The following is a 126,548-nucleotide window of genomic DNA, read 5'->3' on the forward strand; positions in this document are numbered from 1 at the left end:
TTTAAATGTTTCATATGGATGAAAAAGAACATATTAATCACCATGCACATCCATGGCTACAGAGTGGGGCTTAACACCTTTCTCTTTGTGCTGCCTGGCCTGATACTTCCTGGACCCACCCCCTGTTCAAAGCTAAATGACATTTAAGAAAAAGTCTATAAAAGGGGGGAAAGAGCTCACATTGAGATGCATTTATGTAATTTATTCAACTCTTGAGTGCCTTTTTTCTAAATTGATTTGACCATTGAGGCTCATTATCTCATAATGATTGCTGGATGTTGGAGAGCTAGACCTTTCAAGCCTATGCAGAAGGAGGAGTACATCTTTTCAGCTGAAGGAAAATGCAGAGAGAACGGCAGCGAGGCTGAAGTGGAAATAAATGCCATTCCAAGATGACGTTTGGCTTTTTCCCCCACTCCGTAAAAGCATTCATTTTACAGCTGTACTTCTGCTCAACACCACTAACATCACTATAATTGCAAGGGGCATTTTGCTTTGTGTCATGACACAGAAGGGGTGGGTGGATCTTGATGCAGAAGGGGTCAGCGGTGACTCACGTCACTAAGAAGGTGCCAGTTCGGTTAGGCAACAGATGTACTTGGATATGGTTAGGAAAAGATTGTGGTTGAAGTTAGTGTGAGTCTCACGTGACTAGCCGCTGACTAAAAAGTTATATAACAAAATAACTCAATGTTGACTTTTTAGTTTCACATTGGACACAAACACTGATCCCCTGTGCTTGTGGGACCCATCCGCCTCCCCTTCCATCACCCGAAAGTGGACTTTCACTATTTGTACCCATTTATCTGTTGCTCTGAACGTCTAATAATAATACAAATGGGTTTACATACATCTTCTACAGATGCTAAAGGGTGTCAAGTGGTGTATTTTGGCAACCTGGGAGTGAGACCAAGTTGTTCTGCCGCCCCATTAGCTGTTGCCACAGTGACCACTTTTCTCGTCATAGTCCTCGAAATGAAAAAGTAATGGAACAGCACTATTCCATTATGTCTGACAAATTATATCTGCATGTTTATTTGTGTTTAGAGCTCTGTTTCTCTGCTGTGTTGTCCAAATGTGTTCACTGGTGTGTGAGCCGGTGAAAATAAGAACAAGCAGTCTGCAAGTTGAATGTTGTTGGAAATAGGCTGTGATTTTCATTACCTGGTAGAGTAATCAATTGTTCACTGAGCCGGACTGGCTCGAGTCTCGTCATGGGGTTAAAAGTTTGGAGCTAGTGGGGAATATAGGTTCAGGAGGAACATTTAAAGAAAGGTCTGTAATTGATGCAAAAACATTGTTTGACGCTGGGGCAACTGAATGAGTGATACCTACCCTTAATCTAAGTCTCACTTTTTTGGATAGCATTCTCAACATTTTCCATTAGAAGATTACAGAGTATCGTTTACATCCCATGCCACTGACATTTTACTGTCTCGCAGTCACAGATGCTTTTGGTGCTGTTTCATTTCATATCATATCTCTTTAATTCATGGGTCTGATGCTTTTGCTTGTAATTAACACCCCACCTCTTTCACATGAACGCGCTTGTAGCTGGATAGGAAAACCCAGAGTTGACTGAACTGGTTGATAACCAGCTGTGTAGTACAAGTTAATGTGACAGGTTAGTCAAGCCGGATAAAAGATATCTTGGGTAAGTTAAACTGGCTTCGTAGCACAGTCTTCCGGTCTATGAGTATAATAGAAAGTACACAAAAGACAGATATCAAAAGAATTTCAATAACCTTGGTCATCCAGACAAGATGGAAAGACATGATAGAAAAAAACACAAAAACAGTTTAAGCATCACTCCTTGTCTACTTCCCAAAGACAGAACACAATCAGACATATTTATATCCATATATGCGTTTTCAATTTACTTTCTGTGTTTGTTCCTCTCATTTCTTGCAAATAGCCCAGCAGTTCTCCTGGAAGAACTGAAGTTCCTGTGTTAGACATCTTGTCGTGGCTCTTCAGTTCTCCATCAGAGTTCAAATTAAGTTGTTAAGGTAGTATCGGCACAGTCACTACCTGGAGCTTGCATAAACGGAGCCTGGGTTTGTTGAAGGTGGCAGTGCTGTTTGGGCAGAGAAAGCCATGCGTAAGTAAGGTAAAGGAGGTTATTGGGTTGGTGCGGGGAGCAGTGAGACCTGGCATTAGGGGAGTGTCTCTGGGACGCCAGAGATCACTGTCTAGCCTCCTGGAGGTGTCGTGGGACCAACTAGACGAAACACTGGTGAAAGGAGGTTCCCACCTGATGACCCCAAAGACACGTTAGTTATCACTGCTCACTGGTCTGTATAGTTAAGCCTTGCCATAATAGCTTATTATAGGGCTTAGGAGGTTATTCACTGAGTGCTGATCCTTTCTCTAGAGCACAAACTTCTTGTGTTTATTTGAAATGAACTAATTCAACACAAGCACTCCAAATTAAAGGACTGAATTAGCTCAGCTTGAGTAAACCAAACCTGCTTGCTGGGCACCTTAAAACCAGATCTCCTTTGTCTATAAACTTGGGTTTCAGCTTTATTGACAACATACAAGGACATGACTTACGTCAGACTTTGAGCTCATTCTTTTTCCTGCACCAGAAGGTCTGTATGCTGTCTGATATCAACAAGCTGTGAGCTGAGCCCCAGCGGACTGACAGGTAGCTCATCAACAGCTTGTGTCATTAATATTGAAGCCCTCTCTGCTGGCCTCGGATCACGACGAGATCTTCCACAAGGTGAGCATCTCATTACGACAGCGGGTCATAACCATGGTTTTAGCTGATTCATAATTTACATTGGGCAAGGAGGCTGCACGTGTTCACTCAGGTTGAGCTGCAGTGCCCTTGAAAAAACATCCTACGGTGTAGAGGGAATGGATCAATATTCCCAGCAGAGCCAAATGAAAACCACAAAGAAATACATTTAATCCTGAGAGGGAAGCATCAATATTTTAAAAACAATAACCTACAGAGATGCAAAGTCCCTCCACTTCTGGTGTCCCCTGAGGGGCCTTATTTCAGAAAATATATGTATGGTTGTCATCGTGAGAGACAAATAATGTTTCTGATCCAGTTTGATTGCATCCTTATTTCTAGAAACAATTAATTGGTATTTAGATCAAGAAACATCCTCAGAAACAACCACGAGCTCTGAAATCTGCTGTTTGCTTAGATTTGTTTCATTGGGTCAAGAATCTCGTTAAACTGTATTTTCAGATTTGTCATGTGTTTGGGAGCCATGCAGTTTCTCTTCAGCACTGTCATTCGTATTTTGCTGTATGTGTGTGTGTGTGCGTGTGTGTGTGTGTAGACCAGTCTGCAGCTTTTCTTAAAAGTAATAATGCGAAATGTGAAGCAGCAGCTGCTGTCGACAATGAATAAAAAATAGATGAACAAACTTTAATCAGCATCATTTCATAAGATTCTTAAGAAGTTGTGCAGATGGTTTTACTCTTAAAATAAGAAAAAAAAAAATCATTCCCCTGCTGGGATGCCATGCAAACCACATTTTTTAACTTGCTACTGATTAAATCTAGCTCAATACTATCTTGGATTTCTTATTAAGACAAAGTTAGATATATTTTAAAACTAAAATCAGGTTTATTTTCTAATGCAAAACATGCCTGACAAAATTATTTTTCTTTTTATACAAAAAAGAAGACCCATGTCTCAGAGACAAGGCTTTTTTATATATATATTTGTCACACACACACAAAAAAAAATGACACCGAGAGCATCAGAATATGATGAGTAGGGATAAGATCACATTGACAGTCTTGTGGTGGCAACATCAAAGGCTGGTGATTGCATTTACGCTTCAAAAATCATAAAAGTGTAGATCATTTGGGAAGATTATCTTGCTGAACAAAACATGTAAGTGTCATAAACTTGTCAAAGAGCTTACTTCCTGCGATAATCTGAAGTCTAATAGAAAAATCAAATAGGTTTTTTGGTGAGGGAGCCGGCACAATGTTTACTTCCAGGTTTGCCTGCAAAAAACCAACCAACCAACCAAACAAACAAACAAAAAACAAATGTCTACACCACCACTCTATGGGGAAATGGTTAAAATAGACAGCTAACAGTCCGGAACAATGGATTACAGTTAGCTCTCAATGGGAAAATGGTTAAAATAGATAGCTAACAACAGCTGATATGTTTTGCTAATTCATTAATAGGTGACTGGTTAAATTTGATGACAAAAGAAACAATACAATATTTGGAATATAACAGCTGACATCGCTAAAAAATGATAATTAAATGGTTAAAATAGATAGTTGAAATTGGATAAATAGTGTTAATATATGACTTTAAAGTTGGTCAAATGAAATGCTTCAATACGTAGTTGAAATTGTTTGCAAAAAGTTATGGACAAATGGATGAAATGTCCAGCTGCTGTCCAAACCACATGTTACATGAAAACACACATAATTCATCCAAATTCAAATGAACACATTTGGAACATGACAGATGGCACCTACCTGGCAATTTATGGCCCGGAATTAAAAACATGCCTAATGATCCTAATGCCCAGGTCAGACCAAAGATTCAAGAGACAAAACCAATTTGGGCGGCAGCATCTCACTATCACTGTCCTCATTCATATTTTAAGAACATACAAATTACATTCAGCCACAAATTAAACCTAAAAAGTTCAAATCAGAACGGAAGTACAGAGAGTTGTTGACTAGAGATGATACACCATCTCATCTAGTTGCATTGGTGTGAATCGGCAGGTTTTAAAGGGAAATTTCGGTTTATTTCAACCTGTTTCCTATTGTCCTAAATTTGTTTCAAGTGACTAGTGACATAAAAATAATAGTTAGCATGTTAGCTGTTAGCCTAGATACAGCCGGGGCGCATAGTAGCGTCAGACCTGTTAAACGTAAGTGAACGGGCAACCTTCAAGTGCAAAGTTAGTCCACTAAACAAGCTTTTTTTCCACAAAGACCGCCTCATATTGTTAGGATAAATGTCAGAGAACATATAGAAAACGACATGTAAACGTGTTGTCTTACCTTACCGGTGTGCTGCCATGTTTGTTTACCATTTAGCTCTGCTTTCCAAAGCGCGGCCGAAATATATCTCGCGAGCTCTAGATAAAGCCCAGCTGGATACTACTCCAGGTGGAGGTGTCTCGTCCTCGGTCACATCCAGACCTTGAAAATAAGGCTGCAACCGGTCCCATTCCTTGCAACAGAGGCATTCCTCTTCTGTGGGCACTGGGGCACAGCATTCACAGGTACACCACCAATCTCCAGAGCTACGCAGCCTTGCAGCAGCCATTCCTCCTCTCTCGTCCTCTACCTGTTGCGCCTCTCTCTCTCTCTCCTCCTCCATTCTTCAATTTCACAAAGCTCTTCATCAGTGTATTCTGGCTCAAATAAATCCTCCTCCACAAAGTCGAAGTCTGGCAAAAAGTCAGCCATTATTCTATAAATCTTTCATAAAATAAATGAATGAACTTTTCAGGCTACTGTCCGGTTCTGCCTTCCAGCTGTTGCTGCTTGTTCTCGCGAGATTTCGTGCTTTGGAAAGCAGAACTAGATGGTAACATGTCGTTTTCTATATGTTCTCTGACATTTATCCTAACAATATGAGGCGGTCTTTGTGGAAAAAAAGCTTGTTTAGTGGACTAACTTTGCACTTGAAGGTTGCCCGTTCACTTACGTTTTAACAGGTCTGACGCTACTATGCGCCCCGGCTGTATCTAGGCTAACGGCTAACATGCTAACTATTATTTTTATGTCACTAGTCACTTGAAACAAATTTAGGACGATAGGAGACAGGTTGAAATAAACCGAAATTTCCCTTTAATAACCTTGCAGAACGACACATTGCAAAAAGTCGCCTGTTTCAACTCATCTTGTGGCGAATCTTTGATCTGAACTGGACATTAAAGACCAAGGAAAGTCTGTTTTTGTGCCATTAGTGGGAACAAGCATCATTAAATGACAAACAATTCTTAGTCCTGCTCTGTGTGGAGAAAACAAGGCCTTATATTGTTCGGTTCCAGTCCAGTACAGCTTCAGGCTTGAGAGCACGTGAGGTTGGAAACATGTCGTGGCCATAATTGCAGGTTTAGCAGCTTGTTACTTGCGCCCCACTCACTTCATCCCCCCTATAGAGGGAGGAAGGAGCCGAGATGATGAAGTCAAAGTTTATTATGTACCCACGTGGCTGATGCAGCATATTCGAAGCATGGTAATTCATCAATGTCAGACGCTTGTGGAGAGCGGCTAATAGCTGTATCAGTGTAACTCTTATCTTTCAGACTGTAAACTCATTGTGCTGATGTTTTTGTTTTTCTTTCTGCCGTGAGTATGTACGCTTGTCATGTAATGGATGAAAACCTAAAATAGCTGCCTGACTCAGAATGGTTGAATTAAATATGACTTTACACAACAACAAACTTCCATTTTCATTTCATCAAGTGGCGTGAACTGAAAACACCTTGGAGAACACACAGTGGGACAGAGAAAGTCTAGAGTCTGGCCTGTGTGAGAGAGATGAATACAAGGGAATGGATGGCAGATTAATAATGTCTGTCTGCAGACAAAAGGGGCCCGGGAGGATCTCTTACCTTGATGTGAGCTTGAATTAACTGTAGAAACACACCAACTGAAGTCGGAGACCCAAACAAAGAGAGGAATGGATTTGCAGAGTTCAAAACTCCTCGAGGGGACATCTGAAGGGTTCCTTTTTTGGCTGACTGTGTGAGTTTCCCTGCTCCATTAAAAAGTCCAATTAACTATCCCCAAATTTAAAGGATCTCTCGCTATCAAATCTTTATGGTCTTTTCTCCTTAGAGTCATCTCATTGGGTTATTTTTGATTCGAATCAGGACATTTTCCACTCAGGATTATTTTGCAGGATTCCATCTTCCTTCCTGGATGCCTTCAAGGTCCAGACTCCACACTTTGTACGGCTCCTCTCCAAAGCCCGGACAGGAGTGACATGGCAAAGTAAAGTAAATAATAAAGTAAAGCAAGACTTTGTCACTTTTGAATTAAGATATAACACGTTCTCCTTCTGACAAATGTAGAGTTATATTCACAGCTACTGATCGACAGCCCTGTTTTCATCAGTGCACTCAGGGGTTTTGCTGCTACAGTCCAACTTGGATGGGTATGATGGTGGCCAGTGTTTGCAAACTGCAGATAGATATTGCTGAATATCACACATTACTATGACTCTTCTCCACTTGTACTACACTATTACTCTTACCTGTAATTGCCACAGCAAATGTTACATAAGCTCCCTTTAAAGTCAGTGCTTCTCATAGATGATGATTGTAAATGAATTGGTTGCTGCAGGTGCTTCACTTGACCTTTTTAATGACCCATACATGATTGTGTCCAGTCATGCTGTCTATAGGCTCTAAAGTGATGACACGACTGAAGCATATGTGCACAGATGGAGGGCAGTCTGGGAGTTTTGTTAATTTAAAGGGACAGTTCACCTCCAAATCAAAAATACATATTTTTTCTCTTCCCTGTGGTCCTATTTATCAGCCTTGATTGTTTTCGATGCGACTTGCCAAGTGTTGGAGATATTGGCCGTAGAGACGTCCGCCTTTGCTCCAATATAATGGAAGTAGATGGCACTCAGCTTGGGGAGCTGATAATGTCAAAATAAAATGATTTAAAAAGAATTTGCCATAAATCATAACCCAGATAATCCATCAGTATGATCTCACCCCAGCTTGTCAAACATCACCGTTTCGTCAGTAGACTTGCAGTTCAATCAGGAAAGACAGAAGAGTGAAGTTAAGATAATATTTAATACAGAATATGAGTGTACAGATTAACAGATGATTTGTGCTAATTAAAATCTAACAGAAGTCTTTGGCGATTTGACACCAGAGGGAGATATTTTGAGCAGCAGCAGGAAAAATCCCCCCATGGAGTCCAGACACTGGTGGTGGTGGTGGTGGCTGCTGACTACTGGGATGTATGAGGCTGATGAATCCGTAAAGACTACACGGTGATGGGGAGGTGGAGGGTGCGCATGACGGCAGCAAGAAAGAACCATATCTAAAATGAGGAGCAGTAAGATGATAGGCTGACAGAGAAGGTGTGTCGCTGTGCTGTTGGTTGATTGTGAATCAGCTGATGACTCAGTTAACTTACCCAGACAATGTGAGTGAGCATGCGTGCAAGGAGTGAACAGCAGGGTGAGAAAGAAACTTACAGAGTATAGATAACCCCCTCTGTCCTGCTGTTGACATTCCAGGACATCATGTCAGTTTACGCTTGTTACATGAAGCAACAGTTTCTGCTCAGTAGATGCAGACAGTCTCTTTCAAAATAACCTACAATGTCTGTAAAACACCACGTTAGTATTTTTATCTCCTCATGAAACAAAAGCACGTGGTTAACTTTAGAAAAAAAACCTAAGTTTTGCTTATAAAAGTGAAGCGAGCAGTGGGCTCTTGGGTGAAAGTCCAGGTCTGGTGGACCTATCCACCACCCCTCCTGCCTGCCCTATGGGGACTTGTCAGCTCTTTGCATTACATTTCTGCTGGCGATGTTTCAAACTGACCCCACCTGGCAGTGTATTAAATCGCGGTGAAAGGTGCATTTGTGTGTCGATATAAACCTGCCAACTGGATCACTGCGCAGAAGGAAGCGTGCATCTACTCATGGACGAGGGGCTTGTCCTTGTGACAACATGAATGGCGTCCTCCTCGGCTGAGCTGTAACATTAGCTAGCTCAGCAGTGCTAGGTGAGATAGCAGCGGATGGACACTTCCCTCTGTGTGATGATCCAGTTGGCGTGCGTAGTTTGGTGGAAAGAAAATAGTTCCCACTTGAAACTGCTCACAACAAGGTCTGTGGATTATCTTGAGTAACTGGGTCATGATTTTTGGACAGACACATTGCTGTTGAGTTTTTTAAAATTTATTTGTTTGGCACACCACAAGCTGAGTGCCATCTAGTCCCATTATATTTGAGAGAAAGCAGACATCTCTACAATCGATATCTCCAACACTCAGTCACACCAAAACAATCAGGACTGATACATAGAACTACTACTACTGTTTTTGTTTCATTTTGGGGTGAACTACCCCTTTAAAGGGTGACCCCACCAAATTAAAACATAAATGTCAGTTCACTAGTCATGAGAGAACTACTCAGCCTCCTTTATTGTGGATTTTAAAGGATGTACTATTTTTTTGTCTAAAAGAAGTCCAGTCAGTAAAGGTTAGATTTATTTCCTCCGTGTGGATCTGTTTTTTCAAATCTTCTTACAGAGAGGTCAGAGGTCAAACTCAAAGTAGCACCTCTGAAACTGGCGGGTGTTCACCTTGTCATTTGGCTGACAGGTTGTTTCTACAAGCAACATGCAGCCCCTAAAAACACCCACCTGTCCTCCATTTCTATTTTTAGTCAGTGAAAACTGTTCCTGTTTAAAATCTGGCCTGAGTCATTTTTTATGTCACCACATTTACAGCTTTCACCCTGAGCTGTTAGCAGGCATTTAGCAAACCAGATACCCTGCAAATGGATGCTTCTACTGCCATCACCACTGTTTACTTTGGCATCAATCAGACTCCTGCAATTATTGTCTCTCTGCTGTCTCTCATTTTGAATACACTCAGCTGAGCTGACGTGGTGTTGACAGACCGGAGTGGAATGAAAGAGAAGCTCCTGCTGGTCTGCATAGCCACACCTACTGTACTGTATCAGCTGGGTGTGTCTGCCTCTGACTTTGTGTCCAGTGTGGTTTGTGCCTCGGCCACAATATTAACACTGACATACTGTGCATGTCTCAGCTCTGTCAGACAGTTCTGTCAGTTGTCTTTTTCAGTTTGGGAGTACATGTTAAAGAGCAAATGTGATGAGCAAAGTGTGCCAGAAATAAATGTCTGGTCCCTAGTAAATAAAATTAACAATGAAACATAATATAAGGTGAGATAAAATGATGAGTTAAATGACCTACATAAGCTTCTGTCACTGACAAACTTTACAAAGCAGAAATCTTTTTATAAATAAGATTAGAGCAGGTTTTGTTCCAGGATATAATGAGGATAATGCAGTCCAAATTATTCACAAGACAAGAGAAAAAAAATTAGAATCCATGCTAATCTCATAACAGTAGAAGAAAAGCATAACAAACACTCCCCCTGACGCTGTGGAATTGTACTGAAGCAGTCGTGGTTTCCCAGAGACGCAGTTTGGCAGAGCGCAGCGCAGCGCACCGCGGAGCGCGCAGCTCCGGACACACCTGAACAGTCAGAGCGGTGTGACCATCAGTGAGCTGGAGACAGTCCTTCACCTGCTCCGAGCCAAACACACACACATACACACACTGCTCTGCAACATCTGCCACGTCGCCTGTGATGGAGAGAGGAAGAGTGTGACGGAGTCTTTGCTGATGTGGAGTAACATGTCTACCTCTTTGGCGTCTCCGATGGATCAAATCAGTCTTCTGGGGCTCGGCGGACTCCGCGCTCATATTTTGAACGTGTAAACAGCGACTTTAAGAAGCCATAAAAACTCCGTGCGGCGCGTGAGCGCTGCAAATTGAGCGCAGCGTTAATTGTACTACGATGTCCCAGAGCATCTGCGTGGAAAACTTAAAGGCATGCTGCATATTGAGGGCTGCGAACGTGCGAGGAGGCTGAAACAGATGGACACGAACCCAACAACACACTGGGTGAGTCTAATAATTAGGATGGTTTTTATCACATTAATGGCTGGGTTTGTTTTAATAAAAACACAAAGAGGTCTAAATTGTCAAATGCGTTTGGAGCCGTGACGAGAAAACACTGGAACAGTCAAATAATGAAGACACAAGTGTTTTATAATGATCACAGTCTATTTTCATACATGTGACAAACTTCTTCCATGTCTGTGACATCCCGCACTGGTCTCCCTGTAGGGGGAGGTACTGGGACTAATGGTGCCCACTTAATGCTTTTATTATGTCCTCACTGTGATTTTTATTCATTAAAATGATCCTATAATGTTCCTGAAGGGGCTGAGTGATTCCAGAAGTGTCCTTGTGATACTTAATGTAGCCCCTTGTGTTTTGTTATTGTTTTATGGACAGAGGAAATTAGATTTTAAAGATGGGGACACAAACCCTCAAAAGGGCTTCAGTTTTTTAGAACAAAATATAACCATGTTTGGGGGTTTTTCTCATAAATTTGATTTGTCCTCTTCATGAAATAGATGGTCATAACAAACATATTTTACAAGAGGAAAAAGTGATGAAATTGATCAATATATTGACTCATCTCATAGGTGAAAAGGTGCAGATTAAACCACTATAGAGATGGTGGGGGTATCTATTTAATCTTGTGTCATTTTTCACCTATTGCTTCCATTAAGTTCAAATTTGCACTAACAGTACCCTGATATCTGCCCTACACCTCAGAGCAATAACATCTGTTATGAAGCCTAGAAGTCTTTATAAATACAAAATGTATACAGAACAAAGAGAAGAAAGTAACTTTGACTTTAACTGATGGGTATGTTGGCTCTGCTCAGGCCATCACATTGATTTAAAAACTTTGCACAAGAACAATAAAGGTCTTGCAATAAAGAAAAATATGTTCCAAGTGACGAGAGACTTTTTATACCTTTGGAGATAAATGAAAAATAACATTTTAACCCCATTTAACTACATGGAGCTCAAGATTTCAGAATGCATCTTCTCTTACAGCATTTAAAGTAGACATACCAAGCTCTGCTATAATAGATACTGTTACCACTTTTAAAGATTTTAAACAATTAAATTAAACAAAATTCATTTTAGTTCCCTCCATTCAGTCTCTATATGATTCCTTAAATCTTCTCAGGCTGCTCTCAGCCCTAGAGTGGTCTCCTCTGGTCTGAATCAGGGACTCATGTTGTTCCAAAGTTGTGTAATTGCGTAGAGTTGGTTCATGTTCTCACAGCAGCATTTACAAGAGGACCAGATCAAATGCCTTGTGTGAGAAAGCAGCTCTTGATTGGTCAGAATTTCCATGTGGGAAAAATCCAGGAAGTAAAGCAAACGTTGAAGAAGAGTACACTTGCAAGATAAATGTGACACTTTCTAATGTCACAATGGAGGGACAACTACGCAGGTTGATTTTAGCGCTGCTCATCGTGGACTATATTGCTGTCATTGTTCATTTTAGTCAAAGCATACAGTTTGAAAACGAGGCAAACGCGGCTCCAACTAGAAAACAATGTTTTGATGCATTGGATGTGCTGAATGTGCATATTAAGGCAGTACAGGAGGAGGTGCACATTAATAATCCTCCAGGACTGTAACATGCTCATGTTTAACCCAAACAATGTGTCATGTGACTGCAGTTGCTTCACATCCAGGTCGGAACACCTTCTCACCACAAACCAACCGCAGACTGAGACCACCTCTTCATGAAGGTCACGGTCCAGTTGTTTTGGTGCACACCTGAGTGTGATTGCTGTGTTCACACCTGCCCAAACAAACCGCACTGAGGGGGCAAACCAGCTTGAGTTTGATTGAACGGATACTGTTACCACTTTTAAAGATTTTATACAGAATTACTTTTGACATTATTCTCATTTCCATTCTCTCCGTTCAGTCTGTATGTGATGTCCTACAGCTTATATAAACACCAGTCCAACTTCCATACCTTTTTGTTAACGTAAAAATATAACATTAGTGTTCGGCAGGGGCGTAAATATAGACAGTGCAAGCAGTACAGTTGCACTGGGGCCCATGGGGTGAGGGGGCCCATAGAGAGAGTAGTTGGAGGGGCTGCTCTTTCTCGAGCAGAGAACGGGCCCTTGCGAGCGATTCAACTTGCCACCTGAGCAATATGCCTGTGTTTAAAGAGGAACACACAATAAAATATTAGCTCTCGAGAAGGCAAACCCATCTCTGTCAGTTTTTTCTCTTTTGTTAAATATAACAAAATGATGTTTATTTACATAAACTATAAATTAAATATTTAAAAATCCATTTAATGAATATTTTCTTATTCTATTTGGCATTTTTGTCATATATAAATTTGTAGTGATGGCTGGTAATATGTGTGTTGACGTCCAGTGTTCAAGTCTGTATTTGATCCTGTGACGATACTTAAATACTTAAAATATACGGTAGATGTTTCGGCACAAAATCTGGCACTAGGGCCTGTCATGATAGTGTGCACTGGGGCCCATCCTTACTACCGTACGCCACTGGTTTTCAGTCTGTATAAAGTGGAGAGGTATCGACAAAACTGCTTTCTGAAAATGTGCAGGGGACATGTCCCCCTGTGTCCCCCCTGTAAATTAAGCCCCTGCCTATCGGGGTGTTACAGGAGTTAGTCAGGCTGTTAGCTTTAATTTCAGGCTGTCTCCTTCCAGCTCCTGTCATCACACATAGGCCTCTGACTCCGAACTCTGCTTGACTTTAAATGTGATCAAATTTGTAGGAGAGCAGTCCTGCAGCTCCCCCTATTTAGACAAAACAAACCTTTCTGTAGTGTTGTCCGTGGATAATTGGATTGACCTGTCAGTATGTGAGTAAAGCAGTTACACCATAAGTAGATGAGAGGCCTTTTTAAAAAGCTGCCATGCCTCTCAGAGACATCCCCCTCTTCCTTTCTTGTATGGATTGTCCATATATAATGTCACAGCCTCTCGTCTGCTGGGATCATTAACCTGTTGATGTGTGGAGACGGATGGCTGTGTGTCTTCCGCGCAGTAAATCCTCCTATTAAAGCACACACCGGTGGGCTCTTGAAACCGGAGAGAACAAACTAATGAGAACAGATTGCGTAGAATATGGCAATCTGTTCTGAAACATGGTGGTTTTTAACATGTCATGCATCAGGTTTGCCTTGTGACCAAACGCTACAGCTACTCATTTCACTCATTAGTCGTCCCACTCTGTGGCTGAAGGTGGGCTAATGGGAGCCTGCAGACGCTCAGGCAGCAGTGACACCAGATAGAAAACCACTGCTGCACTTGTTGTTTTTTGCTAAGAAACATAATGAGAGTGTAAAAGAGAGAAAGGAGGAGAGAGAAGGGAGATGTGCCACATTCTTCATGCGTTTGTAGGCGGCTGTTGTTCTTTTTTGTATTCTGCTGTGATCTCTAAACTCACTGTCCTAATAACTGCGCTTCCACACAAACAGCACACTCTCCGCTTTCAGGCTCGCCATCAAATAGATCCTTTCCCTTCCAGCAATTTATTCAGCCCATTATCTCCTCCTCCCTGTCTCACACTTTGTTAAATCCAGCCCTTTCAATCAACTGATTGACGCTGACTGTCAGGCTCCCAGCGCAGGTTTAATTTTCACTTAGAGATTGTCACAGTATTTCTGGAACTTTTGAGAAGTAGCACCGATGTAAAGCGTGAGAGACTGGGTATTAAGTTCTGACGTCTTCAGCAGTGGCGCGGGCAGATATTGTATTTTGGGTGAGCTCATGGAAAATGACTGGGATGGCTTTTTCCAGAATAACTGGGAGAGGCTGTGGTTCCTCCAAACATCAGGGACTAATTGTATTCCAGGAACTTCCCACAACTTGTTTCAGTGTTTCACATCAGTCAGTGCTCCCGTGATCTTGATCGTTCCGTTTACGGTGTCATAAAACTCAGCCTGAGCTGTCGTAAGTCAGTCTGTTTCTCATCTTGACGTTCTGACAAAATCAAACATGTTTAATATTATTTTAAGCGTTTAGTCTTGGCTTATGCAAATACTGAAGTTTAATGAAGTTAACATTGTCAACAACCAATAGCTGTATTCTCTCCAGCATTAAACAGGAAGCAGCAAACCGGGTAGACATTAAACATGGAGGGGATGTGAGCAAGTTTCGGTTCTCTTATAGTGTGGAAAATGAGGAGGAACTGGTTGAGTTGTGGAGTGAACAAGGGTCGGTGTTTAATTCGGTGTGTATCTGATCCACCAACCAGCACTAACTTCAGTGAGAAATCTTTTGAAACAGTTCACCTCTCATTACCACGGTGTCCTCGCTAAGAAGTAGCGATTTGAGGCGACAAAATCCAAAATGTAAAATCTTTTATTTTAGTTATGTGCTTATGCTGCTACGTAAGGAATTGTTGATATGTCAGATTTCTTAAAGGTCCAGCGTGTAAGATGTAGTGACATCTAGCGGTGAGGATTGCAGATTGCAACCAGCTGAAACTTCTTACGCTTAGAATTCTTCAGTGTTCATTGTTCGGGAGGTTTTTACTGGGAGCCGAATTATCCGCAGAGGTCTCGTCCTCTCCAAAACAAACAGACTAGAAAATTAAAACCAATAAAAGCAGGTTCACATTACAAATCAGTGTCTCTCCACCCTGAGCCTCACATTGCAGATGCCTCACTTGCCCAGCACCTGCAAACGTGTGCTCTTCCTCTCTAAAACAAACAGACCTGATGTTTCAAACAGGTGAAATCACTGAATAAAGCAATGGCACATTACTTTCTCCAATACTGTTTGGCATATCGCACATGACCGCTAGCCTAGCACCTGCTAATATTCCTCTTAAAAACTAATGGACTACGTGATTTAAACAGGTAAAAACACAGATTAAATCAGTTTCATATTTTTAAAAAAATTGCGTTTTTCCAATGATCTTGTCGCAGAGAGGCTTCTAAGGGCCCGTCCCAATACCCACCCTTAGCCCTACCTCTTGGCCTTACCCCTACATTTGTGCGTTCCCGCGAGGGGTAGTGATGTCCCAATTCCTTTTTGCGTGTAGGGGTAGGGGGCATAATGAGGGGTAGTGGGTATGAAACTAGCCCTTCTGAGTGAGGGATTTCAGATGCTGACTTGCCAGAGAGGGGTAGACATCGCCATGGCTACCACTGAGCAAATGACGGGCAAAAAAGCTCATACATAGCTAACGTTACTGTCGTCAGGTTGCTTGTTAGCTAGCTAGCTAGCTCGCACTATCTGGCATCTGTCATCTGTCCTGCTATGCAAAATTGTCAGATTTTTTAAATTACTATAACACGCCAGCTAGTATAACTATGCTGCCTTGTAATGTTAGCTGGTTAGCTATCTAGCTAGCAGAAGTCCGTCTGTCATTCATCAAATGAAGCATGATGAATACAGCAAACAAGATAGGTAGGATGAACTCAACCAGAGACTCCATTGTAGATGCCGGTTGGAAATGTAGATGGCTCGCAGCTTCCTGTTTAAAATGCTTACGTATGCGTCAACGTAACTGACGTGGTGACGTAGTGAGTGGTGTCCCAATTCCTAGGGAAAGATTTCAACCCCCTACCCCTTGTTGCTTCATTTCGAGGGCCAAGGGGTAGTGGGTAATGGCTAGGGGTAGGGCCAAGGGCTAAGGGGTAGTGGCAGGGGGGATTGGGATTGGGTCTAAGTACAGTTGCCGACATGAAAATGCGAATGTCCTTATTTAGAGCCAGTGTTTGTTTTGTCTGTTCAGATCTACTGTAGAAATATGGTGGTGCAACATGGTGATCTCTATAGATGAGGATACGCTCCCTAAATTAAAACTAAACTATACTATATATGTAATACGTCTCCCTTAATCCCACACACTGGACCTTTAAAGGGAGTTTGCTGTAAGATTTTCCACCAGGAGCAGGATGAGAGATAACATCTCAAGGGATCTAGTTGTAGTCTTGGAAATAGTGACCCTGTAAGATCTCCAGTCTTTGCACACTCACATGGCCTTGACTGTGAGAGGGTGTCAGACTTTAGTCTTTTAAAAGCAATATCAAAGTCTGTCAGTGTATCGTCAGTGTAAATCAGAGGATAAATTCAACAGAAACAAGTCAACAACAAATCAAGTTTATATTTCTTTCTTTCCTTATGTATATTTTTTAAATTTATCATTGCAGAATCTGTTATGATAAAACTTGGCTGGGTGATCCAGTGTGCAGTGTGGGTGGGTCAGTGTCACTCAGGCCCCTTATTGGCTTTGCATCTGGTCACCAGTCTGTTCTGCAAAATCGAATCTCCCACTTACTGAGAATCATACAGCTCCACACTCAACAAGTTAAGAGTACAAGTCGTTTTGCTTTTTTTCCAGTAAGTAAATGAATGAGCTCTGGGGGTAAAGAAAGGCTTGTCTGCTTGGATCAACCCATTTAGCCCATTTATAATTCATACTGTGGAAACCAGGCCACATTGTTGCATCATTTTCAATTATGGACATTATGAAGTGAATCAATAAAAAGCATCTCTTAAGTGAGACGAGCTGGTCAACAAAATCATCACTGCTTGTGACTCAGACTCTAAAAGGTGCTCTCCATCTCTGCCCCTCAGACTCTTACGCATGTGATTATGTTGTGAGAAGTACTCTGTCCGTGATTATTGCAGTTCAAGAGAGACATTTTGCGTCATTCTAGATTGTGAAATCGTTTTCTCCCCGCTGATTGCTGTGCTTCTTCTGCAGGCCAGAAATGTAATTGTCCTCATATTTTTGAGCACAGACTGTCAGTGACATAATCTCGCTGCAAGGAGGACCAATCAGTCTGATTTAGGAGCAGGTCAGGTGATAGTTCAGTGTCATTCAAGAGCTCTGTGTCCCAAAAATAGACTTCTGCTTCAGGCTTTTACAAAGATGAAGACTGAGTGGATGTGGGAAGGCAGGTGTCTCAGTGATGCGTGAGGTTGCCAATTTATGCAAAGAGGCATGTAAATTATATTTGCATTAGCAACTGGTGGTAAAAGAACAAAGCAGAGTTCAAAAGTACTCCACCTTTTTTCACGTACTATCTCTGAAGAAGGAAAGAGAAATCCACCTTGGAAGTATTTCTTAAAAGAAGCACTTTAACCTGCAGCTTTGTGGAAAGAAACAGAGATTGAGGAATGTTTTTCTTTCGTCACAGATCCAGATTGAGCGTCTGAAACACAAGTGCTCAGGGTCACAGGTCTGAAGCAAAGGCCTTCTGTGTTGAGGATGAAAGGAAAGAACATGACCTCACCCCGACTAATGAGGATGAGAAGGATGTAAAGTAGTCGAAATGAAAGCCATTTTTCACTCAAAATCACACAGTAAGAAAATTGTTGCATTAGCAGCCGGGTTTATTAGATTAGAAAAACTGTTTTGTGCCAAAGCCTTGTTTGTATTTGTTTGTCAGTGACATAATATTACGACTTACGGGGAAATTTAAGGGGTACAAATACATTGCTTTCTTCTTGGGAAATACTGGCCATTTCTACCTCTTGAACTCCTTCAAATGAAATCCTCTGAAAAGGAAACTGGCATCCAAACCAACACTTGTAGGAATAAGGGTTCAAAATAGGTTCTACAAAGGACCATTCGCTTCTGAAGACCCCTTTTTGGAAGGAAGGCTTTTTCGAGTTCTTTTGCTGTGTTCACATTGGGTCGTGTTCACCATGTTCATGAGAAGAGTCGAGCTTGACTAAGAGCCGATCTCAAGAGCCATGACTCACTAGGCAATATGTTTTTGGCCATTGTCTTTATAATGATGGGATTGTGGGTCGTTAAGCTCGGGATATTTATCAACCTTAACAACTAGTCCATAGCCATTGGTAGCTTTGTCACCTTCTACCTATGCCAATCCTCAATGCCTATGTGCAGTTTCACATAGATTGACCACGTCAGTGAGTAGAAAAACGTGGGACAGACAGAATGACTGACTGACAGAATGACACACTGACAGTTTCTGTGATTATGTACAGCATACCATACCATGACTTAGTCATACCAAAAATTAGAACAACAACACCAACATTGGTCCACAGGGGGAGCCACAGCGATCGGTCGCATTTTAGCCATGTTGAAGCATTTTTCTGTTGTTATAGCGCCACCCAGTTGCCAATTAGAGTTAAATGTCTCCAGTCACCTTGAGGCGTCCTGTTCTACATATCTACCAAGTTTAGTAAAAATCCATATGGCGGTTAGGCCTAGATAAGAAATGAGCTCTCTAGCGCCCCCATTTTGTTTGATGGGCTCAATAATGGAGGGGTCCCCTCAGATTATGTGTGGTCATATGCCTACAAAGTTGCGTGGTGATGGGTGAAACCCTTGAGATGTTATACACCTTTATGTGATGAGCCACGCCCTCCGCAATATTCATTGCCTTATAGAAGCTCAGTTTTAGTAGGTTTTCCAACTTTTGCCAAGAGGGAACTTTAGATATTGCTCCCTAGATTATGTTCACCCAGTTTCATGCAGATCGCTCAAACTTCCTAGGAAGAGATCCATTTGAAGTGTTTTTCAAAAAATTCAAAATGGCGGAAAATCTATATAAGCGGAAGTTATGGGTTCTTGAGGCAAATGTGTTCCTCATGAGGAGAGGCATCTCTGTGCAAAGTTTCATGTCTCTACCACATACGGGGCATGAGATATGCCCATTCAAAGTTTGACATTTCAGTGGGTTGCTATAGCGCCCCCCTTTGGCCAATTGATGTAATATTGCTTCATTGGCATCCTCCCATGACCCTATACCACTGTGCCAAATTTCACATGGATTGACCAAGTCAGTGAGGAGAAAAACGTGGAACACGCACACACACAGAGTTTTCGTCATTATGTAGTAAGATGAGTCTCTTCTCATCTGTTCTTTGTCACACACGAGACAGCTACAGCTACAGAGTTCTTTTTATATATCAGTGGTGAGGAGAGGAGTCAAGCTGCCATAGGAGTGGAGGAAAACAGCTGCTTTGGGAGCTGGTACATTCAAGCAGAGAGCAAGTGGGGGAAAATGCGTTTAATTCCAGAGCCAGCGAGGCTGGAAATGATGAAGTGGTTTAAAGTGCTTTGGGGCAGTGCGTCCGGGAGCACTGATGTGCGTCTTGCCACTGCGGGTGTGGGGTTGTACATTTGACACGTGTCCTTCACTGCAGCTGTGTTTTGGCCTTGATACTGTGTTCACACATGTGTTTGGGTTTAGGCAACAAAAGCACATGGATGGGTTTGGGGAAAAAGAACAGGCCTTTTGGGTGATGGTTGGTGGTTGTTGGACCCATCTACCACCCCTCCCACCCACCATACTCGAACTTCTGCCGCCTTAATTAACGTTGTTGTTCTGCCACATTTCCCCCTCAAGCCACTGCACACCGTTAAACAATAATGACGACCAGCCGTGTATCATGCCAACGTGAAAGGGCGGCATTTTTTGTTGATGTCTGACGCTGGAAGTCACTGACCAAGCACTGGTTTTGGACGACTTCGGAGTGAGACAGGGTTGTCAAGGATTCTCAACCTTAAATATTTAAATGTACCTGTGTTTCAAATGGCACTTTTTAAAATGTAGATGTATCTTTTATCCTCTTAATTTATTTTACTTGTGTTCTGCTATAGTTGATATTGTTAACACCATTTTTTGCCATACAATGCCACATGTTCTCCCTTTGTTTTTCGGGTACCCAGTACTTGGCATTTTGTATTTGGTTGCACTTATGACCATTTATGTTGAGATATGAAAGGTTTTACTAGGAAGTAAAAAAGGTTCTCTATTGAGACAAGCTGAACAACCTCCTGTGATGTGTGGTAGATACTGCCTTACAGCCAGAGAGATCGGAAACCACTCCATTAGATCATCAAAACATCCACTTCTTTTTCCAAAAAGTTCTTTTTAAACTTCTAGAACAAATGATAAAATTTCCAGCACACACAATACAAAAACTTTCTTCACCTAACAGCTTGTATTACTTTTACACTTTTGTCAGTGTGTGTTCCTTCAGAAACAGTCCAAGAATACACAACTGTGGGCATACAGGTATTTCAGAGCAGATAATTTTAGACAGGACATTCAGTGTGTTTTTTAGGAAACCCCCGAAGTACTGTACATTTACACAGTCCTCTGAATATATGCTGCTGGTGTCAGGGATGTGCACAGACATTTTGAGGGGGCACGGCTATTGTCAGATATGGTCATTTATTTCATTTATTTATTTCATCAAAAATCAATGAAATAAAAAAATCTGAATGTAGTGACAGTATCAGCAATTATGACAAAAAGTTATTTTTATAAAAGTTATATAGTTGTAGCTTTAATCTTGTATTCATAAATGCAAGATTTTCATAATAAGCAAGCCTAGTTTGCCATGTTGTGTCTCTGTGCAGCTCCTCCTATATAACTTGAATTCATTCTCTCTGTGCTCCTTGAAGCCACCCCTGGGTGCAGTGTCATGCTCAATAAACTGCTCCTGTCAGAAGCACTTTGCTGAGTCGCTGTCGAGGTGCAGCTCTCTGACCCCCTCCCTCAGAGAAAGCGGCCTGTTTCAAAATGATTGTCCTCACAATAGAGGAGTAAACTCTGAGGATTGCCAGAGGGCTCCCACTCTTAATTTGTTGTGATGATGTGCCCAGTCTCCCTACATCAACGCCACCGCCTCAGGTCCAGTGCAGTCATCCTTAGTGAGTAAAGGATCGCTGGCCTGTTGCTGCACTAACAGCGCGTGTTACCGGACTCTGTATCCAGATGCTTATGTTAAATAAAACAAGATGTGTCTCATCTTGTTAAGACAGCACAGCTTCAGAAATGTGTAATTAGATCTAAAAAGCTGCTGTTTTCAGAAGATGTGAACAAAGTAAATCCACACAGACTGACACTTTGTGCTGTTTGAGCAGGAAGTGATGACACTGGTCTGATTTAGCAAAAGCAGCCGGCAGTCAGACATTGCTGTCCTGTTGAAATCAAAACTTTTAAAAGTAGCTTTTTTTGCTTGATCATCAGCTTTTAAAATTCTATCCAACATTTTTTGTCACAGCACCCCGACCCCCTCATACAGTATGTATGTATGCAGGCTCTTTTCATGCACTCTGCCTTGCAATTTGCCTTGCTGCATACATGGGTTACGTATTCAGCAAGGCTGTGGTAACGTGACCAAAGTGCTGACAGGAGTAAAGAAGGATGTAATATAAAGAGTAAAACTCTGAACACAGAGGTAGGTTGGGGGGTGATGGGTCAAACAAAAACAGGACTTTCCCCCAGGAGACCGATGTTTGTTTCCTGTGTGAAACCAAGTGAACTTTGAATTATTTTAGGGTATGTCATCACCATGTTTCCTTTCCTAAATTTTAGCCTACGTAACTTTACGTTTAATACATAATACGTTAAGTACATAATGTGTTGACACCCAACTATGTTTCTTTTCCTAAAACTAATCTGTGTGACTTTACATTATGTCTGTGACTTTACATTTAATATGTAACTATACGTTACGTGATGATGCCCAACCATGCCTCTTTTCCTCAACCTAACCTACGCAACTTAATGCTAAGTATATAACGTGACAATGCCCAACCATGCTTCTTGTCCTAAACCTTACTTAAATAACTTTACGTTAAGTGTGTTACAGTATGTTAAATACGTGCGGCACGGTGGTGTGGTGGTTAGCACTCTCGCCTCACAGCAAGAGGGTTGCCGGTTCGATCCCGGGCGTGGGAGCCCTTCTGTGCGGAGTTTGCATGTTCTCCTCGTGTCAGCGAGGGTTCTCTCCGGGCACTCCAGCTTCCTCCCACAGTCCAAAGACATGCAGATTGGGGACTAGGTTAATTGGTGATTCTAAATTGTCCGTAGGTGTGAATGTGAGCGTGAATGGTTGTTTGTCTCTATGTGTCAGCCCTGCGATAGTCTGGTGACCTGTCCAGTGTACCCTGCCTCTCGCCCGATGTCAGCTGGGATAGGCTCCAGCCCCCCCGCGACCCTCAAGAGGATGAAGCTGTTAGAAGATGAATGAATGAATGAATGAATGAAATACGTAACTTTACATCAAGTATGTAACTTTACATTACATACGTAATGCGATGATGCCCAGACATGTTTCTTTTCCTAAACCTAGCTTATGTAATTTTATGAAAAGAATAGAATTTTACATTATGCAACTTTACATAAAGTACATAACGTGACGCCCAACCATGTTTCTTTTCCTCAACCTAACCTATGTAACGTCACGTAAAGTATGTAACTTTATGTTTAATTCGTAACTTTACGTTAAGTACATAATGCGATGACACCCAACCATGCTTCTTTTCTCAAACGTAGCCTAGGTTATTTTACGTTAAGTACATAATGTGACAATGCCCAACCATGCTTGTTTTCCTAAACCTAACCTACATAACTTTACATTAAGTGTGTAACTGTACATTAAGTATGTAACTTTACATTAAGTACATAACATGGTGGCCAACCATGTTTCTTTTCCTAAACCTAGCCCACGTGATTTTACATGAAGTATGTAACTTTACATATAATATGTAACTTTACGTACGTAATGTGATGATGCCCAGACATTAAGTATAGAATTTTACATTAAGTATGTAACTTTATGTTTAAAAGTAACTTTACGTTAAGTACATAACGTTACAACGCCCAACCATGCTTCTTGTCCTAAACGTAACCTACATAACTTTAAGTGTGTAACTGTATGTTAAGTACGTAACTTTACATTAAGTACGTAACATGGCGGCCAACCATGTTTCCTTTCCTAAACCTAGGCTATGTAATTTCATATTAAGTATGTAACTTTACATTAAATACGTGACTTTATGTTAAGTATGTAATGTGATGACGCGGAGACATGTTCCTTTTCCTAAATCTAGCCTATGTAACTTTACGTTAAGTACGTAACTTTATCTTTAGTGGGTAACATGAGGATGCCCACCCACATGGGGTGCTAATTCATGAGATATCGCACAAACCGTATCCGCATTTTCATAAGATATCAGACAAACTGTTGTATGAGCATACGTTAATACATTGGTTTTAATTATATTATATTATATTATATTATATTACATAATAAAGGGCGATTTATAATCACTCAGAATAAAAGCCAGCAGGTGCTCTGCAGATTTACAGATGAATCTTTAACGTAGATTATGATACACTAAATCTGAAACATGGATAAATACACTAATATTGATTTCCTTTGATTCCAAAATGAAAATGACGTTATATTTAAGGTTTACAAGAGCAGACAAAATAAACAAACCAAAATGTTCCAGGCATTTTAATTGTACATGTGAGCGTGCTGTTGATGTGGGGGAACATGACCTGCCCTGACTCCACTGACTCAGGGTTGAGAGAGCCAGAACACAAACATGATGTTGGGAATGTGAAACACCACAGTGAAATACCACAGGAAATGTGCTTCAGACAATGTTGTATATCTGAGCTGGAAAGCTTTTTTGTGTCACTATGACAACTGACAACCTTGAGTTGTGTCATGACATGAGTTGCAGCATAACTGCATATTAAACACTGCGATTTTGATGGTTATTTTTATACTCTGTTTGATGTGTGAGGTGGTAAATCTTGTGAGCCCATCTTAAAATCACTAAAACTGGACCCAACGTACTTTCAACACAGGAAGAGCAAGATGTCATCCATAAATAAAATAAATATATGTAGAGTTCAGATCAGTTGTTCTTTTATGTCCCGTTCTTTCTTTCCTATTTTATTTCACTCAGACATTATCTTTAAGTGTATCCATGGGGAAATTATGTTCAATTTTATGTGAAGTTTCTCTTTCTTTTCGTCCTATTAGTTCTTTCTTTCATGCATTTTCTTTAGTTGCTGTTGTAGTCAGTACTGCCCACAGTGTTCCTTTTGATCTTCAGAATACAGACTGTTTGTTTTTTTTTTTTTTTTTACAAGAAAGCCTGTTTTGAATAATACACTGTTACAGAAGCTGCATGTTCACATAAGATGAAAAATGAATAAACCATTACCACATAGATTCAGTAGTGAACATGTGTTACTGCACATGTATAGCAGCTCAGTTTATATCGGGCTCATTGTGCTGTGATCAGGCCTACATTGTGGTGTTGATTTTCCGCACTTTGTTATACAATGTTTGAAATTGTCTCGTTCCACAGCCTGGTGATACAGTAAATAGAAAAACAACATGATTAATTTCTCTGCACTGAGAACAGGCTGCAACTTGACACTGAGTTGCTTTTGTTTGGGCTTCCTGTGCAATTAGACTCCAGAGAAGTTGTATTTGATGTTCCTCTCTAAAAATACAGACTGTTTTGACATTAAAGTCATTATTTCTGTGCTCTGTTTTCAGTCCAATGAGAAAGTTAGTTAAAAAGTGATGCTAGGACTCTGTGAATCACTTTACAAATTAGATTTTCTTGTGCAAAGACTACATGTTCTTCTTACTGCGTTTGACTGGGTTTCAGCCACAGACTCCAAAAATAATGGACGTAGCTACCGTGAGGTAGATTTCTTTCAAAATGTCTCCAGTCAAACAATGCCTGAATTTGTCCTTATTGCACTGGAGGATCTGATTCTGGACCGTCCTGACCCCTTGCCAAATCAACAAACTTTCATTTGCTGCTGTCTCTGAAGCTGCTCTCTTCCTGGCGAGTTTGCTCAGTTAGCATGAGCTAACACAGCAGCAGTGCTAACACCCAACACTGAGCCATTAAGTGGTCCCTGCAAACTCACACCAATACCGAAACAACTTACTCTGTGATTAAACCCGTAAATAAACGTTAGCTGTGTGATGCTAACAGTTAGCCCTGTCACTGTGTGCGTTCACGGGATGATTTTGCGAGGGCACAGTTGCTGCTTCCTCGGCTGAGCGCCACCCACGACAATTGTGATTCATTTAGAGAAACAGTCCTACAGCAGAATGATAATGTGTACCTCCAGACCTATCTCAAGCGCAGTCACAGGGCTGTGGAGTTAAGTCTGGCTACGCAAGACTACTCAGTACAAGATGCTCTCATAATTCAGTCAACAGACATAGCTGTGGCTGGAGCAGCTATGTGGAATAATGCATGAAAGTCAATGCTGACCAGCATTGTGACCAGGCCTTAATAGAGGGAGGAGACACAGTAATCACGTCAGTGGGGATAATGGCACACACTTTTGGACAGTTCCAGTTCTGACGTTGGAAAAGAGTGAGGAGGGGAGGTGTCAGAATTACTTAATTTGAGGCATACTGACACCTTCAGATCTTTCATAGACTGACTTGAATATTACAGAGTAGAGGTAGAGAGATAGACAGAGGCTCAACGAAACTAAGTCCTGCAATCATAAAAAAGTGTCTAAAGACACACAAAAAATGAAATAGCTGACTCGTCTTTTTTGTCTTACAGAGACATGCTGTGTTGCTGAATGGGTGACAAGCTCCCAGTCACCTCACATACCCTGTGAAGCCCTCCTCCCATCGCATTGTGCAGGACAGGGTCCCCCAGCAACGTGGCAGTCATGTACCAGGAGGTGGCCTTTCTGGCTGGTAGCACTGAGCACCAGTTCACCACCTTCCACTTCAAACGTGTGCAGAACCTGCAGGAGGTCAAATCCAAGAAGGGTTTGTTCTACAAGCGAGCCCAGCTCCTGCTCCAGCCTCAGCCCTGCCAACAGGATGGAGATGAGATCGGCCTGGCTGATGGGGCGGCCATTATCAACGTGGGGGGGATCAAGTACCGCATCCCTTGGTCCACGCTGGACGAGTTCCCCCTGACGCGGTTGGGTAAGTTGCGCAGATGCAGCAGCGAGGCCGAGATCATGGACTTGTGCGACGACTACGATGGCACCAGCAATGAGTACTTCTTCGACCGAAGCCCGTCGGCTTTCCGCACAATCGTGTCTTTCTTGGCAGCAGGGAAGCTGCGGCTGCTGAGGGAGATGTGCGCCCTGTCCTTCCAGGAGGAGCTGCTGTACTGGGGAGTGGAGGAGAACAAACTGGACTGGTGCTGCCTCAGGAAGCTGCGGCTCAGGCAGGAGGAGTACAAGGAGCAGCAGAGGCTGGAGGATGAGGAGGCCGAGCTCACTTCTCCGCAGTCCTGCGAGGAGAGCCAGCAGCCTCCTGAAGCGGGGCCACAGGAAGAGACCTGTACGGGGGGCTGCATGCGAAGGCTGAGGGACATGGTGGAGAACCCTCACTCTGGCCTGCCGGGGAAGATCTTCGCTTTTCTGTCAGTGATATTTGTAGCCATCACTGCTGTGACGCTGTGTGTCAGCACCATGCCGGACCTCAGAGAAGAGGAGGAGAGGGTGAGTTCATTTTAATCAGTTTCAGTCATAACTTTGTCTATTTGCATAGATTCATTTTAAACTATCCAAGAAGTCCAAACTCATATCTGGTTCTCCATATTTAGTTTCTGGAATGAAGTCCTTACAATTATTGGACTGGAATGATTAAACTCGGAGACAGGAGTAGCACTGAAATAACTTAGATGCCATGGTCATTTACACAGAGATTGAAAAAGCAGGCATCTCCCAATTTTGAAGGTAAGACGGGATCAAATTAACAATCTGAAAAGGTAGAAAAACAGACAGTAATGAGATATCAAAACTTAGATTAAAGCAAAAGAAAGATTAAGACAGAATGCTCTCTGTGGCGTCTTACCGCAGTACAAATGCTAAAACCATCATATGCAGAACAGATTTACATGATGAAACCACAGTTATGATTATACAGCACACATAACTATAAACTTAAGGAACCCCGCTCTTAGGATTCCCTTTTATTCCCAACAGCCTGAGGCATGTCAGTGCTCTACAGCTGCTACAGTAGAATTCAGATTATGTTGATGCAGCAGCCCACATACAGAGTCTTGCTGGGCTTTATTGTAAATCATTGTGACAGAAACAGAGGCGAAGGCTCAGGGACACTGAGGCTTCCTCTCCATTCACTTGAATACCAGATTATGGTGCAGCCCCCCTCACTGTTTTCACAGCATAAATTTCTTCACAGCAACATGAGATTTATGCTCTTCCAAATGTATGCGATAATTGACAGTGTGTACACAACACAGAGATGGAGGAAAAACGCTATACATTCACACATCTCTGAAGGAAAGACTTTTCAGGTTTGGTTTTTGCAAAATCCCACAGATATTCATTCTAGCAATGATTTTACTTGACCTGCTTCCAAAAATGAATATGGAATAAGCTCATTATTGTTATATAACATGATGATTATGCAAATTGTGGCCATGAAGTCCTAATCCATAGAGTTAAAGGCTTGTTTACCCAAACCGTATGTGGACCAGCTGACCTGTAAACAAACTGGGAACGGTGAATGGAAAATAAATGGATTTTTATTGTGTGTCGTGTTCACTTTGATGCCTCATTTAAACAGATGGGTTTTAACTGCTCTGTCGATGGTACGTGGCATTTTACAGTAGAATGCATCTTTGATGTTACAGTCCAAACATTTCGTGCATGCAAACATTATGCTATGAAAAAGAAGACAAAATGGATTACTGCTGATGGGGAAATTTCTGATTCAACATTTTGGGAAATATGCATGTTTGCTTTTTATCTGAGGGTTGAAGAGAGGATCAATATCAGTCTCATGTTTATGTGATAACAGAGCTTAACTTGGAACCAGCTAGCCTGGCCCCAAAGCTCTAATTAACATATTGAATTTCTCTTTTATAATCCACACAGACTGGAAGTTAAATAAACCTGCAGTTTTGGAGGGAGTTTTCTGCTACTTCTTGGCAACAGCTGAATGCATTGACGTGCAAAGCCAGTCAACAGTTTTCAATGGAAAGTCACTATAGCATGATCAAAAAGTCACCAGAGAATTGTGCTAATTTGCTTATGAATTATTTTGCAGCCATTTTCATGTAAAAGATTTCTATTTTCAGGCTGTTCAAATGCAATGTTCATATGTATACCAAAGAAAAATAATGCACCAATATTCACATAGAACTCACATAATCATGAGCCAGTAAGTTCTATAGATGGGACATAATCATGAAGGCTTTGATCATGTGAACTATGTTGTGATGGGAGTAAAGAAGGAAGTAGTATAAAGACTGACAGTCCATGAAAAAGGCAGGTTGGGGTGGTGAATGGGTCAAACAACACAGGATTTTCCCCTGTGGTTGTGTCTCATGTGAAACCAAGTGAACTTTGAGTTGTTTTAAAGTAAGTCATCGTCATATCTCTTTTCCTAAACCTAGGTAACTTTACCTTCCTAAGCCTTCTTTCCTAAACCTAATCTCTGTAACTTTACATTAAGTTCAGAACTTTATGCTAAGTACGGCACTTTCTGTTACGTACATGACTTGTTGACGCTTAACCATCTTTCTTTTCCTAAACCTAATCTACATAACTTTAAGCCCAGTTCAGACCAGATTGGTGACAAGACGAAACCGTTTTAGAATGACGCAGAGAAAAGTCGCAGCGGTATGAACTGGCCAGCCTGAGCTTGACTCAAGCCAGCTGATGGTGTCACCTGCAACTCAGCTGGTCAAATCGGCAGCAGCTGGTTTTAAAGCACGTCGCCTGTTTCAACAGCCAATCAACTTGTAGTGAAGTCTGCTGGTCAAGTCAAAATGGCCACAGACGGTGTGTTCACCCGCTGCAGCAGGTGCTCCGTCCCCGCCGAGCCCTCTGTTTCCATCCTTACAATGTGCCGGTGTCGGATTGTGGGTCACCGCTGCTGCTCACTATATGCGTTCATGCCCCGCCCACACACACACATTCTCATTGACTGATTAATTGGTGCTGGTTATTTATATTATTGTGGTGAATACAGTCCATCTGATGTTGGTTTTGTTTCATCACTGTAGCCAGTATCTCACTATCACGACACTACAAATTATATTCAGCCACAAAATAAGTCTGAAAAGCTGCAAATCAGAATGGAAGTACAGAGAGTTGTTGACTACAGATGATACACGTGTCATTTCGTTGCATTGGTCTAACCCGGCAGGTTTTTAGAACATTGCAGAGCGGCGCATTGCAAGTAGCGGCCTGTTTCAACTCATCATAACATATCATCCACACTATTGTATGAGGATATGTTGATGACACAAGACCGGTATCAATCATTTCTTTTTACTCTTATAAAAAAAAAAGAAAGTGCGTTTCCCAAGATGTTGAGCTACTCCTTTAATTACAGTATAACCCAGAGAATTGGAATATAATTAGAGCGGGCACTGTATTGGCAATTTAAAGACAAGTATGGTTTGAAACCTGTGAGGTTGAAATATTTCAATAAAATGATGATACTCATAACTCACAGTCTCTGGTCTCTAATTAGGTCTGAAAGTGAGAGCCGACCACGTCCACTTGTTGCTGCATTTAGCTTTCATCTTGCAGGAAGAGAAATAGTGCTTCCTCAGGCCTTTGTTCCTACTTACTACACATGTTGTCACAGTCCGTGACAAGTGGAGCAAAAAAGCATATTAAAGCTGACAATGTCTTCCTCCTGAGCCTTTTCATGTCCGCCTTTGCCTCCGAGACTTCACAAAGCCTTGGAGATCTGTCTCCAGAGCATCTTTGTATCACGCTAATTCACCTCTTGAATGACATCAGCAGACCAGCGTATGATTAAAGAAGAGCCCCGCAGCTTCTCCTTCTGTCAAAGATATGTTTTAATCAGCAGGCTGGACGGGGGGTGTAAGCACCTAGTGCGTGAGCTTCAAAGGGACAATCAATCAGGAAAACAAAGAGGGCGAAAGCTGAACCAAGACCAGCTTAAACATAGTGTCCTTTTATCTCTAATTAAGTGTCATGTGTCATTACACGCCTGTATGAATCTGCAGCTTTAATTATTGGAATCAGAAAAGCAACAGGTGTGATTTCTATGGTTCAATCTGTGGACAGCTGAAAACAGTGTCACTGTGGCACCAATTAACCACCCAGAGATGCCGGGAAGTGAGCCTCGCTCCTCCTCCAAGAGAACATTAGAGAGTGGTGGTTCATTAGAAGTGAGAACCTAATCTGAACCAGCCATGGGAGGCAACCCCAAAACGCAATGGTTTATGGGTATAATGAGGTGGCTGTGTCATTCTTGGAAAACCTATCATAACACAGTGAAGGGAGGCAAACTGCAGCCTGCCACTTCTATTCTTAACCACCATGAACACCTGTGATGGTAAATTAAAATAAAGTGCCACAGTCCGTTAATATGACGAGACGTTACTAAACGTTGTCCTGAAAGTTTGACGGCATTTTTGTGTACAACTAACAGTGTTATATTTGGCGGCATGGCTCTGTTCTGGGGCCTCTGCCTTTCCTTGGACCTACGCAGAAAACCTCCTGAACAATAAACACTGAAGAAATCCTAATTGGGAGAAGTTTCAGCTGGTTGGAACCTACAATCCTCAGCGACACCACACTATCTCCCGAAATCTGACTCACTGTTCCTTTAAGAAAAACAGGTGTGTGATTGGACCCAATGATTCCCCTGTTAAGTTCCCAGCAGCCATGGTGTGTACTGAGGTGACAGAATTGGCTGTGGAACGTCTCCTCTCCTCATTACCATGTTAGGAGAAGAGTTCGGCCTCACTCTGAAAACTTATGTATGTGCTCTGTGAGTGGGCTTTACTTCCTGCATTGTCTTCATTCACACTAATGTCAAGCTGAGCATTCAGTGGCTCATCACTTTCTTGAATTCAGCTCAAATTGGTGAATTGCTTTTGCTAATTACCACATCTCTTTCAGTCGAGTCCGCCCACTCATCCTCCCCCATTGCAGGGCCTCCTAATATCCATTAGGTTTGATAGCCAGTCATTTACATCTCCACAGATCCTCCCTATAATAATGAAACTAATGAAATGATCATTTCCTCAGATACTCATATCTAGATTGTAATATTGTGTATTTGTTATGTAGCCTAATGCTTTTGAGGCTTCAGTTGTGGCTCCATGAAGGCTGTATGAAGGCAGCAGCTGTCTTATCCACTGCCTGAACCTACCTTGACTTTTTAACTTTTAAATGATACTGCTGTATTTGCCGTTCTAAAGCTTCTGATGTGGCTGATATTGTACTTAGGGTGCATTCACTCCAGCCTTGTGTTGTCTGGTTGAACCGAATCCTAGAGCATTTACCACTTGGTGCGTTTTGTTGGGTTGGTGTGAATGCCAGACGCAAACTCCGATGTGGACCAAACAACCGCTTTCTGGTGGTCTAATGCCTGGTTCACACTACACAACATTTCTGTCCATTCTGACAGTCACTATGTCGCATTGGGCGATTGTGGAGTCATAAAATTGTGCCATGACTTGGCCGACAGACGTGACAAACTACATGATGGTCCACACCATTATCCTTGGTTGTCTTTCGCAACGTGTGTGATGTCATCGGGTTATTCTTGTCCTATTTTTATTATTATTACTTTTATTATTTCAGTCTCTGTGTCTGTTCATGTCCCAGCCGAAATGTTACTGTAGTAAAAAGTGTCACCAGATGGCAGGAGCTGCATTTGAAGTACCATACGCAACTATGAAAGTCACTGAATCCCCCACAACAAGTTCCTACAAATGTTTCACAATAAAAGCCTTTTTAGAAAATGAAGGGATTCTCCCAACTGCAGTTATAAGGGGCTTTTAATTTGAAACAGATACAGGAAGTGTTGAGCAACAGGAGCGGATACAGCGGGAATAATAACTATTTTTTAATTTCCTTACTTTATGTCCGTCTCGATTAGGAAGAAATAACATTGTTTGCTAGCTTGATGCTATCGACAGTATTCACCAGGTTGATAAAGTGCCTCTTCTGTTTCACACCGGCATTTTTCCATTTTTACTCTGTGTGGTAACATTCCTAGAGGATATATCAAGGAGGCTGTTGTGTTGTTGACATACAGTTTCCATGGCAGCAGATTGCTATGTGTTCCTATTGGTCAAAGTGACGGCTGTGACGGGAGAAGTCGCGAAGGACAAAAAGAAAATCAAACATGCTAGACTTTCTGTTGGAACGTCGTGAGGCGTCCCAGACGTGGCGTCAGTTGTCGTCTGCTATGACATGACTTTACTATACACGAGATGAAACGATGGGTTGTCGTGTATGACACTCAATGTCGTTCATGACACCGTACATCGCTGCGTCGGGCTAGAATCGGGCTGATATCATGAAGTGTGAACCAGGCATCAGACCGCTGTCACACACCATTTGAACCAATCACAGGAAGTATACTATTGTATGTGTCATTTCATTGGTTAAAGACGTGGAGCTGAGGGGAAGAGCAAAGTCATGTGATAATTCTCTGTGGGTCTGTCAACATAAGTGACCCCGTTCCCATTGACATGGTCGTGTAAGATGCTCAAAGCATCTCAACATTTTTATCGGCCAGTAAATGAAGTCATGTTGTGAAGCTTTCAGACATGTGGATCTGGCTCAAATTAAATTGCACTGTGAGGCAAAAGGATAATGCAACCTGAACCCAGGAAGCGGCCATCTTTATGCACTCGGTCACTTGAGCCTTAGGAGAAACTTCATCAGAAACCAGAAGTTTTTAAGGATCCCCCTGCAATGGAAAGCACTTAGCCTGGCTTTCTAATCTAATGTGGCTCTTAGAGAAACATTCAGTGGCTAAGAGGTCTTTTTCTACCCCCATCTCCACCTCCCCTCTCCCTCACACACACAAGCAAAAAAAAAAGCTATATTGCATTTCACATTTCATGGTCGCTCATTGCTCTCTCTGGATGAATAGGGGATTAAACATCTCAAGTGTTTTGTCGATTTCTTCCCCCAGAACTGCTTACTCTGTTCACATAAGCATCTTTGAAACTGTGTTCTTGTCCCATTTATCTCCTGCAAGAGCCCCGGCTGTGGATCTAACCTCTCAGTGACTCTGCGTATGCCTCAGAGCCCTGTATGCTCCACTCTGATGTAAATCCCAACTACTTTAAGGTGCACCCTCACCACAGCCATATATCATCACAGGGGAATGGGGAGCCAGAGCTCAGAGGGTGAGGACGGGTGGAAGAGAAATGTGTGCCGGTGCTGTGAGAAAATAGAAAGAAGTTTGTCGTAGCCTACGCTGACAATAGGAGGAGAACATCCGTCATTCGTACTGACTGTGAGTTCCGTACCGCTGTTGGTGCTCGGAGAGGTGCGCGATCCATCACGGTGGTGATGATTTGTGTTTCTCATGCAGTGTGTTGGTGAATAATTTCTGTTGAGTCGAGAAGTGATTTCTTTTAAAGTATAAACTGTAAATCCCCGCAGAACCTCAGCCATCCCTCTCTGCTGTCAGTTTCAAAATGTGAAAGGTGATGTACAGGGATAGGTTGAGCACCAACATATTTGGATGGGAATTTCTCGTACACGAAGCAAATGATTTGGCAATGAAAATAAGCTCTGTCGCGGTCGATCACAGTACAGTACCATCAGTTTATCATATTTTCTAAAAATGTTTATATAATTTTGAATTCATAAGGTATCATTTGTTGTCTCACAAAAAAACTGAAATTCACCAAAAACTAGATTAGGGAACTGAGCTGAGGGAAATTAGCTATAGAAACCAAACGTGTTTTTTGCACTGGACTGTAAACATGTTTATTTCTGCTGTTAAGTCGGGCATTTTAACATGTGGGTCTATGGGGAATGACTTATTCTTGGGGCCAGCCTCAAGTGGACGTTCAAAGACCTGCCTTTTTTGGCACTAACATGAGGTTGCTGCTTAGTGACTACATTAGTTTGTGTCTGACTACAAGAGCAAGGAAAACTTGCAACAAAGACCAGGTTTAAGATTTTGAATGGGAAACCAAAAGTTTGAGGACTTAGTATGTATTGCAGCAGGTTCATTCAGGTTATTGCTTTAATGTAGATGCACTGTAAAAGTAAGACTGAAGGTTTGAAGACGAATGCCTGCCTTATACCAAGTTTTCAGTTTCCAGTGTCGGTGTAAAATCATGAAGGTTTCAGCTCATTTGGTCTGTACTCCAGTGATCTCGATTGTTTGGCGTAGTCATAAAACTCAGTGTGAGCTGTCTGAGGGCAGCCTTTTGTTGTCCTGACATTCCAACAAAATCAAACGTGTTAAAGTGCAATGACCAATAGCTGCGCTCTCTCCAGCACCAAACAGGAAATGGCAAACTGGGTGGACACTTGGGAGGCACAGGAACATGAATAAGTCTGGCTTCTCTTGTAATGTCAACCTGGTCTCAGTCCGATGTCGTCGAAATTCGGCGTGTAGTCAGTGACTTCCGGCGTCAGACACCACTGAGAAAAGTCATCATTTCACGTCAGGATGATACACAGCTGGTCGCTGTTATAGTGTTACAACGCCCAGCGGTGGCATAATGGGGAAATGAGGCCGGACAATAACGCAAGTTAAGCTGGTGAAGTGGTGGATGGGTCCAACAACCACTGACTTTCACCAAGTCTAAGTGAAGATTGTAAAGCCAAACCCTGTTTTTATGTCCTAAACTCAACCATGTGTGTTTGTTGTTGAAAGAAAAAAAAACAGTGTTGTACAAACGTAGTGCTTTTATTTTGAAAGAGACTGTATGCAAAGCGTCCCAGAACATCAAAAACCAACACACCCAGGTTTCTTTGCACGTCATATCTCGACATGGAAAGTCCACAGCGAAATGTCATGGCCAAGATCAGAGTGAGAATGTGTTGGCACTGTAAAAAGAAGGAGAGGAAACTGGTGGAGTTGTAGAGTGAACAAGAGTTTGTGTTTAATTTGGTGTGTGTCTGATCCACAAAGCAGCAGTTATTTTAATGAGAGATCTTAATTCTTGAAACAGTTCAACTCCCACAGTTTCCGACACATAAGGAAATGTTATTATGTGCTATTTCTAAAAGGACGTTTGAATGGGAAATATTCTCTAGTTGTACTCTTGCAAATAGTGACCCTGCAATGTCCCCAGTCTTTGCAAAATCTCCAAGTGTGTGACAGAAAACTCACACTGTCTTTAGATGAGAGGCTGTCAGACTTTAGTCTTTTAAACATCTTGTCAAAGTATTCTTGTGAATGGAGGGCATAAATACTGCTGCCTGTATATCTAAGTCTCATTCTGACATGGTTTTAGCAACTGCTGGGGCTAAATTCAAGCTTTTATTTCCACAGGCATCCAACACTCCTTCATGTGCTTTAGCAGGCTGGTGCAGTACCATTTGGCTTCAGGATTAATGAAGAACCTACAAGAACAGAGAGTAAAAGAGGTTAAATAATGTACTGTATTTTTCCAGCCCTGTGGTTTCTTACTGCTAACAGAAAAATGCTCCAGTTGTGCTTGCACTAATTGCTCCTCCCTGCGGAGCTGCCAGCACACCCAGTTGAGGGGCCTCTCGACACATGAAGAGGGAATGCCATTGACTTTAAGTATTAGATAACACTTCCCCTGTTACCACAGAAGTATTTCCATTAGTAAACATTTGCAGCTATTGTCTGTCTGCCATTAACTGGAACAATGTCCAGTTATACCCAATATTTAAAAGTAAATAAATAAATAAACTCAGTGTAATGACAAAGGAAGCACTTTGCTGTGTGAATGGATGAAGGATACTGGCCGATGATTCTCTCTGGGGACATGACGGTACAGTTGTGCCAAAATCTGATCAAAATATTGAGAGGATTTTGAATCCCAGGAGACTTAATGTTATGCTCAAGTAGAATATCACTCAATATACACAGTATATATTCTTAGAGGTCCAGTTTATAGGATTTAGAGGGAAATAATGGCAGAACTGGAATATAATAAACCAAAACCATATAAAACCAAACACTGGCTCTAGATGGGGCCACCATAGAGCTCCTACATGCTTGACACACAGGAGAAGTTTCAGCTGGTTGTGATCTGCAACCTCACCCCTAGATGCCACTAACTCCCACAAACTCGACCTTTCAGGCATCATTTGTAGCCCACCTGACTATTTGCCAAGTCCCGCCTCTCAAACGCAGACTGGCCAGTCATAGCGTAGCATCTGCCAGCTCTGACAAGGGTTCGACCACTGCACGGCCAAGACTCATAGCCTCGACGATTAGAGCTCCTTTATTTTCAGGCTGGTTTTGTGGATTTGGAGCTAAATGTTGTGCCTGGGGCACGTCGTGTATTAATGACACTCGTTACCTGGAGAGGTTGGAAAAACATATACGTTTCTTCCCTGTTCCAAAACCAGAATCAGTGTAGAGTTAGCTAGCTAGCTACTGAAGATATAGCCTACTGAATGCATACACATGCTGCTTTTGCTTTTTAATGATTATAACAGTGCTGTACAGGAACCAGTGAAGGGAAACAGGGAAACTTGTGCGCAGATTAACGTTGTTTGACTTCCCCTGGAGCTCTCCACCCTTTTGGCGATGGAGGTCTGGGCTTTGGCAGCACAGGGCGAAGCCAAACACTGTTCATTTGCACACACTGCGATGCCACACAGCTGGTTCAATATCAGCAGTTTCCCTTTATACTCATTGTCTTGTGTGGCGATCAGCAGTGATGTGGTGGTTCACTTTTACACTGTGATCTGTAGCCTATAGTTCGGCTTTAGCTTCTAACTATCTTTGTCTTTTTAACCTGTTGTTGCTGCTGAGTCAGTTTGACATTCTGGATATATCCTTCAAACACACACTGTAGACCCCTCTGTCTGCTCCTCTCTGGAATCACTCTTTCATTTTTCCAAAAATATGATAATATTTCTTCAGGAAGTGCAGTTAGTTACAGTTTGTGGGAGCATCACAAAGGGGCGGGGCTTTGCGAAGGGGTCAATTGAGTTGCATTAGCCTTGCTTATAAATGTTGTCTGTACAAGCTTCAGCTGTAAAAAACCAAAACTGGATACTAAAAATCACTTTTAGAGCTGCATGAAAAGCAAAAAAAATCATATTTGGATTATTATGACAAATACTGAAAATTCAATATGAGTTGCAACCTTAACAAGAATGGCAATTTTTGCATTTTACACAGAAAAAAATTATGACGTGATTTTTGCTGAGCATAGTTCTAGTTATATTTTAACACAGAGTGAGAGCATACACCTGTCAGGCAGCAGCCATCAGTACTGATGCTACTTTAGATTAGTTTAGATCACATGGAAGTCTAATGACCCCACTGGGCATTAGGTTGTCACAGCAGCAGAGAACAGGATATAAATAACAGTGCATGGACATACAACGTAAAGACACGGTGTTTTTATTGCTGCAGGCTGAAGTTAAACCATTATCAAGCGCACAGACAGAACAGTGCATTAAAACTAGGGATTGCAGCTTGAAAAGAATAAAATATTTTTGTCCAACAAAGTACAGAAAGCATCAGCCGTAAAGTTCCTCTGCCCTCAAATACCCGACTGCAATAAATACATATTGACAAGCAACAAAACTGCTCAGGCCGAGGCCGATGCCCCGTGTGTGTGAGTTATAGCAGTGTTTTCGGGCTATTGAAAAATAAATAAATTTCTTAAATGATTAAAAAATTGGATCAATCTCCAGGCTGGTGGTGGATTAGACCTCTGCCTCTTGCCAAAGATGATGTTTATTCAAATCTTTAAAAAGTTCCAGAGAAACTGATCGTGCTTATGTAATTATTGAATCTGGGTTTGAGCAGAGGACTCTGCCTGCTAATCACGAGTCTGCATGCTAATCACACACACTCAAACACACGCACTGAGGAAATTTACCAAACCACAGCAGAGGAATGACTGATAAGATGGTATTATTTGATAATTTTAAGAAATGATTAGACGCACAGCAGGTCACTGAGTTATTAACTTAGCAGGAACATCGGTCTTATTTGTTATAATTTGTGTAAAATTACTTGAGCAAACTTCCATTCGCTCAGATTTCTCCCTGCGGCAGGGTTCCCTCTGCTCTCCTGATCTGCTGTCTGCTTTTTCCCAGGCAGCTTGCAATAAGCTCACACTCAGCATTAAATGTCACAGATTTCAAACTGAATGAGAGTCATTTAAAGGTTGTGGGAGACGAATTAAGATGAGGGTAGAAAAATAAACTTGACTGACAGTGTTTAGACATGCAGCAGACAGGGATGAGGCGCAGCACTGATGGTGAAATGTGGCAGGATACATAAGTACTAATAGTTATTGAATACATTGTTAACTGTGGGGGGCATGAGTCTATCCCAGCATGCACTGGGTGAGTGGCAGGAGGTCATCAGCCTCTTACAGAGCTATAAATAGTCAGACAGATATATTTACTCTATGGGCAATGTAGAGTTTCCAAGTCCCTGAAACAGGAACCAGTCCAGTGTGGTCATTTAGTAAATGACAGGAAGTCTGCCTGTGGAAAAAAACATTATATTAACTTTACTGTTACTTTTTTTAACTGTGCAAAATGATTGCCTGACATACAGCACTGATGGTACATGAAAATAAAGAAAGTCACAACTACAGTTATCATCTGACAGCTGGTACTTTGCTACAGAGCCTCAACAAAGATTTGATGGATGGCCATGAAATTACGTACAGACCATAGATGTATAAAGAGACCTGGATACAGCATCAGTAGCTGGACCCTGTTCTTTCCTATAACCTCTTTTACACTGCCAAATTTTTGGCGAATGTTGGGCTGTTTTGCCGGCCAGCTGCGAGCGTTTAGACACACAGAACCAGATTGGCGAGTTGATCAGAGGTGCCCAGTTTTCCACCTCGTAGGGTAGACATATTGGCAGAACCCTTTTAGTTTAAACAGACCGAGGTGGCCTTCTGCAACGGGAGGGGCTGTTGATGACTTGTGGGAGGAGCTGTTGATGACGCCACACGTGCGAGCCACTGGCGGTGGATAAACAGGAAACAGCTGATAGCAGGAATTAGTGAGCAGCTAGTAGCAAGAGGGAAACACAAACCTGACAGACACTGTAAAGATGAGCAACTGGGGAGACAAGGAATTGTGCGCCCTCCTTGTCCTCACAAACCAAGAGGCCATTAACCGTCAGATGACGGGGACGGTGAAGGACGGGCCGACTTACGAGAGAATCGCCGACTGACCAGCTGCGGCTTCCCTCCCACGTCACTGTTTACGTCACACGCTGAGCTACACGTTTTGTTACTTGCTCACGCCCCCCATTGCCCCGAAAAAGGCGCATTCTGTATAAACAAAAGTAGGTAGGCGGCATTTTGCTGCACTCCCCGATTTTGTTTTTATACTGCCAATGCTGAAAAAAGACTGATTGGGCTTTCCTGCAAATTTGCACAATTCCTGTTTGAAAAGGGCTAATGAAAGTTGCGCATGAAGCCACAAAACATCCAATTCTTTTGGATGATGGTTTAAAAAAATGCATCTGAAAAAACGTGCAAAGGCCTTTAGTCTACATACGTTTTCTATATTGTGTCACAAGAATCACCTAAATCTCGTGAAACGCATAATTAATATTTTGGTTTTCATTTGTCGCTTTGGCAATAATGCTTGTGTTCTGCCATCACACACTGAATGCTGAAGAATTACCATGGACGTCAGAGCTTCTGATCCACAGATGGATGAGTTCGGTGTCTTCATGTAAAGCATGTAGGAAGCAGAGATGATGCAAATTAAAAGCGAGCCTTATATTATATGCATTTATTTCCTGTGCAGCACCAACTGTTGGTATTAGCCCTTTTTATCCTGTACTGTACGTAACTGGTTGCAATCTATTTAAATATTTATGACTGAATACAGCCTGCCTGACAGCTGATCGCTTCAAGTGTGAGAACATCTAATTATGTCTGGGCAAAATAAGACACACTTTTGTTGGACAAATGCAGCTTTTTTGACAACCAGTGCTAGGAGTAAAACATGAACCGTCTTTACTTTCTTGACCACAAAAGGATTCACATACAATCACGTTACTGTTCTGTAATGAGATTCTTGCCTTTTGAAGAAGCATATTAAGATGGTTTCTGGGAGAGAAGGAAGTGTTGAAACTCAATCTGGCCGGCAGCACAAACACACAGACACTCAGTACACATAGTAGAGCCCAGTAAGGTGAATAAAAAAATCCATTAAACGCACTGGTGTGCCTCAGAGAGAGCCAGCTCACTACTTGAAGTCAGCCTGTTTGTGAATCACACCCACTCAAACTTATCTGCGGGGATCAGAGATGAGCCGTCACCTCCTGCTTTGTTTGGTTTACATGCTTGTCTTCAGCTGTGACGGGGTCAGAGTCCCCTGATCGCTAAGACAGATAATTGTGTGCTTTTAATTTGATCTTCTGCTACATCGGAGGCTTTGCAGTGTGGGGAACGGGCAGGAGGGAGTGGAGAATGCACTCAGCCAGAAAGCCTCTGTCGGAGAACAATGCAAATACACTGGTCAAATGCAAGGAAAGGCAAATGTGTCACAAACAGACTCCCTTGTGGACACAGAGGAGCAGAATAACAGAGGAGGTGTGAAACATAATGGTTAGCATGTGAAAATGAGCGAGCTCCTTAAGGATTTGGACAGGAGCACATTTATTTGTTTTGGCTTCAGACTCGCATTACTTTGGATGTGAAATGACAGCATGTGGTTAGAGGGTGGATTTCAGCTCATATCTGAATCGCTGCAACAGCAGAGCTTCAAAGATTGCCATGTGCTGCGGCGCTTTAATGTCCCTCCCTGCGTACACCAGAGTTGGTGAAGGAAAATACTTTGCATGAGGACTCAAAGGTGGATTGATAACCCAGACATCAGGCGTATAATGGGCTAGAGAGAGAAACAGAACATATGAAACTGACGATATGAGAGTGAATAGAGCGGCTGTTTCACTGAATATGATAATATTCAGCAAAGTGCTGCTGCCTCCAAATGTTTTTGGCATTCTGAAACGGGGAGGCTATGAACAAAAAGTGCTTTTTCCATTTATATTTTTGGCCCAGTTCGGCTTAAAATCCCCGCAAAGTGAAGCTGACAATCTGTGCTCTTAACCTCATAGTTATTGTATCATTTCACTTTTCAAAATAAGAGTATTAAAGCTTGTTAGCAGCTGGTCGGGGACCTATGGAGCTGTGCTGAGGCAAACACCCGACTCCCTATTGTGCTTTTAATTTAACTGTGGACTTCAGCCAGTGGAGACTTTCTGATGTGACTCTCAGAAAACAGAAATTCCATATGTCCTTGTGCTCTGCTTTTACCCCTCAGTAAGCAGGTTCTGTAATTAAACTAAAGTTTCATGCAGATATATTTTGTCTGGGTGGTAGGCGGATGTAAACAAGCCTCCATTACTACTCTGGCACCTCACTTGTAAACCCACGCATAACATTGTGATGTAAATAAGTGACTTTTCTTATGTTGCTTTTGCTCATAAATATGTCCAGGAGATGCTGTAAAATCTTTCATATAGTCACTGACTTCAATAAAGGCTTTAATCTCAGATTCAACAGCCATGTAAGCCAATCTGTGAGGCTGTCCTTGAGCTGAATGCTCCATCAGTATGCCAGTAAGTTTAAAGTGATAATGTACAGCTGAAGGCTGATGGGAATTTGTGAAGTTGTGCTGGTATTTGGTCATGGACTAACGTACTGGACAAAATGAAATTTTGACCGGATGATGGTGCCAGATGGAAAGTCACGAGATAGAGGCCAGAGGGGGTTATTACAGTTCATCCTCTGGGGACCATGAGTGTGGGTGCCAAAGTGATTGTGGTAGCATTAAAGGGGATTTATGGTTGTGTGCAGACCCTACGCATGTCGCCTACGCCGTTGTGAGCATTTATACTTGTGCGGTGGTGTGTCTGTCACTCTGCAGTTACACCTCCAAAACACTAGTTGGCGGCGGAGGTTCCTGTGAAGTGCTGTAAAGTTTAGTTGATTCAAAACACACATTAAACATGGCTTAATAGAAACAATTTGAAAAACAAGTACACAAATCAGCTTCACTATAACTCACAGCATTCACAGACAAACACTTGTCTTTATCTGGACACATTTTCCCCACAAATACAACATGCTAATGTTATTAGCACAAGCCTATGGTATTTTACATTGTATAAATTAGCCTAGCAGCTAGCGATCTTTGCGGACATGTCCACTTTTCACGTCCCGTCCGGGGAGTCCGGGGGTTTTCTATAAACTGATGATAATGTCCGGTTTTCCTTGTGTTTGTGTGTGTGTGAGTGCAGCACGGGCCACATATTTCTGTCCGAACCCGAACCGAGCCCATTATTTAATGACCAAAGCACTGAGTTTGTGTCACACAGTGGTTACAGGCTATTTAACAGGCCGGGCGTGCTCAGCTGAGAGGGAGACCTCTGTGTTTGAGACGGGAGCGGGAGGCAGGAGGTCCGACACTTCCAGCGAGGGGAGAGGGAGAAATATAACAAAATAAGATAAAATAGGAAAAACCTGTCTCCCTCCTTTATTTTATTTCCAGCGTTTAATCAAGGCGGAGGCGGGCAGCTGGAGGTCCGACACTTCCAGCGAGGGGAGAGGGAGAAATATAACAAAATAAGATAAAATAGGAAAAACCTGTCTCCCTCTTTTATTTTATTTCCAGCGTTTAATCAAGCCAATGTGTGTCTGTGTGTGTGTTGTCACGTAAATAACAGTGCCCAAGCAATAAACAGGACAGACAATAGGATTTATTTATTTTTACACTACATTTTCACTGAAAGCTGACTGAATCCGACCCTAGCCCGAATACAATTTATAGCTACATTTTTTACCAAACCCGGCCGACCTGTCGGGTACCGTCGGGCTTGGATCGCCACAGTCTTGTGTGGATGTGTCCCTTATCGGGGCCTATCTGAATTTCTGTCTTTGAGAGATATTATTTTGTAATATAACTGAATTTTCTATCCATACATATAAATTTTAAATATATTAAAATGAAATCAAAATATGGTCACCCTAGGGGATCACCAAAGTCAGTTAGATTCATCCTCTGGGAATAATAAATGCTGCTCAATTAAAGGTAAAAAACCCCTAAAAATACCTTATAAACAAGGCCAGATTGGAAACAGCTGAATCTGTTAGAGCGGGCAATTCACAACCGTGATTAACCAAAACGTCTCTGCTTTTACTGTCTGTGAGAAAGCGTTCAGTTTGACTCTGCCTCTGCAGCACTACAATGCCTTACATAAATCGGTTGACAGATCTTTACCACTTTTGCTCAGGATGACTACTTTTCCATATCCATATAGAAGTTTATTGCTGCTGCTGCTGCTGCTGCTGCTGCGTGAAAAACTGCAACTCCAGCTTTGCCGATCAGTGATTTACATGGTGTTAAATGGGTTTAGCAAGCCTGAGATCTCTGGGGCAAAAACGATGCTATATGCAAAATTAAGTGTATACTTTGAAAAATGCATGAGGCGAGATCTGAGGGACGGACTTCTTTTCTGTGAGGGCAGTCGGTTGGAATGACGTCTCCATGGAGCAGAGCTGTTGACTGAGCAAATACTGGGCGGAATGATTTGCTTATATATTCACACTCACACACACATTCACACCTGGACCTTTACAACCACGGCGCATGTAGTCGTCTCCCTAATGGCTTGCTAATGTCATCATAATGTTTCTGCACAATCTCAACAGTCCTCATGAATATCTGAGCTCTGAAACGCAACAGGGGGCTGAGTATGAAAGTCTGAAAAGATTAAAGATGTTTGAGCAATACCTGTTTCACGGTATTACACGACATTTCAAAGAGGAAAGATTTCAAAGTTTTCAGAGAGACTGAGGAAAGTGTTCTTCACATATTCTCATGTTTTAATTAATCCACACACAATTAACAGACACAAATAAAGCAAAGAATATTTGCTGTAATTAATAACACTTAAGTAAATGCAGAAAAATGAAAAGCACACACTTTATTTTTTCAGTCTCCTCCAGGGGTGACTTTGACTTAATATCCAAGTAATCTCTTATAATTATATTTTAAAATATTTATGAACGCTATTTCAGCAGTCTGGAAAAAAATACATTATGATTAAAAGAGGGAATATTTCAGCTGCGGTAGCGTTAAGATCCCACAGTGTAGGTTTATCTGTGACTGACTGGTGAGACAGTTAATTACTTACGTAACATTGTCTGCACATCTACAGCGCTCACCTCTTCAGGTTTGACGTGTGAGTCAGTGAGGTTTATTAAACGAGATAATCAAAGCCTTTTGTTTCACACTTCATGAATCTTTCAGCCCTTTCTCTTCTGTGTTTTGTTCAGAGTCACCTTTCTGTCGTGAGATCAAACGCATCAACCTCATCTGTCAACGACGAACCCACGAATCAAGTAGCAGGCTTTGAAATAGATTCTTAATTACTGACTTCATGCACCCTCATCCAAAGCACTTTTGGAGTTCACATATCTCGCACGGTGAAGGGTGTTATTGCTGTTGCGTAATGTAACACAACCCTTAATGTCTGTCTTTATGTGCTTATTTTTCTCTCGGCAGGGTGAGTGCTCCCAGAGGTGCTATAACATCTTTGTGCTGGAGACGGTGTGTGTCGCCTGGTTCTCCCTGGAGTTCTTGCTGCGCTTCATTCAGACACAGAGCAAGTGTATGTTCCTGCGTACGCCTCTGAACGTCATCGACGTGGTGGCCATCCTTCCCTACTACATCACCCTCATTGTGGATTCTCTGTCAGTTGGAGGGAAACCCGCAGGCTCAGGGAACAACTACCTGGAGAAGGTGGGGTTGGTTCTCCGAGTCCTGCGAGCTCTGCGGATCTTTTACGTGATGAGGTTGGCCCGCCACTCTTTAGGCTTGCAGACGCTTGGTCTGACAGTGAGGAGGTGTACACGTGAGTTCGGCTTGTTGCTGCTGTTCCTTTGCGTGGCCATGGCTCTTTTCTCCCCGCTGGTGTTCCTAGCTGAGAGCGAGATGGGCGCCAAGCAGGAGTTCACAAGCATCCCTGGTAGCTACTGGTGGGCGGTCATCTCCATGACCACAGTCGGCTATGGAGACATGGTGCCCAGGAGCATCCCCGGCCAGGTGGTGGCACTCAGCAGCATCCTGAGCGGCATCCTCCTCATGGCCTTCCCCGTCACGTCCATCTTTCACACCTTCTCTCGCTCCTACGTGGAGCTGAAGGAGGAGCAGAGCCGGGCGCTGAGACAGAAGCCGGACTCACAGGACAGCACCAAGTCCCAGAACAGCGAGGACTCCCAGGAGACGGACAGCTACCACGGCATCACGGAGGCCGCAGTCTCATCAGTGCAGCGGAGGAAGTCCATGGCTGCTCACAGGGCTGCTGAGATTAGAGCATCCACAAAAACTTAGCTGCTCTGCCTGTCTGTGTGTCTGTGTTAAAGTGGCAGTCTGGGAGGCCGTGACACTCAGCACTGGGACTTCAAAGTTGACAAGCTGCAGGATTGTGAGCCGAAGGAGATTTTCCTCTCTGGAGATTGAGGTCTCTGCTTTGATCGTGTGAAGCTTGTGCAGCAGAGTGTATCGGAGTTTCTTAAGTTTTACAGAGAAGCTGCAGAGGTCTTTTTATCCACAAATTTGACTTAAAAAGACGAGTAACGTTACAATATTCATGATTAAATGACTAGTCAAATGAGATTAAAAAAAAGTTACTGGGACAGTTTTCTCACTGACTGCGATTCAGACTTGAGATAAGTCTTAGCAAAAGGGAAATCTAACACCAAAACATCATACAGTGTTGTTCAGACCTCAGACTAATAATTAATGATCCTCGTGTAGCTGCATTTGATAAGTCTGGGAACCAGACAAATCTGCGAGCTCATCTTTTATTTGCTCTGGCAGATGCGTCTGGCCTCTCTCCCATTCAGAGGTCCAGCAGTTAAATATGGAGCATGTTTCAGATGTTAACTAACAACTTGTAGAGCCTGCACGCGTTACGCAAAATGCATAATGGTGTCATTTTTGGCTTGCGCACCCTCCAACCCATGCTGATCTCCAGGTTGTCAAAAACAGACACTTTTTATGAGCTGCACGAACTTCAGTTTTACCCCATTCATGGCAACACTTGATGCTCAGAGCAACTGATGTCGTATAAAGAGCTAGAAAATCCACGTAGGGAGGGAGTGGAGGAGGATAGGTCAAACAAAACCAGACTTTCATCTTTTTAGCATTTAGCAAGCATCTTTTTAGACGGGCGTTTCTGTAGATGCGCGTAGACGCTGAAAAGTTAAAATATTTTCAACTTTTTGAGCATCAGACGCCAGTAGCTAGCGCGCATTGAATAAGCGCTTCCAGCGTTTCAAGCGTCTTTGAAGCGTCTCATTTCTGTGTGATCACCCCTTAAGACCCGAGCAACTGCCATACCATGCAACTTGCCATGAAATCCAGGATTCGTACCACATTGTTGTGACCTCCTGAACTTTGTGTAGCACCATCATCAGGTTCACAATTCCTACGAACCTTGTTTTGATGAACCTTGTTAGTCACTGGGGTCCATAAGAAGAAAGATTTTGCTGACAGGTTGTAATTTAACAGCGCAAACCTTGAGCTGTGCAGTTTGCTGACTGCATGAAACTATATGGAAAAAGATTGGTTTAATATTATTTGTGTGAGGAAATTGACAACCCATGTGTAAATGTGTTAATATAGAACACCTTCCACAATACAAAAAAAGATTTGTAAACTCAAATGGATCTGTATACACATATACCACAATTTAAAAAAAACAATCAAACAAAAAATTGTGACTTTATTTATTTATTTATTTATTTTTTTACAAATGAATGAGAAGCTTTGGTGAATGTCTTCTGAACGTTTAAAAGTCAGTTTTTATCTGTGAATCTCAATTCTACGCTGGCAGATTTGCCTTTCGTGCATTCTCAGTCTTTTTTTTTAGTATGTGGAATTTGTGTATTTGCAGATCAATCAATCAATCAATCAATCAATCAATTTTATTTACAAAGCCCAATATCACAAGTCACAATTTGCCTCACAGGGCTTTACAGCATACGACACCCTCTGTCCTTGGGACCCTCGCAGATCTGTTTTATATAAGCAAAAAAAATTTGTGAGTTTACAAATGTTTTATGTATTTGTGGATGTACTTTTATATCTACAGATTACACATTTACACACGGATTGTCAATCTCCTCACACAGATAAAATCTTTCTCCATAAATGGCAAAGAAACTGCAATAAAACTGCATCTTGTTGGCTGATCCTCCGCTGACAGATTTTTTTAATGTGCCATTATAGTAAATAACCCAAAATTGCTGCGCTCATTTTCTAACTTTGGATATTATGTGTGATTACTGAGCACACTGAAAGTGGCATGTGCGGTGGTTAGATCTACTGTGTCTGTTGGAGAGATGGAGATGCTGGTGCCAATCCTCTTGTCGCATATTGAAGTAAAGTGACCCGTAAATGAAACCAGTCAAAGAAGCAAACACTAACAAGTGTAATGACAGGTTCTTTTCATAGAGGCTTGACGGACTGTTACAAATCTTATCCACCTTCAGGCAGTGAAAACACCACACACCGAACACTGAAAACCATTTCAGATAATTCCTAATTTTAATAACATATTTCAGTCTTATTCATTTTCCAAATACAGCACTTCATATTCTTTGACTTGAGTGCCTTGTACTTTGAAGTGACACATTAAAAAACCATTTCCCCAAATTGTTGTCAAGTCGGAGCTCATCAAAGCAGCTACGTGCTCGAGAGTGCAAATTAGGTTCCTATACACCAGGCAGGATGTAAGGGCACGCTGAGTCTGCCAACTCTGAATCGCAGTCACTGGATTAACTGAATCATTAAAAAGCATGGAAATATTACACAGAAACTATTATATCTACAATATTTAGGTTTTAGGAAATGAAAATATTGTTTTGACGAGGAGCGATGAGACGTTTAAACAGGAAGCCAAACTTAAATGGATTTGTGCTTTGCATCATGAATCCATAGCCTGAAGAACAGCCTCTTTTGAAAAATGTAATAAAGATTAAAATGAACACAGTCCCATGTGTAGAGGCTTTGATTTAACAATTTATTATACACAAGGACGCTCTCAGATTTGCAAGAGAGTGCGTGCTGTACTTGTGCACTTAGAAAATCCTAAATTGGTTTGTCTGCGGCTTGCTTCATGTTTTTTTCTTTTCCACATCCGTTATTAATAATAAATGATTTCTGTTTCCAGGAGTGGTGTCGGCACAATGCATTGTAAAATGGATAAATACTGACAGCGCCTCAATGAAGTGTTCAACAAAAGGAGCCGATTCAAAGGCTTCTCCTGTTCACATTTTTAGCACTGCAAGGTCAAGCTTCTGTATGGATGATGTTCCTGAAGGGAAAATAGCCCCTGAACTATATCCACCTCATTTCATGGTTTCTTCAACGCTTTACTTTAGACTACAGAACCTCAGAGTGTGTTTCCAGAGCCACATGTGAGTGACAAGCCAGGAAGAGAACATTTTGGAGGTTGTGTAGAGAGGAGAATTTGGTAGAGACATGTCCCTACAAATATCCAGCCATTACTCAACTGTCCCTAGGAACAATTTTGATCAAAATCTTTTAAATATAACCATTGTTGTCTGTCAGTGTCTCGTCGGTGGTACACAATAATAATAATAATCTTTATTTATAAAGCACTAACAGAGTTACAAAGTGCTTCACGTCAATAATTAAAACAGACATGAGATGAAAACAACTTTTAAAAGATAATCAAAACTAAAAAGGAAATAAAAGAACTTAAAACTCAGGTAAAATCAGGATAGGTATGTTTTTAGAAGGGACTTAAAAGAGATCACTGATTCTGCCGACTTGATTTCCTCGGGCAGATTGTTCCAGAGCCTCGGGGCCCTGACAGCAAACACTCTGTCCCCTTTAGTTTACAGCCGGGCCTCTGAAACAGATGAAAGACCTCTGCTGCCTGAGGACCTCAAAGTACTGAGCTGGGAGAGAGACCATGAAAAGCCTTAAAAGTGATCAGTAAAATCTATTCTAAAACATACTGGGAGCCGGTGTGAAGAGGCTCAAACTGAAGTGATGTGATCGTGTCTCTTGGTTCAGGTTAAAAGCGTGGCAACTGAATTCTGTGCAGTCTGGAGTCGATTAATAGATTTTTGATTTAGGTAAGAAAAGAGGCTGTTGCAGCGACCCAGGCATGAAGAGATGAAGGCGTGTAGAATTGTGTCAGTGAGTGTGTTTACAAGGTCTTTAGTATCCCGGTTTTGATTGGGTTTTTTAAGTATCCCGTTTTTGTGTTTGTGCATGTAAACACCATATCCCGAATTCAGAAACCGGGTTATGCCCTTTTCCCGGTTTCAAGAAACCTGGTTTTGCCACCTGGAGTACTCCGATAGAAGCTGGGATACTGGAGCATGTATACGCCTTATCCCGGACTCTGACGGCTGCCTGCCGTGTGCGCAGGCGCCAGAGTGACGCGCCAGATATACAAGCAACATGGCGGCAACGAGAGCTTCCCATTTTTGGAGCGACGAAGAGACTGAATTTTGCCTGAAAATGATGAAAGAACTCAACATAACTACGTGTTTAGACAGCAGAAGACACAGAAATGCCGACCTATTATGGCTATTATATGGTGACGTATTCAATATTTGTTGTTGCTCTCTCCTCCCATTGCTGAAGATGAAGTGGATGAGCCATAGCTGTAATGCGACGTGAGTATTTACTAACGCTAAGCCCGCTAGAAGCCACAGAGGTCTCATTTTTGTCTTACTTCTAAATATAATAAATTTATCACATTTCCCGCTCAATCTGTTGTAAACAAAAGACGTAAAAGACGTAACACACGCCTGCGCAGACAGGATGCAGTGATCAGAAAATGGGTTACTGGTATTTATCATGTATACAGGGATATGAATAACCTGGTTTCTCTGTGTTCCATGTAAGCATCATATCCCGGATATGCTCAAAGCCGAGATACTAAAGACCTTATAAACACACTCAAGTGTCTTTAAATGTTAAAATGGATCAGAATTATGAGATTTCTAAGATGATAAAAACATGACTGCACAAACTTTGTGACATGTTGCTCAAAACTTACATTTCTGTCAAACCAGACTGCAAGATTCGGTTAATAGATCTGAAAAAAAAAATCTGTCCCTTAGGTATGAAATTCTAATCCCTAAGCCTCATATTTTCCCACATACTAAAGTGGTATCCATGGGGCTGTAATAAATAGGATACTCCATAGAGTATGTACTGAGTTTGGAAGGTGAATCTTTTTTTGCATTTTCATTTGCAAAACAAAAAAACACAAGCTTAAGTTGAAGGAATGGAACAGACAGTTTATCTACTCAAACCCAGCCCCCAGGAAGTACGCCAGGCTGTGAAGACAGTTTTACTGAGGCCAAACTGAGGAATCACAATGTCTCAGTCCATCATGTGGTGCCATTGGACCCAAAAGGACCGTAGACTTTGGGAAAGAGACGTCTGTAAATCTCAACCAGGGTTGGAAATAACCGCCAGCCACCAGCCAAATGCTGGTAAATCACACATGTGGCTGCTAGATTTGCTTCACTCACCAGCCAAAAAAAACAATGGTAATCTACTGAGCGGCTGGTTGATTTTGGAATTCACCAGCCACAGTGGCAGGTGAGCAAAAAAGTCCATTTCCATCCCTGATCACAACTATCCGAATGACTCGTTTCACTATCAGGGTTTAATCCATTCGGTCCGATGACATTTCAAAAGAACTCTGTTGTGCACCTGCTCTATGTGTCCAGTGATGCAGAAGCAGTGCCAATCATCCCGGTGAGTTCATACCTCTGCAATAGAGCTTTGTTTATGCGCCACTGAGCAACTTTGATAGGAATGACTGGGGTGCTGCTCTGGTCCTCCATGACTCAAAATGTAAATCGCAAAGGTTAGCATGTGTGGCTAACAAGCTCACTACTAGGCTTGAGCCGAATACTTGAATGAAACAAGTTTCCTGTACGGATAATGTACTTTTTACGAGTCGGAGTAAAATGTGTCATGATCTGTACTCGTGATAGGAAAATCCTCATTTCAGTAGCTTTATTTAATCTGTTACTCTTGTGATAAAAATGATCTGAAGCTCAAGTTTGAAGCTGTTGTGTAAAAAGCTTGCAACTTCTGATTAATCCATATACATTTCAGGCTTAAACGAACAACTTCCGATTAGGTCCAACCCAGTTTTGATTTAGAGCTGAGGGTGATGTTCATGGCTCAGTTCAGCTAACGACTGGATTTAGGAAAGTTTACACCCCAGCAACCACAGCCAAACTTGTTGAGTTAGTATTACACTTCATCATAAGTCTTTAAGCTTGTGACATTAAAAGTGAAACAGAGAATACAAACATTAAGGCAAGCATCAATCCAACCCTGCAGCGCCGCTCTCCTAATTACACAGTCATTTAATCCATTGTTGATATTAAACTATGAATTGGTGCAGCTTTAAGTACACAAGCTCAGACAAATCTTCCAATGGAGCAGCTCCACAGTCACTCCAGGTAGCTCTGCAGTCGCTGAGTTTATACGAGGCTCTTTCGAGCAAATTTGATCTTGCATCAGTGAGAACACTCAGCATCACTTCTACTGTAGTTTGATGCAGTGATGCACATGTGAATATGCTGTGTGAAGAGATTACACTGTTAATACATGCACAGCAACAAAGTCAGTACCAGCCGTTTATCAAGCAGGGAAGCTCTCGCACGCCCACTCATCTTCCTGAGGCACTGAGCACAATTCAGATTTTGATTTTGAAGGTTGTGTTCATGGCCTTGGGTTTAAATTAGAGATAAAGTTTAAATGCATCTCTGTCAGTGAGGGCCCATGTGCTGAACTGGTCTTGTCTTTATACATATGGAGATAAGACATCTGTACAGTATTAAGTGTTCGGTGCAGATTCTTTCATTATCTCATCATGTTGTTTAACAGAGTAAAACACTAAAACAATTTACATCAACAACAATGTCAGACCAATGCACAAATGATATTGAAGCATAATCTATAAGAGACAGACTGTCCTGGTTAATGGCACAGAGAAAGACTTAAAAAGAGAACATTATAAATCTGGCTCTGCTTTTAGAAAAAGTCTTTTCAAATCCATCTTTTTACCCCTTCTTGGCAGGCGCATCCATTATCTGTGTACTGTCTCCTCTCTGTGCCAGCCGAGAGCTCGATGTGAAAGCCCAGCACATTACAGTTTATGTGCTTATTATTTAAATAGCACATTCCCAAAGATGGACCACGGCTGGTCGGCTTATTCTTCCTTTGACAATTGATGTCTGCCAGAGCCGCACCTCTGATGGGGCTAACGGTGGATCTGTCTGTACAACTGACACAAACATCTCCATCAAACAAAACATGACGCAGGAGTCTCTCTGTGTCCTCTTTATTGGGTGTCAATGCCACATAAAATTCTACTTGGTTTTTAAAGGATCTGTGTGTGACATTTAGAGCTGATCTATGATGCTGTGTCTGTGCTGGGATTGTTTGCACACAGCTCTCAACATGGAGGTAGCTGAGCCAGCGGCTAGCAGCTAATAATGCTAACAGAGTTAACAATGTTGGGGGGGGGGCAGAGGGTGGGTGCTATGCTTCGACAAAGACGCCATCCCACCAGTGTGAATCATGATGGTGTTATCAGCAGTAACCATAAGCGCAGTGTAGCGTGGCGGCTATTAGCTAGCTAGCGGAATACACACACAGGTGCTGCATCCCAAATCGGATACTTCTGTACTTATACTCACTATTTTGGGTGCATAAGTGCGTTCACACTGAGAAATATGGCTAGATGCAATGCACCATGAGTACCCAGATGGCTGACAAAGTTAAGTGGAGCACTGGGCACTTCTCACTCTGAATGGTCGCCATGTTGCCGATGTAGCAGAAGAGGCAAACTTGTTTTGGCCAACTACCGAGGTGCACACCAAAGCATTGTGCATTGTACAAGCAAGTTGTAAATATTTGCAAAATGTGGCAGCTATCATTAACTTGATAGGTCAGTTGGTGATAGCCAGTATCAACTCTGGATATTCATACATAAAGAAACGTGCAGTGAAAGCACATTTTTCATATAATGAATAAATGAATACAGAAGAAATCAAGTGACAGCAAGGGACTCTGCCGTAACATGCACGCATGGCCAGACTGGCTACCCAGCAAAGTACAGAGACATTTGGATTATAATTTATGCAACAGGATTGTGACAAATAGCTGTTTGCTGCTATATTAATCATCTGAATGTTGCACACAGCTCCTTTAAAAAGCCTCAAGTGTTGATGGATGTCAGTAATATTAAGATGGACAATTGGCAGTTTAAAAGAAAAATGAAACGACAATGTAACATAGTAAAAAATGGCATAAAACATACTGGTAATGGTATTTTTGGTACATTATTAAACTAGGTGTGGGTTTCACAGATAAGACAATATACAGCTTGGCCGTTTCTATGGGAAAACACCTTCACACCATGTAATGAATACACCAAATGATACAAAACAAAGTGTATAAAAAGGAAATAAGATACATGGGATGAAACAATAAATAAAGTGAAATTCTGAGGTCATTTTGATCCTGTTGAGCACAACAAAAACCTGTCAGGTATCTCACATAATCCATACAACACAGTCACCCTCACCACTGTCTGAATAAACAACAGCCACACACCATCTTACACTGGCATTTGAAGATTATAAAAAAGGGAAACAAAATAAATAGGGTGACTAAACAGGTGTGAACACGAAAAGTGCACATCCACCGCTACGAAAGCAAGAAGCCACCTTATATTTTTCTTGTATATTTAAGAGAGGAAAGAAATATTCATAGAAAAGTCCTGCCACGTCCCTCTGGAGCAAAGGGAAGTTTCCGATTCTTGAGGCTTCGAAGAGGAGGACAGAATCAGGTCTGCTCTGGTACACAGTTCACTGAAGGGCTGACAGTCCTGACACCTCCTGGTTTGGCATTTCTCTCCTCCCCAGAGAAAGATTACAAAACAACAACAGTAACAAACAAAATCTTCACTGTGTTATGTGGCTGCTGCTCCATCTGAACAGGAAATTAATTTCTTGAGACAAAATGGTGATGAGAACAACCTGTCCAAAGCAGCCCCACACAGGGATGTGGAGGCATGAGTGGGGATATCAGGGGATGTTATTGGATTTGCAGGATAAATAATAAACTGGCCAGTCGGTGTTACCGGCAGCCAATATGATCCGAGGTGACAATATGATTTTGGTGAATGTATTCAACAGTATCTGTCTGTGAAAAGAGATGATTTGGCTGTAATAATAACCACTGCATTCACAAACAATCATCTCTGAGATTGTCTGATTTTGATAGTTGCATTTCCAGATCTCAGCTATTCCCTGTGTTATTATAACATTTTTTACAGACAGACGTAACAGCCAAAATTGTGAACTAATGCCACATCGACCCCAGATTGTTCAGACCACAATGCTGAGCAGCTAAGAGGGAAAAATAAGCAAGTGCAGAGCATGTCAAGCCTCTGAATGATCTCACATCTCGCAGGAACTCCAGTTCTCTTATTTACTCCTGTTCCTCTCAGTTTGTCCCTGTACTTTTATGAAGTGGATTCATACAATGACCAAACCAGATTTTTCCTAAGTGTACACATTTTCAGCTCACGTTGAATCGTCCTTGCTTCACTTTGCCCTCCCCAGAGCATATGATTTTGTATGCAGTTTGGCCTCATCTTAAAGGAATACTTAACTTGTAAAATGACAATTTGTACATAAATTACTTGCCACATGTTTCCTTGAATTCATGAGAGACAACTTTGTTTTTCTCAAATGCCTCCATGGTAAACTGAGAATCCAAAAAAGGGAGGATATTCTTCATGAATTAAAGTCAATGGGGTCCATGTTTAACTATGTCAAAACATCCATTTACAAACACTCACACAACCTGTGCAGTATGATTACAGATGTTTAATAACACCTAGACAGAGAATGGAGTTGCCTGACACGAGCAGTTTTTAGCTTTCAGGTTTATTTCCGCGGTATGCGGTCCACTGAATATGCACAGAAATGTTTCTCCCGCTGGCCTTGCCAGTGAATTCCCGCTCGGCTCACAGACTTTACACAGTAATAATGTTGAGGAATTTTTGATAATTTTTTTTAGCTTTAGGACAGTTTTACAAATAATAAATCTCCATGGTTAAAAAAATAATTTCAGAAAGGGTCATAATTGACTTTGTTTGCAGCTTGAGGTGTCTTGTCAACAGTTTTATAGACGTCTCTTTTACAATGGAAAACACTTTTTGGGCCACAGGAGATTTTTTGAGCAGCATTCCCAGGGCCCTGTGTATGATCCAAGTCTTATTTAACCCAACACTTTCGCCAACAAGTAGTGCGCCCTGAGCATGCACGTGTCCAGGCGCATTACTTGGCTGTGTATGAGACTGTTGTAAAGTTTTAGTGAAAATGCATGTGTTTGGGGAGCACTGAGCATACGACTGGATAAATAAGACTTGGATTATACTGCACGAGTTGTGTGAAAGTTTGTAAATGGATGCTTTGATATAGTTTTTCTGTTGTTAAACCTGGTTCCCAATGACTTCAATTCATTTAGAATGCTTGCCTTTTTCTGGATTCTCCATTAATCATGGTGGGATGTATGAAAAACATCATTTTCTTCACGAATTCAAGGTAAGATCAAGTATACATATGGTGAATTGTGAGTGAAGTATTGCTTTAACTTTGCTTTGTGTTCAGTCTAAATGCATCTTAAGACTAGTGAGATATTGGGGCTGAAATGACTCCTGCGGTGGTTTTGAAATTTGTGGAATGAACATGAACAACATTATACACAAAATGTCATCAACAGCTTCAGTACAAAAATCTTGGCATTGACCTTCAACAGCCAACTGCACGCAGCCTGAACAGTGGTCATGATGTTTCCGACAACTGAACCCCTTTTTATACAAAGCTTAATCTTCTCACAACTCCATCACCATCGAGGCTACAAATGTTTATGACCACCTGTTCTTTTAGAAGCCAGTCCATTGTATCTTCATGCCTTTGGGATGTCTCTTCTTTTGGTAAATTCTGATTGCCTCTACTTCATTACAATTCCATCCCTGTGTTACCCCACAAGATTGAGGCTGCATGTCACAGCACATGGCAACCATCTGTCCAACAAGTGGTAGACTGACCAGCATTTCTCCACTGTGTTGGGAAAAACAACAAAATAACAAGTCATTTTGTACATTCAGTAAAGTTGTATATCAAGATTTGTTTCTGTGATTGATTCATACATTTATATTGCTGGTAATGCAGCAAGCCATGTTTGAATGTTCGTGTTTTAAGGCAAAGGGGTCCATGCAACAATCATCGGCTAAATGTGGACAAAAGAAGCAGGTCCACGATTCCTTGAGCGCAGATTTGAGTGCATACATCTGCTGTAGCTTACTGTATATATTCATGTATGTGCATACTAATCTCCACATGCACAGGTCGATTCAAGGATATATTCTTTGAGAAGTCTGCATTCCGAAACACAAGCATACTGCCACTTTGAGAAGAATTCAGAAGGATAAATAAAACAAAAAGGTTGAGTTTGTTTGTAACAAGTGTTCCTCAGGTATTGCTTGACACCAACACCTCTGAGAGTCTGTGTATGTTCATGCCTTATTTATGGGTTTGTATGTGTCTTTATGTATACTTGAGGGTGAGGGTGAGCAGCCTGCGTCGTCTCAAGGTGCGTCGGCACTCATGTATGTTTATACATGTCCACAGCACCTCTAGAAGTGCTTCCTCACTGGTGTTGACATGTCCCTAGAGAGCTCGGAGTGGCTTTCAGAGGGCTTTGGCACTGGTGGTGTGGGAGACGGTGTGGGACACTGGCTTCTGTGGGTAGCGGCTGTAGTAGTAAACCTGGAACAGGATGGCAAAGTCCACGAAGACCTGCAGCAGGCCACATGTCCAGAACTGCACAGGAGCCTGGGTGAGCAGGAAGTAGCCTGTTTTAAAGGTGTCACCGCTGGTCCACATCAGCACCATCTTGATGCTAGGAGGAAAGAGAGAGAGATGATGAAGACGGGAGAATGTTGGATGTAATACAACGATGTAATTTTCATTCATGTTTACAGTGTACATTTTATATGACTATTATTATTGTTATTTGCTATCAGATTATACATTCAATTGCTTATAGTATTTTGTTTTTATAATTAATCCTTATTTTTATATATTTTATAATCTTTGTTATGCACCAATACACCAAACCAAATTCCTTATATGTGAAAACCTACTTGGCAATAAAACCAATTCTGCTTCTGCTTTTGATTCATGATTTTGGATGACATACTATACTATGACTTTTTTTATGATTTTGGACGACATGCCATACTGTGACGTTTGTTCATGAATTTGGACGACATACTATACTATGACTTTTTTTCATGATTTAGGACGACATGCGATACTATGACGTTTTTTCATGATTTTGGACAACATGCGATACTATGACTTTTTTCATGATTTTGGACGACATGCGATACTGTGACGTTTTTTCATGATTTTGGATGACATGCGATACTGTGACGTTTTTTCATGATTTTGGACGACATACTATACTATGACTTTTTTTCATGATTTTGAACGACATGCGATACTATGACTTTTTTCATGATTTTGGATGACATGCGATACTATGACTTTTTTTCATGATTTAGGACGACATGCGATACTATGACTTTTTCATGATTTTGGACGACATGCGATACTATGACTTTTTTTCATGATTTAGGACGACATGCGATACTATGACTTTTTTCATGATTTTGAACGACATGCGATACTATGACTTTTTTCATGATTTTGGACGACATGCTATACTATGACTTTTTTTCATGATTTTGGACGACATGCTATACTATGACTTTTTTTCATGATTTTGAACGACATACTATACTGTGACATTTTTTCATGATTTTGGACAACATACTATACTATGACTTTTTTTTCATGATTTTGAACGACATGCGATACTGTGACTTTTTTTCATGATTTTGGACGGCATGCGATACTATGACTTTTTTCATGATTTTGGACGACATGCTATACTGTGACTTTTTTTCATGATTTTGGACGACATGCGATACTATGACTTTTTTCATGATTTTGAACGATATGCGATACTATGACTTTTTTTCATGATTTTGGACGACATGCTATACTATGACTTTTTTTCATGATTTTGAACGACATACTATACTATGACTTTTTTTCATGATTTTGGACGACATGCTATACTATGACTTTTTTTCATGATTTTGAACGACATACTATACTGTGACATTTTTTCATGATTTTGGACAACATACTATACTATGACTTTTTTTTCATGATTTTGAACGACATACTATACTGTGACATTTTTTCATGATTTTGGACAACATACTATACTATGACTTTTTTTCATGATTTTGAACGACATGCGATACTATGATGATGAAGACGGGAGAATGTTGGATGTAATACAACGATGTAATTTTCATTCATGTTTACAGTGTACATATTTTTTATATTACTATTATTATTGTTATTTGCTATCAGATTATACATTCAATTGTTTATAGTATTTTCTTTTTATAATTAATCTATATTTTTATATATTTTATAATCTTTGTTATGCACCAATACACCAAACCAAATTCCTTGTATGTGAAAACCTACTTGGCAATAAAACCAATTCTGCTTCTGCTTTTGATTTATGATTTTGGACGACATACTATACTATGATGTTTTTTCATGATATTGGACGACATGCCATACTGTGACGTTTTTTCATGATTTTGGACGACATGCTATACTATGACTTTTTTTCATGATTTTGGACGACATGCAATACTGTGACGTTTTTCATGATTTTGGACGACATGCTATACTATGACGTTTTTTCATGATTTTGGACGACATACTATACTATGACGTTTTTTCATGATTTTGGACGACATGCTATACTATGACGTTTTTCATGATTTTGGACGACTTACTATACGTCATAGTATACCATGTAGTTCAAAATCATGAAAAAACACCAAATATGCACAGAAGCGTGTTTCTCCGGCTGGCTCTGCCTGTGAGCTTCCGCTCTGCTCATAGACAGGATTCTACAGATGTGACATCACCAATTTTAATTGGTTTCTTGGCTTTAGGAAAGTTTTCCAAATATATTACTCTGGCTAACAGGAGCAATTAAGTCTAATGATAAAATACAACTGTGACAACAAGAATGATGAAAGAACTTTTTAGAGTAGAGTCTAATAATTATTTTTATTTCACAAGTTATTGGTTCTTTTGTATACTAGAATGTATTTATGTGATTCAACATATTTCTACTGGGCTTAGCATCATCCTTCATCACCAGACCTTAGTCTAAATGCATCTTAAATATATTTCTGTCTAAAGTCAATTTAGTTTCCAACAGCACTAGTTAATGACAGCCAGAATTGCAATACCATTTCAGTCTAGAAGGAAATGACAAATGTGCCACAATAACAACCTAGGGAAATTGAAATAATGAATCTTCTCAAGGCGCAGGCTTCTCATCAACTCTACATCCTGTGGCATGTTTCTAGTCATAAAACTCATAAGAGTGGTTCCAGTACACACTGGCTGGCTGTTCATGGGGTGCTCATGAGACAACCCAGGAGATGAGTTACACCAAAATAAAAGAAGCGACCGGAGAAAAGCGTCTGTGTGATTTGTGGAGGCGGAGAGTTCCTTTAAGCATAAGCTTTGTCCTCTCGCTGGCACTCAACTAATGAGATGGAAAAGGAAGTCTAACAAGAGGAGAAGAAACAGGAAAAAAAAACAAGCCCCAGGTTTCAAAAACACAACTTTATATAGCCTACATGTCAGCTCTCTAAAAATAGACAAAGACCTAATATACAACTGCATGGTGAAAATGTGGGTACATGGCCTCTGAAAGTCCTTTAAGGCTCCATAAAGAGTGCTGTGGGTTATGGGTGTTTTCCACACCAGTTTATGACAGCATCAACACACCTATCCACTTCTGCAGAGCTCTGTTTTTCATTCCTTAACTTTTTTTATGCTTGAGGCAGGGATACGTGTAGGCAATGCTGGCAAAGAAAGGACTGAGCAAGCACTGTGTCTACAATGCACCCGTGTGCACACATAAAAACACACACACACACACACACACACACACACACACACACACACACACACACACACAGAGGACTCTTAAGATGTGCTTCCTAGAGCAACCTGCCTACAACAATACCAACATATGCTGAGACATTTGAAATCCTTTCACTCAAGCGTGTCGGTTTGGTTGGTCAGCACTATTTGAATAAGCTTTGCAGGAGATTTTTTTGTCACTGAGCCAAGTGCCACTCTCAGTTTAAAGTGCTGATTTATCCCCAGTGGTATCAAGCCATGCAAGATTCTGTAGTTGGGTTTTATTTGTTCAGGTTTTGGGATGAATTTCTTTGAGATTTTCTGCCTCGATCCGAATCCAATGTGTATTGGTTAGCAATCAGGGTACCTGAAATCTGTGCTGAAGAGACATGTTGAAATGTTTTCATATTATGTTTCAGTGCCGTGTGCTGAAACTATTTCTAACTACTAAAATTCAGTTCATCTACAGTACTGGGGTGTACGCATAAGCTATATAAAATAATGGATGTAGCCACTGTGACATCACACATTGGTTTGTGGGCCCATAGTTGTATAACAACAACTAGATACCAGACCCCAAGATGGCATCTATTCAATCCAGCAGAGTTGCTCGCCTGATGCATACGCCAAAAAAGGTTTAACAATTTGTGGCTCACTAGTTATACACAATAGTGTATCTCCTGCTGGCCCCGCCCACAAGTTCCTGCTCGGCTCATAGACTTCACATTGTGATGATGTCACAGATTTTTAAACAGTTTTTCTCACCGTGAGAAGTTTTAGAAATACAAAACCTCCATGGGTCAAAAATTCACAGCAAGAAGAGTCATAATTGACCTTGTTTGTAGTTCAAGATGTCCTGTCAACTATTTTGCAGACGTCTTTCTTACAATGATGGTCAATGGAGAAAATACTTTCTGGATCGCAGGGGACTTTTCTGCTGCAATACTGTGAGTGGCCACTAGGCTGTGGCTGAGCTGCATTCCTGGATGCCTGGTGGACTCTCGTTTTGGACTTCAAGTTTGGCATTTTGGCCTATCCCATCCGACATTCACACTCACATTCACACCTACGGACAATTTAGAGTCACCAATTAACCTGCATGTCTTTGGACTGTGGGAGGAAGCTGGAGTACCTGGAGGAAACCCACGGTGACACAGGGAGAACATGCACGGAAGGGCTTCCCGAGCCCGCAGTTCAAACCCTCCAACCCCCCAGGAGCCAATCCAAGCTGACTTCTTGCGAGAGGCTAATTTTTGTTAGCAAAAAACAGACTTAAAACCATTAAAACAAAATTTACTGCTACAGCTGTGGCTGTACTCTGTGAATGTGGGGTTACGCCATGGTTACATTACCTGCAGCATGGACGCACCACCATCAAGGGATGCGTAACTTTAAGCTTTAATAACAGTAAAACAGGTGAGTTTTATAAAAATTAACCCCAGTACAGTTGCCATACAGGGAGGAAATTAGCTACAGAGACCAAAACCTTTTTTTGTACCTGACTGTAAACATGTCTATTTACCTATTTCCCATTCCTAACATGGGGGTCTATGGAGACTGACTCAATTTTCCAGCCAGCCTCAAGTGCCAATTCTAGGAACTGCAGTTTTTTGGCACTTCTGCATGGGCTTGATTTTTCAGCCCTGGAGGTTGCTGCTGGGGTGTAAGTAGAAAGAGAAAGGACAAAGGAGGATGCTTGGCTGGACTGAGTAGGAGCAAATCCCTTCACCCTGGTTCCCAAATCTTATGGGAAGCCTTTCAGAAGAGGCTACTGTAGCAGAGTAGTGCTCATGCTTTTGAATTGGGATGTTCAATATGGCCGTAACTGTTTTGTAAGAATTTACATTTATGAGTAAAACCCAAATAGAAAGTCCCATCTAGTCTGTTTCATGCCAATTTTTTTTTTCAGCAGCTGTGTCCTCAACAACCGGCCAGAGGCTGATGTTCATGACATATTTCATCACGTCATGATGTTTTCAATTTAATATTCCACTGAGGTAACAAAGATCAATCACAGTTGTAATCTCATAATAGGGTCATAACCATTAATCCATGGTGGGGTCAATTATTGTCTGTATAGTCATAACTGAATTTTGTCACGTGTCCTGACCTCTGTGGATCGTCTGATGGAACATATGCAAACAAACTATTCATAGAACAACGCTTTGACTCCTGCAGCAGCTGAAAGGTGGTACGATAAAGGAAACAAGACGAGTCTTTGTGTTCGCAGATTCCCTGCATTTCTGTAAGCCTCTTAACAGATGTAAAGGATGGATGAGAGGTAATCTAGTGTCTCTCCCCCCAGCAGAGCTGAGTGTAACGCCAACTGTCTGTCAGTCTTTCAGCCTCGTCGGGGCAAAGCTTTGCAGCCAAATCTCTTCTTGCATTATTCATGCATCCAGCCTCACCTTGGCCCTTATCTTTTGTAAGGCCAAATTGTGCAAACCTGGCTATTTTCCTTATACTCTTTTCTTACTTTCAACCGGCTCTTTCCCTGCAGCATCTCAGAGCGTCCCTTCCAGCTTCCATTTCCACATACTTTCTGTTTTTTCTTAAGCCCACTCTCTACAGCACTTCTTTCTTTCTCCCAGTCCATTCATCTTCCCACTACCTCCTTCGCCTCTCTATACATGTTTGCATTTGCCTCCCCCCTGCCTACTGTCCTCGCACTCTTCCTTCTCAGTAAGGAGCTTGTTAGCTCTGTGGAAAGAGACCCTCCTTCCATACTTATTTCTTCCTCTCCTCCTCCTCCCCCCCCTTGTTCCTCAGTGGCTGCTGTCTGAGTTGTGATGATGTGTATCTGCAGGTAATGATGAGAGAGGCAGCATTTATGTTTGATCAATTCCTCTGTCGCTTCCCTAATAAGAGGTAACATGGGAGGGTCGGAGAGCAGGGTGCAAACATGTCTGGCTACTTATTTGTCACCTTCTCCGAGACATAAATAGAGGGAGGATAAGAGAAAGCATGCTGAGATCTGGGCTGATGTGACGGCGGTGGAGCAGTAGAATAATAGCACTGTACTGGACCAGACACTTTCGACAGCAGGCTGCAGATGTATTATATAGCAATGCTGGCTTTGATATTGCCGCGAATACATTAAGACACACTGAAGGTTAGAGCACAGACTCTTATTTTAGGCTATTCTCAGTCAAGATGAATGACTTGGCAAAGAGCTACAAGTATTTTGGAACTGTTTCAGGGTAAAAAGACACGACTTTGACAAAGTGATATTGACAAAGGAGGAAAAGTAGAGCTTAAGTAAGCCACTTAATTTCTACAGAACAAGTGCTGCACAGATTTGGGTTTCCATTCCATTCCATTACTAAGCTTTACTAAGCACTGTCTGAACAAAAGCAATCGACTTGTAAACAAATCACAAGCTTTAGCAAACCAAATATCACAGTTTTTTCTACAGTTAAACACGACGAAATAATATATAGGCTGCATACATATATACAGTACAGGCCAAAAGTTTGGACACACCTTCTCATTCAATGCGTTTTCTATATTTTCATGGCTATTTACATTGTAGATTCTCACTGAAGGCATCAAAACTATGAATGAACACATGTGGAGTTATGTACTTAACAAAAAAAGGTGAAATAACTGAAAACATGTTTTATATTCTAGTTTCTTCAAAATAGCCACCCTTTGCTCTGATTACTGCTTTGCACACTCTTGGCATTCTCTCCATGAGCTTCAAGAGGTAGTCACCTGAAATGGTTTTCCAACAGTCTTGAAGGAGTTCCCAGAGGTGTTTAGCACTTGTTGGCCCCTTTGCCTTCACTCTGCGGTCCAGCTCACCCCAAACCATCTCCATTGGGTTCAGGTCCGGTGACTGTGGAGGCCAGGTCATCTGCCGCAGCACTCCATCACTCTCCTTCTTGGTCAAATAGCCCTTACACAGCCTGGAGGTGTGTTTGGGGTCATTGTCCTGTTGAAAAATAAATGATCGTCCAACTAAACGCAAACCGGATGGGTTGGCATGTCGCTGCAGGATGCTGTGGTAGCCATGCTGGTTCAGTGTGCCTTCAATTTTGAATAAATCCTCAACAGTGTCACCAGCAAAACACCCCCACACCATCACACCTCCTCCTCCATGCTTCACAGTGGGAACCAGGCATGTGGAATCCATCCGTTCACCTTTTCTGCGTCTCACAAAGACACGGCGGTTGGAACCAAAGATCTCAAATTTGGACTCATCAGACCAAAGCACAGATTTCCACTGGTCTAATGTCCATTCCTTGTGTTTCTTGGCCCAAACAAATCTCTTCTGCTTGTTGCCTCTCCTTAGCAGTGGTTTCCTAGCAGCTATTTGACCATGAAGGCCTGATTCGCGTAGTCTCCTCTTAACAGTTGTTCTAGAGATGGGTCTGCTGCTAGAACTCTGTGTGGCATTCATCTGGTCTCTGATCTGAGCTGCTGTTAACTTGCGATTTCTGAGGCTGGTGACTCAGATGAACTTATCCTCAGAAGCAGAGGTGACTCTTGGTCTTCCTTTCCTGGGTCGGTCCTCATGTGTGCCAGTTTCGTTGTAGCGCTTGATGGTCTTTGCGACTCCACTTGGAGACACATTTAAAGTTTTTGCAATTTTCCGGACTGACTGACCTTCATTTCTTAAAGTAATGATGGCCACTCGTTTTTCTTTAGTTAGCTGATTGGTTCTTGCCATAATATGAATTTTAACAGTTGTCCAATAGGGCTGTCGGCTGTGTATTAACCTGACTTCTGCACAACACAACTGATGGTCCCAACCCCATTGATAAAGCAAGAAATTCCACTAATTAACCCTGATAAGGCACACCTGTGAAGTGGAAACCATTTCAGGTGACTACCTCTTGAAGCTCATGGAGAGAATGCCAAGAGTGTGCAAAGCAGTAATCAGAGCAAAGGGTGGCTATTTTGAAGAAACTAGAATATAAAACATGTTTTCAGTTATTTCACCTTTTTGTTAAGTACATAACTCCACATGTGTTCATTCATAGTTTTGATGCCTTCAGTGAGAATCTACAATGTAAATAGTCATGAAAATAAAGAAAACGCATTGAATGAGAAGGTGTGTCCAAACTTTTGGCCTGTACTGTATATTTTGATGGTCATTTGGTCTATAAAGTGCTGCTGGGATGACGTTTATTCGTAGGCCAACCAGGAAGTTAGCATCACCCTGATTCCCTCAAAAAAAAGCCAATGTTTTTGTCATTGGATTTTTCATTAATACAGAAAATATAAAATATGTGGCAAAGAAAAGTTTATGATACTTACAACACAATGATCCTCACAAATTAACTCCACTTTTATGATTTTTGAAGTGTAAGTGCAATCGCCAGAAGTAAAAAGCCAAGGTTAGACTATAAACAAACTACACCGTGGTTGCATGACTTGAAATCACCGCCATATCAAGGTTGTAAAGCCGCGTTTGGCATAACGATGTTCTGTAGTCTTATTGAGCCACTTGTTAGCAACCGCCTTTTTTAAGACACGTAAAGCTTCAAAAATCAATGAGTGGGATATTTACTAATGTATTTTATGTTGTAGAACAAAACATGAAAACCTCTTCAGCTTGTGTGAACTACAGACCTTATTTCGGGCATTTATCCTAAAACCCATTCAACAAACCCACTGACACTACAGACGGGGAAGTGGGAGCGCTAAAATAGGCCTACTTACTAATTTAGGACTTTCCTGTGGCACTGAATTGGCATAAATTCATAATAGGTAATTTTAAAATATTAAACGGATCTAGGGTCTAGGGGTTACTCTTGGTTTTAAGGTACTATACAGAAAGTTTTTGATGTAAATGCAGCTTATGCATGCTTGAGAGTGTCTTGCCTCTCTTCAGCTCCGCCACAGTGCTAACAGCGTCAGGAGTAGCTAATGTTAGCTAAGACATGGAGTCTGCTAATGTCAACAAACAACTGGCACCCACCATAACACAGTGCACACACTGTTTTTCCATTATATACATTTTGCTAGCTTGCATGTCGATTTCAAAAACTTCATCAGCAAATGTTACAGAGCAACCAACGCCAATCCATACGCTGTAGCGTAGTTACGGCTAGTTGGCTAACCGCTGCTTGCTTGTAACTAACACTGTGGATATGTCCGTTGGCTAGGTTGCCAAATTAATTCACCAGCTACTGCGATCCATGATACTAACTAACATATTGATTAACTCAACAATAAAAGATGTAATGGAATAAAACCCTTTCTACTAGCCAAGAGCAATGCACTGGTGGCCAACAAGCTAACTGTAAACTGAGCTGAAGTTAGTAAGCTAGCTGTAACTAATTATGCTACATGAATCTACCATTGGTTGCTTGTCTTGTTTGTCACTGTTATGGCCAATGCCCAGGTACTTGCTCGCAGCTACGTTTAGTAACTAATTGATAACTGATAAGAAGAATAAATAACATACATTAATCTACTTATATATGAAATATGTTACATATTATAAACCTAGCTAGTTGCTCCAGCCGTTTGTAAGCTGGACAAAGTAGCACAGTATGCCAGTTTGGATAAAAAGCTAAAGCCTCTTTTGAAGCAGGAACCACATTTGAGGAAGCCAAACATATTTGGTGTATTAATATATCATTTAACAGAGAGTTACTATGCACTCATATCTTGCTAAACAGACTTGGTTATGTCTGCAGTCTATGCTATTCAACTTCTTATCGTCTCTCTCCAGCTTTTATGCATTCCAGTGTATCTGAAATGGATTCAGCCGGGACTCTGCTCATTCCTAAACTCCTGTGCCCCAGCAGTGAGCACAAGGTGGAGGTAAAGGAGAGCCCAGCACTGAGTCATTACGCACTTACTAAAGTACTTTAAAACTAGGAGGTATAACTGAGGGAATGACTATGCAGCTCAGAGGGAATTTATTTGGAAGAAAAAGTGTTGAAGAGATAAGAAGATTAAAGCTATGTATCCAAAAATGAAAGCCCCAGTACCACTGATGCAGTGGTGGGTTATTCATTACAAACCCATGCTGTGAAGGCAAATTTTATTCAAACCACCAGAACTACTTTTGAGTTTTCAAAGTACTGTTTCAAGGCACTTGAAAAAATGTGAACCTTTTCTTAAAGGAGTGTAAAACTGGATTGTGAGGGTTTACCCTGTTAATCTCACACAGTATCACTGGACAGTGTTCTGGAGGTATCGAAGGAAAAATATAATATCATCGTGCAAATATTTGCAGAGATCTAAGGTTTGACACTCTCGCTGTGCCTTTGCTCAAACTTATCATTCAATGTTCTTACATCCAGGTCTGGGCTGTGAGGGTGTTATCCCTTTGTGGCCAAAGCAGCTTAGTTGCACCTGCATTGTGTTTCCTATAACAAGTAATTTTATTTTTATTTTACGAGAGTAGATGCCACTTTATTATTTCCTGAAGGCAATTAGGCATTTGGTTGTGTGTTTGTGTGAATGTGTATACCAGTCTGCAGCTAATCTCACATACTACTGGACCAATCAGCCTAATATTTTGTTTGCACATTTCAACTGTATGCCCGTGGCTGTGGTGATTCACAATTGTTGAAAAACCTGTTTTTTTGACTGTTTTATGCTTTTATTAACTGCTGATTCCTAACTTTTCGTAATAGGAGCATAGGAGCTCCAAGTGATCGACAAGATCATGTGACAAAAGACATTTCAAGCAACCATCTAAGCTAAAAACACGATGCCATGGGCTGAATCCAAATGTCCACCACCACTCTGGACTTGTGGACTAAGCCCTTGCAGTCTTCAGTTGTACATATTGTAATCCTTATCACTGCCACTTGAAGCCACTTGTGGACTGGACGAATTGTGGATCAGAGCTGCACTCAGTACTTCCAGACTTCAAAGGAACAGGCCGCAAAGTCTGCAAGTCTGATTAGTGTGGCAAAGTCTGTACATTTGGATTTAGCCTTACTGTCTGCTGCAGGCCACATTTCGGCCTGTGTTCCTGTTTGGTCAAGTTTGGTCTCATCTTGGACCAGGGCATCTGCAGATTATTTCCATACCCAATATGCTATGGTTAACTAAAATTAATCAGGATACCAGATGAAAACTAGAATTATTGCTCCGCAGTTGTGGGTTTATAAAGAGTCATATGCAGCCATGACAGTTTATGGATGTTGCTGCAAAGAAGCTACATATTCTAAAATATGAATGCTTCACGCACATCTTCAATCCAGCAGCCCAGATCTATACAATCAGCACAGTTTCAAGATGGCACCAATTCAGTGTCTGACCAAATGTCTTCCCTTCTGTTCCTGAGATGTGGCGCTGAATTCACGAGAATGAGATGGATGCAAGGTCAAAGTGACATTTGACTTTTGACCACCAAAATCTAACAATTTTATTCTTGAGTTCTAGTGGACGTTTGTGTCAAATGAGGTGAGGTAAGATATCACATTCACGACAATGAGACGGACGGACGGACGGATCAATGGACAGAGGGACAGACAACCCAAAAACATAATGCATTAATTTGTACTCTACTGCTAGACTTTTGTAGTTGAAATTTTCATTTTGTGGTTCTTTGTGACCGTTCCCTATAGCATCTGTATCGTCTTTTGCTTTTACTGAATCGTGTGTGATTTATTTTGTGAGAAAAACTCAAAGCATACAAAGTGCAGAGCTGTTTCCCTTACACTGCCATCGTCAAATCTCTACAGGACTTTCACCCTGAAGGAACAGAAACAAACTGATTCATTTTCATGTACCCTGATAAAGAGAAAGCAGCCCTCTGAGTGATGTGAGCAGATGGAGAGAGGAAGGGTTGGATAGATGATCTGAAGGTTCTCCAGCTGCAGAGATTCGCCGCAGGGAGCCAGAGCTGCACACAGCAGCACCATGCACCCGCACCCAGGGGTGACAGCCCAGCAGCATCAGTAGTCAATACAGATCTATCCCAGCACGCGGCTCTGTGTGTCTGTGTCTGTGTGTGTGTGTGTGTGTGTGTGTGTGTGTGTGTGTGTGTGTGTGTGTGTGGACAGCAGCCTGCAGGCTAAATAAGGCTCTGGCACTCTTATCTAGCATACTGGGACGCAGCTCAAGACCACGAGCCTTACAAGGCTGCAGTTGGCTGTCTAAATGTCCCATCTCCCCATTTTGTCTTTGTCTGTGTGTATTTTATTTGTTTTATGGCAGGCTGGTGAGTATCAGCATGTACCTCTGGCTCTCCAAGCTAGAGACCGTCTAATAATAGCAGCAGCCTAAAAACTATTAACGTAAAAACTTCCAAACAATGTCATCCCTCCCACACGCTGAACACCAAAACGTCTTTTATCTGGCCTAATGTCCTCCATAAAATATCTGTTTTCAAGTATTTACGGTAGCACCAGCTGAGATGTTTTCACTGGGTTCCGAATCCAGTTTTAACCAGCTCAAAACATTCAAGAACATTTCTAAATTCTAAATTCTAAAAAAAATGGAATTAATAGAAATTTAAAATGAGGCCATGATAACACTTTTCACTTCTTGTCTCCATTTTTAATTTAATGAATCGTGACCATTGTCTTTTTAAAGATTCCATTATGCCTCTTTCACCATTTCTCGAGGGTTCTGTTAAGCTGTAAAATGAGAGGTCTGTGCTGCCGGTGACTGTGTGTGAGCAGTATGGGCTTGATAATTGCATCAGAGTACAGCGTGATAACCCTACTCAGTAAAAAGGACACGGCCCTCGGGTAGATGCACAAAACACAGGAGGTGGCTCGCTGTATAGACGCAAACAAGGCGCCATTTTTTCTGTCCAAATATGGGTTAAATTTTGACTTGTGCTACTAGCAACTAGTGGAAGGAGTGAAAAGACAATAAACAAAATCAAACATGGTTATGAGCCAAAGAGAAAGCACACACAGGCTGAGACTGAGGAGGAGTACATTCACAACATCCTCTTTAAATATTATCAGTGTGAAAAAGGCTATTGACAACAGTGTCATTGCCTCAACGCTTACACAAAGGTATTATATTTAATTCTACCACAATATGTTACAGTTGAGCTGCGCATATAGCTGATACTTTTGGAGTAAAGCATAAGTGTTATATTTGAACGTTCTCTAAACCTCTCACCCACACACACTTCTCCTGTCAATCTCTGGATTGCTCCACATGCTGAAGTGATGTGTGTAGAGCTGTAATGAAGACGCCTCACTACCTCAACAGTTTGATCTGTGGTGTCTTTTAAGGCCTTTTCAAAACTAAAAATATAAGCGCGCATTACTTCCAAGAGTTAGCAAACTCTCAAGCCCCTTTCCCATTGCACAAAAAACCCGCTAACACCCGCTAACGTCTGTCTTTTTTAAGATAATTTTTGTGGCTTTTTATGCCTTTATTAGACAGGACAGGTTGAGAGGGGACGAGGTGCAGCAAAGGGCCGCATTTCGGAATCTAAACTTGCAAACTACAAAAGTTAAATGGGAGAAGAGAAGAAGAAGAGCAGTTAAATAATACTGAGTGTCAAAAAAAAGAGTTGGATGGGACAGAGAGCAGTGCTATCATCACATACAAAATGTATGAGCGACATTAATGCAAAGCTCTACGGACTCATTATGGTGCCAGAGCAGTTAACAGTGTCAGACAGTATCAGAGAGCTGAACACAGATCCTGGGGGTCAATTAACACCTGACCAATACCAAGTACCTTTAGCTGCGTCCACCAACGCAGGACTCACCACCCTCCCCCTGAACTCTGTCAATATTTCATTATTAAAAACTGCTTTGCTTCAGCCTGTCTGACAGTGTGTCATGGTGCAGTGCTGGTGTGTATACATACTGAGGACATCCAATATGACTCATTCTACTGGCAACCCCGCTCTCACTGCCTACATGGGAGGATATATAAGTTAGTGAAGCGGCATACTGCAGTCACTGGAATTAGTTTGACACTTGTTACAAATGTTTGTCCGGCTGGAGCGGGGACATACTGGTCGGGCCATTAACTGGGAGGATGGTTTTCCACACCGACGTGCTGCATGGAATCTTTTTTTTGTTTGTTTTGTTTGATGTACGTGCAGTAGTGGGCACTCTGCTGTTACTTCTCTGCAAAATGCATGTGTTTGCTAATTCATTCACACAAACACACATTCATTCATTCCCTAACTTTCACTTGTGCTCAAATGCACCCTCACCATAAACACAAACCAGATCTTTCCCCTGTACCTACAGCAGGTTCAAGGTTACGATCTTAGCACTTAGAGACTGCACTTTAAAAAGCAAAACATCCTCACTTTATAGAATTTTCCTTTTTATGCCTGCACGCGCACACACGCACGCACGCACACACACACACACACACACACACACACACACACACACACACACACACACACAGAAACCTTGAACGGAGCGCTGAGGTAAAGTAACCTAGCAACAGCCTGCCAGACTCAACAGGTTGTGCACAGAGGGAGGAGAGGACACAAACAATAAACAGAACTGGAAATGACAATGTCCTGTGCCTCCTAAGGCAGCTTTATCTGCACCGGCTGATGGCTGGCAGGATATGTTCCAGGGTAAGACAAAAGAACTGACGAGAGGAAATGTCGTCATGCTTCATGTTTCTTTTTGCCTGGGTGCTGCAGTATTTTCAAATTAATTTTGCTCTATATCTTAAGTCTCAATCTGCAAAACTAACACACTTGTTTTTGATCTTAAAATCTCTCACAGCACAGAAAATAAAAAAGTCTGTATCACATTATGTAACACAGACTACAATACATTTATCAGAGCATTACAACATCTTATATTAATCAATTAATTTTGATCACTGCTGCATTTTTAAATATAGTATTTGATGATAGCAGTTTTTATTGCTTGCGGCAGGGTCCGCCATTTCTATGCTGGATTTAGATTGCCTACCTAGGCATGGATGATGCAAACATGTAATCAGGACGTACTTATCTCACTGTTATCCCCCTCACTGTTTACTATTTGCTCTCCATACATCAAATCAAAGCTGTATTTAGCTGCTGCTGATGCAAACTGAACATTTTGCTTCACATTAAAAGCATGTAACTGGTTAAACAGGGTGGCTTTCATTGTGAAGCAGCCACAGGTAACGATAAACATTCAACATCCAAATTTTGGTAATTTTTTGACAGGCAGAAAAGACAGTAAAAGAATAACAACTTTACTATGTGCTGCTGCTGTGTGGAAACTACTTGTGCCATTGCAGTTATTACTGACCAAGTTTGTTGGACTTCACTGTAAACAGTAGAGCTGGGTACTGTTAAAGACATTACGATACCAGTACAAAATACCAGTACCCTTACAGTGATACCAGTATCACTACTTCATTTGAGTTCTTTCATTAGAGTGCTTTGAAAGTAGCATTCAGCTGCGTGAAAAGCCGCCAGACACCACATACTTTTGAATATTTCTGTGTCACATGGGCACGCTGAGCTGCGGACTTTGTTGCCTGTAATCGCTGCAGTAATGAGCCAGTGAAATGTCACATTAAATCCGAAACCGCTTGCAGTGAGTGACTGCAAACAATAGTAGTATTTGATGATAGTATTTTTCTAGATCTGGCTGCAAAGAGGATCAAAATAAAGTGTTCTTTGAATGGAGAAGTTTGGATACTACTTGGTGCTTGGTTATTTAGGTTGATGCTAGGGTTGCAGTAGTATAGTGGTTTTACGGTATACCAGGATATTAAAATTGACGGTTATTATACTGTGAATGTTTTTCTTAACTATGATATTGAAAAAAAATCCAACTAGACAGAGAATCTCAATTTTATTTTAGTTACTTTTAAAGAAAGAGTTTTTACACACACTTCCGCTGGAAGAAAAAAATGTTTCAAGAAGGGTTGCAGTGGTCAAACTCTGAGACAAACTTTGATTTAAAATTGGTTTCAAGTTTCAATTATCGTAATAAAATGTTTGTTCAACCAAAAATAGCCCCTCTGGTGCCATTCCTTTAACACAGAAACCACCAGTGTCACCAAGTTTTGCACACTGAAACCAAAGACTGTATTTAAAGATGGATGACATGACAGTATCCTAAAAGTGAAGCCAAAACATCTTGATCACCCCCTGGTGGCTGGCTGCAGTATAGCTCATAAAGCCCGCCTCTTACATATGGGCAGAATGGACATGGGCCAAACTGAAAAATCGCATGTCAAATTAATCTATCGCAAAGATCCAGTCATTCTAGGTCGTTCTCATCACACTGATGTTTGTGTAGGTGTTCATTTTTCTGATAGGTTTGGTTTTAATTAGTTGGTTGATGCTTTATAAAGGGGGTGTGACCTCATGATTGACATGTGTGTGTGTCAACAAATGTGTTCATGACCAAAGGCGCTGCTTGTGATTGGGTAGGAACTTAAAGACTCTGGTTCCATGAGCACAACATACACCTCTTGTGTGCGGGATATTTTGGCTTCATTTTTGTACAGTGTGAGGAGCTGGAGACATGATGTCCATCTTTATATATAGTCTATGATTGAAACATGTTGTGAAAACTGAGCCAAAGGAACTGTGAAATACTGTAAAGTGTTAAGGAGGTAATTAAAAACAGCTCGTTCTGTATCCGTTGTGCTGTCTGGTGGTGCATTTTATCTCTGTGGGTGTCTGTCCAATGTACACGACATGATACTCCTGCTGCTGGGTCTGACGGCAGAAAATTGTTGGGCACTTTCAGAAACATCAATGGCAATCATTAGGTTTTGTTGTCGGGACGGGGACTCTACCGTAGACATAAATAGACCAGACTGCATTGCAACCACATAAAATGTTGTGTTTTGAGTACAGGGTGCAGCCGTGATCACAGACGTTCTCCCCAGCTACTATCTATATTTATACACTCTTATGTCCATCCTGACTGAAAGTATGTTTATGACTATAGTGCATGGGTTGTTGAAATGCATGCTGGGAAACTAGAAAATACAACTGACTCATGATGTCATTTAAAGTCAGGAACACCCAAATGGTGGCTTATCACAAAATAAATCATGGAATCCAACAGTACTGGCGATAAGAGTATCGGATGCTGGATTCCTCCTGTAAGCACATACAGTAGACACCTTGGTGAACAATGAGGGTGACAGGCAAAGTGTCGGGTGGGAAGGAAGTAGCAAAAAATCAAAAATAAATAAGGCATGGGACAGAGAGGGTATGGAAAGCCCAGTGTGGGAGCTGTCATGGCCGGTTAAGTGGACAGGCAGCCCTGCTGGAGCTCTGTTATCTGTCTGCTGCAGAAAGCCAACCAGCGCAGAGAGAGACTGGGGAGGGGGACACACACTGCTCTGAGGCAGGACACACACACCATGAAAAAGCTTTTTATCAGGCCTGTGTGCTATGTGGACAATCTCAAACACGCAAGTCTTTTAATACACACGTTATCAACTTCATCTTTTCAATTACTTTTTTACAACTTCAACATTTCTCTTTATCATATTTCTGTTAGCCCATATCTGCTTTTAATCTTGTGGTGCTGTTGGGTTCTTTGTAAATCCATTTATGTCTCTTTGCTTCTCACTGTCTGTTTATAAGTGCCACTTAAAGGAACAGCATGTGGGATTTAGTGGCATCTAGCAGTGAGGATTGTAGATTGCAACCAGCGAAACGTCTTCCATGGGCTAGGTGCAAATTCCTTGTAGGAGTGGGCAACATATCAATAATACTCAATCTATCATGGCTTGTTCCACATGGAAGGTATAAAATGACTTAACTGCCAACTAGAGTATAAATTGTCGCTTCATTTTATTAAGCCACTGTCATGAGACGCACTTCGTGTTTTTACCCCTCTCGCTCTCTTCTATGGCTCAGACACGCACGCGCACACACACCCACAAACACACACATACACACACAGACATAATACATCACACACACTCCCATCCAGACCACTCTCTCCTTTGCAAGAGTGTGTGAGCAGGTGAGGCGTGTGTCATCGTATCTGCAAGGTTCAAGACTGCAACTATTCACTCCCATTTCGTGACCATGGAGCACCACTGTGACTTGCAAATATTATTAATGTATGAACTAGGGAGCTGTTAGTTTGTTTCCAGCTGACAGTAAATAAATCCTCTCGTTTAACGGCGTTGTGGTAACAGTTTAACTTTTATCGAGCTTTACGATTGTGTGAGCAGACAAGGCATGTGTTTTGATATTTGCAAGTCTCCAGACTGCAACTATTTAGACACAATTTGCGACCATGGAGCACCAGTGCAACTTGCAAATACTATTAATATATGAACTGGCAAGCTGCTGGTTCGTTTACCACCCACTGTGAATAACCCCTCACGTTTGACTGCACTGCGGTAACAGTTTATCGAATATTTAATTGCTGACAGAAAGCTTCAAGTTCACAGCAAAAACATCAACACATCTCGCCTGAGACAAGCTGAGTGCTTCAAAATAAAAGCATCATGGGTTCTGCTTTGATTTATTTTATTATAACAATACTTGCATTTATCATAAGTGCACTTTATTTAACTTTATTAAAACAGTACTTTGTTTAATTTATTCTTATAGTATTTTATTTAACTTTAATTTACAGTACTTCATTTAACTTTATTACATAAGAGCAGCTATTTTATGTAAGATTATTGTAACTGTAGTCTCTTTCGTGGTTTATTATTTCAGTAATCAACAGAGGAGATTTCAAAATATCAAGATATATTTTTGTGTATCATGATAAAGTCTAAATATATTGTGATATTGTTCATAGGCCATATTGCCAAATCCTAATTCACTGCGGAGAAGAATTGTAAACGGCAGCGCGCCGCTGCTAGTTGCATATAGGGGAAACACTGCTCTTTTTGTTATGAGTTCTTCTGGGTCATCGTGTGCAGTTGCTTCGCTTTCAGGAGTCTCTCCGGCAGCCATTCTTGCCTCTAGACGTTTCTCTGTGCTAAAGACTTTCCCACCACGCAGGTTTTGGACATTGTTTGGGCTATTCACCGGTATTGCGGTATATGAAAAGTTCATATCATAACGAAAATAAATACCGATTTTTGGTACGAACCGGTATACTGCACAGCCCTACTATCCAGAACCAGAGTTTGTCTTGTCCATTCTGGGCTACTGTAGAAAACAGCGGTGCAACATGGTGGACTCTGTGGACAAAGACCCGCTCCCTATTTAGATATAAACGGCTCATTCTAAGGTAACAGAAAGACACAACCATTCTTAATTTCAGGTGATTATACACTAAAGAAAACAGACTCATTGCATTATATTCCATTTCTGCCAAAATATCCTCCCAAATCCTTGATCTTCAAAGCTGTCTTTACTGTTTTGAAAAGCCATTTCCAGGGCTACAGCTCAGACAGCGAGTGGTATAGATTTGGAAACTGTATACACTTTCAAAAATCTATTAAACGTCAGCGCCTCTAATTACAGCCTGAGACTTGATACAAATCAACATCAATGAGCCAAAATGATACATTAGCCGTAGATACAGCAAGACAGAATGCCTCATTACCATATTGATCTTTAGAGTAACTTCCGAGGGTCAGTTACGTTAGCATAATAAATAGCTGTCAGGAGCCCCGTCCTCACTTCCTGCCCGACAGGTGCCAGAAATACTTAATAAGCATGTGTCAGTGTTAATGATCATATGTGAGACAATATAATCTGGAGCCATTACTCACAAGTGTGCACTACAGTACGACGCCCTCAGAGCTGCCTGTGATGTAAGTGGCACTCATAAAACAGCACTCATCAGGATAAAGACATTATCATTAATCAAGGATGCAAGCTTTGTTTTGATTTCCATCTGACTGACATTTGGTAAATTATACTCAAAGCCGAATGGTTGAGGAAACAGAAAGAGTGACAACAAATAACCTTTTGGCAGTCAAAGTGCATTTACACCGTGTGAGATCAGAGTCAACAATAGGGAGAGAAACAAGGTGAAATCTTTGGCTGTCAATGCAAGAAGGTGGTTCTGGATCGCACAGTGAGATAGGGCTGATTTGGAGCTTTGTTGAGCACAGACAGTCTACAAATATGAGAAATATATTATTCACTCCCCTCCCCAGTTAGTGTCAGTTCAGCCCAGGATGTTCAGTAAATCCATACCTCATGCCCTCTGTAGACTTGTTCTGATAATTGCAGTACAGCTGCGGTGTGCCCAGCATAGCCTCAGTAAAGACAGCCAGGAAGCCCAGGGTCTCCACGAACAGCGCAGAGTCCAGGAAGAGGTAGGTGATGTAGGCTGCCGTCAGCGTGAACGCCAGCACGCACTGGATGTAGTCCACGAAGCGACTCCACAACCAGAAGTAGCCCCAGTCAAAGTCTAAAGGTGCACAACACAGGGAGATCACAAGTGAGTCCACAGAATTTATTATTTTTTAACAACCAGCGACTCAAGGGAGTTCTCAACCAGCTGGCCAGTTCTGGCACTCTGGCACCGTCCCTGTTAGAATAAAGACAGTAAAGCAAAGCCGTTCTAAAAGACAGACATGCAACAGTAATGCTGTTCCTAGTTGAGAAGAAAAAGTACTTTTTCAGAGACATTACAGTAGATGAGTTTCATTCCAAAGGGAATTTGGAGGACGAACTAACTAAAAGTCAAAAGTCTAGCTAGTGGCCCAGAAAGGATGCAATATTCATGACATCCAAAAATAAAAAAGTGTTGCTGTTGTCCCAGAGAACAAACAACAAGGTAATGAGTTTGCTTTTCAGTCCACTAGTTTGGCACAAAGGTCTGTGTAAGTGTAAGGTCAGCTGTATAATGTCTTTTGTGGCTCTGGAGGGAGCAAAATAACCCTGATGATGTCATTCAGGTAACCTCAGCTTAGGTTTGCAAGATAACATTTATAACAAAAAGCCTGTATTACGAACTGTCCCCTAGGGCTGTCCCCTAGTAGTTGACCAAAGGTTAGAAAAACAAAACAAACGTGAATCTCTATAAGGAGCTGCGCCTTGTCAAAATAAATTCAAACCTATATGAGTGGAGCATGTGTGAGTTTACTTTGAAAGGACAGACACAGGAAGTGTCCACGCTCAGCAGTCAGACAGGAGTCAGGTTCATTTCCAGGGCTGGTACCTGCAGTTATTCCACAGGCTAGTTAATAACATGTCGGGCAGGAAATCCAAAGTGTGGGATCATTTTGAGAAGGTGAAGGACGAACCCAAGGTGATATGTAAACTCATCTTCATTGGTCGACTACAAACATGACGTATCATCTGAAACATGGAAGTAGCTACATGCCCATTAGCCCACAGCGTCATTAACAGGCGGCTCGCTCAGTGTGTGACGTGCACTTGGAGATAAAATATAGGCCTATATTAATGAAGGTTCATTAGTACGGTTTGTATTTCTCTGTAATGTAGCACAGTGTTAACAATGTTACTGATACTATTCTTTCTCACACCTTCAACTCAAACCACCAAAATATATCATTTAATCATTACATTCATATCAGAAACATGCAGGAGACTAGTCCACTGATGGACCTAAATGATGACTATTGGTCGACTAGGAAAATTCTTAGTCGGCAATGTAAATAAATAAATAAATAAATAAAAGTTAATGTACTGTAATAATGTTAATAAATAACTAAAATAAATACTTTAATGGCGGTGCTCCATGGTTGCAAAACATGACCAAACAGTTGTTATCTTGAGCCCCACAGATACAAAAACATGCGGTCTGCGTGGGCAGGAGAGTGTGCGTGACGAATCATGTTTTGCGTCTTTTTTTTTTCTGCTTTTGTAAGAGGGAGAGAACAAGAAAACAAATGCTAAAGTGAGTCTCATGCTCTTGGCTTAAACGAATGACAAAGTTCATACTCAATGTTTGCGATATAGTAACTTAATTCATCCCACATGGAACAATCCACGATTGATGTATCGCCCACTCCTGTGTTGCATCATGGGAAATGAAGGATCCAGTGTCCAATCCAATATCCATATTTTTCAAGGTACTTTCTCAACGTCAGAAATTCCAGTATAATGAGACAATTGGTAACTAAGACAATGTCATTAAAATTAATGTGTCACAGTTTGATAGTGTATGAAACTGCACAACTCGTGGTTTCAGCTTCAGTTAGTCAGCTGTGAGGACACTTTTGTACTTGTATTTAATCAGATTTGCTCGCTCTCCTCATTTTTCCAGCACAGGAGGAAATAATTATCTACTAACCCCATCTGCTCGGTTGTGAGCAGTATCTACTTAACAAAAGGAAGCAAAATCTCTATTATTGTGAGCATTTTTAACCGACTTCACGCCAGAGCTGTGAATTTTCACACGACTCCCACAATCCCCTTCTCGTACTGAGAAGAAACTATATGTCACTGCCGCAAATAGGCCACCTGAACTGCACACAATTTGGAGCCATTTGGGCTGGCTTTGTTAGGAAGGGTGATGGCGGTAAAAAGCCCCGAGGGAGGGTGACAGTCAGCTGAGGACGAGGTTATAGTATTTTCCAAACAGTAGTAAATGGTTGGGCGGGATCCTGGACACTGATGCATAATTCAAACTCTGCTTTCTGCCCTAACACCGCTCTTTTCTGCTTTTCTCAAACGACAAAAGATTCAGAGCACAACAACACCAGCTTCCTGTAATAAGAAACACAGCCAATACTAATCATAATGTGATAATATCTCAAGGCCACGGAGCGGCAATCGCCTCAGGTACTACTATAGCTGATGAGGGAACAGGTGCAATAAGCAATGCCAGACATCTTTACCTCTAATTTCTTTTCTGTTTAATTTAATGTGTGAGCAGAAGACACTGAAAGAGTTCATCATGGAAATCTAATCATGGCTGAGAGCAAAAGATGTTTCTTTATTGCCGGATCTTAAATGGGATTTTTGCAAGCCTCTAATGCAATACAGCTGATTCGTTTAATCATGTTTAAATGAGGATCTCTTTATCTAAGAAGCACATCTAAGGAGGCCTATAGGCCCGTATAGGCCTCCAGGGAAGAGCCTGTACAGTAGATGGAGCAAAGAGAAAGAAAGAAAGAAAGAAAGAAAGAAAGAAATTGTGTGTAATAACGGCGGCACTACAGTACATACCGTGCCTCAACTGAACAAACAGGACTTCATGAAGTCAGAAGTGAAAGAACACAAGTGTTTATGGCATTTCAGTTTCTGATTTAATGAAATATTGTTTCATTAGAGAATTAACGGTGACCGGCTCTGACATTTAGATGGCATTTCTACATGAACACGCATGGCAGGTACGTATGCGTGCGAGGTAACCTGGCTGCGCAATATTGAGCCAATCCAATTGTTCCTCTCTGACAGACAAGGTAAACAAATCCCATGAGCGTAACCGAATAAATCTCAAAGAGCAATTCAGACCAGGTCACAGCCTTCTGTCAGCCCACCACACACTACACACACCGAGATGTACCGTGCAAAACCTTACAATTCTGCAGGATGACACCACAATGACAAATGTTCTTAAGCTGCAACAGGGCATCATGTATTTCTGCTCTGAGTATAATCAACACCCGGAATATCCTCTGAGAGCTGTTATGTGTGCTGTATAGCAGTGTTGCTTCTGTAGGTGTTGGAGCTGCAGATGCCTGGTGTGGCTGTGGAGCCCTGCTGGCAGCAGAGGAGTGTGAATCGGGGACAACTAGCACCAGGCTGGCACTGCCTGATAACAGCCAAACACAGAGGGAAGTAATCGGGGGCACTAGAGCAGCATTCAACACCAACCTGGCTGCTAAAGACATGCACAGCTTGCATGTGACACATGTAGTGTATGACTCCGAGTGGTGATACAACTGGGCCCCAGCTTGGGTAGTATAACCTACACACACATACAGTAGTTGTAGTTGGCAGAAGCTGTGGACATTCACAATGTTTTGCTTAGCTAGCCTGCTGGACATTTAGCGAGGTAACAGTATGTTCAACCTGAGCAGAGAAAAAGGCTGCATGCAAACAGTCCCTCACATGTTTTCTATACATTTCTTCAACAGTAAATGCCCCTAAAAACCGAACTGAACCATTACTGATGTTCAAAACAACAATTTGACCAATAGCTGATACCAATGCTTATTTTGGTTTCGTAGTTATTTATTCCCCCCTCTGTGCCAGGGAAACAAAGTAATCTTCATTTAAAAAAAACAGATAAAAAAATTAAATGTAATGGCCAAGAATCAAAAAGAAATTAGTAAATGGTTTAAAGTCATTCAGCCCTTCGATATATTATGTTTGAATGAGCACAAATTCAACTAGAGCACTCGGAGAGCGCTGAACTCCGCCAAGCAGCTCGGATTTCCCGCCATTTTATTATTTTATCCACTTCGCTTCAACCGATCACCACCAAAATTTCCTTGTCCCATTATCAACCTTTCCTGAAAATTTCATCAAAATCCGTTCAGAACTTTGCGAGTTATTTTGCAGACAAACAGACCAACGCCAGCGAAAACATAACCTCCTTGGCGGAGGTAATAATTATACACATTTCTGAAACAATCTTTAAAATAGCCTTCTTACACATGAGAAACTTTTTTTACTGTATATATCATAATTCGTTCTCTGATGTCTACTTTATATTGCTGTGAAAACATCAAGTTTCTCCTCTAAACAACTGTATTTATTTAAGTTTCTACATTTTACAAGATCACATTGAACACATCAAGAGGATGTTATAATTTACCTTCACCCAATATCTCATTTTTACTGAATAGACCTTGAACACATCATCATTAGGGTGCGTCCCCTGATGTGTTGATAGTAAGTTGACTGTGTCCTTTCATCCCAATGGCGTCCCCTCAGAAGATCTCTGTTCACCCCAGTCATTTTTAATATTGTCCCCAGGACGAGAGTATTCGTCAGTCTCGAGCCCTGCTTTTTAGCCTGCGCAAAATTGATGTGACGCAATGGAAAAACATCGGCCACTGCCATTGATGAATGTCGTCTTATTTGCCGATAGGCCAGTGACGGTCGAAAAGGTGAATATGGTCCAATACCAATGTGCAACCATTAAACCAAGCATCCCTACTTGTCAATAAGCTAAGTTTGCTAACACATTAGCCAAAACAACTCCATTGTGTGTGTATGTGTGTGTTAGCGCTTGCTGCTTTTGCCCCCAAGTGCCTGAAAAATACAGCCAAAGTAAACACTCCTTCAATGGGAAATGCATCTGTACCAAGCCTTTGACACAGTGGCCAAACCCTGGAATTACAACTTCTTGGTCTGTCACATGATGCCTTTGGGCCCATAAAGACTTTTTCCCATAGACTTACAGAGTGAACCAATGGGTATCATTTTTTATAAGCTTCACAACCCCCATTAAATGTGTTGTTTCACGATCAGGATTTGATTAATTCAGTCTGGAAACATTTCAAAAGCCTAGAAGAGCTGCACGATTGAATAATTGTATCCCCTTTCTTGTTAGCGGGGGGCTAAGCCAGCAAAATTCTTCAGTGTGCTTTCTCTATTGGCCCAATGATGCAGTAATTTTACACACAGAAGTTGAGCTTGTTGGCTTCATATGCTACTGAGCAAATCTCATAGGAATGAAAGGGGCCCCAAATTCATTCCAAATTCCATTAAATGTACGGACTTTGGTGAAAACTACAAACTCACGTGAGTTTTCCGCAGAACCGGAAACAAAACAAGTCTTGCATTCTTCTTCTTCTGCGTTTTCTGGCGGTTGGCAACCAGCTTGTAAATGCATTACCGCCTTCCCGACCCGGAGTGTGGATATCACCATGGAGAGAGGTGCGCTACGTCAGACTTAATTCAAACATAACTATTTCCATCCCGTTTTGCGAATCAACATTTTTTCAAATCAACCAAAACCCGGCTAAAGCGAGCGTATTTTAGTTTGTGCGAATCAGGGAATTTTAATTCCAATTTTGGCGTTTCCATCATAATTTTCCAATGCGTTACTTCTAGATGCGCATCTAAACAGGCTGATGGAAACATGGCTAGTAACTACATTTCTGAAAACATTTAAAGGTAAGAAATATGCAGTGCTGCAGTAACAGAATCTTAATTCAGACTGCATATGCATGAGCACCTTTTTATCTATAATATCAGTTTGTGAAACAAAAACATTAAGAATTTTTTCTTAACTTTTTCCTGCAGTCTCTGCTGTCAGGGTGCGGGGAGTCAAGAAGAAAAGGAGAAGAGGTAATGCATGAAATCTCTGCAGTGAAATTCAACATATTTTTTCTAAACTCTTACTTATGAACACATTTGGCTCTGACAATAAAGGCAACATTGTGATTACACAGTGCCTCTCAATTATTTGCACAGTCTTCATCATGCAGCTCATGTTTTAGTGATTACACTCTTCATACCAGTGCTGTGCTGTCATCATCCCTTAATCCTTTGTGTGCACACTTTGAAGATGCATACAAATCTGCCTCCAATTCCGAGCAGCAGAAAATGTAAAGACAATATCTTGTCGGCAGATCAGTGTGTCACATCATTTCACACTGACCGCTAACAGATCCCAGTATTGCCCCTCAGCCATACCCTGCCATACACCTTCTCTTGCTGTGCCACTTCTGTACCCTGGGGCATCCTCCTCCCCCTCTTTAATCCCTGTGCTGTGTGGCAGCCGCGGCAGCACTGTGTGGGAACAGACTGGAGCTGCACACAATGGACTCCCTGTGGTGGCCAAACGTCTTGTGCACAGCCTGGTTTGAAGTCCCACAGAGTTGTGGTACATGTGTAGGAAGATGCGGGTCAGAGATGGAGATTTCAACCGCTTGTTTACCAACTGTTCCCTGCCAGCTTCAGTTAGGCCCTGGGAAAGTCTATGGGGGGAGTTGAAATAATGGCTCGCTGTCGCTCAAAAGCACCCGTGGGAGAAGCAGGAATATTATTATGAAAGACAGTTTTAACAGCCCGGGAAATTGAACCTCAGATTTAATTTTCTAAAATTTAGACAGGGAGCTCTTCCAGTGACTAATGGGATTTCACTGCTGGGACAGAGCACAGTAACTTCCCTGCACTGCCACCCTAACTAAATGCTAGGCCTCCTCGATACAAAGGACTGAGGCTAAAAGTTAGGCCTCCCATCCCCAGGGAGGGGATAACTGCACCTGCAGGATGCGGTCATTTATTCTAAGCTGACAAACCCAATGAAGCTACAGGTACAAAGCCCCATGGGACCAGAATGAGCAATGAGCCATAACCAAACAATAGAGAGAGATGGAAATCTCTTGTGTAGCCATATACCTGTCCCATCGTTAAGCAAACATCTCTGTGGTCACTCAATCATTGTGACGTTATCGAGATAACTGCAGATGTTTGAGCAGGGCGCTACCAGCACAGGGGTGGTGAATTTTACTTTTGTGGCAAGGTTTTTGCAATTTGTGGATGCTATTCCAATAAAACAGTTGTTATTAAAGAAGTATTTCAATGCTGGAAAGATGGTCTATGCAATAAACTGGGCTGTCTATGCAGCAGAAAGACACAAATACTTATAAAGTTGGTGCTACGTGACTAGAGAAAACAGAAAAAAGGGGCTCTGGTATTAACTTTTGCTCGAGAAGTAAAAAACTACAACTATCACAAGGCACTGTGATGCACCGGACCGATAATGCTCCCGCTGGTAGGTGACGTATGGGAATTGCCCATCCAAAAACAATATAACATCTAGCTGATAACAAACAATCTCTTATTATAATTAAACAGGAAGCTAAAATATGTTTTTAAAAACATCTGAGGTGAGAAACAGAGAATACAGTAACAGAATCTTGGTTTAAATTTGGTCACGACTGCCTAGTTTTATCATTTGATCTGAGTTTGGTCCATAGATAGTATATAGATAGATAGATAGTTTGGATAGATTTATGATTTCTTCGCCACAGAAATAATTTGTGTCAAGGAGAAATGTTACACATTACTGTTACTGCCCCCTTACAGCTAAGTGTAGCTCACCAAGCCCCCTACGCCAAGCTAGCCTCCTCACTAGCATTAGCTAAGCCTACGTTCACGTTAGTTATAGCGGCTAGCTGTGGACCATCACCATCACCAGCAACATCTGTATTATCTTTCAACGTTAACATTTTTGCCAGCAGTAGAAGTCATTACAAAAACATTGTCGACTTACTTTTGTAACGTTACGCCGACCGGCTGTTCTCACACAGTCAGCAGCTCCGAATGTTGGTGCAAATTTCCAAATAGGTGGAATTGATCACACACTGGGGATCCAAATGGTTCCCTTATGGCTGGAAAATTATTAAAACTTAATAACAGCTCCTTTTTCAACGTAACCCTAATGACATCCAGAACTTCTGTCTGGACCATTAGAACCACCTCAATGACATGTAGAACCTCCTTCAAAGGGGGGCCCTTTGAACCTGCTTTTTGGCCTCTAGAACCTCCTTCAGGACCATTAGAACCACCCTAATGACCACTAGAACCTCCTTCAGGACCCTTTGAACCTGCTTTTTGGCCTCTAGGACCTCCATCAGGACCATTAGAACCACCCTAATGACCACTAGAACCTCTTTCAGTGCCCTTTGAACCTGCTTTTTGGCCTTTATAACCTCTGTCAGGACCATTAGAACCACCTCAATGGCATCTAGAACCTCCTTCAGGACCCTCTGAACCTGCTTTTTGGCCTCTAGAACCTCCTTCAGGACCATTAGAACCACCCTAATGACCACTAGAACTTCCCTCAGGACCCTTTGAACCTGCTTTTTGGCCTCTATAACCTCCTTCAGGACCATTAGAACCACCCTAATGACCACTAGAACCTCCTTCAGGACCCTTTGAACCTGCTTTTTGGCCTCTAGGACCTCCATCAGGACCATTAGAACCACCCTAATGACCACTAGAACCTCCTTCAGGACCCTTTGAACCTGCTTTTTGGCCTCTATAACCTCCTTCAGGACCATTAGAACCACCCTAATGACCACTAGAACCTCTTTCAGTGCCCTTTGAACCTGCTTTTTGGCCTCTATAACCTCTGTCAGGACCATTAGAACCACCTCAATGGCATCTAGAACCTCCTTCAGGACCCTTTGAACCTGCTTTTAGGCCTCTAGAACCTCCTTCAGGACCATTAGAACCACCCTAATGACCACTAGAACTTCCCTCAGGACCCTTTGAACCTGCTTTTTGGCCTCTATAACCTCCTTCAGGACCATTAGAACCACCCTAATGACCACTAGAACCTCTTTCAGTGCCCTTTGAACCTGCTTTTTGGCCTCTATAACCTCTGTCAGGACCATTAGAACCACCTCAATGGCATCTAGAACTTCCCTCAGGACCCTTTGAACCTGCTTTTTGGCCTCTGGAACCTCCTTCAGGACCATTAGAACCACCCTAATGACCACTAGAACCTCCTTCAGGACCCTTTGAACCTGCTTTTTGGCCTCTAGGACCTCCATCAGGACCATTAGAACCACCCTAATGACCACTAGAACTTCCCTCAGGACCCTTTGAACCTGCTTTTTGGCCTCTATAACCTCCTTCAGGACCATTAGAACCACCCTAATGACCACTAGAACCTCCTTCAGGACCCTTTGAACCTGCTTTTTGGCCTCTATAACCTCCATCAGGACCATTAGAACCACCCTAATGACCACTAGAACTTCCCTCAGGACCCTTTGAACCTGCTTTTTGGCCTCTATAACCTCCATCAGGACCATTAGAACCACCCTAATGACCACTAGAACCTCATTCAGGACCCTTTGAACCTGCTTTTTGGCCTCTAGGACCTCCATCAGGACCATTAGAACCACCCTAATGACCCTTTGAACCTGCTTTTTGGCCTCTATAACCTCCTTCAGGACCATTAGAACCACCCTAATGACCACTAGAACCTCCTTCAGGACCCTTTGAACCTGCTTTTTGGCCTCTAGGACCTCCATCAGGACCATCAGAACCACCCTAATGACCTTTTGAATCTCCTTCAGGGCCCTTTGAACCAGTTTTTTGGCCTCTAGGACCAACCCCAGAGCCAGAGGAAATCCAAAGTTTTGGTTTCACTTCTTAAATTAAAAAGATTAAGAACTTTTTCTTAACTTTTTCCTTCAGTCTCTGCTGTCAGGGTGTGGGGAGTGGAGGTGGAGAGATAATGCGTGGTAAAATTCAAGATATTTTTTCCATCATGCAACTTAATGTGGCGGTCAGGGACTCTGCAAAGAGCTGAACACCTTTCTGATGAACACATTTGTCTCCAACAATAAGGCAATCATTTTCGCTGGCAGATGAGCAGGGAGATATAACACACTTCATTTACACATATAAGCCATATTTTTATGATACAAAGCTGGTCGAAATCCCTTTAACAACAATACACTGAGCTGCTGCTTCACAAACAGCCATGCCACCCCGGAGTCTGAAACCATAGAGACGCCCTGAAGTTTGCATACAGGATTTTCAATCACGGAGCAGAGCCTCAGTTTGATGGTTTGCTTGCTGACACAAATTCATTTATATGCTGCTGGAGATGCTGAAAAATCCAATCAGGGTTTCTCCTCTGTCAGGTCTTCAACATAACTAAAAAGTAAAGTCTGACTCTGGCACACATTAGACAAAGTGAAACTTTCCCCGCTGTCACAGTCACAACTTTTCACAGGGGTATTTTATCTCAGTTTTTCCCTCCAAACCTTTTCACCTCCACCTGAGTGATCGGCAGCATGTCTGAACCTGACACAGCCAAATGATCTGATCTTTTAATCTCCTTACAGGATTGCAGCAGCCATTCTTCCATATAAATCACACTGAGCTGCTATGACACCAGGATGTCTCCCGCCTCCAAAATAAAACTACACAGTCTACAACAAAGGACAACACAGTACAGCACAGATGTGGCCAGCTGTGCAGTTATGGTTGGGGCACCGCAGGCGTTCTTTGAACCATCACTTACATGATATTATCTCAGCTACCAAATGACACATTATAAAATACAATGCTTAAAATGTTGACAGACAGCCATATCTATTATAGTACAGCCTAATTTAGGCATCCTGGCAAGTACAATTAAAAGTCAGCTGCACTCTGTTTTTATTTCTGAGAACAAATGTCCAGCTGTTTGATGGAGGCTCCTGGTGTGATAATGAAGCTGTGCTGCTTTGAGAGCAAATCTGCGCTACGGTGAATGCTTAGAGAACATAAAGGGAACAAAGGGAACAATAAGAGACACGTACAGGTTGAGAATATGTCCTGCTGACTGAACAACACTATGGTGAGTCACTGCAGAAAGACACAATGTGAGGTTGTTTCACCTCACGGCTGCACACTGACATCAGTTTGGTGCTATATATACTGATAGCGCTCTATAAAATTCGCTTTGCTGTATCTCTGATCCTATATCCATCTCACAGCACTGACGCTGACCACAGTCGCTCCAGGCCTCTAAAGTGACGCTGCGTGTCTAACCAATCCACGACTCGGCTCCACTCCTTCATCTCTTCCTTCCTCTGCCTGGGTGTTTTTATCCTCATATCAATAGCAGACTACAACATGCTTACCTTTGATATTTCTACGAGCAGATCAATGAGCCGGCACAAGCCAGCAAAGCTGCGATCAAAGAACACCGTGTTCTGTCAATTGTAATGATGCTTGGCAGAGTTCACTGATCGATGAGCGTTCGTAAAGGCGCCGCAGAGCCAGCTGCAACATGTGGGCACAACTGAGCCAGCAGCACAACATCTGGGCACCGGAGACAAGGAGACATCCTGCTCCTCGTCTGATGCCAGAAACAGGCTGGACCACAGAGAGCCATCATGTTGCTGAAAATGGTTTCTGCTCCTGCTTCTCCAAAAATGATTGAAAAACAAAAAGAGGGTACAAAATAGCACTTCAATACCAAGCCATCTAGTGTGCATTAGTCAGTCCCAAGAGGAGAATTTGTAATATATTATACCACTCTGAGCCAAGTGTGCTTTTTCACCTCATACAAATATTGTTTCCTACTGCCATCTAGTGTCCATGCCAGGAACAACAGCCGTTTCTCCATTAAAACTATTTCCTAATTCCATAGTGCAGACTTCCTGTGTTCAGTGTGCACTTTGTAATTAAAGAAATCAATGTCCAGTTTTATGCAATCAGGAAATAACATAATCATCAGACATAAGCCAAACTGTTGTGATGTCTAACATTTAGAAAACAGGCGGAGTTAAAGAAATACTTCACCCACAAAGTGGCCATTTGTATATCAATTATTCACCCTGTGTTATACTGATTTTGTAAAGACAACTTTGCTTTTTACACATGCTTCTGGTGAACAAAGAATCCAAACACAGACGACAGTCTTGATGTTTGAAGTCATAGGGGTTCTCGTTTTTGTGAAAAACTTATCTATGCTCTCTTCAAAGCCAGATTCCATTAACAAAAACAGGGATTTTACCTCGCTGAACACGGGAGCTGCTGGTCTGCCACTGCCTCGATAAGTTAGTTTTTTGTTTGACTTTGGTGTTTAAGAGGGATAGTTCAAATTCACTTAAGTCACTGAATAGCACAGAAACTATCAGTTGATGCAGTGGTAGATCAGCAGCTCGTCTTCAGCCAGGTAAAATTACAGTTTTTCTCATCAGAGTCTGCACACTTGTCTGGCAGAGATGCAACAGACATTCTGATATAGTTTCGCTGATGAATGAGAGCTATTAAACATGGTTGTCTTTTACCTCTCTCTTTTTTGATTCTTTGTTAATCGGACAAATGTGACAAAAGCAAAGTCTTGCATCTACTGTAAGCTCACCACAACTAAGCCAGCTAATGTCACAGCTCAGCCAAGGAGGACGCCGGTAATGGTCACATCTAACGTTGCCACAAGCATGACACCTGGGATCCACTGGCGTTTTTTGTGTCTGCCGTGACGCTTATGCCTATTCATTTCCTAGGAATCGGGTCAAACCGTTGCTGACGTCCCCACAAAGTATTTTGGGTAGGTGGCGCGGCCGTTTGAGCAGCTCCGGCGCGTCCAAAAGTTGACCGCGACTCAACTTTATGCAAATTAACCCGTCAGACGCGAGGACACTATCCAATGGGGAGCAAGCTCGGTGGTGGTCTGTCGTGACGTTTCATTTACTTTCCTTCTCTGGAACAACATGGCAATGGAAGATAAGCTAATCATAGCAGTGGTGAGAGCTTTCCTATAGTAGCCACGTCCATCTGTATTTCTGCATATTTCTAGGCTCCGCCTCCAAAGCATCCTTTTCAGGGTAGATGTCGCGTCCGGCAACGATTCTTGGTGACGCCAGTGGATCCCACGCGAGAGCCTCTTGTCCATAAGGAGATGCACACTTCCTTTTGCACGGTGATACAGTTGGCTGGTGTAGTTCAATAGAAAGAAAATAGTTCCTACATGAAACTGCTCACAACAAGGTCTGTGGATTATCTCGAGCAACCGAGTCATGATTTATGAAAACAGACATTGCTGTTGAGCTTTTCATATCCATCCATCCATCCATCCATTTTTTAACCGCTAATGCGAAGCCGGGTCTCGGGGGCAGCAGACTGAGCAAAGTACTCCAGACGTCTTTCTCCCCAGCAACACTTTCCAGCTCCTCCTGGAGGACCCCAAGGCGTTCCCAGGCCAGATGAGATATAAAATCCCTCCAGCGTGTTCTGGGTCTGCCTCAGGGCCTCCTACCAGTGGAACATGCCTGAAACATCTCTAACAGGAGGCGCCCAGGAGGATCCTGATCAGATGCCTGAGCCACCTCAACTGACCTCCTTCGATGCGAAGGAGCAGCAGCTTCGAGCTCCTCTGGATGCCCGAGCTCCTTACCCTATCCCTAAGGCTGAGCCCAGACACCCTCCGGAGGAAACTCATTTTGGCTGCTTGTATTTATGACTTCGTTCTTTCAAAAGTCATGACCATAGGTGAGGGTTAGGACGTCACGCTTTGAGCACCACAAGCCAAGAGAAGGCAGACATCTCTACCGCCAATATCTCTAATATTCGGAAGTTTACTTCTTAATAGTCTTGGTTGATAACTAGCACTACAGGTAAGAGGAAAAATATCTGTCTGTCCCTTTAAGCAGAACCTAGCAGCTCTTCTCCTGCTGAAAGTGCACCTGTGGCAGCTTGACATATCCATTATAAGAGAGGCATTGTGCTGAAACCAAGTGTAGTTCAAAGAACAGTCTTTAAAAGCCGGTTAGAAGACATCAACTTGCATGAATCAGCCATTAAAAGGTGTTTTAAATTCAAATTTCAGGCAGTATAAAAAAAAACATGCACCACTTTAAGGGTCATTAAACACACAGGAACACACATTTGGTTTGAGAGCTAATATCAAACAGACATTTCAAATGGCAAAGATAAAAGCATTAAGTTAGAAAAACTACAAGATGTCAGCAGAAGGCTTCAAACTGTACTATCAACAGGTTAGTTCACTGTGACTCCTAAACTGTCCTCTCATATACATGACAGATTTAAGCACAAACAATGCATGCAAATCACATTCACATGGGTTTGTCAATGAAAGCTGTCTGGTCCGGGGGTTGCTACGACGGATGGACAGTGAATGTGCTTCGTGAATCAAACATGGATGCATCAGCAGGACTACATGCAGGTGAAATGAGCTCATGCTTCTTTCAGTCGTGTGGTAAATGGTGTTAGTCATCGGTTAGTGTTGGCTGTGCTGGAGGGGGAGCCACACTGGGTCGTCATGCACGAGACACAGAGATGGAGAGGCAGATGAACTACAACTGATGTTTCATGGCAGACACAGTAGGTTCTGTACATACCCAGAAAGAGCCTCTTAGGGATTCTGATCTCCTCGTCCTTACTGTCTGTCGCTACAGACAAAAAAATAAAGGGGGGAAAAACAGGGAGAGAGAAAAGAGCTTGGTTTTCTTCATTTATTTTAGCAAAGCCTGAGGTGATCCGAAATGTGTCAGGTTACTGAGCTTGGGCATGACTGTGTGACACCATGTGACAGTTGGGTCAGAAGTTTCAGGTCATCATGAGCGATTCGTGGAACCACAAAATTACTGATTGTCTCCAGGATTAAGGCCTTTACACACCAAGGGCATTTTTTTGTACAAATAATTTGCACTGCGAATGAAGGCATCAACTAAACAGACGTCATGTCCCAACATATATATATAACAATAGCAGACCTGTTGCAACTGGAAAATTCATTTTTAAATGCTGGACATTTTTCCTGACTCACACTGGTTGTCAATACGGCTGACTGGCCTGCAGCTACAGGTTTCTGTCATGGATTCCAGAGTTTCATTCATTGAATCTGTGAGTGTCATCTGACACTGAGACTTCAGACATTAACGCTCATTATTCAGGAGTCCTCCCCTCCCCTTTCTTCAGACTGCCAGAGGGACAGGAAGTATAGCGGAGCATCCAGTCCTGGAGCAGGAGTACAACACAACACAGCACTGCATACAGCACGTGATACAGGCTTAACACACATGACTTAGCAAACCAAAGAGGACTGTTCCTTATCCATTTGTGTGCATAAGGAGGTGCATATAAAACAGGATCCAGTGTGTCAACATGTGGTGTTGAATAATTTTGTGAGGCTGTTAAGAAAGACACAGTGTAAGTTTGATTACAGGAACAGTTAGATCACTTTGGATTGGGGACATTTTGTATTACTTCCCTTTGTCTCGGTTGCTTCTTAAGGGCACCTAATGCAATGATTAGCAAATCCTTCCTGACAAAGATGAGATATCGTTTGTTCAAACTGATAAACTCCATTGTTTTTCGTAAACATATACTCATTCTGAATTTGATGCCTGAAGCATGTTCCAAAAAAGGTTGGTACAGGGATGACAAAGACTGGAAAAGTTGTGAAATGCCAAAAAAACCTGGAACCTTCCACAGGTGAACAGCTTCATCGGTAACAGGTGAGATCACGATCAGGTATGAAAGGGGCATCCGTGAAAGGCTCAGGTGTTCTCAACGAAGGCCGCTGCAAATTTCACTTTGTGAAAAACTCTGTGGGCACATATTCAGATGTTTTGGGAAATCATGGACATTGAGTCCTCGAGGCTAAAGAGGACAAGGACCATCCAGATTGTTACCAACGCAAAGTTTAAAGCAAGAATCCGTGACCGTATGAGGGTGCGTTAGAGCCCATGGCATCATGGGTAACTTGCACATCTGTGAAGGTACCATGAATGCTGGCACAAGTTTTAAAGAAACATACGCTGCCATCCACACAACTTCTTTTTCAGGGACGTCCCTGCTTATTCCAGCAAGACAATCCCCCAATCCCAAGTGGATCCCTTACAGACTCGTTGACTCAAGCCCTAAACTCTTACAGACCTAGGACCAATTCCTTTTCTTCCCCTTAGCCCTTGTCTTGGCCCTTCCCCTTGGTTTTGCGCGTTCACGTGAGGCGAAGTGGTGTCCCAGTTCTCCGTCAGGTAAAGAGCTAAGCTGACGGAGAATTGGGACACCACTTGCCCTCACGTGAACGCGCAAAACCAAGGGGAAGGGCCAAGACAAGGGCTAAGGGCTAAGGCCCAATCCCAATCCCGTAATGTGAAAAATCTGTTTTTTTGCAGAACAGGACAGATGACAGATAGTGCAAGCTAGCTAGCTAGCTAACAAGCAACCTGACAACGGTAACGTTAGCTATGTATGAACTTTTCCCCCGTCTCTTGCTCGGTGGTAGCCATGGCGACGCGTACCCCTCTCTGGCAAGTCAGCATCTGAAATCCCTCGCTCCGAAGGGCTAGTTTCATACCCACTACCCCTCGTTATGCCCCCTACCCCTACACGCAAAAAGGAATTGGGACACCACTACCCCTCGCGGGAAGGCGCAAATGTAGGGCTAGGGCCAAGGAGTAGGGCTAAGGGGGGTATTGGGAATTGGGTATTTCTGCGATAACGACGGGTATTTCAACGATAACGATGTTCTTGACGATACAAATCATAAAACAAAGAATTGGAACAAAATCAGTGATCTAGTTTCACAGTTTGCTTCATATATTCAGTAAAAACTAAACTGATGTCTCATTTCTTTAGTTTGTGAACAACAACAGTAACTCAGAGTGAGATTCAGATTCTGTTACAATACTAATAGTTCAGCTAAATCAAATCTACTAATTACACATTTAAACAGCTCCCAGATACAGAAACTGTCCCCTGGGATCTATATATATAAATCAACAGCTGATTTCCTTCTTTGAGTAAAATCCTAAATGATTGAGTTGTTTTTTTCTCCACCTGGACCTTTATGCTCTGCCATTTCTCCTCTAACCATCAGCTGTAACCTGTGACAGGCTGTTATGATACAGTCACATATGTGGAGTTTATTCACGTAGGTTTCCATCAGCAAAGGTTTGTGACAGAATCAGAGAGGAGAGGGAGAGATGCTGTGCTGCTGCCAGAGGAGCCGCTGAATGAGTTCCCTCTGAGCGCTAAGAGAAGGAAAACATTCAGGACACCACACTTTATTCCACACTACTGAAGCTGCTCCTCTTTTTACTGGAACCACCAAGGAGTCGCTGATACTATCACCCTCAGCCATGCTTGATGTTGCCGTGGGTAACAGTATGACATCAATATGTTAACAAGTGGAAACATTGCAAGTATCACAATATGAATTTTTTAAATTCTAGTAAAAATTATACAGGTATAATCGTGAACAAGATGACATGGTACACCAGTCCAGACCTGTCTCTGAACTGAACTCTACTGAACATGTGTGGTGCAAAATATAACACTGTATGTCAAGCTAGACAGGGAGATAATATCACTTTCAAAACTTCAGCAATTGCTGTAATGAGTGCTGTTAAAAGCGAAGGTGATGTCACACAGTGATAAACAACTGCTTTCCAAACTTTTTGGAACGTATTGCAGGCAGATCAAATTCAGAATGAGTGTTTAATCACTAAAACAATGATTTTAAGGATGTACTAATCATTGCATTCTACACAGCTGTAATACTGTAATACTGTTACTGTCCACTAATTGAAAACTAGAAATGGTAGCAATAAAACGTCTTATGTAGGAAAAATTTAATGCTTTAAAGATTTTTTAAACAGCTACATGCCCGTTCATTTACAAAGACTGAGGTGCAGGATGAAGCCAGTGTTTTTCTTTTAGAGGGCTGATTTCTGGGAATCCATTTTGCATCACACATCCTGCACGTCATGTCACGGACAACAATCATCGGTGTTGTTCAGCATCAAAGTTCACTTGTAGTTTGCAACACTCATACAACGTGTTGAAGCAGGTTTAACTGGATTATTCAAACGTCGCCGACTTAAGGTCCTCACTCATGGTGGGAGGTAAGGAGACCTGTAAACATCATGCTCACACTCACTCGTGCACAATCATTCAAAGCCTCCTACATTTCTCTGAAACACTCACCCACGCACCTGCCCACACACACACTCTTGCTTGCTCTCACTGTATTTTTATACTCACACACAATCACACATTCTCTCACCCTTCCTCACACACACTCCCACACAACCAACATTTGAAGCGGCACTTAAAAGCACTCACACACACATTCTCTCACACAATAAACCGAGATAACTGAGCCTGTAAAGAGGCCCTGCGGAGGGTTGCTGACCTATGAAGGAGCGCCTCTTGGTGTTGAGTTCAGTGGCCATGCGGACGTTGGTGCACAGGTTCAGCATGACGAGCATGGTGGTGATCATGATAATGCTCTGCCACAGCAGCAGGGTCTCAAAGTAGCGGCCAAATCTAATGGAAGAAAGCAAGCATATAACATGAAGCAGGCATGACATCACCACCATAACAAACATGCTTCTCTAGTTGTCTTACAGTGTCTGACAGCCTCAATAAAATGATGGTACTTAGATGCAGCAGCTTGTAAAGATGTTTTTGTCTCCAGATGATATCAAAGAGGAAGTCAACTGCAAACAAGCATCCCAGAAGAGTCCATCTGTACCTTTTATCGCTCTCAAAGTACCTGCCACACTAGGCCAACAATTATTTAGAGTAAACTGCTCTGTAGTTTGCTTTTTGGGTTCCTGAGAGCTGCTGTTGTGAGGGACCGATGTGCCTTTATCTGGTTGTATAAAATGCAGATATCAAAAGCATCTTATTATAAGTAGAAAACATAATTTAGTTCAGCATACATCCAATCCATCAGCAGCTGAGACTGAGTTCTGTCATCTGTTGCTCATAACGTGTGTCCACCACTTCAGTAGGTGGCAGCAATGCAATGGAAACTCCTAAGACAATCTACTTAAAGCCGAATTTCAGAGAATATCCCACTGATTCTAGAAACACCTTAAATCTTGTTCCATAACGTGTATAATTTGTTTTACAGGCAAAAAAGTGTTAAATTGTCAGATTACTGAGGCAGGTCTGGTGTCGACTGAACAGACAGGGAATGATTTATCACCTGAAGAGTATCCGTAGGATGTTTGCCACCAGGAGGACCAGGCACACATATGTGGAGAACCCCTCTGCGTTTTGAGTCCGGCGGATGTCTCTGTACTGGGGGATGTAAGGCACCATCCCACCAAACACCATGGCACCAGCAGCGATCCACGACACCAGGTTGTGAAACACGGACACAATCTGGTCAAACACCTCATCTTCCATGTTCAGCTGCTCACCAGTCCAACACCGGGGCTATAAGTTGTCAAGTGATGTCAGCTGGCTGTCACTGGCTCAGTTGAGACTCCTAGAAGCTTGTTGTCCTCCTCTGGTTCCTTGTGATGACTTTGTGAAAAGAGGAACATCCGTGTTTTGCGTGCATAGTCCCCTCACACGGATACACAGACAAAGAGGCTGCTACTGCCACGCCATCACAAGCCGAGCTGCGAATGTGAGACGACAAGCCGGGAGGCAGCGTTACAGCAACATCTGGAGACAGTCCAACATCAGTGTGTTAGCGACAGAACAACGCTTAGTGTTTGCAGAGGAGGAGACGGCTCCTAATCTGCTCCCATTTCTCTAATTCAACACTTGTGGTGATGCTAGCTGGCGTTGTTTAAAAGGCTGCACGAAACACCGAAGAAGAAACTCAAAATGTGCCGGAAGTAGTATTAAAAGCCCTTGAACTGTCAGGAAACTTTGAAACAAAATTATTTCCTGTACAGAGTCTCTATATCACAAGAGTTTCCTCACTGACTGGCCCAGTGTGTGTTTGGTTTGTGTTCTATGGTCGAGCGCACACTTCCTGATACGTAACACGTCACGCGCTACGTCAAAGATGTTCGACTCAGTAAAGATGGTTCACACACGACCCGGAAGTGTCGTCTTTATTATTATTATTATTATTATTATTATTATTGAACATTTTTATAATACAATACAAAAAGGCAGTTTTATACAGAGTGAATAATTACTTAGGACTGACAACTAAGCAGCAATATCAGAAGTATATGAACATAGAAACAATTAAATAATAAGACAGACCTAAAAATAAATAAATAAATAACCCACTAATCAAAATAAAATAACCAAATAAAACAACACAAGTGGTCAGTCAGGAATTAAGGTACATAAATATTCATAAATGTGTAGGGCTGTTTTTCATTTTACAACATTTTATTTATCTTTTATATAATATTATCTCATTTAGATATGCATTAAATATAGGGGTAGTTTTTAAACGTCTGCATTTATGTATGAAATATTTGGCCAAATGTATTAAATTGTTATTCCCAAATTCTGGTTTTTTTTTTTTTTTGTCCTCCATTTGAATACCAAACATTATGTTTTCATATGTTAAAATTGGGGAACTGTCGTCTTAGCTTGACCATTGTGGTAGACTAGATATATATTGCAGAAACCTATAGCAAGCAGTTTTAACATTTAATCGCTAAGTTTGACTATCCTGAATTACCATTATAGATATCAACAACACCATTTTGACTAGTCGTAATGTCATTGTGACTAGTATGAATTTTAATTGAAGCTATCTCGTTATTCTGACTAGTCAAAACTACAATTACAGATATCTGTAATTCAGTTGTGACTAGTAAGATTCCAACTATATTTGCCATTCATGTGTATGGGATTTGTCATTATAGATATCTCCAATGTAGTTGCGGATATCTGCAACTGAATTGGAGATATCTCTAATTCAAGTTCAAGATATCAACAATTTAATTCTGGCTATCTGAAACTTAATTCAAGATATCTAGAAAGGACCATGTAGATATCATCAATTGATGATAATTAAATATATCTTGAACTTGAATTATGACTAGTCAAAATTAAATTGTAGATATCTCAAACTGGAATTAGAGATATCTCCAATTCAGTTGCTGATATCCGCAACTACATATCTGTAATTCAGTTTTGACCAGTCAAAATCTAATTACAGATATCTTGAATAAGAGTTTTGACTAGGCAAAATTATGTTGCAGGTATCAGTAATGAATATCCAGTCTAGCTATTAAATGTTAAAACGGCTTGCCATAGTAAGATGTATCTAAATTCTTTATAATCAAAATAAACATTTTATATATCCACATGTAATTCTTCCTGGGATAATCATGATGTCATTTTTGCCATTCGTATGTAGAAGTATCTCAATTTTAGATACCCAAAATGCTGCTATAGAATTCTTAATATGAATGATTCCCGTTTTAGATGTCTACAATCAAATAGTTACTAGTCATAATTCTAATTGTAGATATATGTACAGGGCTGTTTGACCCCAGCCTGTGTGCCCCTGCTGCATGTCTCTCCCTCTCTCTCCCCACCTCACACTTCACTATCCTATCAATTAAAGGCAAAAAATGCCCTAAAAAATATTAAAAACATGCATTTTCCCTTGTAATAATGCTAATTGTAGATATCCATGATGACGCTTTTCAAGTCAAAATGTATTTTGGATATTCAAAATTACATTATGGATATCTGGACCGTTTTTTTTTTTTTTTTTTTTTCATTTTGGACATTTAAAGTTAAAATTGTGATGAGTACCAATTGGAGTAAAGATATCTAAAACAGGAATTATTTCTATTAAGAATCCTATTGCCGATATCCAAAATCTAAAAATTGAAAGCCCAATGCACAACAGCAAAAGTGACGTAATTAGTCATCACAAGAATGATGCTGTGGATTTCTGAAATGACGATTATGGATAGGAAGAATTTCATTATGAATATCTGAAATGTTCATTTTGACTAGGAGGAATTTAATTACAGATATCTGCAATACATATCGAGTCTAGCTATTACATTTTTAAAGGCCACTTGTACATACCTTCAATTTACTTTTGACTAGTACGATCAAAGTTTTAAATATCATGGAACAAAATTTCTACTAGTAAGAATGAGTTATTGACAAATACTGTGCTATTGTCCCAAGTTGGGAAGTCGTTTTTCTGACTTTGGTGTATTCATGAGCTTTAACTTCCCGCAACCCTGCATCCTCATGACAACTTTGGGGTTTGTTGCACCTTATTCGACATTTTACTCCACTTTGACCTGCTGTCCTTGTTAATGGACACCTATGTTGTGCCATCTATTGGTAGCAAAAGCACAGTACACTATTAGACAGCATGATTATTGCACAGGTCTAATCAGCATCTTGATATGCCACACCTGTGAGGTGGGATGGATTATCTCAGCAAAGGAGAATTGCTCACTAACACAGATTTAGACAGATTTGTGAACACTATTTGTGAGAAATGGTCTTTTGTGTTTATAGAAAATGTTTTAGATCTTTGAGTTCAGCTCATGAAAAATGGGAGCAAAAACAAAAGTGTTGCATTTATATTTTTGTTCAGTGTAATATTGTTCATGCTGGCTCACTGTCACACTGTCATGGCTTACAGGGACACTTTCCGCAATGAAAAAAATCCCTGCATGTAGTGCACGTTAATAGATTTCACAATGATAATTTTCAAACAGCCCTCCTGCAAACTAAGGCTGGATTACCAACCAGGCACAGTGTGCTCCTGCCCTGGGGCCCCTCAGACCCCTGTACAGATTGAATCTGGCCCTGCTGCTTGCCATAAATATTGTATTGAAGAGCAACATCCATTGCAGAAGGGCCCAATAGAAAATCTCACTCTGCCTATTTTTTTCCCGTCGGTAGAGCTTCATTTTCTTAAATATTTCATGTAACCTGGTTTGTTTGAGTTGACTTTTAGCTTCGCACGTCACACCAGTGAGACTCAGAGCACACTGAGCTCTGCACTCCAGATTAACAGGCCTCTCTAATTATGTTTGGCTACACACTAACATATTCACCAGGAGTGACGGTCACCAACTCAAAATCCAGATTATACAGATTTATAAAGGTTTAATGAAAGTTATGTAACTCTCATGGCAGACAGTCTCATCTCTCATCTGTCACTGTGATCCAGGATAATCTCTTATGTAAAAGCCAGAGGACAGGAAATTGTTCCTGCTGCTCTGCATCACACGGATACACACACACACACACACACACACACTAACCTGCCTGACAGGATGAACCAGTCTACAAAGGGTTAATAAAACTGCTCTGCCCATTTGCAACCATGGATGTCAAAGTCAAGCTAGTCACAGTGAGTCAGCATGAGACCGGAAGCTCAGTGCAATATACCTTCATAATAAAAGATAATGACATGTCATTTCCAGCATGTGTTTTTGGGGTGTTGCAGAGGATTTAGGGGCCTGAGCGCAGTTGCTCAACTGCTTTGTTGTTCTACTTTGGATGTTTTGCCGCTATCCCATACGTAACAACTCATTTGACCAATAACTGATAACTGAGACAGATATATTATATATATATATATATATATATATACACTTTTTTCTCTACTGAATTTTACTGATCATCAAGTCTCTTCTGTAGTGGAATTAACATCATATTATATATGCTTATTCTCACTGTGATGGCCCACCAGCAGATGGAGACACGATACTCTTAAATGTATGTAATATTCATTCATTGTGCATAATAAGAAAAGCTTGTTGGCCGCTTCTGATAGTTTGTGCATCCCTAATATGATATGACATGATACATCAATACCATTATTGTTAGAATAAATATAAATAAATAATAAGAAAAACCGAACTGTCCTTGTCACACAAACAGAAGTAAACTTTAAGAAACTTTACGATTCTGCAGATACAGTATATTCTCCACTGAAAACTATGGAGTAGGCGTTTTCAGAAGATGCGGGAGCCTCTACAGAGGCACACACATCTGCATTTCTTGGTTGCGAGGTCGTTAATGAGGTCATTATATGACAGCTTCTGAGTGAGTTCTGCATCAATGCTGATGACAGGAATTGTTGACCGGGGGACAAAATTTTCAGACTGGGCCCCTCATCCACACCCAGTTCATCAGTTTCCAGATCCAGTGTCATAAACCTGGCTTTTTAAATTAGCCAGTGGCTGCAGTTTGCATCTCTACATTAGTGGCAAGAGTCTAGAGATCTAATTCAAGGACCTGTAGTGTAATGTTTACTGAAGTGTGTATACTGTACCTTTAAGTTGACCTTTAAAGATACGTGTTGAAGCAATGTACTCTGTGCAACTGACAAATCACACACTGGTTTATTATTTTATGTATTCTTATGACGCACACACTCACTGAGCACTTAAGCATTGTGGTGGCGAAGTACCTAGGCATCATTTCTAAAAATAGCATGAGGATGGGCTCAGAAACACTGGTGGAAAGTTAGGGGAATTACATCTTGTCCTGAGAATGATCCTGGTAAGAGGAGGCGGTCTTAGATTGTCCAGGAAAACATTACGAGTACAAGTAAAGAGGTGGGGTTTAGGATGAAAGGAGAAAAAGTGAAGGCTCAGCAGAAAATATGACACCGTTATGGTGGTAGGATGAAAGGAAAAAGTGGAAACTCAGCAGAAATGTGACATCATTACGATCAGAGCCAAGTGGGAAGGATTAAGAAAGAGACGACTCAGCAGAAAATCTTCACAATAAAAACGAGTGCGCAAACAAAGAAATTTCAGTCTTGCTCCGGAGCTTGACTCATTGAGTTGTGATGTGTTTGTTGCCTGCGAGCACATTAAACTCAGTTGCATCTGATTCTACGTGTCTCTAGTGATTTTTTTTTACCTCTGATTGTTTGAGTTTTTGATATCTAATGGAAAACAAAGAAAGTCCGTTCGAGAAGATGGGAACGAGGTCGCGAGCTTTCTGGTCCAGCTCACGACCATTTTACTTTTGTTTCAACAGACCTCTGCTACTTTTCCCCCCTGCATGTTTCTCTTTTGTCCTTTCTTACTACTGCTTTTACATTTGAAAGACATGACTGCTCGCTGGACTTGCAGATGTGCTCAGCTTGTCAGTCTTGACAGATATTGTGCCTAAACCAGCTAATGTATCGTATCAGCTTGTTTAAATTAAATAGCTTGATTAAATAGAGACTTGACATTAGACAACGTGAACATACATGTTACCCAACCATCATCATTGCATATCTGTATATGACAAAAAATATCAAAGAGAATAAGAAATTATTTATTTGATTTAATAGTTTAAAAAAAAGTCATTCAGCATTTTTATATTTTGTTATAGGTTTCTATTGGCTATCTTACCCCAAAAAGAAAGAAAAGAAAATTAAGACATGGATGGGTTTGACTTTAATAGCAAATGGCACCATTTTTAATTTAATGTGAGTTTTTTTATATATTTTTTTAAAAACACAGATGCAGTTCCAACATGGCAATCTGAATTATCCACACGGCCCTCCCCACCCCATGGGCCCCAGTGCAACCACAGTGCCTGCCCTGTCTATATTTACACCCCTGGTGCCTCCTGGTGAAGTTTTTGTTCAGGGGAACAAACGCACATGTTCTAAACATTGAGGAGGAAGTGTCCCCTGTGTCCCACCGGAAATCTACACCCATGTCTGTGTTAGCTGGCTAAATACAGAGTATAGCATGCTGTAAGGAGATACAACTTTGACTTTTGTCTATGATGGACATATATATGAATAGCCTACATATGAAAATGTAATAACTTTGGGGCGTTGCTGGCTTAGTGGTAGAGCAGGCACCCCATGTACAAGGCCTGCCTGTGGAGCCCTGTTGCATGTCATCCCCCCTCCCGCTTACCTGTCCTGTCCATCAAAGGTAAAATGGTCAAAAAATATATCTTAAAAGAAGAAAATGTAATAACTTCATATCTATTCAGTTCACAAAAACAGAAATAATAGAGATGTGCAATGAAACACCCTGATTAGCTATGGAAAACTTGAGAACAGGGGCCCAGACATGAAGCAAATTGGATTTTAAAATGTGTTTATGAACATGTTGTTTAACTTTAAGAAAAGAAACTGTAACATACAGAACTCATAAGACTGACCAAAAAAACCTAGAGACTAGCCTAACCTAATGTGAACTGCTAAATGCTCCCAAAACATTTATCCCAACAGTCTAAACACTGGTTTCACAGGTGAGATAACATAAATGGCATAAAAATAAAAATCTATAAATGATTTAAAACAGTTTTCATGAAAAGCTGTTCATTACTTCAGCACAAATAACTCCTAAAATAGATGATTTCTTCTTTCTGTCTTTGAGGCTTTACTGAACAATTAAGGAACACTTTGACTTTTATTTTGAAATGCCGAACGCTGCAACCGGAAGTGCCATTGTTTTCCTTCTGTCGTCTCAACTTGCCGCAAAGTTATGGGAGTCACTGCTAACGTCTCTGAGGGGAAACTGAGTTGGGACGTTTACAGCCGCTGTCACGGCCCAGTTTGACCAAACTAACGACCACAGTCACATTTAATGGCGGATAATTAGATTGCATCATAATATCAGTGTGTTGGTGCAGAGACGATGTCAAAGACAGACTGTAAAGCAGCCAAAGACATGACAGAGGCGGTAAGTTTGTCTCATGGCAGCTGTGTGTCCTGTTGAAGCTCCATTTGTGTTCATATCTGTCCTGTTGTGTTGTCTTCAGATGGAGGAGACGATGCAGCGACTACAGGGAAGATTCCAGGCGATGTCTGAACAGCTGGAGTCCAAAAATATCCTTTTAATAATCTGTTTACATCCTGACTGGAGCTGCTAACTTTACTGCATGCGCCACTTCTGGTGTTTCCGGTTTACCTAGGAGTGTGTAGTCTGTGGGCTCGTGACTGGAAGCCGTTTCCTGTTAGCTGAGACACACCTGAGGACACTTGAGAGTCACAGAGGTGTCCTTTCTGTCCATCACAGCTGTGGTACCATGCATGGCCACTGAGGGGCGCACAGGCTGAGTTTAACAGGGAGTTGACTGGAAAATACAAATCTGTGCTCTGTGTATTTGATTTAAATGTGTCAAAAAGACACAGTGACCTCTGGAAAATCGGGACTCCATTGTATATGAGCAGTGTGTGATGAGCTGAGGGACTGTTCTGTATTTATCAGAGGAGGAGGGTGGCTTGGGTGTGACTCCATTTTCTAAAAGATATTTTTGTGTTGAAGTGAAACCGGCAATTTCCAAGGCAACAATTTGTTTGCAGTTTGTTTACAGTCCTCTATTCTTCTTTCCAAGAGCAACTGGGAAATAAAACATGGAACACACCACCTGTTATAGCTCAGACAGGATCATGTGGTCATACCTCTGCCATCTCTGACAGCCATCTCAAAGCAACCGAGCACGCTAACAATTAGCTCGCCTCGCTCCGTTAAAATATTAACTGTAACATGTCCCGAGCAGCTTAAGGTAACATCTGCTCCTTCTAAAGATGATTTCCGATTTCTGATGACTTAATAAAGGAGCGATAAGCGAAATTCATCATTTCTAGATTGAAGGAATTAAAAAATTGCTATGTGAAGAACTAGAGGTGTAATTTCATCTGGAGTACAGCATGACCTCACACACCCTCTCTCTGTGTTGATCTCCAGCCCCTTGTTTACAAGCCGGTCCGGCTGCACATTCATGTACATTCATGTGAATCCCCCCCACCCCCTCTGTTTTAATTAGTGTTACAGTAACGTTAGGCACATGTCGCTATGTCGATTCAATTAAATTTAATGTTACAATCGTAGCATGGGTTAATGTCCGGAGCTTGAGTTATTAGCTGCTCTGTCCCAGCAATGGGTCAGGCGTTACGGTTGTGTTAAGTGAGTAGCCTGGCAGCCCAGCTAACATTTGCGGGTGGAGAGCAGAGGTAGGGGGAGGAGTGGCTCATGACACACTTTGTTTTGGTCTACAGGCAGTGCACAACAGCAAACCTAGCGGTGAAACGATTTCGCTTTTTGCCCCTTTAAGAGACACTAACACATAATTCAGTATTAACTGTAGCTCCATGTAAAGTGAATAAATGTGATGTTTCTCAGCCAATCCTCCGCTCGTCTGCGTTAACCACGCAGTTTACACGTTTTGTTGACTTCTGATTTATTAAAAACTGAGTGAAACATGAAGCTGAATTTAGCAGCAGACTTCAGTAAAAATAAAGTAAATACATATTTCACAGTTTATTTTCTAATGTAGGTTGAGACTGAAGTCAGACGGGGAAAGACGGGGATATCATGTACTGACGCTGAGTGACGCACCTGTCAGTCTACGTGTCATTCTCTTCTGATAATTCTGATTTAAACTCTTGTGGTTTTATTTCTCATATCAATGGTAACCATGGCAACAGGAACAATCCCTGTTTGTTTGGTCACATGTTCGACACACAGTTGCTGAAGACACAGATGTACCTCAGACTGGTTGTTAGTTGTTAGAGACACGGACAGTGCAACAGGTACCAGAGCTCCACAGAGACATTTTAGAAAATGCTAAGTTAACATTAGTTAAATATTTGTTAGAAATAAATCAGCATTTGCTAAACTGAAGGCAAATGACTTTGGAGAAGAACCAGTGTTGGCGGTTAGCCACCGAGAGTAGCCACTGGGGCTAACCACAGACAGTCCATGGGACTAACTAGCTCACCGCTACTTTCTCTATCTCACAGGAAGTTGTGCACGTAATCATTTCTGCTGTAGTGCCCTCAGGAATAAAGTGGATGTGTTAGATTTTAAAAAGACGAAATCCTGGAGTTGAAAAAGCCTGGTCCTCCACCGTTGTTGTGCTGTTTAGTTTGTGCTGGTGTTAACTTTGCAGATGAAATTCTTTGTCAATGACGTCTTCTCCAGGATGAAAACGAAATGATTATGAGCTAAAAATAGATCTTGATTATAAAAGCTAAGACGGAATTTATATTTTATTTCTGACGACAAGCCGAGACGTGACCATAATGTTAGTGGCGACCTGATAGAGGCAGATTGTTCCTTCACTTCCACACTAGACGAGATGGGAACCCGCATCGATGACCTGGAGAAGAACGTGTCTGAGCTCATGACCCAGGCTGGGATGGAGAAGCAGGCCATCTCAAAGTGACAGCAGGCTCTCGCTTCGTCTGCCCTCATCATGTGACCTCCAGAAACCAAGGGGCTCCTGTAGCTTTGCCAACGGTGACGTCATTTTAGTGGTGACTACAAAGTTCCACACGTTCGTCAAACATTTTAAATGGGACCTATGAGTTGATCACGTTACCTCTAAAGTTGAGTTTGGCCAAATGTTTTCCAAGGTGCTACCTGCTGCTGATCCACAGGCATCTCTCAGTAGCAACACTATCACAGGTTAAGGAGCCTTGGAGCACCATGTGAACACATTATTGATTTTGTAGGAACATTTAAATTGTTTTCAAAGCATGGCCAATGAGATCACAGCTGACAGGGAGCTTAAGGGAACCCTGTAGGAACCTGGTTGTCTTTACATGCAGTGTTTTCTTACCAAAATCAATCTTATATGTACCATAACAAACACACGGGCATTCACTACCTCATACAATTATTTGTTGGCCTTTTAAAATCTGTTGAAACCTGCATTCTTTACACTATGTCTCCTCTAATATGCACGTTCTGTGTCCTCTTTCACGTGCGGATAGAGTCTATATTGTTTGGTGTGAGCTGCAGAGTGTTGGAGATATCGGCCGTAGAGATGTCTGCCTTCTCTCAAATATAATGGAACTAGATGGCACTCAGCTTGTGGTGCTCAAAGCGCTAAAAAATACAATTTAAAAAAACTCAACAGTAATGTCTCTTTCTAGAAACCATGACCTGGTTACTCAAGATAATCCACAGACCTTGTTGTGAGCAGTTTCATGTATTAACTATTTTCTTTCTGCCAAACTACATCCGCCAACTGTTTCACTGTGCAGAAGGGAGAGTGCATCTACTCATGGACGAGAGCTTTGTGCTTGTGACAGCGTGAGATGTGAGCAGTTATGGTGTCGTCCTTGGCTGAGCTGTAACGTTAGCTACTGTAGCTCAGTGGTGCTGTGTGATAGAACAGTAGATGCACGCTTCCTTCTGTGTGGTGATTCGGTTGGTGTGTGTAGTTCGATAGAAAGTAAAACTGCTCAAGACAAGGACTACTGATTATCTTGAGTAACTGGGTCATGATTTCTGGAAAGAGACAATTTTTTGGCACTTTGAGCACCACAAGCCCAGTGCCATCTAGTTCCATTATAGTGGAGAGAAGACAGGCATCTCTACAGCTGACATCTCCAACACTCAGCAATTCACACTTCAATTATCTAGACTGATTAACAGCGTCACAGATGAGAGGAAAAATACGTATTTCTAATTTGGGGGTGAACTGTCCCTTTAAACAAAAAGGAAGGAGGTTTTAAAATCTTACCACCAAAGAAAATGAACCATGTGACGTGTGTGTAGGTCGTCTATATCCTGAATTCACTTCAAATGCACGCCATGACATCTAAAACGAGACATGACACTTTTGGAGGAAAGAAGAAAGAAACTGCCGCCTAAATGTTGTAAACAGTTTATAGAAACACAGCTCACCATATCTGGTTTTGTATTATTTGCACTACAGTAAACAGATAGTAGTGTTCACCATGGTGGTTACACCTTTGATGTCCCTACTCTATGAAACAGTTGTTGAAGTATAAAGTGAGCTTCCAGTGGCCTTAAAACTGTGCATGTTGGAATCAGTGATATGACACACAGTATGTCTACACACTGCTCACAGAGACGACTGGATCTGCAAACTGAAGTATATAATATTCTGTTGTTTTATTGATGACTTTCTGTGAGAATATACTGTGTATCACATCTATGCAATTTATTTCTGAGCATTATATATCACCTAATGTCAAACTGTGTATTATATCATGTGTCTTCCTCTGCTATAGTTGTGTAACCAGTTAATGCACACGGTGTCGCAGTCAGATCGGCCATCACATAAACTGTGGCTGCTAATCACTGTGCACCAAAGCTAACATGTAAAAGCCAAATAAAGATTTTTTAAAGAGTTTTTCAGCCAAATAATATCTGTGTTGTTGTGACATATGTTTTAGAGAATAGTTTCTGTGTAACCTCTCCTTTGTTTCACTCAGTGCCAGTTTTGCCACTTTCCCAGCTTAACATATTACATCAGTTTGATTTACCAAAGATCCCGGGACCACGCTTTAAAAGTCCGTCGTCTATAAGTTGGAGATAAAAGGAAACAGCAGTGTTGCTTTGGTACTCAAAATGTTATATATCACTCATTAGTTGTTACTCTTTTTTTTAAAGTATAACTCCCTGCCAACAATAATTTATTACGCTACTTGTTATATCACTTTTCAGACAATTGGTAGTTGCACATCTCCCCAAATTTTAAATGTGTGTCTCTGTGGGAATGTTAAGGTCATCGCAGGTAAGTGCAGCTAAAGCTAGATAGCATGCAAATTATTATTAAGTTTTTTGAACCTGTGACTGGTATTTTCCCAAAGATATGCCCAAAAGATGGAGAGCCATCCATGGAGCAATATGTCGTCCACCACAAGCTTCATCACGTCTTTGCAGCTGCAGCTGTCACAAGTAAAATCCAGTTGTGGCTGCTGTTTTGAGTGTTTATTCCACAACATTCATCATCACATGACATGCAGTGCGTGCTGATGCATTGCAAAAGTTGAAGTCTGCTCATCTCAGGGTGCAGATGTTGAACCCTGGGGGACACAGGCATGCCAATCTGGTATTTGAGCTCACCTGGTGCATATTGAAAACAATGAATTTGAGGGTGCAAAACGCAGCATGTGTACAACCCCTTAGGGTGTCTAGTTTTATTAGATACCACTACTTAGCTTAAAGTCTGAGCACGCCACAGTCTCTTAAAGACAGTGATGTTGGCCTACAGTTATTTTCAAGAGCGTGTATCGTGGTGGCCTTGGCCTCCCCTGGCCAACCCTTGGGAGCCATACTGCCATTGATAAAGAAAATAATGAGTAGTTTAATTTTTTTACTTCCTTTTTAATTGCTGCTCTTGTTCTTTGTAAAGCGTCTTTGAGAATCCTGAAAAGGTTTTTGTTGTTTTGTTTTTCATTCTTTTTTTTCTTGAATAATGAAAAGTGCTATATAAATCCATTTTATTAGTGTTATTATTATTAATTATTAACTGCAGCTCTACATTCAACTACACTTTGCACCTCAATGGATGGAGCTGCTCAGTCGTCAGTAACAGTGCGACTCTAACTGCTAAAGACATGTCATCATTCATAGATAGCCAACTTGCTAACATATTGGCAATGTGACATTAAGAAATTTGGGCTAAATCTCCCACCACCACCCTTTTTTCTGTTTTAGTTTAAATTACAAAGACACTTTTGATTTGATTTGATTTATTGACACAAGCAATACATAGAATTTAAAACAATAAAAACATACTGTATGTCTGCATTTGTCAGGGATAGAATGAAAAAGTCCAGGACTTATTTCCAGTGTTGTCCCTGTTATAACAGCAGTCCAAGTGGTGGCGTGCATCAGTAAAGTGCCTGACCGTCTGCATTAATCACAAGTTAATTAAGAGCAGTAGTAAATGAAACCACAATAGTGCAAAAAAGAGCAGTAACACTTATAAAGGTAGTAGTTTCCTAATTAAAAGCCTGTAAGTGTAACTATAAATCATTTATACATTCATGTGTGTAACCCTCAGAAATGTGCAGTCATGTAAATACCTGTATAACAAGTCACTCATTCACCATGACAGGGTGTTCTCGGGGCCCGTCGTTCAGAGAGGTCAGAGGTCACGTTCAGCATCCCCTGGAGATTTCAGTGTCTTGATCAAAAACATTTAAGCAGGATGAAAAGTTTGTTGCCAAATCGAGGAAAGGCAGATTGACTGATGACCTCACAGAGCTGCTGATATGAAGCTGTACTCCCATCTAGTGGTCACACGTGCGTATTACAGAGAGTGCGTGTCACTGACCAGGGTCCTGAAGTGTCTCTGCACATCACCTGCATATGTGATGAATGTAATATCCATGACAATAAATAGGCTACAGTATGTGGCCAAAAGTATGCGGACGGCACACTGGGATGTTTAAGATTCTTACAGATGTTAAGTTGAGGTGTTCACACACTCCTGGTCATATGATGGTCATATCATGAGGTCATTGTGGTTGTTGGTGCATTTGCAGTGTTTGTGCTGCAGGTGGCAGTGCTTGTTAATCTTGGCCCCGCTGCTCTTTCATCATGTTGAGACAATTTACAGCCACAAAATCACCTCTGAGACCAGCAGAGATAAAACATATGACTCAGACTAACATCGTCAGACATGTCTTATGTGCTAAATAATATCTGTCATATGCTGAATGTGTGTGAACATACGTGCTGTGTGTGTGTGTGTGTGTGTGTGTGTGTGTGTGTGTGTGTGTGAAGAGGTGGGTACGTGTGTGCATGTGCAAGTGCACTTCAAACACTGACTAGCCTCGCTGTCATGCTCGCCGAAGCCAAAGAGCAAGAAAGCTGCTGACCGTGTTGCTATGGCAACCTGTGCTGAAGCAGACACTCATCAGCTTGTGTATGTGTGTTTGTTTGTTTGTTTGTTTGTGTGTGTGTGTGTGTTTACCCATGTGTGTGGCAATGTGTGCTTGGAAGACTGCCAAGGCAGAGGAGAGAGGAGAGTGAAGAAAGTGTGTTAAGCCGATGCATCCTGCTCCTCGCACAGTGTGAGTGACGCAGACACTTTCAGCTTTGCACGATACTACTTCAGCAGTTAGGGCAGTAAATGCAGCTCAAACACTCTTCTTCCTGTGGTGGAGTGCTGAGTGGGTGTGCGGAGAGCTGTGGCCGGCTGCGAGTGGGAAGCTGAGAGATGCAGCCCTGTGGCCCACGCTGGGCGCTCTCCACTGGGAGGGACGGGCTCTAATGGCTGTCTGTATGGTTAGCACTCTGCTCTGGATAGGGGGAAGCACTTCAGAGAGTGTGTATGAGTGTGTGTGTGTGATTGCATGTGAGTTTGTACACTTGTCCACCCCATTACTCCCTCCACCTAATGCTACTTTTGCACACTTCACTTGCGAGGTGAAACACAAAGTAAATGTCAATAGTCTTAAGTGGCGTCCTTTCTCCTGTCATTATCCATCCATCCATCCATCCATCCATCCTGAGGCTGATATTCAAAGCTAAGCAGCTGTGTTGTGTCTGATTGGCTGACGGAGGTTTCCCTTCCTCGGTGTGAAAACACAGGTTCACATCTCGGAGCAGCAGAATGTGTCAGCTCTGTCAGGATCCAGCCCAGAAAAATATAGATTCAAAATATGTGCTGTTTAAGGACACGTGCACTCTCGGCCCCGACCTCATCCTTTCACAGTTCTCACTTTTCCTTCCTGTATTTATCCTCCTCTCAGCTTACACCCACCATCACATTTTCTCTCTCAGTGTTACACTCTTTTTGCCTCCATTTTCCTCTCGCTGTAACTGTACTGAATACAGTTATTGTTCCAGCTGCTACAACAGGGCTGGTATTGTTTTCCTCTTGTGAGTCTGTGTGTGTGTGTCATCATGACAAAATATGTTTGTGGACACACCTATTGTAGCGGGAACTTTGTCTGTCTCTATCTCTGTGGATGGATTTGGTCAACACGATACCGTCACATCCGTGAGACACAAAACTTCTAAAAATGAATGAATAATGAATGTAAATGAGATCAAAGTGAATACCTAGTTTAAAGATGCTTGTGGCCATAGCAAGTGTGCCAGACGTAGGGCCCCAGCCCACTTTTTAAGTCGCAGATCACTGTATGGTGTGCTGGAGTGATCCCACAGCAAGATGGTCTTTAGTTGTTTTCTAAATCTAATGGTGTGTTTCAAATCACATACTTCCCTTAGTACACTTCTGTGTAGTACACTGTGTGCACTACAGTGTGTACTCATTGGCGTAGTGTGCGAATTTCGACAGGGTAGTGTTGTCTCAAACCAAACACAGCCGTTGTGCACTCACCGGAAATGACAGCCACAAATTAGCTAGTTAGCAAACTAGCATTAGCATTGGCATTATTGTTTGCGGTACCAAATCATTACAGACTGCTAAATTAACCCAATAAACATACTGCTGGCTTATACCCGACAACAGTATGGTGGTGCTGAGTGCAAAAAACACATGTATTTATACAATGCAGTGACGTTCACGGTCGCACAGTCCTTGGCCGCTATTTCCAGTTTGAAAAGTGGTCCCTCCCCTTCTGCTATGTAGCCAAGATGGCGACCATTGAGGGCGAAAAGTGTCCATAGCCTCTTTGTAATTGTTTGATATCTCTTTGTAGTTTTGGTGTCTCTTTGTAGTTGTTTTGAGCTTCTTTGTAGTTGTTTTGAGTCTCTTTGTAGTTGTTTGGTGTCTCTTTGTAGTTGTTTTGAGTCTCTTTGAAGTTGTTTTGAGTCTCTTTGTAGTTGTTTTGTCTCTTTGTAGTTGAATTGTGTCCCTTTGTAGTTGTTTTGAGTCTCTTTGTAGCCATTTGGTGTCTCCTTGTGGTTGTTATGTATCTCTTAGTAGTTGTTTGGTGTCTCTTTGTAGTTGTTTTGAGTTTCTCTGAAGTTGTTTTGAGTCTCTTTGAAGTTGTTTTGTCTCTTTGTCATTGTTTGGTGTCTCTTTGTAGTTGTTTTGAGCTTCTTTATAGTTGTTTTGAGTCTCTTTGTCGTTGTTTGGTGTCTCTTTGTAGTTGTTTTGAGTTTCTCTGAAGTTGTTTTGTGTCCCTTTGTCGTAGTTTGGTGTCTCTTTGTAGTTGTTTTGAGTTTCTCTGAAGTTGTTTTGTGTCCCTTTGTAGTTGTTTTGAGTCTCTTTGTAGTTGTTTGGTGCCTCTTTGTAGTTGTTTGGTGTCTCTTTGTAGTTGTTTTGAGTCTCTTTGTCATTGTTTGGTGTCTCTTTGTAGTTGTTTTGAGTTTCTCTGAAGTTGTTTTGAGTCTCTTTGAAGTTGTTTTGTCTCTTTGTCATTGTTTGGTGTCTCTTTGTAGTTGTTTTGAGCCTCTTTATAGTTGTTTTGAGTCTCTTTGTCGTTGTTTGGTGTCTCTTTGTAGTTGTTTTGAGTTTCTCTGAAGTTGTTTTGTGTCCCTTTGTCGTAGTTTGGTGTCTCTTTGTAGTTGTTTTGAGTTTCTCTGAAGTTGTTTTGTGTCCCTTTGTAGTTGTTTTGAGTCTCTTTGTCGTTGTTTGGTGTCTCTTTGTAGTTGTTTGGTGCCTCTTTGTAGTTGTTTGGTGTCTCTTTGTAGTTGTTTTGAGTCTCTTTGTAGTTGTTTTGTGTCTCTTTGTAGTCATTTTGAGTCTCTTTGAAGTTGTTTTGTGTCCCTTTGTAGTTGTTTTGAGTCTCTTTGTCATTGTTTGGTGTCTCTGAAGTTGTTTTGTGTCCCTTTGTAGTTGTTTTGAGTCTCTTTGTAGTTGTTTTGAGTCTCTTTGAAGTTGTTTGGTGTCTCTTTGTAGTTGTTTTGAGTCTCTTTGAAGTTGTTTTGAGTCTCTTTGAAGTTGTTTGGTGTCTCTTTGTAGTTGTTTTGAGTCTCTTTGAAGTTGTTTTGAGTCTCTTTGTAGTTGTTTGTCAGTACATTCTCTGTGTCATACATCTCCGGAGGATCTCAGTGCTGATTGCCTATCACGGCACAAATTGGTCGCTGAAGTTCAGATTTTTCAACTCTTGCGAATGAGCGTATGATACAAATTTGTGCTACTTGCTTCATTTGCACCACTTAATTCATGTATTTTGCGTCATTTGCGTCATGTCTATCATGCTGCCCGTCAGGAATTTGCATCTAATCCTGTTTTTACATTGACTTTACATGTAATTCACTGGTGCAAATTGTTTTATTTACACAACATGAGGCATGCTTTGTGATTGGGTTACAATGAACTTTGACTCGACTAATCAGTACAGCACTTTGGGTTGCTTTTGGGTATGAAATGTACTATATAAATACATTATAATGACAAGCTCTCTTGGTATTTTTAATCTGGTTTCAATGTCGAGTAACATTACAGTCTTGATTTTAAAGATTTAACCATTAATTTTTTACCTCCTTTTATCTCTCCTGTTCATTACTTCTTCTAACCGCTTCATCCTCTTGAGGGTCGCGGGGGGGGGGGCTGACAATGGGCGAGAGGCAGGGTTCACCCTGGACAGGTCGCCAGACTATCGCAGGGCTGACGCATAGAGACAGACAACCATTCACACTCACATTCACACCTATGGACAATTTAGAGTTATCAGTTAACCTAATCCCCAAGCCGGAGTGCCCGGAGAGAACCCACGCTGACACGGGGAGAACATGCAAACTCTGCACAGAAGGGCTCCCACACCCAGGATCGAACCGGCAACCCTCTTGCTGTGAGGCGAGAGTGCTAACCACCACACCACCGTGCTGCCCCCTGTTCATTTCTATTCTATTTTATTCATTTTTACATACTCTCTTTTTATTCTATGAAGTTTTAATTATCTTTTTTGTTAGTTTGTTCTGTTTTGGTTGGTTTGCTTTTTTAATAATTAATTGGCCTGTGTCTGTGTCATTCCAATTTTGTGAAGCTTTTTGGGCTACATGTTTGTATGAAAGGTCGTATATTAATAAAGTTGAGTTGAGTTGTCTTGCTGTTGCACACCCAAATTTGCTGTCAGTTACACTTCAGCCCAGTCGCAGGAGAAAAAGTCGGCACTGTTCATTTCTTTAAACCACAGATACATTGATTTTTACACATTTTATACTCATCACATTAATGTTTCTAAAGACCACTGCAGACCACTGTTCAAGACCGAAAAGCGACAAAACTGGGTGTTTATTAGCAAGTCATCCCTGCAGTTTCAGTACGTTTGGTTTTTAATCCTGACTGTGGAGTTCAAATCCAAACTTACTCATTTGGTTCACACAGCCAGGACGGTCATGGAGAGGAAGGAACATCAGTCCCTCCAGACACTGTATGAGTAGTCTGTACTCAGACAAGCACAGAGAATACTGTCTGACTCTTCCCGTGCTCTCCACGCTGAGTATGGACTTTTACCCTCTGGCAGATGATACAGGACGCCCAAATTTAAACTGAATCATTTAAAAAATTCATTTGTGCCAACCTCAATTAGGATTTTAAGTAATGTTCCTTGATGCTTCAAGGGTTGTGTTGTGCTTTGCTGATGGTGCTCTGTTGTGTGCCGGTGCTATGTGCAATGCATGAATGGCTGATGTGCAATGCTGTTATGTGTAGCGTGTGTTTTATGTTTTTATGGTGTCTGCTTTTTATTTCTTCGGGACAGTTGTTGTAAGGCAGCAATACTTGTGCAGCTCCTGGGTCCAAGATGAATTTCACCAAGGGGACAAAAAAGTCCGTATCGTAGCGTATCGTACTGTATCACACCGTATTGTATTGTATCGTGTCGTGACGTGTAGTACCATATAGTATCGTATCGTGCCATGTTGTGTCGTGTCGTATAGTACCGTATAGTATTGTATCGTATTGTATCATAATATTTATTCTGGCATCTGGGTTGTACACCTATAGACAAGTATATTATGCTGATAGTAGTCATGTATTCATACCTATGTCAAATTTTAAATACAGGGCTTTCATTTGAGGAGTATTTTTGTTATTTAATGAGAGGTCTAATTTTGTTTTTGTTCCACTTCCAGTTCACTCGTTGCACTGGTACCACCAATGGTGGCAGTAATTCTTTTTCTTATGCAACACAGGATGCTGCACACCATAAAAGGCTCCTCAGTGATGCATCTTCTGTGGACATCTACAAGGTCAAACACACAGAGCAGCTCTTGTCTGTGGGAGACTTCCTTCATCTCTGACAACAGCACCCCCGTGTTGAAGGTCCTGAATCTCTCAGACAAACCAAAGAGAGCGAGAACCCAGAGAGGTGTTGGGGGAGATGAGTGGTAAAAATAGATGGGCTCTCTCCTCTGCAACACACAAACATGCACACAAACACATGCACACAAACACACACACACACACACACACACATAGGGGGACACCTGTGTGTTGCCTACCACCTGAGGCTCTTTGATTCCTGGTGTGCTTTAATCTGCGCTGTGCTCTTGCCTGCCTTTGAAGTGAAAATCCTTGTCACCTTCGCCTCCATTCACTCTCTCTCTCTCTCTCTCCACACACACACACACACACACCACAAAATGACCACCACCTGTTATCTTTGTCATAGTAAATGCAGACTCGTAGTTCATCCCAGAGCCCAGCTCTCATTCATATATTCTATCCTATTCTACTGTGCCGGAGGCGAGCTGCGCCTAAATTTACCCCAGCAGTTATTTTAGGGCCTGTGTAACATACATCACCTTCTGTCTGCTGTAATACATTTATATCTACAGGAATAGAAACTGATTTCCAGCTTTGTTCTGCCACAGAAGTCTTTTCAGGGCTGGAGGAAGGAGCTGACAGAGGATTGGGCAGAGAGCAGCAGAGGTCTGTGGGGGAGGAGGGAGAGATGACTTTGTATTTTTATAAAGTAAAGATTGATTCATTTTGCATGATCTGGATTTAGTTATTTCTAAATTTCTCAAAATGTTATCAGCCCCCATTGCTTATGACAGCTAGATTTGCATAAAACACCCATGTCACCAAAATATTTACATAAAAACTCCCCTCGTATTAATAATTTGCATCTTAATTTAATAGAATTTAATTTCCCAATATAGTCACACACTGGGATAAAGATATCCAACGTTATCATACAATTACCTAGCATCTCCCTATGTTAAAGGAACACTTCACCCCCCCAAATGATCATTTGTATATTAATTACTCAACTGTCTTACACTTGATTTGTGAAGAAAATCTTGTTTTTCTCACATGCCTCCACGATGAACAAAGAATCCAAAAATGGAGAAAATTCCTTCTGAATGGAAGTGATAGGGGTCCAAGTTTGACAACAGCAAAAATATATCACAACATCTGTTTACAAACTCTCACACAACTCCTGCAGTATAATCCAAGTCTCGTCTATCCAGTTGTATGCTCAGTACCTCCCAAACAGACGGCCATGTTGACGTGAACCTGAGCTAACAGTCAAACATATCTGTGCTCTCTTCACAATCAGAATCCGTTAACAAAACTGGGATTTTACCTCGCTGGATATGGGAGCTGCTGGTCTACCACTGCATCCATCAGTTAGTTAGTTTGTGTTACTGTGTGACTTTGGTGTTTTAAAGGGTCAGTTCGGATTCAGCAAAGTCAGCAGTGGTAGACCAACAGCTCCCATGCTCAGCAAATTAAATATACTGTTACTTGTTTGACTTCATCCACCAAGAAGTTGCTCTGTTTTTGGATTCTCTCTTCACCATGGAGGCATGCGAGAAAAATAAAGCTTTCTTCACAGGCTGAGTAACTGATATACAAATGGTCAACTGGAAAGTGAAGTATTCCTTTTAGCAGTGATTTCTATAGGAACTCATCTCCACATATCTGCAATAAAAACTTGAAAACTTCCAGTGTCACCACACATTTGCTTTTTGTATTCGTTTGGTGTCTCCTTGTGATTGTTATGTGTCCCTTTGTAGTTGTTTTGAGTCTGTTTGTTGGTGTCGTGTCTCCTTGTGGTTGTTTTGTGTCTCATAGTAGCCATTTGGTGTCTCCTTGTGGCTGTTATGTATCTCTTAGTAGTTGTTTGGTGTCTCTTTGTGGTTGTTTTGTGTCTCTTTGTAGTCATTTGGTGTCTCCTTGTGGTTGTTTTGTGTCTCTAAGTAGCCATTTGGTGTCTCCTTGTGGTTGCTATGTATGTCTTCGTAGTTGTTTGGTGTCTCTTTGTGGTTGTTTTGAGTCTGTTTGTTGGTGTTGTGTCTCCTTGTGGTTGTTTTGTGTCTCGTAGTAGCCATTTGGTGTCTCCTTGTGGTTGTTATGTATCTCTTAGTAGTTGTTTGATGTCTCTTTGTGGTTGTTTTGTGTCTCTTTGTAGTCATTTGGTGTCTCCTTGTGGTTGCTATGTATGTCTTCGTAGTTGTTTGGTGTCTCTTTGTGGTTGTTTTGAGTCTGTTTGTTGGTGTTGTGTCTCCTTGTGGTTGTTTTGTGTCTCGTAGTAGCCATTTGGTGTCTCCTTGTGGTTGTTATGTATCTCTTAGTAGTTGTTTGATGTCTCTTTGTGGTTGTTTTGTGTCTCGTAGTAGCCATTTGGTGTCTCCTTGTGGTTGTTATGTATCTCTTAGTAGTTGTTTGGTGTCTCTTTGTGGTTGTTTTGTGTCCCGTAGTAGCCATTTGGTGTCTCGATGTGGTTGTTATGTATCTCTTAGTAGTTGTTTGGTGTCTCTTTGTGGTTGTTTTGTGTCTCGTAGTAGCCATTTGGTGTCTCCTTGTGGTTGCTATGTATGTCTTAGTAGTTGTTTGGTGTCTCCTTGTGGTTGTTTTGTGTCTCTTTGTAGCCATTTGGTGTCTCGATGTGGTTGTTATGTATCTCTTAGTAGTTGTTTGGTGTCTCTTTGTGGTTGTTTTGTGTCTCTAAGTAGCCATTTGGTGTCTCCTTGTGGTTGCTATGTATGTCTTAGTAGTTGTTTGGTGTCTCTTTGTGGTTGTTTTGTGTCTCTTTGTAGCCATTTGGTGTCTCCTTGTGGTTGTTATGTATCTCTTAGTAGTCTTTTGGTGTCTCTTTGTGGTTGTTTTGTGTCTCTTTGTAGCCATTTGGTGTCTCCTTGTGGTTGTTATGTATCTCTCAGTAGTTGTTTGGTGTCTCCTTGTGGTTGTTTTCTCTCTTTGTTGTTGTTTTGTGTCTCTTTGCAGTTCCTTTGCATCTCTATGTGGTCTTTTTGAGTCTCTTTCCTGTTGGTGCATATTTATTTAGGTGACATTTGCAACTGAAGGCCTGGGGGGGACCCTGACACTCTGGGCCCCTGAGCCTGTGCCCTGTATAGGCCTGTTCAGTAAACCATCCATGCTGAGGGGTTCCAAGATGATTCACAGGAAAGGAAAGAAGACCAAACATAGCTCTGCTACACAACCTTCCCCCCACATTTTTACACTTTTCTCTAATCTTTGCTTGTGTCTTATTGGCTATGTATTATGAGCTGGTATATTAATATTTTGCCACGTCATGTTGGAAGAACAGCAAACATGTCTTTCTTCTCATGAAAAGCTTTAAGGACAGTTGATTGTTCTTTTACCAAAAATATACAGTCCAGATTGTTTAATACTGACATGAAAGCATCTTTGATGGAAAGTTCCACATCAGCTGCAGCCTTCTTGGTTCTTTTTGAAAATGTCTCAACAGCACTCCTCTTTACAGTCTTCATTTCAAACCCACCCGCACTAGTGTTTCCTTTACCCGCAGCTCCGAACCACTTGGTCTCGGCCTTGATGTTACTGTATGAATGACAGTAAGAGAAAACAAATACAATTGTCTTTAGTTTACTACTCCATCATGTCTTAATTTATCTTTCTGATATAATTGTTCTTCTTATCTATTTCTTATTCAACCTCCTTCTACTTTGGTCACACCCAACTTCCTCTCTCCCTCTTTATAAACTGCTTTCCCATCCCTCTCTAATAATCCTTCCATCTCCCTTATCTCTTTATCCTTCTCTTATGATCACTCATCATCTCTCCTTTCGCCTCTCCTCAACTCCTCCAGTCTTCCATCTGCTTCTCTCCATCTCTCTTCCCATCTCTCTCTCACTCCCTCTCTCTGTGTATTAGTGAAAAAAGGGTGTGTCCTGGGGTTCGTCAGCCAGCAGCCGACCCTGTCTCTGTCTCCATGGAAACTGGGTCAGCTTCACGGTAGCCGTGGCAGTGAAATGTGTGTTCTCCTGTGACAGGTATGCGAGTATGTGTCTGTGTATCTGTCTGTGTGTGCTCACGTGTGTTTGAATCAGAGACAGGTGTGTGTGTGTGTGTGTGTGTGTGTGTGTGTCAGTGGCATGTGTGTGCAGGTTGGAGGCATTCTGGAAATAGACCGGGGGATGAAAAGGAAATGTGTGAACAGGTGTGTGCTCACGTGTGTGTTTATACTTATTTGTGTTCATGTGTAAATGTGTGTGAGAGCGACATATTGTAATGTACTTCCTGAGGATATTGACATCACATGGCAATAACAGTATCCGAACTATAATGGAGATATTATATTAGCCATTACATTACAGTAATACTGACATCAGAGTATATTGCCTCATAAAAACAGTGAAGAAATACTACGTACTACACTGTGTTGACACTGTTATAATCCTGCATTGTGTTGAAAATATTGATATTACAATAATATTCCTTTACTGGATGACAGTATATATGAGCAGTTGTTAAACCCCTCTGAGCAGTAAGTGCCCAATTATAGCTTAGCATTTGTAGCGAAGCACTGCAGGCCTGCCAACTTTGGATTCCTCCACGGCTGTTGTAAGAGAGATACCGGGCATCCACATAGTTTGTTTTATCCATCGATCCATTTTCATCCGCTTATCTGAGGCCGGGACACAGGGGCAGCAGGCCAAGCACAGCACCCCAGATGTCCCTCTCCCCAGCAACACTTTCCAGCTCTTCCTGGGGGAACCCGAGGCGTTCCCAGGTCAGATGAGATATGTAATCCCTCCAGTGTGTCCTGGGTCTGCCCCGGGGCCTCCTACCAGTGGGACGTGCCCGAAACACCTCCAGGGGGAGCCGCCCAGGAGGATCCTGATCATCTTGATCTAGTTTGTTTTAGTATTTCCATAACCAAAAACACAAGGACAAAAAAGTAGGGAACGCATTGCTGCAATTGTTAGCATACCCAGCTAACTAGCTCATTAACACATTTAACTTCCAAGAAATCATCACACATCATTGAGTAACAAGGTGATATTAGTTTGTGGGGTTACAGGTAACATTGGACTTGCACACCTTGCTTGAGCTTTCAGGCTAACGTCATCAGCTCTGTCCTGGATTTTTGGGAATTTTACACGTCAGCAATCACAGCCAGCGTTACCCAGGAAAGTTACATTCCTGTAACACACTGGTTATATCAGAGCGAAATAACAGTTCAACCTGGTCTTACTCACAACTCTTCAAATACCGACAATGGTCAGTGGCCCTCAGCGTCTGACACCGACGCACCGAGACACCCTTTAGCAGTGGTATTAGATGCACTGGGCGGTGGAATTTTTCGATGATCCAGGCAACTAATGTAGTGTAAAGAGCAAAAGAGCGTCATATTTTGACGTGTAGGGTCACTGTCCAAGCGTCAGTATTTGACAAGTTGTTAAAACAGGAATTGTGCAAATTTGCAGGAAAGCCCAATCAGTCTTTTTTCAGCATTGGCAGTATAAAAACAAAATCGGGGAGTGCAGCAAAATGCCGCCTACCTACTTTTGTTTATACAGAATGGGCCTTTTTCAGGGCAATGGGGGGCATGAGCAAGTAACAAAACGTGTAGCTCAGCATGTGACGTAAACAGTGACGTGGGAGGGAAGCCGCGGCTGGTCAGTCCTTCGGCGATTCTCTCATAAGTCTTCCCGTTCTTCACCGTCCCCGTCATCTGACGGTTAATGGCCTCTTCATTTGCGAGGACAAGGAGGGCGCGCAATTCCTTGTCTCCCCAGTTGCTCATCTTTACAGTGTCTGTCAGGGTTGCGTTTCCCTCTAGCTACTAGCTGCTCGCTAATTCCTGCTATCAGCTGTTTCCTGTTTATCCACCGCCAGTGGGTCGCACCTGCAGCATCGTCAAAAGTTCCTCCCACAAGTCATCAACAGCCCCTCCCGTTGCAGAAGGCTGCCTCAGTCTGTTTAAACTAAAAGGGTTCGGCCAATATGTCTACCCTACGAGGTGGAAAATTGGGCACCTCGGGTCAACTCGCCAGTCCGGCTCTGTGTGTCTAAACGCTCGCAGCTGGCCAGCAAAACAGTCCAACATTCTCAGAAATTTTGGCAGTGTAAAAGGGGCTTTAGCTTTTACATTAGTAATGTAGTACCTTACCTGAGCACCCTTGCATCATTATTTTTATAATATTTTTGTTGTGCCACAGTTTAGAAAATGGAGCTGGAGACAGACACGGCTGCTTCAGGGACCTTCAACAACAGGGACTAGTGGAGCAACAAGGCAAAGCTCTTCAACTGGCTCTGCTGTGGTAGCAAAGTCGGATCTGGGTCTGACTGTGGTGGGCTGTGCTGCAGCTCTATAGAGGCATCAGTATTAAATTGAGACTGTCTAACTGTCTCTGTTCACACCTGATGCATACTATACTGTACATGAACCATACTTGAGACCACCTTCTCAAGTGGACTCAGGCACAGATCAGCGTATCGTGCTGGGGTACAGAACACAGTGTTCACACTAATCTAACGAACTGGACTTTGGGGTCAAGTGTACTCGGATACAGACACATGTCCCTGATGTGAAAGCCTCTGAACTAACTCACACAGTAATACAAGAAGAAGGCTATTTCTTTACTTCCTGTCTACTAAATGGATCATTAAATGGTGAGGAGGTGGTCCAACATGTAGCTTCAGCCTCAGTCTAATACAATATCATGTGTGGGGTCGTCATGTGCAGATTTAAGACTGTTTTAAAACAAGTTAGCGAGAGACATTAAAAAGTCAGCCAGAGATAGCTCAACATTAGCTTAATTAGTCAGCTAGCTTCAGCTGATGAAATGTGCCGTCCAACAAAATCGATTACAAGAAATGAGACGCTGCTTCTGTCTGCTTCTGTCTGATATTAAGAGCCCATTGTTACAAAAATAACTGCCAACATTATCACTGTAAACTGTGTGAATATGTGTGAATAAGGAGCTTGACAGGCAAAGCAACAGCAACAATGGGGGGCATATGGTCTGTTTGAATTCTGTATAACAAAGCCGTGCACATGCACGAAGGTGTTGAGGATCCTACTGTTTCCTCTCCCCCTCGCCTCTCTTACTCATTACCACAGCTAATTAAGGATCTGTCAGACCACCTCTTTCTCATCTCGCTCTTTTTTCTCATCACCCCCCGTGCTCTACTTCTCTTGCCATGTGAAGTCAGGGGAATGGAATCATTGTCCGATTCGGGGTGATCGTCATGGTTGCTTGACCCCCCACCTTGCTGCGCTCCTCTCTCTTCATCTCTCTCTGTTTGCTCCCTTTTCTTGTCCCCTTGTGATTAAGCGGTTCAGTGCCCAAGGTGGTACATCCATTGGTCTGCTTAAAGACAGGGTCATTAACACCAGCGAACTATATCTACAGGGAGGTAAGAGTCATTAGGTGACTGATAGTTCATACTGTAATATGAATTACCAATGTAGAAAGCCTGAGGTAACATTGGACTTTTAAGGCCAGTGGTGAAATCAGTTTTTCAAGACTGAAGGTGCTCATAGCCAACATTAGTGCTCATAATATATTCATATTTCATCTAGATAGGGGAGAACTTGCCTGTGACACAACAAAAAACCTCAGCTAAAAACATCAGTTTAAACAGTAACTACTCCAGTTGTACATGACACCTCTGTGGGGCAATTAAAGAGGTGTTGTAGCTGCAGCATGGTTGAGGTTCTCACAACAAAATGAAACACGTGTAGTCTACCGAGACAGGGAAATTACAAAGAGGATAACAACACACATTTTCTGACAGTCTCTTCTAAAGACTTTAATAGTGTTGCACTCAGCTGCACACATAAGTGTCGGACGCAGACCCTTCTAATCTGACGTTAGAAAGGTGTGGGGGGAGGGAGTTTCTGGAGCTATGCAGAGAAAGAGTTCTGATGGAGTACACTGGCTGATGAAAGCTGCCTTGCAGAACTTAACACTAGGCTGAAGAGCAGTGTTTCAATATCTTTCCGCAACGTATCCTTGTACAACAGTTTGTAAGATATCCTACGAATTAGCGCCCCTTGAATGACATCACGTGCTTAACCTAAAGTTACATAATTAACATAAAGTTAATGTATGTTAGGTTTAGGCAAAGAACGTACCTTAAAATGACTCAAAGTTCATTCAATGTTCACATCACTCTGAACAGGAAAGTCTTTTGTGAGCCATCCACCGCCCCAACCTGCCTCCTGAGTGGACTGCCTAGGACTGCTTCACGTGATCGCAGCCTTCCAAAATACATGGGCTATGCACGAATAAGTGGTTCATCATTATGCAGGAGTAATAAACTGGGTGAGTGAATCGTCTGTAACTGCTGAGGAAATTATGTTGACAATGGACATCGGCTACAATCCCAACCACATGGACAAGCAAGACCATCTCTGCATCCATATTGACAATGGCTACAATCCTGATTGCATGGATCTTTCTTCTGAATCAGGATCCTGCCAGCCATTGTACAGGTGCTGAGTAATAAACTGGGTGACCTCTGTGCTGCATCAGTTTCCAGCGGGATATTAGAAACTGTAACACCCTCTGATTTACCAAAAGTTGTCTTAACCCTGGAATATATTCAACCAGGTGACTCTTTTTCTGTATGCCGATCTGACAAAGCAGAGGACTTTGGCGAGATAAGGGGAGGAGACTGTGCTTTATGGTGGATAAGGACTGCTGTGGGAGTGGGAATGTGAGTTGCTGTCCTGTTCCTGCCTGCCCTATGACACAAGGGGAAAAAACACTCTGAATCGCGACCATGCAGCCATCTTGTTGAGGTGAAGATGTGTAACCAAAGTACTACTCATGCCCTCAGTGACATGGGAGATGGAGCCAGTCAGAAGCTATGTTTCCATCCAAAAGTGATTCGAATCATTGGGAAATGCGTATTAAAAGAAATACGAATCCTGTGTGTTTCCATTAAATGTATAGCCTGGAAATCCAGACCCAAATCTAGAAAGATTTAGGGTCTGGTTATGAGTAATGCAAATGGCCCAACTTGAGGGGCGGCACCAAGCATGCATTTGAAAATATCCCTGCACACAATTGGATAACACTACGACCAATCAGAACAATACACGGGGTGATGTATCCAGAGCTTAGCTACCAGCGGAGCTAACTGGTAGATTAGACTCTTGCTGTATCCGGTCAGTAAAACAGCAAAAACGTCCTTTATGCAAAGGAAAGACTCGAGCGCCGTCTTCTGTTCCTCTTTTAGAGAAAAAGCCAAGTCTAACTCCTTCATTGTAGCGGCCAAAGCTGTTTCAAACAACTGGTGTTCATCTGTAGCCATCTTGCAATGTTTACTGACTGATTCCGGACTTCGTCGTCGCAGCGCTGTCGTCATCTGTTTAGCTCGCCTCTGGCCCGCCTCTATCAGATACACCGATATGATTGGTGCAGCTCGGCTCCAACGGCATGGGTAATGAGCATGATTACTGACTGCCAGAGTGACTCGCTGAGCAAATTCAATCAATCAATCAATCAATTTTATTTATACAGCCCAATATCACAAATCACAATTTGCCTCACAGGGCTTTACAGCATACGACATCCCTCTGTCCTTATGACCCTCGCAGCGGACAATTCAAATTGTACTTTCACGGGGGCGTTTGTGGCTTCGTGGTAGAGCAGGCGCCCCATGTACAAGGCTGCCGCAGCAGCCCGGGTTCAACTCCAGCCTGTGGCCCTTTGCGGTATGTCACTCCCCCTCTCTCTCCCCGCCTCACACTTGTCTGTCCTGTCCATTAAAGGCTAAAAATGCCCAAAAAAAATCTTTTAAAAAAAAAAATTGTGCTCTTGTGAGAACTCTGGATTTCCAGGGTATTAAATGTACGGACTTTGGTGAAAACTACGAACTCACACGACTTTCCCGCAGAACCGGAAACAAAACAAGTCTAGCATCCTTCTTCTTCTGCGTTTTCTGGCAGTTGGCAACCAGCTTGTAAATGCATTACCGCCTTCCCGACCCAGAGTGTGGATATCACCATGGAGAGAGGTGCGCTACGTCAGACTTAATTCGAACATAACTGTTTCCATCCCCCGTTTTGCGAATCAACATTTTTTCAAATCAACCAAAACCCGGCTAAAGCGAGCGTATTTTAGTTTGTGCGAATCAGGGGATTTTAATTCGAATTCTGGCGTTTCCATCATAATTTTCGATACTTCTAGACGCGCATCTAAACAGGCTGATGAGAACATGGCTTGTGTCTGGACCACGTTTCAGGACACCACCGTCAGTGTCACTGATAAAATTAATTATTATCAAAGTCTGTGGTGGATTCAATCTATAAAACAAAATACGTAACTGTACCCAAATCTACAGCTA

At 41.8% G+C, this 126,548-nt stretch overlaps 3 protein-coding genes across 4 annotated transcripts; 2 read left to right on the top strand and 1 right to left on the bottom strand.

The window, feature by feature from the left end:
- The first annotated feature begins 10,173 nt into the window (after positions 1 to 10,173).
- On the top strand, positions 10,174 to 48,370 carry kcng2 (potassium voltage-gated channel, subfamily G, member 2). The gene is made up of 3 exons (XM_049602045.1): positions 10,174 to 10,654; positions 25,976 to 26,876; positions 44,868 to 48,370. Exons 2-3 carry the CDS (start codon positions 26,088 to 26,090, stop codon positions 45,693 to 45,695), a joined length of 1,617 nt encoding a protein of 538 aa, XP_049458002.1. The 5' UTR covers positions 10,174 to 10,654; positions 25,976 to 26,087; the 3' UTR covers positions 45,696 to 48,370.
- Positions 48,371 to 52,709: 4,339 nt separating this feature from the next.
- Positions 52,710 to 97,573, bottom strand: LOC125904610 (solute carrier family 66 member 2). 2 transcript variants are annotated; one of them, XM_049602152.1, is made up of 5 exons: positions 96,667 to 97,573; positions 95,866 to 95,999; positions 92,063 to 92,113; positions 77,508 to 77,724; positions 52,710 to 57,359 (listed from the first exon to the last, which is right to left on the bottom strand). In XM_049602152.1, the coding sequence occupies exons 1-5, from the start codon at positions 96,867 to 96,869 to the stop codon at positions 57,149 to 57,151; spliced, it is 816 nt and encodes a 271-aa protein (XP_049458109.1). In that variant the 5' UTR covers positions 96,870 to 97,573; the 3' UTR covers positions 52,710 to 57,148. The 2 variants fall into 2 exon arrangements, with proteins under 2 accessions (XP_049458109.1, XP_049458110.1); XM_049602153.1 differs by lacking the exon at positions 92,063 to 92,113 and having other exon boundaries at positions 96,667 to 97,568.
- Positions 97,574 to 103,842: 6,269 nt separating this feature from the next.
- LOC125904636 (heat shock factor-binding protein 1) lies at positions 103,843 to 108,520 on the top strand. The gene is made up of 3 exons (XM_049602197.1): positions 103,843 to 104,077; positions 104,157 to 104,223; positions 106,471 to 108,520. Exons 1-3 carry the CDS (start codon positions 104,033 to 104,035, stop codon positions 106,563 to 106,565), a joined length of 207 nt encoding a protein of 68 aa, XP_049458154.1. The 5' UTR covers positions 103,843 to 104,032; the 3' UTR covers positions 106,566 to 108,520.
- Positions 108,521 to 126,548: the final 18,028 nt, after the last annotated feature.

This window comes from Epinephelus fuscoguttatus, linkage group LG17, assembly GCF_011397635.1.
Source record: "Epinephelus fuscoguttatus linkage group LG17, E.fuscoguttatus.final_Chr_v1".
In the NCBI taxonomy this organism is placed as follows: Eukaryota; Metazoa; Chordata; class Actinopteri; order Perciformes; family Serranidae; genus Epinephelus; species Epinephelus fuscoguttatus.

Bases quoted from the DNA above. Each gene is read 5' to 3' on its own strand.
- kcng2 (XM_049602045.1), top strand. From the start codon at position 26,088: ATGTACCAGGAGGTGGCCTTTCTGGCTGGTAGCACTGAGCACCAGTTC. The intron at 26,877-44,867 runs GTGAGTTCATTT...TTCTCTCGGCAG, and splicing joins TCAGAGAAGAGGAGGAGAGG to GGTGAGTGCTCCCAGAGGTG.
- LOC125904610 (XM_049602152.1), bottom strand. From the start codon at position 96,869: ATGGAAGATGAGGTGTTTGACCAGATTGTGTCCGTGTTTCACAACCTG. The intron at 96,000-96,666 runs GTGATAAATCAT...TTCTTCCATTAG, and splicing joins ATCCTACGGATACTCTTCAG to ATTTGGCCGCTACTTTGAGA. The intron at 57,360-77,507 runs GTATGGATTTAC...CTTTCCTCCTAG, and splicing joins AAGTCTACAGAGGGCATGAG to CATCAAGATGGTGCTGATGT.
- LOC125904636 (XM_049602197.1), top strand. From the start codon at position 104,033: ATGTCAAAGACAGACTGTAAAGCAGCCAAAGACATGACAGAGGCG. The intron at 104,078-104,156 runs GTAAGTTTGTCT...TGTTGTCTTCAG, and splicing joins CCAAAGACATGACAGAGGCG to ATGGAGGAGACGATGCAGCG. The intron at 104,224-106,470 runs ATATCCTTTTAA...TCACTTCCACAC, and splicing joins TGAACAGCTGGAGTCCAAAA to TAGACGAGATGGGAACCCGC.